The following is a 123,571-nucleotide window of genomic DNA, read 5'->3' on the forward strand; positions in this document are numbered from 1 at the left end:
CTGATGCTGATTGGGACCAGGGAAAGTATTTAACCCACAAGGGCTGGGGGCTGGATATAGAGTAAGTAGGAGTATTGAATATTGAGTAAGTATGTAGAGATAGTAAATATGTAGAATTAGGGCTGGTGATGGGTTAGGAGAATTAGGAGTAAGTATGTAGAATTAGGGCTGGTGATGGGTTAGGAGAGAATTAGGAGTAAGTATGTAGAACTGGGGCAGGTAATGGGATAGGAGAGAAGATGTAGATATAGAAGTAAGATGTAAAGACAGATGCAAGATGTAGAATTAGGAATAAGTATGTAACTAATAAGATGTAAGTAGTAATAAGTAAGACGTAAGAAGAAGATATAGAAAAATATAAAAGAAGCTAGCTAGTAAGAAGTAAATATGAAGGTTCCTGATTAAACTGCATGGAGAAGGGCTTGGTGTTTGCCTCCTTATTTCCGCTGGGTGGAAAGGCGGTGAGACATGGTATTGTAGATTAGCGGTATTGACAATGGCTGCTGAGACTATGTATCATTCAAAATACACTGGGAAGGTTTTTACTCCATCTATAAAACATCCATACTCCTTCACCTAGTGATCTTGCATATATAAGCATAGAGTAAATGCATTAAAATGTAGACTATAAAAGATGTGTAACAGTAAAATAATATGAATAATTCTGTATGCAATAAAGCCTGGAAATACTCTCCATGTGCAGATGGAGACTAGTGAGGAGCTAAACTGATTCCAGTGCACCAAACAAGACAGTTTTCTGTTTTTAAAAAAATATGTATTTAGGGCTGATCCAAAGCTTCCTCTCTGAGCGCCTTAGTCAGGGCAGGAGCCCTGTGTCTGTGGGGATAGCTACATATCCACAGCCAAGGGCAGTCTCCTGCCTTCTGCTCTGCAGCTTGTAAAGGCAATGAAACCAGGCAGCAAGCCTGACAGTATAGAAGCCACACTAAGGTTGGGATGTAGCCAGTGGTCCAGTATTTGCCTAGCATAGATGGAACACTAAGCCCTACCCCTGAGAAAGAAGGAAGGCGGGGAGGGAAGGAGGGAGGGGGGGCAGGCATGCAGAAGACCAAGCCTGGATCCTACTGTACCTGAAGCTAGGAAAGCAGTCTTTACCTCTGGTTTCCCAGTTGTATGAATCTACGAATACTTTACTTTTTCCTTAACCTCCCACAGTCAAAAAAATTTTAAAGACATATTCTACATGAATATTATATTTTAAACTCATATGTATAAGGAATATTAAAGTAAGCTATATTATATTATAGAAAATAAAATAACTTTTGAAAACTTCATTTAAAAAGGGTGATAGTGTCTTAATTACCTGGATATAATATTCTCAAATATCTTTTTATTGTATGAAGTATATAAGCATATGCATCACAGATCACTAGCAAGAATATACAATAAATAATCTCAATGAAAGAAAAGCAACATTTATTGATGTACAACTAAAAAGTACATTTATCTTGGTCCTACCAATACCAGCTCTAAGAATATAAAGACACAGTAGCAAAGCTATGAAAGGATCTGTGCATAATTCTATTGATCACAGTATACTTATAATAGGAAGTATTGGGAAATGATCTAAGTGCCTATTGATAGGAAAGTGGTAGAAAAAGCAAAGTACATCCACACAGTCACATATATGTAGCTATGAAAAGAAATAAGACATGCCGAATTATACAGAAGTCTTTGGATACATTGCTGAAATTTAAAACGAATGTGCAAGACAGAGAACTGTATAGAAAGGGTTGTCTTTTATGTGATAGAAGAGTATACATGTGTGAATTTATTTTGCATGAATAAATAGTGGAAATGTTAGGCCAAAACTGATACAAACAAGAGAAAAACTAGACAAATATATGGAGATACTTAAAATAGGAACTGAGTAACAAGATGTAATTATCAAGTGTTGGTAAATACGAGGAGCTAACAAAACATATACCACTGCTGATGGTATTAATTGGAACAACCAATTTTGGAAAGGACACTATCTATAAAAGCCTGCAGACACAGCAATTCTATTCTTCACAGTATAGTCACTAGACACTCATGTCAAAAGACACATAAAAGCACAAAATGAATAAACCCAACAACAGATTCCCATGAGCAGTGTAACTGACATAGAGAAGACTTTGAAAAGCTCAGCTTCCCTTCCTAGCACAAATTCAGAAGGAACTAGGAACAGAAAGAGCACACCTCAACAAAATGAAGGCTGCATATGGCAAATCCATGTATTATATAGATCATGTAATGATTCAATAAAACCATGGAAAACTGAACTCACTTCCTCTAAAATCAGGATTAAAACTAAGGCACCCACTTTCTCCATTCTTATTCAGTGAAGTGTTCAAATCTTAGTAAGACATAAAAATAAATCAGAGATACAAATGAGAAAGATGTCAAATTATTTCTCTTTGCACAAAACATAATCATATTCTTAAAAGAGATGTCAAGTGTAAAAAGCCAAACTCACTAAGATAAATGCTGCATGTTTACTGTTTATATGGAATATATATGTGTGTGTACATGTATGCATGTACTCATGCACATATGTGTGAGTCCTTGTGCACATGTGTGTATGCCCATGCACATGTGTATATGCTTGTGCATTATTGTGGGTACATGTGTATATACACATGTGTGTGTGTCCTCATGCACATATGTATCTGTGATGAAATTAACCATGAGAAATAGAGATTAAAGGAGGGGCACATGGGGGAAAGAAAGAGTGAGGAATATAGGTGACATAAAAGCAGGAGGTATGACAATGGGACCAGCATGGGATGACAGAGCATAGTGGGGGTGGAGAATGCATTAGAACAAAGTATAATGACACATTTGTATGAAAATGGCATCTCTTTGTGTGTTAACTTAAAAAATATTTTTAAAATAGATAGTAATTTACTATATTAAAGAAAAATAACTAGTTTGGATTGAAACTCCAAACTAGACACTGATATCTACCACCAACAGAACGGTTACATTGTGGTCCAGTGTATAAGCAGTAAGATCCAATACACTAACAGATGGAGAAAAAGCAATATCCCACTGCACACAGCCTGGAGGGAGCTTGTCAAAATATTGTTGAATAAGAAGGACGACATGCTGTGCTATCCCATTCCTGGTCCAACATCTGGCAAAGCCAGTCCGCGGGAAAGCGGCTGCCTCTGGGGTTGCAGAGACCAGAAGGGCACAGGTTCAGTCTCTTGAGTGCTGGTGGGATTCCATTTGTGCACCTGGTGGTAGGCTTGTGGGTATGTTTAGCCTATGAGAAATCACCATGCAGCGTGCTTACGAGGTGAATGCTTTACTGAGTGTATATTGTGCTTTTTAAAAATGTTTAGAAAACCTCCAAATCACTACATCTCAAAGCAGGAGGGAGCAGAGGAAAGAGAATGGGATGGAAAGCAAGATTCTCTGAATCTTGGTTGCTATATAGGTTCCAGTTTGGAATAAAGTGCATGTTTTATGGATGCAAAAGCATAAACACAATAAAAAGAAAAAAAACACATGTATGAGTACATCAGATGGAAATAATCTTAGCTATTTTTCCAGGTGTTAAATTCCAAGAGAGATATGGATGTGTGTGTATGTGTAATCATATGTATGCATAAATGCACATATATTTTAGGGCTTAGCATAAAGTCTGAAAACGAACAAGGCCAGATCCACTGAAATGCTACAATTATATTTCTGGATTCAGTTTAACAGCTTAGAAAAAAAAAATAGGGAAAGTTAGTGCTCAGGCCCCAGGGAGACAAAGAAGGAAGGTAGAAAACTGCACAGCTGGAAAAGCACTCATTACTATCCAAAGCAAACAGATGCAGCATGGCTAGGCATGGACTAACCTAAAAGCCTTGCTGGAATTCACAAAACTGTCTGGGAAGCTGTTACATCCGTGCAGGCGGCTCTGTGAGCCAAGCAGTGACTAAATGCTCAGATGGAGTCTTGACCGGCTTGGCCTTAAGCTCAGTCAGTTATTTAGTGTGTTTCCCATTGACCACCGCAGAGCAACGCAACATGGGGGTGAAAAGGACAAGCAAATAATTCACAAAGGTTTTTTATTATAAAGCAGTTTCCTCTTCCAACTATTTAATGCCCTGGTGTTTGCCAAATGGCCCTAAACTGGTAGATGGTGAAAGATAATGAGACTTCTAGAATCTCTGCCTTTGGTTCTTGGAAAAAGTGTACTGTCACAGGTTACCCAGGAGTTTGGGTTTTACATGTGGGAAATTTTAACCCTCGATGTATCCTATACCACCTTACCATAGGGTCAGAGCTTTGAGCATTCTTCTAACTAGAGGGTTCAAGTCTAGCTCTGCAAATTAAATATGGTGAGTTTGGCTGTGTTCCTTAATTTCATTGCGCCTTGGTTTCCTCAAATAAAATGAAAAAAACCAAAACACTCGAGTCTTTTTAAAATTCATACCAGAAGGTACATGAAATACTTGATATGATGCTGTACTACGCCGTGCTAACCTGTAGTATGCTGTGATGAATGCCATTGTGTCTCATCCTCACATGTGACTGACTAGAAAAAAATCGAGTGAACTAAAGAATGGCTCACCACCTCCTGAGGTGTGCACTGCATCATAAGGAGGCGTTATTGGTTGCATCATAAAACATTTTTAAAAACTCACAATTTTTTATTCTATTCAGTCTTTACATAATTCTTATAATGAGGTCACAAATGAAGAAATGATGCTTATCATAAGGCAATAAAGGAGCAGAAGAAAGATGTTATCCTATTCCTACCTGAGGCCTAACTATAGCCCAACCCTAACCCTAACTAACCCAAAGCAATAGGAATCCAAAAATCATTTTTCTTGTTTAAAAAAAAAATTAAACCTGAAAACAAAACCACATTAGAGTGTTCACCTGTGATTGACAAGAAGGTATTTATTAGTCCTTCACATATTGGCTCACACACGTCCTAAGAACTAAGTGCAAGGACATAGTCCCTCTCAGAATGCTCACAGAAGGTCGGTCCTGTTCAGATCAGGAGGCAGGCTACAACAGTCAAGGTGTGGGCGAGTTGGAGTTGGCGGCCTAGAGAACAGTACCTGACACACAAACATCTGCTGGATAAGTGAGATATTTCATAGAGCAAAAGAGTTACCTCGTTTACTGTAAGTTTCTGGATATCTCTGAGGTCAGAACTTAGCAGGCACTTAAAGGTTAGGCTGGAGAAACACATACTAAATTTTTCTTTAGAACTTCAGGAAAGATGAATAGCTTCCAAAGATATCACTCAGGTTGACTTGCACCAATGTTCATGATCTAAAGCATGATGGCACTGGTAGAGAAGACCACGCGTACAAGGCCTGGGCCAATGCAAGCCAGGTGGGTCAGTAGAATAAACAGAGAGAAAGAAAATGGGCCACTAAGCAGGGGATCCCAAGAGGCTTTCCCTTGTGGATTGCAAGGCAGTAACGTTTACCTTTTCTGGTGTTAGATAATAAATATGGAAAGGTTAAGTATCACTTCTTGGAGTTCTAATGTGTGCTCTGAACCCAGCCCAATGGTAAGTTTATTTTTACTGTGAGATATAACCAAGCAATTTAAAATCGTCTTGCTTAGAGACAATGGGACCCACAATGAAATTATGTCCTTGTCAATGGTGAATATGGAAATGAACAGGTACTATTTGTTAGAAAGAACCATGGAGCTGAAGAGGTGGTTCAGTAGTTAAGAACATTTGCAGCCCTTCCAGAGGACACAAGTTTGGTCCTCAGCATCCATGACTGGTGGCTCATAAATCACCTGTAACTCCAGCTCCAGGAGATCTGGCCTCTATAGGAACCCACACACATGTGGCATGCATGCACACACACACATACACACACACACTTAAAAAGGACAGAGTGCTGGGGACATAGTTTAGAGGTTAAGAGCACTTGTTTCAGAGTTCTGGGTTCAATTAATCCCTGGCACACATGTGGCAGATGACAACCATCTGTAAGAGGGAATCTGACATCCTCCTCTTACCTCCCCAGGGACCAGAGATACATGTGGTACACAAACATACATGCAGAAAAAAAACACCCATACACATATACATATAATAGTTATTATTAATAATAATTTGAAAGTAAATACATTTTTAAAAGAATCACAGTTCAGGTATTTCTCAGGCAGCCACATTATTTTAATAAAAATCACCACCATTTCATAAGTAATGAAATTTGCTTATGCAGCTCACAAAGAGATGGCCAGTCCTCAATAAAATTTTCTCATAAAAGTGAATGAGCACAAGTCAAGTCACATGTGAATATGGCTTGATTTACATTGAATCAGAGTAACAGTAATTACCTGAGAGCATAACTGGTAGTGACATTCGAGTGTGAGCGCTAGGTATGCTGATGATAATACCAGCTAACATTTATTGAGAGCAGCTTGCACACCAGGCAATGCTCAACGCATTGTATCTAATTTAATCCTTGCCCCACGAGATCTTTCCTCTTACAGAGCCCTACCTGCTAAGCAGATGGCATATTGATGACAATTAGTCATCCCATTCCCCTTCCAGAACTCACTGGAGCTAATTCTCAATTGGACTTTATTTTCCCAAGCTGCACTATTCCTACTTGGTCTCATCTGTGACTAAGCATACTCCAAAAGGTCCTCAATGAGTGACAGCGAGCACACACAATGGAACACTTTCCAAAGAATCAATGTAACTTAATAGTAAACAATCTCAAGGGATTCCATATGAGATTAAGTAGTCTTTTTTATGAAACACGAATGTAAAATTCCAATAGACATAAAAGGATAAACCTGAAAGAAATTTCACACCTTGAAATGACACCTTGAGAGCTCACTTTTAGGTAGAGAAACTTTAAAATCGTTGTGCTGTCACATAGGATGACAAAAATAGCTGTGGAGGTGAGGCCCGAGTTTCTGGGATAATATGTGTACTTACTTAACTTCCTGAAATGCTTCCTCTTCTCCTTTGGTTGGATTGGTAGTTCAAGTTCATGAGCCCCATAGTGACAATTCACCTGTAGGTTCTATCTGTAGTTGTCAATTTCATTCATTAGCATTATTTTTTCAAAATTAGAACTAATCTCTTACTCTGACTAAAAAAAGTAGAATTCAAACTTATGTAGAACTTTTTAACTAGAAAAACATAAAGAAAAAATTAATTTCGTTAGGCTTGTCAATCACATATACAATTATTATCTTGCCACAGGTTTGGAAACTTTGGAGCTAACCCATGAACGAGATAGAAAAAAATCTTTGCCTGCAAAGATATTTCAAATTTTACACACACACACACACACACACACATACATACACATACACTATACATGTACATTTTTATAAGATTTTGATATCATTGTACCTAGTTTTAATTAGGTTACTTTTATAGTAATAGTATGCTATAAACATTTTTATTATATTTTACCTACATCATAAATGTTAAAACCTGAATAATAATTTGAGAGATGTGACATATATTAATAAACCTGGAGATTTAGATTGTTTTAATTTTTCATTCTTATAAGGGTTCTGAGATGAATATTTTTACAGGCAGATTTTTATGCATATCTCTAGTTACTCCCTTCAGATGAAATACTTTGAAATCAATATATTCCCCTTGTCTGGGTCACAGGACATGCATATTCTAAGACTTTTGAAGCATTGTTGAATTGCATCCCAGAAGTATTTATACCAGCTAATGTTTTCAAATGCATATGATAATGTTTATTTTTCCATAACCCAGCAGCACTAGGCACCTATTATTAGATATTTTAAGCCAATCTGTAGGTGCAAATTGATTTCTTGTTTTAATATGCCTTCGTGGTCTCCTGTGAGAGGAGACGTTCACTGGTGTCTGGAGTTCATTTCTTGTGTTGTCTTTTCATGTCTGTACCTTGGCCATTTTTCTATTGCTGTGGTTATCTTTCCTTCCCCTATTTGAACAGGTTAAAAGATAAACTGCAGCGTGACTTTTTATCTCCTGTGTCTGAGTCAGCAATTTTTCATATCCTGTAATGTGTTACTTTACTTCTTGAGGATTGTATTTTCTCCAGCCGCATTTATCAATAATTTCATTTTATAATTCCTGTTCTAGTTTGGAGCTTTGAAAGTCCTCTACCATTTATTCCTGATGTTTGACTTTAACTCTGAAGGCACACATCACAAAAATGTTTCAGACACATTCTGTGTGTCTCGAGGTTTGAGAGAAGCAATGTGTGTGTCCCTTCAGTTGTCAGAAGGAATTGAGGCAGTTGGGGTGGTATGCAGGGACGGAGCAGGGCAGAGATAGACAGAGACGCAGGGACTGAGGCTAGAAAGCAATTTGATTTGTAGATATTACCAGATTTTATTCCCTGATGGGGACAGGTTACAAGCAGTTGTCACTGGTAGAGACAAGACTTTTTCCTTCTAACAAGTTTTAAGGTAAGGGTTCAAGGCTACTCTAGTTCATTTTCACAGTAGATGACAATGCCAGAGGTCTTTAATATGATAGTCAATTTAAGTTCATCTTTTTCTGACTTAATGGCTTTCTCTAGTTTGATGCAAGGGTTTTTGTTTTGTTTTGCTGTTGTTGTTTGTTTGTTGTTTGTTTATGGTTTCTCTGTGTAGCCCCAGCTGTCCTTGAATTTGCTCTGAAGACCAGGCTAGCCTGGAATTCAGTGGCCTTTCTGTCTCTGCCTCCTGAGTGCTAGGATTAAAGGCGTGTGTGCCACTACAGTTTTGAAAGCCTAAACAGCTTGCACAGAAATTCTCTGGAATACCTGTCCCTTCTTAACAGTGAGCACTCAAAGCTCACCAATGCAGGGACACCATTGTTGAAGGCACCAAGCGTTGTCCAGGTCTCCACAGGACCTGAGCTGCTCCTGAAGCCAGTGGCCAGCTGTGAGCCTGAGGCTGAGAGAGGACCAGTCTTTCCAGCTTTCTTATTTGTACTCCTGATAACCTCTAGCTATACACAGATGCAAGCCCCGCCCTGAGCCAGGAAGCAGTTCTTTTATTAACGTATCAAACCAAATCTTACTTCTGAGGTCCGTATCTGTTTTATAAACAAGGACGGAGAGCAACTGAGACCTTCTAATCCCCTCATCTTTGTCTAAGTGTGAGTTGCTCCAAATACACACTGCCCCGAGTGCCCAAAGATTACTTTTCTCCTCCAGGACATTTTGAAACCACTTGTTCTACTCTAAGCCCCTCTGTAATCATTGGTGCTTTCCTCTGTCAGAGCCATCCAGGCCTCTTCCCCATTCTCTACACTCAGGCATCAAACGTAGAAGACCAGGTTGTTTTGGGCTTTTGATCTTCATCACCATTGCCTTAATCCCAGCACCCCTGGCTTGTGTTCTGGAAATGCCACATGCCGTGGAGAGAAATGCACATTTGCTTTGGTATCAGATTGTGCATGGATTCCATTTGTGGCTTAGCTAACCAGCCTTGGGAACAGTTACTTGGTATTTCCAAACCTAAATTCTCTTTAAGGCAGGAGTCCTTCCTGTCTCATACCCAGGCAACAGAAGTCTTCCATATCCTGTCTCCACAAACATCTGTTATTCCCCTATTCTTTTGTTATAACAAACATGTCGGAACAGGTTTGGTTTTGTTGTTGTTGTTGGGTTGTCTGTTTTTGTTTTGTTTTGACAAATATCTCTAACAGGTTGTTGTTTTGTTTTGTTTTTTCGACAAATGTCTCCTAACAAGTTGCCTCGTCTCTAGACAAACATCTACAAAACTACCAGGGTAGCCTCTCTACATCAGAAATCTGATTTTTTTTTTTTTAAATTACACTTTTCCACTGGTCTCAAGACAAAGTCATCTGACAAGGCTGCCTTTGTCACTGCTCCATCTTCTAGATGCTTCCTGCACTCTGCACCATTCTGTGTCAAGTCTCCCTGACTTCCTGTACGCATCTCAGACCTCCTTCCCACTCCCCAACCTTGTCTGAGAAACACCACCTTTTTCCTTACTCCTACCTCCTGCCTTACGCATTTCCTCTGAGTGATTTACATAATTGAACCTGCCTCCTTTTCTGTTGCAAATGCGGGCAGTGACCTGCCTGCTTTCATATCTGTTTTTTATAAGTAGAAAACCCTAATGCTTGAGGGTATAAAGGAAATTGTTCACCCAGTAAATCCACAGCATAGCCAAGATTCACCAGGCTGCCTGACCTTAAGCCCATGTCTTAAACATTACGTAACACTTAGTGATCATTCAACATCCTGGTAGCTTCCTCACTCATAAATGAGATAATTATGTGTTTCTCAAGATCTACAAAGTGTCTCGGTACTTGGAGCACAGTCAATTCTAAAAATAAGATTTCGGTGGTTTATTAGGGGTTGAAAATACTTGCCTGGGGCTGGGATCGCAAGGGGTGAAGCTGTTACTTCCATGATTTGCTCTGACAGCTGCTGAACTGTCTTTGAGCAATGCCTGTTTGAATCTAACACGCGAGCTTCACTGGCTCCACATCTAGACTATAAAGTTCTTGAGGACAAAATCCTATCTATCTTAGTTACTCTAGTTCCCAGCATACTATCTGACACATGTATTAGTTGTATAAAAGAAATATTAGTTGAACTGGGGAGTTCAGTAAACACCCACCTGGTATAGCCGACTATACCAGGAGAAGAACAGAAATAAAGACTTTTATCAACAAGTAACCTACACACCAATTAGAATTAAAGAATAATATATTTTTGTAAGCAATGTATCATCAAATTAGGTACATAACATCTCGCAAGACCTTATAACTTTGTCCATATGTAGAATCCCACGGAAGATGGAGCGTGAGAAAATTTTCATAATTTTGCTAATATTCTCTTAGCATACTAAGATGTGATTAAGATGTAAAAAGAGAATGGAAAACATCAGACCCATAATGCTATGCAAATGATATTGATCTAATCAGTCATGTTTGCTGTCATAAAGGAGTCCATGATCATAAACTATTTCACATGCTGTGTGAGCAGTTCTGTAGGGTACATCATCACCATTAAACACCCATCTGTGTGCAATACCCCACTAGGTGCCGTGCAAAGGAGTTTAATTAAAACAAGGACAATTCCCATGGTTTGGAAATCACTTCACTCAAATAAACTCCTTTTAAAAGTAAAAGAATTTCTAATGTTTTAGGTTTTAAAGTAAAAGAATTTCTAATGTTTTAGGTTTCAAATTTAAATTCAAAATCCATTCCTGTTTTTGTTGACACTGATCACCATAAGCCACCAAGTGCAAAAGGTGAATCCTGATGAACAATGATTGATTTTGCCAAGCTTACATCTGCCCCTTTAAAATTTAACTACATTTATTCTGACTTCAATATATTCATGATATGTGACTCAACACTCTGTCACAGATTTCCGTTTTATTTCTAAATTTGTGGTTTGATTTTCTAATTGTCTATGGTATCTTTCTTTTTACCAAAGACTTTGTGGAGTAACAAGTTTTAAACATTGCCTCAGTTAGGGTTTTACTGCTGTGAACAGATGCCATGACCAAGGCAACCCTTATAAGGACAGCATTTAATTGGGGCTGGCTTACAGGTTCAGAGGTTCAGTCTACTATCATCAAGGCAGGAGCATGGCAGCATCTAGGCAGGTATGGTGCAGGAGGAGTTGAGAGTTCTACATCTTCATCTGAAGGCTGCTAGGAAAATACCGACTTCCAGGCAGCTAGGATAAGGGTCTTATAGCCCACACTCACAGGGACACACCTACTCCAACAAAGCCACACCTCCAAATAGTGCCACTCCCTGGGCCAAGCATATTCAAACCATGACTTCAAAAAAAAAAAAAAAAAGGGGCTGGTGAGATGGCTCAGTGGGTAAGAGCACTGACTGCTCTTCTAAAGGTCGTGAGTTCAAATCCCAGCAACCACATGGTGGCTCACAACCACCCATAATGAAATCTGACACCCTCTTCTATGTACTCATTTATAATAAATAAATAAATCTTAAAAAAAAAGTTTGCCTTATTAGCATACAAAGAAATAGGTTTTCTTACAGTTTCTCATTAATACTTCACACACATAATTTTAGTTTCTCCTGACCTTCTTGTACTTCTTCTTGGACCCTTACATTCCACTTTCATGCCATGTGTATGCTATTCTTTGTCCCCCAAGTCCTTCAAGCCTCCTTCCTCCTTCTTATGATCCCCTTTCTAGCTTCATGGCCTATGCCCACACTCATACCCGTAAATACACACAATTAAAAGTCAAATGCTAGGCTCCGCATATAAGAAAAAATGTGTAGTATTTGTCCTTCTGCGTCTTGTTACCTCAACTATAATAATACCCAGCTTCCATCTTGGTGTAATGCAGTATTATTTGTAATTCCTAATATGGGTTTATTTTCTGTGTAAATTTTATGCTGTCTACAATTTATGCTTGGGATTGCAATCTGAAAATGTTTTGTCAATTATCAACATACCATTTACAAAGTATACCAAACTGTCTCTACTCATGCAACCTCAAATCTCCATATGTACATAGTCTACTTCTTAGCTATTTTGTATGTCTATGTATATATATATATACATATATATATATATTTATATGTGCATGTGTGTCTCTCTGTGTGTGAATACTCCTGAAAAATACAGGTATCTTCCTCAATCATTGTTCATCATATTCTTCAAGATGGGGTCTGTCACTAAACCTGGAGCTCAATGATTTGGTTAGACTGGCTAGCCAGCATGCTCCAGAACACTCTGGTCTCTGTTTCCCAAGCACTCATGCTACAAGCACATATTTTAATGCAAGGCTTTTTACATGGGTGCTGGGTGTCTGGACATGGGTCCTCCTGCCTGCAAAACAAGTTCCTTACTAGCAGAACCATCTTCTCAGACCCACTAGCTTTTTTTTTAAAATAAGCTGACTGTACTTCCATAAATGTTGTATAATACAATATAAGTATTGTATTATGTCATGCTAGCTAGCTTTATATTTCAGTTCAATAGAGGACAATCTTTTAATTGTGAATGGCATATTTTTTTGCAACATACACTTGTATGGATTACATATATGAAAAGCAAAGTGTATTGTATGGACTTTAGTTAAATGTAATTAGCTTTCAAGTCTTTCCTTTTAATTCTACTAGCTTTGTTAGGTGATCATCTTGACTCATCCATAGAGACAACCTCATTAATAGTAAATGCCTTCCTCTCCCTTCAATGCTAATGCCATTTCTCTTATGAATGTCTTTTTTTTTAAATGAATGTCTTTCTTGTCTTATTACTAGTGAGCATTTCTTTTTTTAAAGATTTATTTTATTTATTTTATGTGTATGAGTACACTGTAGCTGTACAGATGGCCGTGAGCTAGCATGTATGTGGCTGCTGGGAATTGAACTCAGGACCTCTGCTGGCCCCGCTCGCTCCGGCCCGCTAACTGGTGAGCATTTCTAGATCAGAGCTTACAATGGCGCATAACACGGAACTTGGTCTTCTTTTGAAGGAAAAAGTAACTTTACTGACAGCATTCTCAGTATAAAATTAAGGATAACTAATGAATGAGCATTTGCTTTTCTATACCTATTGTGAAAACAATAGTCAATTGAAGTGAAAACTTAAGATTTCTTTGAAAAGTCAGTGTGTTGGATGGTGTTTTGCTGGGGCAAACATGCGAAGGAGCATTTTCCTGAAGTGGAGACAGGTAGAGGACTAAAACAGACTCATGGAAGAATATTTAGCTGAATCAGACACAGGAGAGAGGATGTTCTGCTAAAGCAAGTACATGAAAGGACACGTGATGAAAGATTCTTTGCTAAGGCACGTGTGTATTGGTCCACCTTTCCATTGTGTATAGTTAGTTGAACTGCATTTGTCAGGACTCCATAGGAAAAAACACACCAAAAAACTTCTGGTGGTGTGCTGCAGTTTTTTTGCCACTTCCTCAAACTCAGGCTGACTGGCAGAGTGATGTCAGCTGAGACAGACACATGTGCTGAGGCAAGACCCATGGAAGACACATCATGTTTGGAAAGTATAAATAGAACTCCAGGGACAGTGAAGGAGGCTGAGATAGGCTTGCTTATAGAGCTAGCTGTGCAACACTTCGGCTCTCTCATCTTCTTTGATCTCTTCCCTGAGAGAGGCACAGCCAAGAACTTCTCCTGGCATTCCTCCTGGTTCCTCTTGCTGACTTGTGCTAAGGCTGAGGCCTGGCTGTTTCTGCTAGGTCATGTCACTGCTGTGCTGACCCAACCCTACCAAACTGGACTGCTGGGATCCATGAAGTGTTCGTGAATGAATTGAGCTGCCGCTGCTCACCTGGGAACTGAACTGCCAGTTTCCAGACAACACAGATGGGAGTTGCTCCAAAGGACCTGTCTAGACAGGTCCACTCTCTCCACCCTGTATCCTTTCTTTTCCACTACCTTTGGTGGGTGGTGGGCTACAAGGGAAGTTAAAGCATTTAAGAACCATCATTAAAAATAATGATGTTTGAAAAAATTAAAGTCACAATCAATAGCTAATCTCTTCTTGTAGAAAGCAACTGCTTTAGATATCTTACACAATCGATTTGTAACCCTTAAAATATCATGCAAGGTAGTATGGAGAAAGCAAAGATTTTTCCCATTGAAAAACATTCTCGGGCCACAAGTAGTGTTTCTAGAGTGGAACCTAGAACTTGCTGATTCTGAACTCTTCTTTTCTTCCACTGTTACCGGCCTATAAATGCTACGATGGTTTGATGATGGTAGCTGTAATTGCATATATTTGATTAGACAGTTGGTGTATGGTTGCAATTATAAACTTTAACATGCCTTGAGTAACCATTCAATATGTTAGAGTTGTATATTGACTTAGAGTAAGATGAATTATAATCATTATTTCCTAATTTAAAAAATTGAAATGAATCAAACAAATATTAATCTTTAAAATGTCAGCGCCTTAAAGTTATTTACCTAACTATATCATGCAATCACATATTGACTATGTTGCAACATTTCATAAATGTATAAAGTAACCAAATCAACAGTTCTTAAGTTAGATTGGGTTGCTGAAAGATTACTTGAATTTTCATCTCAAATTTGCTTAGTTTTAAAAGGATTGCATGAAAAATCAGAAAAATCCTCAAAGAAGACTTATTTGTGTGTGTGAATTTCTCCAAGTATTCAGGAAAAGAGAACAGGAACATACACATAAGAGACCTCCTTCACCTTCCCCTCTATCTTGCTCTTTTCTCTATCAGACATAAAAACCTAAAATGTCCTTGATTTAGGTCTCATACTGACTTCTCTGTGGCTGCGGGTGATCAGTGATCCAGTGTTCTGACTGGCCAGATGTGGGTCACATGGTCACTCCAGTGATTTAAGGAAAAGGGCATAGTCATTAGCACCCCCCCCAAGCTCTTATGCAACAAATACTTCTCATCACAAATATTCCTCCAAAGGCCAAGACGGGTTACAACCATCTCAACATAAAGAACTTAATATCTTCTAAATAAAAGAAGCATGGCTTTTTTTTTTTTTATGTGCTACAAGTTCTTTACTATTTAAATGTATGTGTTCCTGCAAAGTTCCTGTGGAAACCTAACCCCAAGTGGCTTGGAGGTGTGTCCATAACAAAAAAGTGACTAGGAGCTGAGAATGGAGTTCATGTGAATGGGATTAGCCACCTTGGAAAAGGCTGGAGGAAGTTCTTGGTCTTTTCTTCTGGGTGAGGACATGGTGGCAAGGTGTCATCTACAAAGTAAAGAGTCATTTCTAGACACCAAAGCAAAGAGTAGACTGTTTTATCTTGAACTTTCCAGCTTCAAGGAACGTGAGAAAAGAAATATCTGCTTATAAATGACTTAACCTAAAATGCTTTAGATAGGGCTGAGCAAAGGGGCTAACACAGGTTTCCTGTTCTGAATCAGCAATTTTTGTTCCTCGTTGAATTTGTCAGAGACCTGTAAAGTGAACATCTCTTCATATAGGAGACATCCAAATAATGCATAAATGAAAACATAGAGATTATATAACAAATAATTAAATAGATCTAGTTAGCCAGAAATCTCCCTAGGACAATTATACTATGCTGTTAATTCTGATTCCTCCCTAAGGCAGGGAAAAGGCTGAATCAGAAAGGATGCTTTTCTCTGTACCTGTCAGCTTCTCTGGGCAACTGATTCTAAGACAGTTGGCTGTGTATGTTAGTAAGTGGCCTTGGATGGACACCAGCGAAAGAAAGTTGCCAGGAGTGGACAGGCATGGGCAGAAGGAACTGTCAATGATGAAGCAGCCCTGAAGGCCAGTCTCAGCTGTCACTAGGTGGTTGCTATGTTAGTGTGGTACAAGACTATCTTTAGTACAACATGTTGACCCTTAAACACTAGCCACAGCCTACTGAGTAACAGACACTTGGAAAAATTCTGGTTTGGGGGAGCAGCAGCCAAAAAGTGCTTGCTTGCTATGAAGCCTATCTGAGTTCCATAAAGGTGGAAGGAGAGAACCAACTCCACAATGTTGTCCTCTGCCTCCACCTTTGCCTTGGCATGTGCCTGCAAACACACATTTGAGGGTGGGGGTGCACAGCACACTGAGAGAGGTAAAGCCCAATATACTCAGGATCTTGGCTTCAGTCCCCAGTCTTAAATTAAAAAAAAAAACCTAAAATTATTTTTATTATTATTTAAAATGATTCATTTTATTTCTGAAAAGAACGGTTTAGAAAAATTTGCACTTTGGTATCATGTAGTTCTTCTGCAGCATCAAAACCCATATAACTTTACCCAGATTCTACAGCCCTAAAATGCACAGGATAAGTGCGCAGGTCATGATGATGAATCTGAGTTAAGTAACATGTTACAGAGAGCCTGTCATCGTGTGACTTGTACTATAATTCATTCCAGTTGAGTTGGCCTGAGACTTACAAAGCACTCTGCATACGCAATGTGAGATCCAGCAGGGGTTTCCCCAACACTGCCTTCCACACTACCTTGGGCTAGAACCGGTGCAGGTGAACCTAACTCCTCTACCTTCACCTCCTCATTGTAGAACAGGGAGTCTGATGGTGCCAGAGGGACCACAGGCTGTTCCACCTGTTGCTCTGTTTTTTGTTTTGCTGAGGTGAGTTCTCACTGTGTAACCCAAGTTTGCCTGGGATTCACTGGGTAGTGGAGGCTAGATGAGAAAAACTAAAGATATACTAGGTGAAAAAACTAGAGGTATCGGCTTCCTAAGTGCTTGTAATTTAGGCACATGGCACCCCAAGCAGAAGGAATGTTTGAGAAGCATAAGACTGTGCCTGCTGTGTGAGTGTGAACTCACTGACAGAGTTATTCTGTATTATTACCAAAGCAGGTCTTTCACATTTGTAAACAGCCTTGATATTTTAAAGAGGAACTAAGCACCCTGTACTTCCTGCCAGAGTAGCAGCATCTCTTTATAATGGGCCATTAACTTTCAGGATTTCGAACAGCCAAAACAGTTTGTCCTGGCCATGTCCTACTACTACTACTGTACACACATACACACACACTCTCTTCCACCTTTGTTTCTAGCCCCTACTCCTGACCATCAGTCAGTTATTTGACAAATGCCTTAAATATCTACCATGCTTCTTCAAGACCTGCTTTCACCCTCCTGGTGCCCCGCAGAGACTCTGGAAGAGCACATCAGTTGCACAGTGTGGCCTTGTACTTTGCTGCTTTATCCCTATCAAGACTCTTTTTGTCTACCATGTCTAACTCTCTTCGGGACCTCCTCTGCCCTACAGGGGTCTGTGCCTCCAGGTTTCTCCAATGAGGCCAGGGCACTCTACACATGCCTGTTGATGCTTACAGGTTTTTGTATTTTTTTTTTTTAATTTCCATTTTCATGCCAGTTTAAAGAAAAATCTTTATTATACCCAAGTAGGATAGTTAGGTTCCCTTTATACAGTTCATAGATAAATGGGAGTAGTGGGACTTAAAAGGCAACTTGAAAAGAGAACTCCAAAGGGTTAATTAGATGTCCATGCTGTTGCAGCATAAACTCAAACAGCTTTGTTAGACGCCCTACCTTAAGTCTGATTGGCCTGCAAGAGCTCTTCAACTGTTCCTTGCATATTTAGGAATTGTAAGACCCTGTGAGACCCTCAGAGAGTCTTAGCCCAGACACGCTAACTCACAAACCACAGATTGACATAGATCGCTGCAATAACATGAGGTTTATTGATCCAACCTGCATGGCCAATGCATGTGGGGTTTCTCATCCTGGTAGGAAGAGGCAACAAAGAACTCAGAAAGCACACATCTCTTATACTTTACAGAGGCAACAGGGCTAGTTGGCTTATTCTGATTGGTGCAATATCAAACAAAGGATCTCTTCAGGCATTGGTTGCTTGCTCAAGGGGGCTGCTCTTGGCTACATTTGCCCCCTTACCTAACTCTTGTACCTGGAAGGCCCCTGGAAGGGGCAAGCTGGAAAGTCCCGAAATTTTTGTAAGGTCAGGGTGTTCTTGGACCCCAGTACAGGGAGGGGTAGAACATCTAATCTTGTTCGTACAGGTTATGTTCTGGTCAGCTTTTAGTTCATCCCAGCCCTCCTGACCTTTAAAAACTTTGTTTTTCTTATACAAGCAGATGTCTCTACTATAGGTAGTTTTGGCTTATTATTTCTTTCTCAAAAGTCTTGTTTTTACCTTTATTTCTACATTCTCAGAACTCTGTTCTTCACTTTATTACTTCAGAATAAGTATCACGTATAAGTGGCAACTTCTCTTTTCACTTAATATTCTTAATATATTGTCTACCACCTAACAACTTTGTTCCAACAAATGATTACCTACTATACACAGCATTGTGGCAAATGCTGCAGGCCTTTTTATGCACAGCATCCTGGACTTCTATCTTTAAGCAAGATAGGGCTGGAGCCTGGATAATAGAGGGGAAAAAGTAAAGGTAAATATTTGAAAATAGTTTGATGCTTTTATACAGAAGATTAGAAGGGGGGGCTGGAAAAGGCAATCAAAGTCTTGCAGAAACTCAAAGGAGGGCCATTATCTCTGTTTGTGGTGATGCAAAGAGATTTCAAAGAAGTGGGGGAGGCCAGTCTAAAAGTCTGGATCCTAGCCAGCAGAGATAGGGGAAGACATACCTACAAAATGCACGGGACAGAAATACAGTGCTGAAGGGCTGGAGTGGCAAATATGCAGATGGGAACCTTGACCATCAAAACCAGCTTTAGGGGAGAGGTCCCATGGGGAGTAAACACTCAGGGATGAAATAACTGACTTCCTTGGTGAAATGTACAGGTGGTTTAGGGCCAGGAGTTCTTGAGGCAAGAAAGAGTTAGGAGCCAGAGGAGATGGACAAAAGACTCCTTTCCTATAGTTGCCTGTGGGCTTCGAGGACTGGTGCACCCTAAGTGTGTGCCTGATAGGGGAGCCTGTGAGAGGCTATGAAGGAAATGCAGGGCAGGGACACTTGGAAAAGGGATAAATGAGGGTGGCAAGAAGTAGCAAATTTATTTTAGTCATGTTAATTGGAACTGTGATTGGCTTATCCAGATGGAGATACTCAAATCCCAATATGGAGTGGAAAACAAGCCTGAAGGGAGAGGAGATGGATGGAAGCCTGGGAGCGGCAGACTCTAGCATCCCACTCTTCTCATCCTTCCATTCTACGTCTTTCCCTCAGAAATCCTCCTTGCTCTGGGGATTGCGGGGGAGAGAGGGGAAGGGATAAGATATGGGGGGAAAGGAGGATGGGATAAGGTGGATTTCAGAGGAGAAATGAGGAAAGGGGATAACATTTGAAATGTAAATAAAGAAAATATCTAATAAAAATATTTTTTTAAAAAAATCCTCTCTGCTCTCTGTAGAACCTGTGTGTTTAAGGAGTGGGAGAAGATAACACCGGGAGCTCTCAGAGACACAACAGCTGGAAACGTAGGATTGCCTGGTTTTACAGTATCAGGGAAGGTGAAGAGAGAGGCTCAAAAAGCCAGGGCAGGAGCAACCCCTTAAACAAAGCAGAGAGGTCAACTGAATGAACACTATCTAAGCAGATGCCTATAGAACCCCATTGCCTTCTATTAAGATGACTGATGGGCTAATAATGTGGTATTTTAATAGCATAGTATTCTGCATCATCAGATAAGAGTTGTTGCTAACATTTTATTCCCAGCACTTCCCACCAATAAATGTGTGAATAAGTAAACAAGTGTACAAATGCAATTGCCAATGGTGAGGAGGCAAAGAGTAGTTTCAGTAGTGAGGTAGGCATAGAAACCAAGTTCCAATGTCTAAAATACATGAATGACACACACACACACATATATAGATATACATACATACATACATACATACATATATACATACATACACAATACGTTCTTTTGTAAGAAAGAGAAAAACAAACGTTTCAGTTCTTAAAGCTAGTGGCTTTAATTGTAATATTGTTGGGTTTTTTTCCTTAAAAAACAAAACAAAACAAAACACAAACTGCCATTGTGTTCCTTAGTTGCTAGTTTAGGAGAAGATTCTGCTAAGAACACAGTTTGTTTATTTTGGATTGTTGGCCAGCGAGACTTCAGGGAGATTAAAATTACAAGGGAAGGCCCTGACAGCTATCTATGAAAGCAAGGTTAAAACAACATTATTCACAGTCAACTGTAGTCCTAGGCTTTGAAAAGCAGTGCTGTTGGAATGCTCAGAGATTTGGGAACCTGGAGATCTCCAGGCAGCCAGGTGAGACTAATCTGGGGAAGCTTTAGAAAGGAGATAAATTTAAGCTGTTTTGAAAGGAGACTATTCTAGTCAGTTAGCAAAGAGTCTTAGAGCACAGGATTAGGTATTTTAATTTGATTACTTGAGATAATTTGGAGCTACCCCAGTGTTGTGAAAAGACCACATAAGTGTTTTCTGGAAGACGACTCATCTCCACAGTTCCTACCACTGACGCACAGTGCAACTACCTGGAGAGCCCCGAAACACCCTGTTACCCAGGCTGTACCCAGGTCATCTAGGGAGGGACCCAGGCATGAGAGGTATTTTGTGTTTGGTCTTCTCTTTGTTGTTAAGTTCTTAGGGTGATTCTGATAGTTAAAATGGCATAAAATTTCTGAGTAGGGCAAACTTTAAGCAGGTATAGAAGAGGCCAGAATTAGAAAGGATAGCAAGAACACTCGAGCTGGGGAGTACACCTAGCCTTGTGTACAGAGATAAAAGACAAAGTAAACTATTCTGGAGGGAGCCTTGCTCGGGCTGGGCGATACTTGTCAGTTGCAATTTTTCACAAAGCTATCCTCTAAGAACACTGTAGTTCTTATGATGGATCACTTGGAAAATGAACAAATAGGATATGTTTTTTTTTTTTTTTCTTTTTTGGCTAACATTTGGAGGCTCTTGCTGTTAGAAAAATTCTCTGTTTCTGTAAGAGCACATTGGGTCAAAGGAGACAACACCATCATGTAAAGTTTTACTAATACACTTAAATATTCTTATTTTATGTTTATATATTTTATGGGTATTTTGTCTACATTTTATGTATGAACATCATATGCATTCTGGGTTCTCTCAAAGACCAGAAAAGTGTGTCAGATCACCTGGAATTGTAGTTACAGATGACTGTGAGCTGCCATGTGGGTGCTGGGAATCCAACCGAGGTCCCATGAAATAGCAGCAAGAATTGCTCTTAATCACTCAGCTGCCTTTCCAATCTCAACATATTTATATTTGAGGGAGGAAAATAAAAGCTAACCATAGATGTTGGGATTTTTAAAAAATTTTGGTTGAGTTACAGCTAGGATGTAGTGAAATTATGATCCATTTAGACTTTAGAGTTGGGATTAACCTTGAAGGAAGAGGAAAGTCGGGCCATTAAGAACACTGAAGAGAAAGATGCAATGTTATTTTCAATCATAACTGTCTCCTTCCCTAGCATGACGCTTTGTAACAGGTGTGGGAAATGGATGATGGTGTTTCAGAAACAATTTTCTATCAGAAAGATGAGCTGGCAAGCAAGCGCAGGGGTTTCAATGTTCAAGTCAGATCATTTTCAATGGACTCTGGCATGCCCCACTTCTAAAGTTTAGAAGAAGGGCAGAATGTCACAGGTAGGCTATTATTTATAATAAGAAGTACTACTTCATAGTATAACTGGTACAGGAGTGTTTGATAAAACATAGACATGGACAGAAAACTTCACTGGCAAGAACTCCTAGGGAAGAAGTGACTGAAGACAGTTATTGAAGTGAAAGCATTTCTCTGATCCTGAGGATGAGCTTACAACAGTGATCATCAGCCTCTATAACTGCTATCAGCGTTTAGAGAAACGGTTTGGGTCTATAAACAAAATATACTTATTCCTGCTCCTCTTACATGCTGGTTCGGATACACAGGGACAAGAGTGTTGGCTAGGGCTGATCCTAGAGGTCTATGTGTTGTGATTTAACAAGTGGAGATTCTCTACTTCCTCCTCCCAACTCCCTCTGCTGATTTCATCCTGTTCGCAGGGACCAAGGAGTGTGGCAGGCTAATACACCGTTTCCACTAGACCTTTGAAAAAATAAAGGTACAATATAGAGAGCAGCATATCCAGAAATGGAATTTGCTTCCTGTTCCTCTACAGAGCAGCTACAATACTGGCTAGAAAAGTCTGTGGTGAGCCGGGCAGTGGTGGCATAAGCCTTTAATCCCAGCACTTGGGAGGCACAGGCAGGTGGATCTCTGAGTTAGAGGCCAGCCTGGTCTACACAGTGAGTTCCAGGACAGACACGGCTACACAGAGAAATCCTGTCTCGAAAAACCAAAAAAAGTCTGTGGTGAAATGGGAATCAGAAGGAGCCCACTTGGTCTCATTTCACCAGGCAGGCTTGGCTATAGGGGGCCACAATACCTACCCAAAGTTACTCCGCGCTCCTTGGCACATTCCACTTTTCTTAATTGCTTCCAATTTCCTTTTCTCAGGTTTGCTGTTCCGGGAAAGAGGGCTCTAAATTAACGCTCTACAAAGTCCCCCTACATGTTGGTTTGCAAAATTAATGATCCTCATGGCTGAGCAAATTAATCTTTGATGCTTGGTTGACGCTAAAGACAAAACTCACTGGGGCCCTCTTAAGACACAGAATCAGTGTCCCCCCGCCCCCTTCGTGCCTGCTACATCCACAGAGTAGGCAGTCCATTACATCTCAGAAGTCCATCTCTGAATCTTGTCCCCAGTCTGTGGAGGGGCTGTGCAAGGTGCTCGGAAGCTAGGAGAGGCTACGCAGAGGAAGCCGCCAGATAGATGATTACAGGAGTTTTACTTGCACTTTCTACATCTACTGAGGAGACATGTTGCTCCACTGAAAGAACATGTTACTACTTGCTTCAATTTTAGGGAGACTGTGACAGCATCTTCGAGAGCCCATAGCACAGGTCTGAGGGCTTGTAGAGAGATCTCTGAAGGGGTTGGAAGCTCTCTTGCACTGCCTTGCTGTAAATTCTTGCCAGAAGCGTTTGCTACATCGCAATGCTCGGTTCCTTTCAGCTGAAAGATTAAAGCTACACGCCCATCAAAAGGACACTTTCTGAGAGGGCACCCATCAGCAATCATCCCTCTCCGCGAAGGGTCGCGGCTGGAGGCACCGTACTCCACCTCCTGCCAGGTCTGGGAAGGGCAGATGTTTGGGGAGGGTCTGGCTAAGCCCGCTTCACGATCCCGCCCGAGCCCTGGCACTATGAAAGAAGCTAGTGTCCTTTCATTTGTCGGGTGTGAATCATAGCCTCCGGTTGGGCCTTTGGGAGAAAATTTAGTCCCCCTTCAAGTCCACCTCCGAGTCAGGGATGTAAGCAGAGTGGCGGGCGCGGGCTCCTGGACTCCCGCGTCTCCTTTGTGCGCTAAGCCGCTCTCGGCCGGTTCCCGCTCCTCTCCTACAGAACGTTGCAGACGCTTGCACGGCCAGGGCGACCCTAAGGGACCCGCCCGCGGGGCCCTCTGGTGGCAGCACCTGGTGGCCAGGCCACAACCGAGGGGCGGGGCCGGGCTGGGCGGGGGTTGAGGGGGGGAAACCTCCGCGCGCACGAGTCCGCGCGCTCCGCCGGCGTCCGGCGCACGCGCGAGGCCCGGAGGAGCGCGCCCCGGCGGCGACGGCGGGAGCGGAGCGACTGAGAGAGGCTGGCCGCGCGGGCTGGCGGGCAGCGGCAGCGCCCGGAGCCGGGCGCAGGGCGAGGCCGGCGGGAACGGCGGGAGCCGCCCGCCCGACCGCGAGCCTCTGAGTCGGTAGATGGGGCTGCGCGGCGCCCGCGGCTGAGGAGAGGAGCGGCGGCGCGGAGGCGGCCGAGGTGCGAGCCGGTGAGTGGCAGCCCCACGCGGTGCAGTAACGGCCGGCCCCGGGCGCCCCGGCTCGGCAGCGCCACGCGGGCCCCGCCCCTGCCACCTGGGCGCGGGAGCCGCGGCGTGTCCCTTGCACGCCCCAAGCCCCACGCGTCCCCCGCGGGCCGCCCCTTCCGGGCGGGGCCGGCCGCCTCCCTCTGCGGTGCAGGCACCTCGGCGTGGACCGGAGCGGGCGAACGGGCTGGCGGCTGGGACTGACATCTTTGGGGGCTCCGAGGTCCCGGGGAGGCGGCTTGCTGCAACTCCTGCTGCCACTTCCGAGCCACGAGGTTCCAGTTGTTTGGCTAAAGTGGCCGTGGGCGAGCACACGCCTCTGCGGGGGCGGTCGCCGCTCAGCGCGTGCTCTCAGAGCCAGGACACATTTGTCTGAAAAGCAGAAAGGTGCCTGCCTTCTGTTCCCTTCTGCATTGGCCGGACGGCTGGCCGGAGAGGGGTAGATGGAAGATCGGACAACGCGGTGACAGCTTGTGGATTGGTTGGAGTGTATTTGGTTATTTTTCTTGCGAGGGGGGGATTCTTTTTTTTTTTTTAACACTTTATTGGGAGTTTATTCTCAAGGTACCAGTTCCCGGGATCGCAGCTCGAGATAACATTCATTAAACTCCCCTTTTCTGGGGTGAGTATTTGTGTAGATGGGGAGGAGGAGGGTGAGGAAGAGACTCAAGGCTGTAGGCAAGGCTCAGAAAATTCTCCGCATTACTCAAAAAGCAGCCGGTTAAGGTCAGGCTAGCCATGCTTTTACTCTTTTCCTACGCCTCTGGGAATTCTTGGAATTTTACTTTAGCCCTCCTGAATGGGGTTCCTTGTAATATAGCTGACAGCATTCGGGATGCGTTAAATTGGTCTTCACTTGGAATATGATTTAGCAGCCATTTCGTCCCACATAGTGTTTCAGGTCATTATTTCTCTTTTGGAAACTTACATACGTCTTATGTGTTAGGCACGGTAATTCACCCTTACCAAGGCTGGGATAGTTTTGGTACACTGGTCAAACATGGTACTAGACATTGGCTGTGTGGTTATGATAAACTACTAGGCCTGATTATAGTTTTGTGGTTAGAGGCCTTATTGCTCTGTAAACAAATAACTTTGGGGGTTGTTTCATTTTGAGGTCATTTATGTTTTAAAGCTTTTATATATTTAAATTATTAAATTATTGTTTAAATACATAATTGCTCTATAAGGCTCATGCTTCTTTTATTCCAAATTAGGGTTACATAATGCACAAATGGTTACACTTCTAGTTGCTCTATTTTGTCCTATGGAGACTACAGGCTAGGTAGGAGCACAGGCTTGTGTGCGGGCTTGTGTGTGTGTGTGTGTGTGTGTGTGTGTGTGTGTTGTAAATTATTCCAGTGAATCTCATTTCCACCTTGGAATTTTGAAAAACACACACACACACACACACAAAGTTTTGAGGTAAAAATGTCAAACTGTTGGAGTTAAGTTTGATAGCTCTATATAAGACAATCCTTTTTCTTCTTTTCAGAAAAATTGTTGGCATATATATATATATATATATATATATATATATATATATATATTTGAGGGAGCACATTGCTTTTTTTCCTAAGCTCATTTTTTTCCTGAAGCTGAAATTGTGTCAGAAGGCTACCCGGGCAGCTTCTCTCCCATTCCCCTTTAAACTTGAGATTGAAAACAAAAAAAGAGAAAGAAAGTCAGGAAGCCCTGGGTACCTGTTTTATAATGTTTTTAAAATGTGTTGCTTATTTGAATATTTACCATACCTATATAGGCTTTACCACTGAATAATGGATGATTATCAGAAGATAATAGATGTTTTCATTAAATGTACATTTTGGACATCAGAGCTTTATCAAAAGTTGATAGCATCAGCAAATCATTGCTGAGAGAGTTGCAAACAGTATAGAGCTCAAGCTAGTCTACAACTCAGACAATTAAAACACTAAGAAAATAAATACAGAGAAAGGTAGGAAGACCCATTTGTATTGTTTATGTCATTTATAGTCAGTGACTTAAAGGGGACTTTTGTAAATTGTAAGTTGGGTATGTAGTAATGTTGATAAATTCTTGTCTTCAATGTATTTCTTTTGATATTTAACTCAATTTGTATCAGAACTTATATTCAAGTAAATGTAGTTACAAAGGATATGCTGATCCTGGTCAAACAGATTTGAAAAGTACTCATCTACTTGAGAAAGCTATCATCCCTAGAAAAATCTATAGAGAAAAATTATTGTAGTTTTGTTTTACTGTTAGTTTTTTCCTTCCAAAATAGTTCTCTGTTCATAAACATGGGATCTTAAATCATGAAGATCTCTCTACTTTCGTGTGTGGTACTAGTATTTGATTACATTTTTCTCTAATTATAGGCATCAGCTTTACTTAAGAGTATTTTTGGTTGGAGTCAAAGCAGCAGCAGTGATTAGCCCAGACTTGGCTGTTATTTGTTTGTGACCACTTGGGGGAGCCTTTGCAGTTCATCTCAGCAGGATCCTGCTCTGCGCGTTCTGGCTGCTAATCATCCTGGGCACTTTGCCAAATGGCTGGAGCGTGTGCTGAGGAGGATGCATTGAGAACTGAGCCTTGAACTCAGTGTTTGATGATGACTTCTCCATTCACTCACACTCCACTCCACTCACAGAGTTTCTCTCCTCATAGATTTATTAACAGTGTGCTTTTTGGACTACGGTTAGTTACGTGGGCTAACTAACCATGGAACCTTGAATTCATGTACGTTGTAGCTTTCAGAGATCCCATTTTACTGGCATTAATCTTAGAAGTGATGCGTGTTTAATTACTTGCTTAATGTACACAGATATTAGTTGTGTTGAAGGGTCTGGGGAGATCATCACTCTTGTATGAAGTATACTAATTTCCAAACCTTTTTAAAGCAGATTGGTTTCCTTCTAAAAGCTTTGAGAGGAAGAGATGTCAAAGTGTCCCTTGTAGTTAAATCTGTGTTCATTTTTATGCAGAGAAAAGGTGGTCTTCTGTTAAAAATCTATACCCTTTGGCCATTCAATTATGGTTATCCTTATCTAGTATAATGAAATCAGATTTATACATAATCTTTTCTGACAATATTCAACCTTGTTATGGCCATTTCAGAACATGAACTCAGTTAAACAAAGTAAAATGCATTTTTAATAGGTCAGAGAGAAGTTAACTTTTATGACCTTCATCAATTATGATAGAATAACTCAGAGACCTTTCTCAAATCTTTTTCATGGTACATTCATTCACATAATGACTAACAATTTGGAGTAGTTCCCGTCTTCTAAATCACTTCTTCTTTTTTTTTTTTTAAAGAAAACTTTAAGACAATTTTGCTTTTGTCCTGAAATTCATTTTTCTTTTCCTTTTAAAAAAAAAAAGATTTATTTTGTATGTGTATGGATATGTATGAGTGTATGCCAGTGTATCACATACACATGTTGCCCATGGAGGTGAGGAGAAGCCATTGGATCCATTGAAAATATGTTTACAGGTGGTTGTGAGGTGCCGCACATGGATGCTGAGAACTGCACTCCAGTCCTGGAAGAGAAGTGAGCGCTTTTAATGCTCAGTCCCTCTTTGGTTTTGTTGTTGTTAAGTGTAACATAACAGAAGAGATACATTCTACTTATTGAAAAATGTTCATTTGTTGCTAGCTTTCACTGACACTTGAGTATTGTTTTAAATACTTGGAGATGGTAATTTCAAATGCCTCCCCTTTGAAGTTATCACAGATTTAAGGTAGAATGAAAATTGAAATAGAAGACAATAGAGTGAGTAGGCTTTTGTTTGTTTTATAGTTTTGTTTTGTTTCACTTTTTAGCTTATTTTCAGATTTTTTCCCCACTATTTGCTATCTTCTGCATGTCTCTCAGCTTGTCATATTCTGCCTTTTCTTTTAGACTTCCTGTTCCTTGATGGGTTCTTTACCATCCATCCCTCTTGCAGCTCCTGTTGTTGCTCTTCTCTGGCTACAGAGGAGCATTTTCTGTTCCTCCTAGTAGAAATATGGCCACCAGCAGCTTCTATATTTTTACAGTACCTGCTCAGACAACTAGAGACAGCAATCAATACTGATTTCCTTTTTCTTCCAAAAGCAGGGTTTTTGTTTGTTTGTTTGTTTGTTTTTTGTTTTTTTCGAGACAGAGTTTCTCTGGCTCGAAAGTCCTGGCTGTCCTGGAACTTACTCTGTAGACCACACTGGCCTCGAACTCAGAAATCTGCCTGCCTCTGCCTCCCAAGTGCTGGGATTAAAGGCGTGCCCCACCACTGCCTGGCCCCAAAGCAGTTTTATCTTTACCTTTTAATTTGATCTTCAGTTCTAAATATATGAAAAGCTTTCCACTAGGGATATACAAAAGAATGAGAAGAATTTACAGTTTGTTTAAGAACGATGTATGTGTGAAAGAATCAGTACATTATGAAATAACTAAAATGATGACAATAAAGAAACTGAGGAAATATTTGGATTTCTACTGAAGAGAAAAGACTTCGGGCTAGAGAGATCCCTCAGTGGTTAAGAGCACCGACTGCTTTTCCAGAGGGTCCTAAGTTCAATTCCCAGCAACCACATGGTGGCTCACAACCATCCCTAATGAGATATGATGCCCTCTTCTGGTGTATCTGAAGAGAGCAATGGTGTATTCACATACATAAAATAAATACATCTTTAAAAAAAAAGAAAAGAAAAGGAAAGGGAAAAAAAAAGACTTCCTTAATATGTAAAGGATATTTGCTAACCAACAAAAGATTAATACCAAGTTGGCCAAGGTCATGGATAGAATCTGAAAATAGGAAATTATTTTATGCATATGTTAAAACTTTCAAACTCATATATAATACAAGTATAAATTAAAACTGAGTATTGGGTGTGGCAACACATGTATGTAAATTTAGCACTCAGGAAACTGAGACAACCAAAACTATTCAGTGTGACCCTGCTTAAAAAAACTAACCAAACCAAAACCAAAAATCCTATTATGTACCATTTTTATCTATTAGATTCACAGATCAAAGAAGTTCTGCTAATGGTTTTAAAAAGCATGGAGCTTATCAAGTTTTCTCATATTGTTATGGAAGTACAAAGTACTAAAATTAGATGCAGTTGAAATTCTAAAAAACATTAAGGTGACTGCTGGAAATTAAATTAAGGAAAGGCTTGAAATATAAACAAATCGACATAGAGGATGAAGATCTAACATGCAATTTATTTATCTGAACACTAAGTTGTAATGCTCCTTTCTGGCTTCACTCATGAAGCTAAAGAAACTGGCCTTCTCTTTCACGCTGCAAAAAACTCATGAGTAAGTACCTTCTCCCTTGATCAGATCATAATCTTTATCCTGATGCCGGGAAGACCGAGTGGAAGGAACTAAACATTACCTTTATAAAAAACAGAAAGTAATTTTGTGCCTTTGAGAGAAATCTTATGCAAATTTTGTGTCACTTGAAAATGTACTTAAGACATTTTTGGAGGCGATGGTGCACGCCTTTAATGAGGCAGAAGCAGTCAGACCTCTGAATTTGAGGCCAGCCTGGTTTACAGAGTGAGTTCCAGGACATACAGAGCTACACAAAGAAACCCTGACTTGAAAACCAAAACAAAAAACCAAAATAAAACCAGAAACAACAACAAAAAACAAGTGAGCAACAAAACAGTTTCAAGAAAATAAGTTTATGTTCACTGCATTGTGTGTGAATGGGATGTTTTGTGCTTACTTTGTTCTATAGCACATAGATAATTAGCTGAGTAGGAGAGATGCTGCTAAAAGGTGGATGGACAGCTGGCAGTTCATGAGCATGTGAAGAGAGATGACTTGGTTATGGGCTATGTGCTTAGGACAAGAAGTGAGGAGGACAGGCGTAGAGACATGGGAGACTTAGGGGCCTTCCTCTCGGGAGGAGCATTGGCTTTGGGAAATGAAAGTACATTTAGTTAAATGTTTAAAGAGTATTTGCTTTATGAGGTTTTGTAGGTACTTTTGCTGTAGACTGACTGGTACAGTGTGCACATTGTGTAAGTACCCGTCCTTTGCAGTTACCCTATGGTAAAGGATTTGAACTCTAGCATGTTCATATTGATAAAAGCCCCTAAGAGTCACAGCTTGAGTATAAATGAATATGTCCTCTGGAATATTCCGTTTACTACCAAATCATTAAGAGTATTTTGGAGGCTCTGTGTTGCTTAGATTACTTAACATTAGCACTCAGACTACCCTCTCCCACATTAGGCAGGTCCACACTGCATCATACCCCTTGCTTTGCTCACAATCGTTTCTTTTTCTCAATCTCTAATAATAAGGGTTCAGGCTTTCCTTCCTCAAGAAACTGTCATTGGTTGACCTCATCCACCGTTTTTCTTTTCATTCAAGACAAATTGTAATATATAACTTGTATAACATTCATTATGTGAATGATGGTTTATGTGTTTTCATTCTTAGGAACCTTGAATCTTCTCCCCCCACTTGCTTAGTAGGGTCCAGGGACTGTGCTAAATGCTCACTATACAAGATTTCATGTACTAATTGCAGATATAACATTAGATTTTAAAAATCTAAAAACCCTTCTGGATTCTCTTAGTTTTTCTTGGCTGTTGCAGCAAATTGCCACACTTACTAAACAAAAATCAGTAAATTTCTCACTGTCCTGAAAGCTAGATGCATGAAATCAATAGTATTGGACCCAGATCAGGATATCACAAGGCTGCCTGTTGGGGAATCTAGAGAGTTGTTTAGTTGCTTCTTCACAGCTTCTCAAGTGCATTCTTTAGCTTGTGGCTGTATTATTCTCACCTGAAGGCCACCTTTCAAACCTCTCAGCTCTGTCCTCCCCATTTCTGTACCTTTTCTGTTCTCCACTTTCATCTTCCTCAAAAGATCCTTATTTCACATGATCTCAGTCTTCAGATGTTTTCTTGGTAAGGTAGTGTTCAGTTTCCAGAGGTTAGGACAGATTCCTTTGGGGAGACCTTTGTTCAGCCTCTCAGAAGAGTATGCATTTAGTTTGGTTTAGAAAAAGGAAAATGGCTAAGAAAGTATTTCTACCCCATTCTCACTCTGTAAAGTAGTTTTTCTTAAGAAGGGATAATTTTGCTGACACTCTATCCTCAGGAGTATTTCATTGTCACAGATGAGAGGTGTTGCTATTGGTGACCGGATTCTAAGTGAGGGGTGCTGCAAAGAGTGTCCAGGACAGCCCTGGATGGAAAGCAACAGTCACACACAATGTCAGTATCACTGGGGTTGATAAACACTAGTCTTAGGGCATTATTGACTGGATATGGTAACACATACCTGGAATTTCAGTACTGAGGATGCAGAGGCAGGAGAATAACAGGTTTGAGGCTTGCTAAGCTATATAACAATTAGTCCAGGCTGGGCAGTGGTGGCGCACGCCTTTAATCCCAGCACTTGGGAGGCAGAGGCAGGCGGATTTCTGAGTTTGAGGCCAGCCTGGTCTACGGAGTGAGTTCCAGGACTGCCACGACTACACAGAGAAACCCTGTCTCAAAAAACAAAGCAAAACAAAATAAAAAAACAAAAACAAAAAAATTAGTCCAGCCAGGGCTGTTTAGTGATTGTGTGTGTGTGCGTGTTTTCATTGATTTGAGTTACAAAAAATGATTCATCAGTAACTTAAATAATAAGTAACTGTTGGTACTTAAAACATAAATGTCAATGTGTTGATTTTAGGAGCGTGTCTTTTGCCAGGAATTTTGGCTCCTCGCCCCTGTGGTACATTATCACTGAGAAGTTGGCTTGGTAGTGGAGGTAATCCTGAGGTGGTGACTCCACAGTTGTTTGTCTGTCTTTCCTACCCTTGATTATAGTAGTTAATCTTGTTTTGTTTTGTCCCGTTGTGTCTTTGGGCATTTCCAAGCCATTGAACTTTGTACCTGTAGTACCATAGTCTGTATCAAATAAAATAGATATACATAAAGTGGTGTGTTTTGAGACCTTATTTTCAGATACCACTTATTTTCATAGCTTCTAGCCAAGTGAGATGACTATGGCTGATGCCGTACTTCTTTAGAAATTCTTGGATGTTTCAGGAAATTTTGTCTAATCTTGTCCTAATTGGCTTTCTATTGCTATAATAAACAATATGACCAAAAGCAGTTTGGGAAGGAAACGGTTCATTTTAGGCTTATAGTTTATATTCCATCATAGACCCGCAGAAACCATGGAGGAGAGCTGCTGACTCAGCATATCCCCTTGGCTTGCTCAACCAGCTTTCTTGGGCTGGACTTAACTGTCTAGAGATGGGGGGCCAGGCCTTCCTACATCAGTTAAGTTAAGAAAAAGACATACAGCCAGGGCACAGTACAGTCTAATCTATTCTTCAGTTGTGGTGCCTTCTACATAAGTGACTTTAAGTTTGTGTCAAGTTGACAACTGAATCTAACTATAACAATACTACAATGATAGAATTTATAAACTATAGAATATTACTATGATTTATCATCTATCATGATTCACTAGCATCTACTTCATACTTCATATTTTTGCTAAAACATTTATTAAACATTTATTTTTTATATATTATTTATTATTTAATATGAATTTATTTTTTAATTTAATTAAAAAAAATTTTTTTTAGTTTTTTAGATATTTTCTTTATTTACATGTAAATTTCTCCTTTCACAGTTTCCCCTCCAAAAAACAAAGAAACAAACAAAAACAACAAAAACAAACCCCTGTTGCCTCCCCTCTCCCCATGCCTGCCAGCTCAGATGTCCCTTAACAGAGGAGTGGACACAGAAATTGTGGTACATCTACACAATGGAGTACTACTCAGCTATTAAAAACAATAAATTTATGAAATTCTTAGGTAAATGGATGGGTCTGGAGAATATCATCCTGAGTGAAGTAACCCAATCACAAAAGAATAAACATGGTATGCACTCTCTGATAAGTGGTTATTAGCCCAGAAGTTTGGAATACAGGAAGAACAACCCACAAACCACAAGGAACTCAAGAAGAAGGAAGACCAAAAGGTGGACATTGCATTCCTTCTTAAAAGGGGGAACCAAATACCCATGGAAGGAGTTGCAGAGATTAACTATGGAGCAGAGACTGAAGGAAGGGCAAGCCAGCCTAAATATAGTTATCTCCTGAGAGGCTCTGACAGTACCTGACTAATTTTTTAAATTTTTAAAAATTAAGCTTTAATCCTCAATTTTAAGTTTAAGTTAGAAACTTTAAAGTTTCTAATTTGAATTTTAAATTAATAAAAAATATTATTTAAAATATTATTTTCTCCTTTCTTTCCCCATATTTTCTCAACATGATAGGGGAGTTGGTTCTGGGTAGCAGCCTCAGCTTTTCCATTGTTCTTTTATAATGTTCAGGTGATGGAGCTCTATTCAGTCAGAACAGTAAGTTTGCTGTGAGAGAGGAGAAACTGTCTTTCTCTGTAACCCCAAACTGGTGTTGACTCTGATCATCCTGCCTTGGCGCTTGGATTCTAGGTGTGCACCGCCATACTGGCTATGATTTCAATTGGCTAATATAAACAAACTATAACATTTTAGGTGTTCAGTAAATGTAATTCAGGAGCTTCTTTCTCTTACTGTATGGTACAGTGTGGTATACACAGAATCTAATACCTGATAGATTTTTAGTTAAGTTCCCTTTTTTGATTCATAGGTTTTTTTTCCTTCCTACAATATAGGTTTAGGTAAACACTTTGAAAATAATTCTTATTTTAAGTTATGATCTGTTGACCGGTTACTGTCTGTTTTCATTGACCTTTCAGTGCAAATCTTGACTGAGAAAGTGGACTAGGTGAGCTAAGCTCCTTCCAACATGAAGGTTTTATAACACTGACACAGTCCCCAGTTTTTTCTTGTATTTTTCTGCTAAAAGTCTATAGAATACAAGCATTATTCAATGAGGTGGCATTTTGCTTTGAATAAAGCAATATATATACTTCTAATAGATCCATAATAGTTCATTATCATATAATGGGAGCCTTTAGCATTTCAAAGGAATATGACCATTTTCAAATGAATTTATTATGTATGCCACATGCACATGTTATTTTGTGGACATTTCAACTTTTTTTTAAAGGAACATTGTTCATCTTTTAGTATTCTAGCTGTCATTTTGGTCTGTGGATCTTAGGGTAAAGTTACCTATTTTGGAAATAAATAACAATCCTTGTACTAATATATTTAGATAGTTTTTATTTTCTTTTTTAAACTCTTTTGGAGTGAGAATAGATGAAAAAAATTAAACCATTTAAGATGGTTGAACTTTTTTGGGCAACCTAGTTTTAGCACACCTTCACAAATCGTCAGCTGTGCAAACTTCAAAGCAGATTCATTTTTTTTTTTTTTTTTTATGGTGGGATTTAACTTTGTAGGGTAAACAAGGTTATGGAGACTGAAGTTGTGAATGAACTCATAAAAGTTCTTAGGACATTTTAATGATCTCCCAATGAGAGTATTAAGAGAACATATTTTCAACAGTTTATGCTACTTAATTTGGAAAGTCAAGATAATATACAATTATTTGCTTAAGCACTTAGCCACTGCTTACTTGAGAGAAACTTTTGAGTTATGTGGAAATTTTCTTATGTTCTCTTTACAGTTACTGACTCAATCTCCTGTCTCACAGATAGTACAACTGGAATGTTGGAGTCAGGGAAAGCTTTTAGCAACCTTTCCTCTTGTTCAGCTTGCTATAGCCTATTGATGTCATGCTTCCACTCACAATTTCATGCCAGTGTCGGTAAGACACAGCAGTAAACCTCTTGCTCTCTCTCCTTTCTTTCTTTCTTTCTTTCTTTCTTTCTTTCTTTCTTTCTTTCTTTCTTTCTTTCTTTCTCATCTGTCTGCTTTCTTTGCTTCAGTTATCTCCTAAGAATGCACTCCAGTGTTTTCTATTCCTACTCTGCTACTTTTGTTTCTTATCTTTTGTCTAAATCTGTGCTTCCCTTTTTTGTATGTTTCCAAAAGAAGCAATTTATACTTTGTTACTTTTCAGTAGAAATTTTCACTGAAAATAGATCTGAATATGAATATTCTGGAAACTTCAAATATATATAACACAAGATTCTAGTATGTAGTTTGAGGAAATAAACTTTGTTTTCTCCAGCCAAGCATCATTCCATGAACATAGGCTATGCTTATAATTCCTAAAAAATATATTAGGAAAGTTTAGCAAATAAGTAGCATTGTTACTAGAAATAACATTGTAAGTAATAGAATGATTCAGGGGGACAGTATGGTTGTTTTTCTGTCAACTTGACAAAAGTTAGAATGGTCTAAGAAGAGGGAACCTAAGTTGCAGAGCTGCCTCCATCAGATTGGCCTGTAGTAAAGTTAGTAGGCATTTTCTTGATTAGTGATTGACGTGGGAGGGCCCAGCCCACTGGGAGTGGTGCTGCTCTTGGGCACATGGTTCTGGATTGTACAAGGGAAGAAACTGGGCAAGCCATGGAAAGCAAGCATGTTATCAGCATTCCTCCACAGTTTCTGCTTAGTGATGGGTCGTGACCTGGAAGTTGTAAAATGAAATAAATCTTTCTTTCTCAAGTTAATTTTGGCCAGTTTTTTATCACCACAGCAGAAAGTCAATCTACAACAGCCAGCTAGTAAAAATACCTGCCTCTAAGCCTGCTGATCCCTGGGACCCACAAGATGGAAGGAAAGAACTGATTCTGATAAGTCGTCCTCTGGCGTCCACGTATCCAGCCCTAGTAAATAAATAAAATTTTCATTATTTAAAAATAATGTTTTTAAAAAAGAAATTTTCCCTATGGGTAGAAACTTGCTCTCTGTTTGGTTGCATTAATTTTGAGATAAGTTTGAAGACTGTAAAACTGATTGCACCCGAGTAGGAGGTGGCCATACATTGATTAGAAATTGATAGCGAATCGAAAGGCCTTCCATGGAATGAGTAATGAGTGAATTTAGGAATGAGATATGCAGTTTGGAGATAGAATGAAAAAGATCAAGAAGACTAGAACAGCTTTGTGTGTTAAAGAAGGAGTTTGGTTGCATAGAGGAAAGGCTAGATTATCAGAAGAGAAATGTAAACATTCCCAAAGACAGAATAGCAGAGGTTTTCTCACATTAACTGTTTCCAAGTGAGTTGTGTGATAGCCTTGTTGCAGTCAGAAAGAAGCTGCTAGTTGCAGGTTAAACGTGAACTAAAGAGGCTGAGAGACAGTGGTCGGAGTTGAGGGTAAGGAATAAATTGAGGGATGCTATGAACCTACCATAACAAGCCAAATGGCTTAGGGTTCACATTTTGAACTTTTCCAGGGATTCCTATGCAGTCTGTCTCTGAGTTTTCAGTTTGAGATCTCCCCAAGAACTTGTCTTTTTCTTCAGATAAGCCCTGATCTGGTTTTTAAAGTTATTTTAGGTTATGTGTATATATATGCTGGGGGAACAGATGCAGGGCCTCACACATGTTGGACATACTGTCCACCACTGATCTATACCCTCCTCCCTTATCGTCTTAAAAAAAAAAAAATCCTTATATTCTCTAAGTTTTTAGTACTCTTGACTGTATATGATTGTTTAATTAAAAAAATGAAAAAGTCCATTTGAGACCATCTATTTAGGTATAAACTGCTAAGTAAGATTTCATTTATCTTTGCATGCATGATACAGTGCTAATCTCAGTGAAAGGACAATAGTTGTGATACATGAGCTGTATGGGTTTTGTCAGATAAGGTATAGAGGAACTACAAAAATTACAAAAATTAGAAAATTAAGGTACCAAGTTGATCTTGTTGAGATATATTTATAATCCTGGCTCTCAGGAGGGAAAAGCAGTAGAATTGCAAGTTTTAGGGTATCCTGGGAATAGAGAATTCCAGGTAGCAGGCTTGGGCCTCTGTGAGTGTAGATGGCTGCTGTGGGTGTAAGGTTGTTTGTATTTTACTTCCTCTTTCAAGGAATTCCTCCCTTTTAACATTAATGACTCCATGATAATCAGAGGCGAGGCAGCAGGAGTCTGAGAGAAGTGCTACAGAAAGAGACCCTGCTTTAGTCCCTCTGTCTTTCTCCCCACTAATCTCCCCAAAATAAAAATATTAATGGTAGTAAGGATATGATAATATTTATCACAGAATATTAAAAACAAGATTTAACAGCCATAGAAATGCCGTGTACACCAGTGTTTGATATTAAGGGTTTTTAACATTGATCAGCTTTGGCGTCTTTTTCTTGACTGCATAAGAGAACAACATAGCAAATGTATTTTATAGTCGTAGTATGTCTTTAATCCAAATTATTGTCAGGTATTTACTAAGTGAACATGAAATTTCACTTTTAGGTTAAAGAAACATGAATGCTTCTTAACTCAATTCCTGCTTGCATTCCTGCCCTTGGGACAGGCCAGCAGGCTTGGGCCTCTGTGAGTGTAGATGGCTGCTGTGGGTGCAAGGCTGTTTGTGCGTATTTTACTTCCTCTTTCAAGGAATTCCTCCCTTTTTACGTTAATGACTCCATGATAATCAGAGGCAGCTGGAGTCTGAGAGGTGAAATTGTGGCAAAATGGTCAATGCTGGGACCTTCAGGACTGCCTCTAAAACTGGAAAAGAACTCTAAAAACATGGGTTCAAAATATATAACTTCTCAACTCTGTAAAATATAATGATGCAATTATGAGGGGCTTCACAAATCTAAGCTGTTTTTGTTTTAACAGCTATGAGCCAACCTGTCAGAAAGATACTAAAGAAGGAGATAAAGAAATTTAGGGAGTGGTGATCACCAAGGCTTTTTGTTTATGCTTACCAGGGCAGAAGGACAGATTTCTTGAGTCCTGGGTCGGCCTGGGACAGAGCAAGGTTAGCCCCCAGGTGTGGTAGAAAATGTAATTTCAGGATGGGGGTCCCACCCAGCTAGTTTATCAATGTCTGTGCATATATAGAGGCAAGTATATCTCTGAATTCTTTTGCAATGTTAAAAGAAAATATGTACTTACTGTTTACTAAGAATTAAGGGTTATGGGATACTGATTCATGGGATAATCAAAAGGGAACCTGGAGTAAATGACTGAATTGACATGTAAGATAAAATAAGAGACTGGGCTTATGATCTGTAAGAGCTGAGCTATCCAGAGAATTATTTAGAATAGCAGAAAGGACTGCTTGGAGGACTCTGTGGAGCAGAGAAGAGCATGAGAAAGCTGTCTAGAGAGAGCTGCCTGGTGATCTCGAAGACAGCAGGAGAGATGGAGCGCTGTCTCCAGCAGAACGTAGGCCACCAGTTTAGACTCAAGATTTGACCTCAAGTCCTTTGTTCCCAGACACCTCTTCTTCAGAACCTCTTTCCAAGCGGAGGAGGCTGGTCCTTGGCAAGTATATATGCAGAATTTATTGTTCAGACACATGCGTACTCAAGTTAAGTGGGTCTTTTCTTTCAACAGCCATTTCCTGTCTGCTTCTTATATGCATTGATTATATCTTTATCTTCCGTTTTCATCCAGGCAAGTTTGGCTTCCTCTCAAATCTAAACCATGTGATTCTTTGGTAAGCCTGTCAGTAACTGAGACCTTTGCTAATTTATTCAGTGCTATTCCTCAGACCATCCCAGTCTGTACTGCAGACTCTGGTGGTTATTGTTTGACTCTTAACGCCTCCCGAGGGCTTTCTTAAGCTGTGAAGAACATTGATGTGACAGCTGCTGCTTCAGAACAGCAGCATCTCCACCTTACTGCATGAGCACACTGTGAGCATTTGTAAACCTGCTTTAATAGCTAAAATATTTGAAGACACTGCTTTTAGGAGTCCAAGAATTCCAGGGTAATCAGTTGTGTTGCTCTGACTCTGGTGGTTTGAACAACCCAACATATTTTGAGGGAGGGATTTAACCAGTTCCAGGCCCATTACTTATTTATTTATCTTGACTTTTTTTTTTAGACAGAGTCTTACTTTGTGGTTCTGGCTTGCTAGGAACTTACCATGTAGACAGGACTGGCCTTGAACTCACAGAGACTTGCCAGCCTCTGCCTCCTGAGTGCAGAGATTAAAGGTATGTGCCACCAAACCCAGACCTATTAGTTATTTATAAAATATTTACTTTAAGTGAAAATTTAAAAGAAATTGTTATATGAAGTCATGGTTTGAATGAGAATGGCCCTCATAGGCTTATATATTTGAATGCTTAGTCACCAAGGAGAGGAACTGTTTAGGAAGGATTAGAAGGTATTGATGTGTTAGAACAGTGGGTTGCATCAGAACACACCACACTAGGCCCCAACATTTCCATGTGTAAGAGGTTTAATTAAGAGGGAGAGAGGGGGTAGTGGCGCGGAAAGAGAGGAGGGGGAGAGAAAGAAAGATGGAGGAATGTTCCCCGTGTATATATATGGGTTGTGACGTATGGCCACAGGTAAAGGTGGGAGGTGAGCCCAATGGATTCTGGGAATATGGTAGCTGTTGCCCTGGCAACAGGTCTGTGGACCCACCCATGCATTGCCACAGGTTTTGGATGTCAGGCTGATGCTAACAGATATGGCCTTATTGGAGTAGATATGACCTTGTTGGAAAAAAATATCTGCCTCTGGAGGTGGGCTTTGAGGTTTCAGAAGCCCATGCTAGACACCCCTTATCAGTCTTTCCCTGCCTGGTTCCTGCAGATCAGGATGTAAAGCTTAGCTCAGCTCAGCTATTTCTCCAGTACTATGTCTGCCTTCTACAAGGTCCCCACCATGGTGGTCATGGATCAATCCTCTGAAACTGTAAACATGTCCCCAATTAAATGTTTTCTTCTGTAAGTTGCCTTGGTTATGGTGTCTCTTCATAGCAATAGAACAGATAACTAAGACACATGATAAACAAAATGACACATGCTTTTAATCCCAGTATTCCAGGGGCAGAGGCAGGTGGATATTCTCAGTTGGAGGCCAGCCTGAGCTACATAAAAATAAAGTTTCTCTCCCTAGTGTTTTTTCATAAAGTTAATCATTGCTACAGTTTCAGAGTTGTTACACTAGTGATGTTTCCCACCAGTCAGTGACTAGCATTTTTGGCCAGACCCTTGGTACGGAATCACCCTTAAAGCTACATTGGTCCCTGGCACAGCATAAGGCACCAGCACATTTCCAAGTGCCCTCTCTGTAAAGAGAGGCACTGTTATGTTTAAAAATAAACTGTATGCCTTAGAAAACATCTATGTTTTCAACTTTACACAGCAGGTATTGACTGTCCTATAAAGGAAAAATATTTGTATTTACACGTTCTCAAGGGAGGCCCAGAGAAAATCTTGGGACAAGCTTGTGTGCACCTCTGAGGTCTACAGTGCAATATTACTCAGTGTTCCCTGCTTTCATCTTCAGCAGGCTTCCTTTCTATTTCAGTTACTTCTTTTTTTCCTTAAGTGTTTAGGCATTTTGAACTGTATGCTCTTGCTTGGCTGGGTTTTTATTCAAGGTAATTCCATGTAGCCTGATTAGGGGCACATTCCTCCAGATGTTTACTAAGTCTTTTTACTGTAGCTTTTCTGCTCAGTTTCTGAACCAGGTGGGTATGTTTGAACTTTGAATCCTTTAGTGGAGACTGTGAGTCAATCCCTGTAAGGAAGAATAGGGCAGAACCACAGAAATAAATTGGATTTTGATGGATACTTGATGGTGAACTAGTAAATCAGTGGTCTTCCCAGGGGAGAAGCATATCTGTGTGCAGGAAAGCTCACTTAAAGGGTGATATTAGAGTTTGTCTTACTCATTTTAAGGTTAGTAGTAACATACTATCACAGACTGGATAAATTAAGGAAAAGAGGTTATTTGGCTCATAGTTCTGGAAGATTTCATGGCCACATCTGCCGGTGGCCTTCATGTTGGTAGGGTGTCAGGAAGCATGTTTATCCTTTTCCCCTCCGTCTTATAAGATTTAATCCTAATACATTCCAAAGCCCTAGCCTATCAGTACTGTAGTCAGGTTACATCTCCTTCTCTTATCTCTCAATAGAGATTAAGCACCAATATGAGTTTCAGGTGAGAGAAACCATTCTCAAACCATAGCAAGATGTGGTGGTTACTATTAATTATCCACTTGAAAGGATCTAGAGTCACCTGAGAGACCTCTGAGTATTTTGGTTTCATTAGTTGAAGTGGGACACAGCAACACAAAAATAAACTAAAATGCAGGCTAGGCGAATTGGTTTTAAATTTTGATATGAGAGATAATACGTTATAAACTAAAGTAGTAACAGTGGAATAACGAAAGTGGGTGTGATTGAGAAATATGCAGAATTCTGAAATTCTAAGGTCTTTGTGATGGAGAGCAGAAGGGAGTAGATAGTTACACTTGTAAATCAGAGAGAATGTAGGGAGGAAGGTGTTACCATGGGGAGGCTTGCACACTTGGTGCCCTTGGAACATTTTATGGGAATACCTAGTTAGAAGATACAGCTTTCACAGACAGTAGACACTGAAAAGTACCCAAGTGTCAGTTGTGTATCAAGGCACTGTCTTGAGTGTCAGAGGGAACAGGGCCGTGAATGAGCAACTCTGAGCTGACACAGACATGAGCAATGATAGGTCAGGGTGAGTGTGGTGATCATAAGAGACAGGTGGGGTGCTCTTAGGATAGAGGGGGCATTTGGGTTTACTTCCTGAGGAGGTGACAACTACACTAAGTGACTGAAGAAAATAAAGATTCATGGGATTGCTGGGCAGTGGTGGTGCACACCATTAGTCCTGGTGCTCCAGGCTGAGCCAGGCAGATCAGGTTGAGGTTGAGGTCAGCTTGAACAAAGTGCAAGACAGCCAAAGCTACACAGAGAACCATGTGTTTAAAAAGAAAGGAAGGAAGGAAAGAAGGAAGGAAGAAAGAAAGGGAAGGAAGAAGGGAGATTCATGGAATCTCTAGGTGATTTTAAATGGGATAGTAGGACGTGGAAAAGATGCTAAGTGAAAGACACAAAATGGACAGGGCACATTTATAGGAGAGGAGGTTAGTGGACAAGGGGCAAGGAGCTATCAGAAATGAACTCAGAGAGGTTCAAGCAGGTGCTATGACAGGCTGTAGGCCAGAGTGTGATGTGTCTATAGGGGGGCACTTTTAATTAAGAGCAGTAGGATCTGTGTTATGTTTTAAGTGACAGTTCTAGCTACTCTGCAGAGAACATTGTGATAACTAAATTGAAATTGGGGAATTTGTCAGGTGACCACTGCAGCATAGGTGGCAGTGGCTTGAAAGTTAGTGCCACAGAGGTGGACAGGTGGGAAGGCAGGTGATTTTTCTTCAGTCATTTCTATTCTGACTGAATTGAACTGGAAAATGAAGCTCAGGCATAAAGCACTTGGCTAATATGTGCCAGGTTGTAAGGTTGATCTTCATAACTGCAAAACAAAGTTGCCACAGTGTCTCCATGAAGTCTGCTTATTTTTCTAAATAAACATCTAAGCTGTGTGCTATTTGGAAACAGCCTACTGATAAGATTCATCAGTTCAATAGTTTTGAGATACTCATCTTAAATGATGCAGATGTTTAAAATTAATAAGATGTGGCATTCATCTTATAGCCATGTTTTTCTTAGTGCTCATTAGATTTATAAAAATACTTTCAGACAGTATTGATTTAATAGTAACACTTTATATTTTTTTTGGACTAACTTTAGACCTGTTTTTTTAGTTAGAACTCAGATCAAAACTTTTTCATAGAAGGTTGACTACAGGGCAAAAGAACATTAGTAATAGCAATGTTTAGTCAAGCTCTGTTTTGTTGGTTTGGTTTGCTTTAATGTAGGTTTAACTTTCTTTCCGAGAGCTATATCTCATGTAGGTCAGTGTGAATGGTATTTCTGAACATAGAGTGGACTTGGGCAACATAGAGGAAGGATCATGGCCTGGTAGACCAGCAGAATCATTTTAGAGCAGAGAAAACATGACATTTTTGATTATTTATTTATTTATTTATTTTCCCTGAGTGCATGGATGTTTTGCTTGCATGAATGTCTTTGCCCATGGAGGCCAGAAGAGGATGCCAGATTCTCTGGAACTGAGGTTACAGACAGTTGTGACCAACCATATAGGCACTGGGAATTGAACCAGGTTCCTCTGTAAGAGCAGACAATGCTCTTAACTGCTGAGTCATCTCTCCAGCCCCAGAGTCAAGTTATAAAGAGAATGGACAGATAGTGACATCATAATATACAAGAAAGGTTGGCTCTATAGAGGACTCAGCTTAGTAAGGTGGGTGAATAGTTTTAAAAATGATAAAAACTTTGTGACTCCCAGGTGGCTTACATTAAGAGGCAGTTGGAGAGCTCCGTCCTGTAACTGGGCTTTGAAAGTCAGCAGATTGATGCAACTTGAAGCCCCAGAAATAAGTGAGGTCCCTTGAGAAGAATTATTAGGGATTATTAGGGATCCTGGCAGCAGTGTCTTAGTTAGGTTTCTACTGCTGTGATAAAATACCATGACCACAAGTAACTTGGGGAGGAAATGGTTTCTTTGGCATGTAGGTTACAATCTATGATCAGGGCAAGCCAGGGCTTCTGAGGCTTCCTACTGTTTTGATCTTCCTAGCCTGTTCATCTGCTTTCTTCTATACTCAGGCTTACCTGCCCAGCACACAAAGGGCACTACCATATCAATTTTTAGTCATGAAAATGTCCCCCAGGCTTGTCAAGAGGCTGATTTTACAGAGGCATTTTCTCAGTTCCCAGATATGTTTAGGCGTATGTCAAGTTGACAAGCACAGCACTGGCAGGGATAGCCTGTGCTTTCAGTAGAGTATTTGATTAGTTTGTCAGGCTCTTCCTGATTTCATTGAAGAAATTTGAAGAGAGCAGAAGCCGAGTGGAGAGCGGAAGAGACAGTGCCCAGTGCAGGCTCAACTCTAGAGGCTGCTGCACGCTGGAGCAAGGTGGAGAAGAATATTTAAAAGGAAAATGAGATTCAAATTAGAAGATTGAAAAAGTAATTACTTGTAGCTGAGGAAGATGCTAGCTTTTATGCATGTAGAAGTATAAATCAAAGAGGAAATACTGGAGTTATATGTGAGAAATAACCCAGGGGTTATGGTCCCATAGTGGACAGGAGGGTATAATCATGGCACAGAAAGCAGCCAGAGTAGATTGAGAATATTGAAAAACTTGTGTATAGGATATCCTATACTTGTGTATAGAAAGGAGACAGTTAAAGGGAGGAAAGGCTGCTGACAGAAGAGGGGAGCAAGGCGATTGCCTCATGATTTGGTCATCTATTGGGTGTGTGCATGCAGGCTCTTGGCATGTCACCTAGTCAGTATAAGCTGCTGTCTTAGGAGCCCATGTTTGTGGAGGAAGCTTTGTTAAAATAGAATGCCACTTTAGAAACAAACTTGTGAAACATCTGCAGTAGCTGAAAAACTATATGTAAGCTTTTAAAATTTATGAAAGCCACAAATTATATTTTTACTTTTTGTTGTTCTAAGTATTTTTGAAAGGATGACACCCCAGTACAGTTTGTTATTGCCAGAGGCGAGGGCTGGCAAGGACGTGCAGTTGTCTGCATAGGGAATGTGCAACAAGGAAGGAAACACTCTAGAGTGAGTTGTTAGTGTGCTCTCGCTGCTTTGACCAGATTGTAAATTGCTTAAATTCTTAGAACCAAAGACTCAGGTAGATGCGATCTTAAAACCTAAAAAGAATCTATTTATTTTGTATCTGATATAATCTTGAGTTTTTGCCAACATAAGAACTCTTTGACTCCTTAAATTTCCAAACCTTGTTAAATATTTAGTGAAGCTATTATGTGTGAGATTTCACCTGGAAACATAGAATGAAAGTCTTTTTTGTTTGTTTGTTTTAATGTATAACTGCTGTGGTGTTCATGTGAGGACTCTGCATTCTGGCCATAGTTCTTACTGAGCATTTGTGCTCAGAAGAGGTGGCTAAGTAGGGAGCTTTGGAGAAGTAACTTGTCTCCCATTGTTTGATGGAGTATTCCATATTTACTCTTTTGCAGGCTGTTCTTAGGGAGTGGGATAAGCAAAAGTAGGCAACAGTGTGAACATTGAGGCCAGAGTTCATGGGCGTTTCTGCTCTCTTATAAAGTCTGTCACTTAGCATAGCATAATATCATACGCTTGATTGTAGGCTAAGCGATTTCTGAGGTTCAATTCCTTATTAGATGATTATTGCTAGTGTGTCAGTTAAAGTAAATGCTTTAGATTGACACCAGATAAAGGTGGCTATAAACACAAATAGTTTTATGAGGGCTTAAGTGAAATTTTTCTATTTGTGTTAAGTTTTATATTTACAAATGTTGAGAATGGTCATATTTTTTTAAAGTGGAAATATTCTTTATGGCATGGGTTTTAAAAAAATATTTTATATGTTACATTTCAGTTGAATGTTTTACTAAAATATACTTCATGCTATAAACCTAAAAGAGTACTTTAATGAAATAGGAAATAAAGATGACTTTGTCTTTAGGTTTTCTTTAAAAAAAAAAGTTGCTTTTTGTTATCATTATTGTTTTAGATAGTGTTGGGATGTAACCAAGGCCCCATACTTGCTAAATAAGCCTCTGCCACTAGGCTATATCATCAGATGAACAGCTACTTTTTTAATTTCAGAAGTTGATTGTAGTTAAACTGGTTGTTGTATACACATGATAGCTGCACTTGTTGTTGTTGTTAGCTTTTAACTTAAAACTGCTACTACACATGTAAATCAAGTAATCTTGCTCCTCAACTTCTATTTTTGCTGAATTTGAACTTTTTTTTTTTTAAGCAGAGTCTTTTGGGTTTTATTTATATCAGGTAAATGGAGTGGTTTACATTACTGATGCCTGGCTTTTTAAAATTTCTAATCATTATATGAGATGACAGCTTTGCCCTTTTCCATTCTGCCCTTTGTCATTCTTTATACTCAATATACACTTCCACCCCAGCATCACTACGCTGGGAATTTTGCTCAGATTGATAGTTATTAGCATATGCATATAATATACACACTAAACATTATATATGCTAATATATAAGTATACATATACTATATATGCTTTTTTATATATACATATATATAGATAAACTGCATTCATAAATTATAGTTAGCATTTTCCTTTGTTTTAATTTTCTTGGCATTAATAATTATTTGTTTAGTTTTCCAAATATACTAATTAACTACTGTTCAACATTGAAATCTTAAGGTACTTATTTAAGCCTATCAACTTTATTTTCTTAAAGATGTCACTCCTGAGCTTCTTACTTGGCCAGTACACACTTAAGTTCTCTGGGCCCGGATCTCCCTTCTTGGACATTATTACCCTTACCTTCTGGGCTGAGCTTTTAGGGCCTGGATTACATATCTTTCTCTTTTGTTCTTTGTTTCATGCTCAGAGTAGCAGTATGACTTTTTATAATCTGTGGAAAAACTTATGGTAGGTTGAATTTGTGAAACTTTATATCAGCAAGTCATAAAATTATATAACTGCCTTATACTTGATAAGGCAAAGAATTTTCAGCTGTACATTTTTGAAGGGATTATTCTTCATCTCCTGTCTTTAGATGTGGTCAGTGAGCAATTCTGATTCCTAAATCTTGACATGTACTTCTCTTCTCTCTCTCCATTTTGTCCCAGTGCCCAGAAATTTCACAGGTTTATTAGTCTGTTTTGCTAGGTGCTCAGTGTTGCATTTTTTAGCAACTTCATAGTTGTCAGTTCTAGAAAATACCCAGGCTCTCATTGTTTCCTCTCCCCATTTTGTGTTCTCTCTTTCTCTCTAGAACTCCATCTTCTTTAGATTCCTATGAGTCAGATCCCCAAGTTTCTTTGTTTCGACCATTGTGCTTTTCTACCCGGTGTGTGAATTTTATTGAATTTTAGGCTAGGACAATTTGTCAAATTCAAGCACAACAAAATTGAGGAGTGTCTACTAGAAAACTCTTACTGTTAATTTTAATTATACTTTGTATAAAAGCATCTTTGAAGAGTTCCCTCTTGCTTCTTGCAAATGCTGATAGTATTGTGAACTCAGACTAATCCCAAAGAGACATTATATTCTAGCTTTGATATGTGTCAGTTGGTTATCCAATAATTTGTTTTCAAATAGAGCTTATAGCTAGTAATAAAAAGAAAAATAATACTTAATAAGTACTAATAATCTTTCATGTCATCGTGTATCTATTCACTAATAATTTGTTGATTATCTGTGCTGTGTAAGACACTATATGAGAACCTGTAAGAGTGTAAACTCTCAATTCTTTTTTTTTTTTTCTTTTTCTGAGACAGGGTTTCTCTGTGTAGCCCTGGAACTCACTCTGTAGACCAGGCTGGCCTCAAACTCAGAAATCCGCCTGCCTCTGCCTCCCAAGTGCTGGGATTAAAGGCGTGCATGCGCTATCACTGTCCGACTCTTGTTCTTTGAGAGTTGTAATGTGAAGGAGGGAGACAGAATCTTTCGGAAACTGATGTAGTATTCATCTGGTTTCATTCTATGCCCCTGGGAGATAGATGCCCAGACCTCAAGTTCTAGAACCCTTTATATACCGTTTTGTTTTGTTTTAAAACAAACAAACAAACTATATGTACAAATTTAATATCTTTGCATTCTAAGCATTTATCAGGCATTGTAATTGTTACTTTTGTAATTACTTTCACAAAACTATTACATAGTTCTTTTTTGCCGTATTTGTTCTGACCATAGATTTTAGCAACCTTATCACAGAATGCATTACTTTCTTTGGGAAACCAAAATGATCACTTTTCATGTAAAATACTTCATAGCTTCTCTTTGGTACTTCTATCATTTTCTCTGCCATTTGGGACCATTATTACATTAAAGAAGGATTGAACACATGCATATTTGGCCTGACTCTGTGTGTGTGTGTGTGTGTGTGTGTGTGTGTGTGTGTGTCTGTGTATCTGTGTGCACGTGCCGCGCACTCTCATAGCCTCATTGTATACTATGAGAGCAATGAGAAGTCAGCAGACAGCAACTTCAAAAAGATGCCTCCACTAAACCACACTGGTACTCTTACATCATCACTCCACTCCCTAACTGTAGGAAGCAAACAAAAGGCTGTGGTATGGGAGCTACCTTTTATCAGCAGTTGTATATTCTGTGGTTTCAGTTACTTGGGATCAACTGCCATCTGAAAACAATAGCATAGTCGAATGACAGATGATATCTTATTGTTATGATTATTGTGTTATTAATCACTCTCAATCTGTTACTGTGTCTAATTTATAAGCTTCATCATAGATGTGTGTTTGTAGAATTTATAGGTCTCAGTATTATCTGGTTTGAGCATATTTGAGGCATCTTGTACACCCCATGGAGAAGGAGGCTCCTGTACTTTGTTATAGCCGTTTAAGCTGGGGAAACAATTATTATAATAGACTTTTTTGAGTTATATACAGCTACTTGTAAGTTGGGGTGGCTTAATGCACGCTAGGAAGGCATTATGAGGAACACAAAAACCTATTACTTTGCTGCTGGAAGTGGTTTGCTGGGAAATAGAGAAAAAACCTACTGCTTTGTTAGCTTAAGCTTAGATTTGTTTTTTGTGAACAGAAATTTAACTGATAAATCCTAGAAAGGAGAGCTGAGGTATGCTTTCTACACAGGGAGACCCAAGAGGTTTGGCAAAAGTGAAAAGCTAAGGGACTTGGATTTTCAAACCTACATACACACAGACAGGCTCAAGATGTGTGAGTATGACCTTTGTCCGAGTCATTGGCTGATCATTACACTCTGCAGTCCCAAGGGAGCCACGATAAACTAGACTGAGACATATCCTGCCTGTCTCCTATTGAAGGGTTTAGATTTTGGCAGGTTAAGACAGATTACTGGAAAAATAAACTAACCCCCAGCTACTGAATATATTAAGAGTTTGGTGCTCCCGCAAAACTACCATGATGAGTGCAAAACAAATAAGAACCCAGAGCAGTCTAAGTTCTAATCTGTGAGAGAGTCGGTGGGAATTAACTAGAATGGCGTTAGGTCTGACAGGGCATTGAACTGGCTGTCTTAATATACCGAAAGAAAGTGAAGACTCAACAGAGAGGCCAGGAGAACCAAATGTTAAGTTTAGATTGGAAAAATACTATATCTGCAACTGCAGGGGCATCGATTAGTTTTCAATAGTCAATTTGAGGAGACAGAGTAAACATAAAGATCAACAAAATGCCCTTATTCCTGTAGAGAGGAAAAAGTGGCTAAGAGAAAGAACTTCAGAAGCTCCTGGGACAGTGCTAACATTCCAGTTTGACATGGGATAGAAATTCCAGTGATGGAAAAAGGACCCAAAAAAGTATTTGAGGAAGTGTAGTGCCCATGTTTTGCTTAAGGAACTCACAGAGGGTTCCTGTAAACTAAACAGAGCACAGTGGGCCTTGTCTTTCCCATAGCGAGCAACCTATAAAGCCAGGGCAGAATCATGGCACAGCTGTTTGCACACTAACAGGTAACTAGAAAGGCATTAAACCAGTGCTGACTTGAGCTGTTCACCTGTGTGCGAAGGCAAGATGAATACTCCTTCCCCTGAACTCAGAACAGCTCAAAACCCAAGCCAGGTCATCATCATTGGAATACCTGAAGAAAATACTTAAGCTCTGACTTGAAAAACAGGGGAGGGATTGATAGGATTTTAATCAAAACTGTCCCTCACAAGGCCCTGTGTTGAATGAAGCAGTGGTCTTCATCCAGTGGCACTGTTTTGGGAGATGCTGGATTCTTTAGGAGGTAGGGTATGGTTGGAGGACCTAGGTCATGTCTTTGAAGGTTGCACCTGCTCTTCAATCCTTTGAGTGTCTCTGGATTCTTTCTGCCATGACAAACACCCTCCCTTTGCATTGGTAGCCATTCTTTAAGGCCAAAGTAATGAAGCCAACAGACTAACTGAAACCTCTGAAACTGTAAGACCAAATAAGTGATTCCTTTCAGGGACTGTTGTTCCTTTATCTCTTTTAGTCACAGCAAAAATTTCCAAGATAACTTAAACAGGAAATTAGTACCAGAGAAGTTGGGTTGCTGGTGTCATCATGTAGTATCTTATTCCTTTAAAACTGTTTTATGAGAGAAAGTCAGAGTGTAGAGACAGTCTAGAATGCTATAATCTGAACATAGTGGCAATTCTGGGTAGAGCTCAGAAGCCAGAGTTCAGGTAAAAATACAGATTAGAAAGGCTACCTCATAAGATTACAGTAATGGGGACACTACCAAGAATTGGGCTAGAACCCATTCATATTACTTGCTGAAACAAATACTTTGTATTTTAACCATGTTCTAAGACTTTAATTGAAGTAGGATTTAAAAATGATAGACTAATTAAAATTTAGAGGAAATTTTAGGACAAAGTAGTAGTCTATTGCATGGTGATTTCTGGCTGCTTTTGCTGACCTTATAGTGAGAATTGAAGCAGGAAGCACAGCTTAAAGTTCGGAAAAACTTTCAGGTTTGGCAGAAAAGCTATTGTAAGGTTACAGCTAAGGAGGTCATCATTTCTGAAGCAACAAGCTTAAAAAGAAGTAATTGAACAATGTGTGATAAAAGCCTTCGACTCCTCAGGGATTGGCCAGATCCTACCCCTTGAATGATTAGAGTGTGAAGGTTTCAAACTCTTTAAAAAGCTGAGGACAAAGCTCGTAGTGTTTTTACTTATACAGGGTCACCTGGGGAGGTGCTTTTGTGGGTTTAGCTGCCCAGGCATTGCAAACCTGATGCAGTTCTTGTCCAGAGGCACCAGCTACGGCACAGGCTGGCAGCAGACCTTGACATTGTTCATGTGGTGCTGGTTTACTTAGTACAGACTTCAAGAGTTACAAGAGGCTTCCATCCAGGCTTTGAGGTCAGACAGTGTGTAGTAAAGTTGGAATCCTATAGGCAGCCCACATAGGGCAGTATGTGAAGTTGTGGAGTTGTTTAAGCTGCAGTGGGAGTTCTCAAGCTATTTTAGATGCTGAAGCAGGGAACTTCTGGCAAAAGCCTCAGATAACAAGTGGCACCAGCCAGAAGAGAATCGGTGTGGACTGCAAGCAAGCTTAGCCATAAAGGCTGGGCCTCACACCACTTAGAGCTCATGAGTGTTGCTGGACATAGATTCTAGGAAGAGTCTGCCTGCTGAACTTTAGACTTCTTTGGTCTGATCATCCCAGCCCTTCTTCCAGTCTACCTTTTTGTAATGGGAGTTCACAGTTCATAGTTTGTCTTGAGTCTCAAGAGACTTCAGACAAACCTTTTAGCATTGTTTGAACTGTCGAGACTCTGAGGAACTCTTGGTGGTGAACTAAGTGCATTTTGCATTATGAGATGGAGAGCTGAGAATAGAATGCTGCGGCTTGAATATGAAGCATCTCCCTTGGACTCATGTGTTTGAAAACTTGTTCCTTTGCTGGTGGTAATGTATAAAAATTTAGTATAAATATTAGGAGCTTGGACCTAGCTAGAGGAAGTAGGTCACTGGGGGCCTGCTTTTGAAGGTGGTACCTGGTCTTGGGTTCTTCCAGTCTCTTATTTTCTGTCCACCAAGAAGACAGGAGATAGATATCTCTTCTGCTACATGCATCCATGGGCCCTCTTAGACCATGAATAAAATTAGTTCTTCCCTTTAAACTATTTCCCCCAGGGATTTTGGTCATAGCTTTGCAAAAGCAACTAAATGACTTTTATTCTAATCCTCAGCAGACTGTCTTTCCTTGTCTCCTCTGTTCCCTGCTTCTGCCCTTCCCATCGTTCCTTCCCCGATTTCACATTCTCCCCCAACTCTCCACCACCTTTTGGTGATCTCTTGTTCTCCAGTCCTCGGGAAACCTTTGGCAATTGTGCTGACATGGTTATACAATTCCTAAAGCTTAAAACTCTAGAGCAAAGAAGGGCCTTTTGTCTTCATTTGGAGAAAGTCTTCCCAAGAGGATGGGGCAAACCTCATTAAATTTTGTTTTTCTGTATTGTCTCACTGCTTGAACGTGAGTCTGGTTGTAGGAAATATATGTCACAATGGAATGAATAAAGCTCTACCTTTTTGCTTCAGATTTAGAAAGGGAGATCTGGAAGAAATCTTTTAAAGTTGATCATACACATACTTTATATGATGCAGTGTACTGAAGTTCTTGTGAACCACTCCTTAAGTCCTGTACTGGGCTGTGGGTAGCATATTTGTAGTATAGATCTGAATGGCATTATGAACATTTTGAAGAACTTAGTAATTTCTTATGATGATAAACATATAGCAGTGTTACCCTTTCATTATTTACTTGGCAGATATACAGTTTACATTCACAAGCAGAAGTATAAATAAACATGAAAAGTTAGAAACAAAAATGAGAGAAGAGTCAGGGAAAAATAAGAGCTTGTTGTATGGATGGCTGTTAATGGTTGTTATTTAAAGGTCCTGGTAACCAATACAGTAAATTGTTTAAAGAAAGAAAGTTAGGGCATATGTGGAAAGATCTGTTATAAAAGTAAATACCAAGACACAGTCATAGACTCCTAAACACAAACAGCTTTAATAAACAAACAGGAATGTATCTCAGAAGAAACTATAATAAATATCACAAAACAAAACAATCATAATTATAGATTTGGATGGAGTTAGTGATTTTTTTTTGAAAGAAATGTTTTCAATTTATCAAATAAGGACAAAAATCTTACTACATAAAGTATGTTGTATGTAATAGAGCTTATCTAAAACAATTACCTGGGACAGTTAAAGGTAAAGAAGTACCAACAGGCCAGTGGAGGCAAAGTGAAACACAGAGCATCAGGGATGGAAAAAAAGGGAGGAGCTGGGTGTGAGGCCAGCGCTTGTGATTCGAGCACTCAGGCAGAGCTGAGGAATCAAGTGTTGAAGACCATCTTTGGGTAGAAAGCAACTTTCAGGTTACAACTGTTTAAAACAAACAAAAAGCACGCCCCCGCCCTCCCCGAACCCATCCAAAAGAAAGAGAAAATGAAAAGGGACATCTTTTCATACAGGATAGCATACTAACTGGGTACCAAGTGACATATCAACCATATTTATGAAACAATTACAGGAGAGACAAGGGAATGACATCAAATGTACAGTAATAGCAAAGAAGATCAGCTGGGCAGTAAGGGGCTAAAAGATCTAAACTTAATCACTAGATAGATCTTATTAGATATATGGTAGGTTTTGATAATTATAATTAGTGGAGAGTATTCATTGTTGAGTGCTGGAATATATCAGAATTTTCAAGTAAGCAAACTTGTAAATAGTGTAGAGCAGTGGAGGCTTATGTATACTGGGGAAAGAGATGCAAGGCATCAGGGCAGGAAGCATCATAAAGGGGCCATCCTTCTGTTTCATATGAAAGATGAATATGTTCACTATCTTAATAATCTTATAGTCTTGGAGCATATATATATCAAAATGTATACTTTGTATATACAGTACAGTTAAAATTTAGAGAACTTTAAAAGATAAATGACTAGAAAAACATATTGTAAGTTGATATTATTTCTTGAAAATACCAATTTATAACCATACTGATAAAAATAGTCTCTGATAACCAGAAATTTTACCCATAGAATACTTATAAAACTACACAATAACCATAATAACATAAATAGTTGGAAACAATGTAAATGTATCAGAGAAATTGGTTAAATAATATGTTAAATAGTTAGATAATCTATTAAAGTATTATTTCTTCACGCATGCAAAAATTTTCAGCAGCTCCATACAGATGAAGTGTGGGTGCTGAAGAGGTGCCCTGTTGTTTCAGAGCACCAGTTGCTCTTGCAGAGGAATGAGTTTACAGCACCTACATGGTGGCTCACAGCTATCCATAACTCTCAATTCCAAGGTTCCAATGCTGCCTTCTAGCCTCAGCAGGCACTAGGCACTTATGTGGTGCACATATATCCACATAGGAAGACATTGGTACATATACAGTAAATAAATCTTTTTAAAAATGAAGCATATGTGTTGATACTTAAGACCTGTAGGATACATGGTGATTAGGGAAGTATACAGTGATGCTGCTCCTCAAGAACAGATGATGGACATAGAGAAGGACAGATGCAGTGGTAGATAAATTGACTTTTGTGTTCTTAGGAGAGAGAGAAGAATCTGAAAGGGAGTATCAGTCCACACTTTCAAATGGCCACATAAAGTTGCTTTTATTACTTACTGCTGGCAAAACTTACTTGCGTTGATACGCAGATTTTTTGTTTGTTTTTGTTTTTTAATCTTTATCTACTTAATTGTGACTTCTTAATTTTTGCTACAGTTAATTTAATGTACTTTATATGTTTTCTTATATAAAGATAATTAATGATTGACCAAATCTACAAGGAAAAACTATTACTAATCTAAACATATTGGTAAATCTGACTAAAATAGTTAAATGATGAAAATTAGAGATGGTGATATCTAGATGTTTCCAGACTCAGTTGATATGCAAGATTTTATTTATAGAATGAAAATAATTTTATGCCAATATAATTTTTAAAATTCCCTAAATGAACACAAAGTTGTTAATGTGTTACAAGGAAGAAAATGATTCCTGTGTCTTGAAAAGAAAGTAAATCTTCAGTTCAAAATTGTTCCATAAAGTTCTTAGCTGGCGTCACTGGTAGAAGATAACCATTATGTTCTGGTGTATATCGATAATCCAGCTGAATCTTAAGGCAGAAAGTGCCTCCATGAGATCCAGCTGTGGGGCATTTTCTCAATTAGTGATCAAGGGGGTAGGGCCCCTCGTGGGTGGTGCCATCCCTGGGCTGGAAGTCTTGGGTTTTATAAGAGAGCAGGCTGAGCAAGCCAGGGGAAGCAAGCCAGTAAAGAACATCTCTCCATGGCCTCTGTGTCAGCTCCTGCTTCCTGACCTGCTTGAGTTCCAGTCCTGACTTCCTTTGGTGATGAACAGCCATGTAGAAGTAAGCCAAATAAACCCTTTCCTCCCCAACTTGCTTCTTGATCATGATGTTGTGCAGGAATAGAAACCCTGACTGAGACAGTCTATGAGAAGATCTCAAACCTTCACACAAAACCACTAAGTTGGTGAGAGATTAAACATAACAGCTTGCAGGTTCCATAGAACTGGGAAACATGGTGACTGCCATGACATTTATACTGTGGAAGATTGTGTGTGGCTGCCTTATCTTTTTGTCTCGCTTTAGGGAAAGAAATGTAAATTTTTCTTAAAAAACGAAATATTTATAGAAGGTAATGGAAGAACTGAAGGTATTCAAAATGAATTTAAATTCAGTCTTTACATTTTGGGCTTCTGATGGTACATTTTAATGTTTCTAATCATTCAAAACGGAACTTTCTATTGTCGTTTATTATACTGCTGTTTGTTGTAGGCAAGAGTGAGAGGTGGGGGTCAGCAATGATATTTCTGAAGCGGTGTCTTACCAGGTAGTCAGTGCTGACCTGGAATTCTCTATGTAGCTTAGGCTGACCTCAGAATTTTTATCTTAATTGCCTTAGCCCTCCAAGTGCTAGAATTACTGACAAGTGTCATTGTGTCTGGTTGGAATATATTAATTTAAAATTTTCTTACATGAAACCTATTTCTGTTTGAGAGAACAGCTTTCTGAATACATGGTATATCCTGGAATTACATCTAAAGACTAGATTGAAGTTGGGGTGGTGGCATTTGTATGTAGTCCCAGAACTTGAGGAGGAGGCAGGAAGATCAGAAATTCAAGGTCAGTCTAGACTCCATGAAGCTATGTCTTTAAAAAGAAGTGCCAGGAAGTTATACTATGAGTCTCTGTGAAAAGGTGGTTGGTCTATAATGGGACTATTGAATAGATAGTCCAGTAAAAAATGGAGTGTGCTCTTTCCAAATTTTTCATCAGCAGAGGGAAACTCCACTGCTTACGTTTTAGAAAGTGTACTCTTTAAAATTGCAGAAACCTTGGAAGTAATTGCTGTGCTTCAGATTAGCTTCTTTTTTCTTTTAATTTTTCCCATGGGTGTGGAACACACGCATGTGCATATCTTGATGTCAGAGTTCAATCTTGGGAGTCATTTTTGAAGAACCATCTGCCTGTTTCTGTGATGGAATCTTTAGTGGACTCAATAACAGTTTGTGTAAGAGCCTGGGCTGGTTGGCTAGCAAGCCCCAGAGAGCCTCCTGTCTCTGCCTCCTTGGCACTGGGATTACAAGTACCATAAGGTACTGTTTTCTTGTATCATTTAGCAGTGGCAACCTTCTGGCACTTTATATCTAACAGATAGAAGAAGCAGACCTGGGAAGGCTAAGTCATGTACCCAGGTTTTCAAAACTAGTCAAATTGCTAAGTAAAGGCTCGTAACTATTCCAAAGTGCTGTTCACTTAAATTCCTGCATACCACACATACTTTTTACTAAGTTGAGTGTCTCTATTTCTTTTACTATAACCATATGATAGGCATCTATAAAGGTTTGAGTAGATGATGAAAATATACTGTGCATATTTGTCTACTTTTTTCCCTTTGGTTTAATATAATCCAATAAGACTCTCACTAAGAGCTAGGATTATTTATATTGTCATTTTATAAAGTGTTGTTTGTCTTTTCATTGACATAACCAATATATTGTGACCATAGCTCTCAAGATCTGAACTAGATCTTGAGATCTTTCTTGTTTTATGTTGGGACTCAGAATGGGAGGACAGGGGATGGAAAAAAGAAAAAGCAGTCAAAGGCTGGGGTCAAGAGGACCACAAGGGTTGATAATTCAAGGCAGCAAATTTATCAGTATGTTAGCTCCTTATACATTCCTTAGATGGGGAGACAGAAAACAAGAGCATCAGAGAGAGTTTAAGGGAGCTGAGAGTCCCTCTAGTAAGCAAAGCACTTACTTCACACCTTAGCATCTGGGACATTTGATCACAACTTTACCTGGAAACTATCAAGCCCAAGGTCCTGGCTCAGGCCCCTGGAGCCCTGTAGTAGATCATTGCTAGCCTTGCCAAGCATGGCCCTGGCAGGGGACAAGAGCACAGCATTCTTTTGTTACACACACAGGAGGACCTTTGGCCCTACCTACCCCCATAATGATCAACATTCTTTCAAATTTTGATCTTAAGGAAATGTCCCAGTTGGGTTCTTTTTGTTATTCTCGGAATTGTGTTTCATGAAAGCATTTTGCTATTCTATTACAGGCAATTGAAAATTATCTAAATGACTTTTGGATACTTTTTCCAAATAAGTACTGAGATTTTTATATGGCATTTTATGGATTTTATAAATTAGGTAACAAGTATCAAGTATGTGGTTATTTAATATTTAAAATATAAGTAAATAATTTTAACATTTTGATCTTATACATAAGATGTCTTTTCTTTTTCCTTTTTTCTTTTTCTTTCTTTTTTTTTTTTTTTGAGACAGGGTTTCTCTGTGTATCCCTGGCTGTGCTGGAACTCACTCTATAGACCAGCCTGGCCTCGAACTCAGAAATCCGCCTGCCTCTGCCTAAAATGTCATATTTTCATTTGGGAAATTCAGTTTGTTGGATTAAATGGGTATAAACATAGCATCAAATGTGGTAACAATAGAAATTTAAATATTAAATTGGACTCTAGTCCTAATTGAATACTTAGACTAGTTTGCCTGATTACTTTAGTTCTAAAGCAGAGAAGAAACAACGTCTGTAAAACCATTCTGTTGTGAAACTTTTAGAGAGGAATATAGGTTGTTAAGTACCATTCATTTTATTAAAGTTGTTTTACATGGTGATATAGAACAATTAGAAGTATAACAGTAGAAAATATTACAATAAAGACTATTCTACTTCAGCAATTTAGACAGTTAAACACACCACTTCTGTCATTAAACACACTACTTCTGTCATAACCTAGTAAAATAATTGATGGGAGTAAATACATAGTTTAAAAACTATGGTTGTTAAGATACATTGAAGTGCTATATTTTTTTGACTGAAAATACATTTTTGAGAATCTTTGATATACCAAACTGCATCCTAATTCTTTGGGATTCAGCTAGGAGCAAGACAGGTATGATTTCTGCACTTCTCAGAATTTGACAGGAAACTGTTTTGAATAAAATCACAGTATAATATGTGTTTGGCTGAATTATAAAGTACTATGTGTGTGTGTATGATATATATGTTTGTGTATATGTGTGTATATAATATATAGAGAGAGAAAGGGAGAGAGAGAGAGGGAGAGACAGAGAAAGGGAGAGAGAGAGAGGGAGAGAAAGAGAGGGAAAGAGAGAGAGAAAGAGAGAAAGAGAGGGGGAGAGACTAATTCTAATTGGAGCAGCCAGTGATGTTGAAAATTTGCTTCTGAAAGATGAGTATGAATTAGCTGTGCAAAGGTGGTCAAAGTATTCTTAAATAAATGGTGATAAAGAGGAGAGGATTTGTCTCAAGGCTAAAGAAGGATTAGGTGGTTAAAGCTACAAAGGTGGCTGTAGATTGAATCCAGCAATGTATTAAAAAGCTTAAAAGCCTTAAAATTTACATTTAAATTACTTCCTTATGGGTCATTGCCATAGTTTGGATCTGGAATGCCCCTCCCAAAAGTTCCCAACACGTGATACTGTTGGGAATTGGCAAAACCTTTAAAAAGTAGGGCCACATAGGAGGTTTATATTGAGGGCATGGTCTCAAAAGTTCTGGTAGGTACCTCGGTCTCTTTCTCTCTTGCCCTGGCTGTGAAGTAAACAGCTCTGTCCTGTCATGGCTTCTGCTATGGTGTGCCATTACTGGCCCAAAGCAATGAGTCAGTCAGTCTGATATGAAAACTTCAAAACCGTGAGTCAAATAACCATTTTCTCTTTCAAGTGGCTTGTCTTAAGTATTTGTGACAGTAAGAGGAAGCTAGCAGTTATAGATAGGCTGCAGTGATAGTCTAGTCAGGGTATCACTATAGGTAGGACTCATTGCCAGGAAGAAGGGAACACATGGATAGATTACTGAAATAACTGAGGGGTGGAATTGGCTCATTCTTTTGACTTAAGTTTCTGCTTCTATCATTCCCAAGCTTATATGTGCTTGTTAGTCTCCTGCTTTCTCCCTAGCCATTTGTTTTCTCTTCTTCCTCCTCTTCTTCCTCCTCTTCCTCCTCCTTCTCCTCCTCCTCCTTGTCCTCCTCCTCTGTTTTAACTCAGATACTTTGCTGGTATTCTAATAGGAATCTTGAAAGGAATAAGAACAGTAATAAAGTTATCAGTCTGCTATGTTTGTGTATTGAATTTCATTCAGGAACTTAGTTTAAATATTTTTATGTTGCTGTAATGATGCTACATACTTTCTAATGTTTTGTGGTTGACAGATCAGGAAACCCCATATATTTTAAAAATGTACCTTTTAGTTTTCCACATTTTCTATTTTAGTACATCTTATAACAAATCCTATTGGAAGATCTACTTTTCCTTTTTTAGTAATTTGAAAAGTATTGTCATCTTTTTTATGTTAGTGATTCTTAGTACAAAATTTGTCCTCAATATATTTGAAATGACTTATATAAGTCATATATATAGTATAATTTTATGATGTCCTCATATCTGAACATTATTTTATCTTTAAGTGGATATTACTACTATTTAGAAAAAGTATTGATTTTTCTCTATTGTTCTGATATATAGTCACTCTGGAAATTCTCATAATGAAGTAGCTGTTTATTGGCATATTTTAATTGCAGTGTAATTGCCTGATTTCTATGTGTGTTTTCCTTTATTCATGTATTCATTAATTTCTTGTCTGGTTTTTATCTCATCAGAAATGCAGCAAGTTTTGGAAAACCTTACAGAGCTGCCCTCATCTACAGGAGCAGAAGAAATAGACTTAATTTTCCTCAAGGGGATTATGGAGAATCCTATTGTGAAATCACTTGCTAAGGTATACTAGTTGATTCATAAGATTATTGAATGACTTTGAAAAGTACTTTTTTTTTTTTTTTTTTTTTTTTTTTTTTTTTTTTGGTTTTTCGAGACAGGGTTTCTCTGTGTAGCCCGGGCTGTCCTGGAACTCACTCTGTAGACCAGGCTGCCCTCGAACTCAGAAATCCACCTGCCTCTGCCTCCCAAGTGCTGGGATCAAAGGCATGCGCCACCACCGCCCGGCTGAAAAGTACTTTTATGGAAATCCTTTTAGTGGTCACCATTTTGGAATTACAAAATTTTGGTATTAGTGGATACACCTTTCTGCATAGTTAGCAAATGACACTTGTCACGTCATATGCAAAGATAAGGTTTACTGCCTTTTTATTCTACCTGTGGAGACAAATGATTCTTAGCTTTTGTCCCAGTACCTTAAAGTTTAGATTTTTCTTGCATAATCCTGATATTTTAGATACATTTTCTTAATCAACTCTGGAGCAATGTTACTCACTTAATACATACCTTATTATGGTAATAAAAATAGCCACAAATAGCCATATTTGTGGTTTTGTTTTATTTCACTTAAAATTTTCTTGATAATATTTGCTTTGCACAGAGGTAGCTCAGTATATTTCTTCCTGTTTCACACCTGTTGGCTCATGCTCAGTGTTGCTCTAAGTGTTCTTTGCTTCCAGAGAGCCAGCCATGCTGATGTTCTACCCCAGCTGCTCTGCTGTACCGATCTACCTTCTTCTCTTTTTTGCTTTGTACTGCCAGAATGCTGCTCTCACCTATGTGTTCTCACCTATGGGTTGTTTGTTTTTGCTTTCTTTTTATCTCTCTTTTTTTTTTAAAGATTTGTTTATTATTATAAATAAGTATACTGTAGCTGTCTTCAGACACACCAGAAGAAGTCATCAGATCTCATTATGGGTGGTTGTGAGCCACCATGTGGTTGCTGGGATTTGAACTCAGGACCTTCGGAAGAGCAGTCGGTGCTCTTACCTGCTGAGCCATCTCACCAGCCTGTATTTTTGTGTTTTAAAGCTTCTAAAACAATACCTTTTCTACTGGTAAAAATGAATTAATGTGGCTCATTCTTCACATGATGAGGTCATGTGAAATAATAAGTCATTTTCATAATATATGTATATTTAATATTGCTGTGTTTTGATAATACACAGGAGAATATGTACTTCGATTCCAACTTGCCCTATGGCTTACTGTGTTGAGGTACAGCCTATGGCCTGTTGAAGTAAGGAGGGCTGTTTAAGCCCATCTAAAAAGGATTTGCCTTGGGCTCCTGTTGGACAGCAGTCCTTTTACACTTTCCTTGATCTTACACTGTCGATCACTGCTCTTAGCAGTTAAAATGGTTAGTTTACTTTGGAACCCATAAGGAGCAACTGTACTCTCTTTGATTAAAAATAAAGCCTGGGCAAATAACTCAGGAGGGTGAAGTGCTATGCCAGTGTGAGATGTGAATTCAAATCCTCAGAACTCACCTAAAGTCTGGTTCTGTGTGTGTGTGTGTGTGTGTGTGTGTGTGTGTGTGTGTGTCCGTGCGAGGGAGAGAGAGAGAGAGAGAGAGAGAGAGAGAGAGAGAGAGAGAGAGAGAGGCACATGTATGTGTTCGTTCCCAGAGCTTCTGTGGAGAGATAGGCAATCAAGACATAAATCCTCAAAGCTTGTTGGCCTACAATCCTGGCATAAGAAGCAGCAAAAAACAGAGAGATCTGTTTTTTGTTTTGTTTTTTTTTGAGACAGGGTTTCTCTGTGTAGCCTTGGCTGTCCTGGAACTCACTCTGTAGACCAGGCTGGCCTCGAACTCAGAAATCCGCCTGCCTCTGCTTCCCAAGTGCTAGAATTAAAGGCGTGTGCCACCACCGCCTGGTGAGACTCTGTTTTAAATAAGGAGAAAAGCCAACTGGGCGGTGGTGGCACACGCCTTTAATTCCAGCACTTGGGAGGCAGAGGCAGGTGGATTTCTGAGTTCGAGGCCAGCCTGGTCTACAGAGGGAGTACACAGAAACCCTGTCTCAAAAAAAAAAAAAAAAAAAAAAAAAAAAAAAAAAAAAACAAAAAACAAAAAACAAACAAAAAAATAAATAAGGAGAAAAGCCAAGACTGATACCCTAGGTGGTTTCTACACTTGCTCTATGGCATAGTGGGTATATTGATCTCTCTCTTCTTTGTTTCTCTCTTTCACACACAGTATAGATAAACAGAAGATGAATAAACAGATTCAGTAATATCCAACATTCAAGCAGATTTTTAATAAATAAAAAAGTAGTGGTAAATACTCCTATAGCATAAAGAAATTGCCAGGTAAAGATGGAACTTCTAAGTAGGTAAGTTATAGCAATCTGGTATTATCATAACAAGTAAGAAATTGAAAAGAAAAGCAAATCTAATTGATATGTTACCACTCAAGTACAATATTTGAAATTATCTCATTTGATGGATATAAGTATTAGAAGAATAAATACAGAAGGAGAGAATTGCCAATTTTGAAAATAGATGAATAGAAAAATCCGAGGTGAAACTCATAGAAGGTCAAATCAAAATATAGATTGTGAGGTACACACAAGATCTAATATGTGTGTACTTTTTATCCCAAAGGAGAAAGTAGAAATGGATTTAAATGTGCTAGCAAGTTCTTGAAAATAGATGAGTGTTAGGTTAAAGCCAGAATAAACGGGTTACTGAGGTACCTGTTTAACACAGCAAAATTGTTACCAGCTACCAGGTTCTCCCAGCATCTGTCAGCATCGCAGGTATGTGTTACAGAGCCATTTCAGCTGGCATACTAGCCACCTACCCTAAGCCTCTGCAGCCCCGAGCTTTCCTTCTCTTCTGCCTGCATTTCTTCTACATAACTCAGCCATTTTGGCTACATGGGCTCTTGGTCTCTGTCTCCTGGTCTCCTACCTCTCTTGGCTGCTGGTCCCCTCTTCTGTCCTTGCTCTCTCTTCCTCTCTCGCTCTCCCTACCCCAGCCCCTCCTTCCATGGCCCAGTCTAGTCTGCTGGCCCAGTTCAGTCTGAACCCTTCCAGGCGCCTGTGGCTGTTTTCTCCCTCATATCTACAATACACCTCCTCAGCCATACCTTGGAGCAGCCATATCCTTGTTTTTTCATACATTGAGTGACATAAACTGACAAATTCAAGAGGTGAGAAATAATAGCAAAACATATCTAAGTTTTAAAACTTAAATGCAAAGTAAAGCAAACAGAGGAGGGAAGAAAGACAGTAAGAAAAAAATGGGTAATAATAAAACAAGAATTCTGAAATTTCTAATGAGGATTTGAGATTACCTTTTTCAGGTAACAAAAGGGGAACATTAGCAACCTTGCACTCCTTTTCAGAAAAAAACAACCTGCAGTTACTAAATAAGATACTTTTTTCCAGACCAAAAAAATAATCTTCATTTAGTCTAAGCATGTTTAAGAGCAAGTTCTTCTGACAGAATGGCAAAGGAAAGGGACTGTTTGTGAATAAACATAAAATGTGCTTTTAAGATGATGTATGGTCATAAGCATTTATACCATACTGCACATGTGTGTGTGTGAGTATGGTGGGCTACAAAGTTGGGATAGACGTTGGTGGACTTGCCCATACCTGGAAACCAGAGTCAAAGTCATCTTCAGAAAGTCTCCAAATAGTTAGAAATTAAATACTATGCCTTAGCTGGGGTTTCTATTGCTATAATAACACACTAACCAAGAGTGATTGGGGAGGAAAGGGTTTATTTCATCTTCTACTTCAGGCAACAGTCCATCCCAGAAGGAAGTCAGGACAGGAACCTGGAGGCAAGAACTGAAGCAGAAGCCGTGGGAGGACGGCTTTGCTGGTTTGTTCCTCCTAGCTTTCTCAGCTTGCTTTCTTAACCCAGGACCACTTGCCAAGGGGTAGTGCCATGAAATGTGGGGCCCTCCCCTATCAATCATTAGTCAAGGAAATGCCCCACAAGCTTGCCTCCTGGACAATCTTATGGGGAAATTTTTTTCCTTGAGGTTCCTTCCTCCAAGATGACTCTAGTTTGTGTCAAATTGACAATAAACTAATAAGGACAGTTAGTAACGAACCATGAGTGAAGGAAGGAATCACAAAGTATTTTGAACTGAGTGAAGAAATGGAAATGCATGATGAAAATTTATCACAAAGCAGAACTTAAAGGCATGCCTGTGTTAGAGAATAGCAATACCCAAGTGAGCAAGTGTAACGCAAAATATACAGAAGTGGCAATAAAAATGTGGTGTAAAAAGATGAAGAAAAATAATACACAATGTATGATGATATATTGATAAAGTCAGTATATCTCCAACTAAATACAAATTACTGCCTGAGTGGCAAGGGAGGACACCACATCAAAGCCACAGACATTGTGGCAAGGATTATGATCCAATGCTGGAAAGATGACTCAACTGTTAAGAGCACTAACTGCTCTTCTAGACCTGGGATTGAGTCTGGGCATATAGATGGTGGCTCACAACATTCTGACAATCCAGTTCCAGGAGATCGATGCTCTCTTCTGGCACCCCTGAGCATGAGGGATACATATAGGACTTGGACAAAATACATGCAGGCAAAAATACCCCTACATGTAAACTAAACATTTCTTTTTAATTGTGAACAATTTGGTGACAATGACTATGACAACTTAAGTGAAACTTATTTCTTAAAAGAGAAGCCTCATATAAGATAGAACTTAAGTAGCTCTATTTAGTTTTCAAATTAAAACTATAGTACAAAAGAAATTCCAGATCCCTTTGTCATAAATTCTACCAAACACTTAATGAAAAAAGTAATCCTAATTTTACATAATTTCTTCCAGAAAAGGGGAAAGGAAGAAAACACTAGTGTTATGTTATTTTTATAAAACTACAGAGTTGTATTCCTGTCAAACATAGGCTTAAAATTCCTTTTGTTTTAAAATATATTTTATTTTATATGTATGAGTGCTTTGTCTGCATGTATGTCTGTGCATTACATGCATACCTCATGCCCAAGGAGACCAGACAAGGATTTTGGATCCCCTGGAAGTAGAGTTAGAGACATTTGTGAGCTGATATGTGGATGCTAGGAATTGAACCTAGGTCTTCTGGAAAAGCAGACAGTTATCTTAACAGCTGAGCCATCTCTCTTATCCTACTTTTAAAATTCTTAAGAACATATTAGTGGTTATAGCAGACAAAACAGTAATAACTCATCATCCAACAGTCTTAGTTTTTAAAAGTCAAGATTATTCACTTTATACATTCCTGATTCCTGTGGTTACTGCATGTTATACATTCACATCTAAGGGTTTGGAGCTAAGAACCACAGATATGAAAGAGCATGCAGCATTTGTCCTACTGGGTCTGGGTTACTGTAGGCAATAATTTAAGTATGTAAACCTTATCTGTTCCCGTTCTAGTGCTCAAATAATTGACACGAGACCAATTAAGTTTATTAACAAGCTTTAAGCACTGTGACTGGGCAGATATCCATCTACTCTAACCCTCTAGGCTATCTACTTCCTAGCAATAGGTCTTTTACCTTCAGTTGAGTCTTTCCCTGGCTTGCTCTGCTCCATGTGTCTCCATGTGTGCTGTCTCATCACAGTCTCATGGTGAATCTCTTGGTCATCTGCTCATCATGCTCTTCCTGGACCCTCTGCCTCATGGTCCTCTCTTCATGTGGTCTCTCTACCTCTTTTCTTGTGGTCCTTCTACTTCTCTTTGTCTGGGATCGGAAGTCGTGCCTTCTCTACCCACTCATAGGCTGATCAGTTCTTTATTAACTAGTCAGAGATAATTGCAGTGCATTCTTTATATAGGAGATGGTTCAATAATCAAGACAGTGGCAGTGCCTGGACTGTAACCAGGTCTCTGGACACAGAAATCAGCAACTATTGAATATATAGTGCACAAGACCAACCCTTAACAGGTTAATTCACTCAGTATAATCTTTTCTAGCAAATTTTATGATTTTATTTTTCTTTGTGTTGAATAGTATTCCATTATATGTGTGTACCAAATTTTCATTAGCCATTCCTCTGTTGAAGGACATTTAGGTTGTTTTCCTTTTCCAGATGTTATGAGTAGGGCAGCAATAAACGTGGCTAAGCAAGTATTGGGAGTAGTAGTCCTTTGGGCAGATGCTAGAGTATTAGAGTTGGCTAATCTGGTAGACTCCGTTAGTCTTTTGAGGTTTCTGCATACTGATTTCCAGAGTGACTGCACCAACTGGCAATTCTACCAGGAGTGAATGACGGTTACTCTTACAATCTTTTCAGGATTTGTTGTCAACTCTCTTGTTGTTCTCACCATTCTGAGTGCAGTGAGATGAAATCTCAAAGTTGTTTTAATTTGCATTTCCCTGATTGCTAAAGATAATGAATATAAATATTTCTTAGGCATTTTTATTTTTTCTGTTGAGAACTCTGTTTAGATTCCTAGCCCATTTATATTGGGCTATTTGTTTCCTTGATTCTTTGGTGGTGGTGGTGGTTGTTGCTGTTGTTTGTATATTCTGAATATTAATTCTTTCTCCTACGTATAGCTGGCAAATATTTTCTCCCATCCTGTGAGTTTTCTTGTTCCTTCAGTTGATTGTTTCCTTAGCACTGTTAAGTTTAATGAGATCCCAGTTGCTGATCGTTGGCCTCTACTCCTGGGCAAGTGGAAACCTGTTCAGAAAGTTCTTTCCTACACCTCTGTTTTATAGGGTACTGTCTGTTTTCCTCTAGGATTTTGTGTTTCAGGTTTCAGATTGAGGTCTTGGATCTCATTTTTTTGTGGGGTGATAGATAGGGTTCTTCTTTCTTTGTTTAGCATGTGGGCACTTGGCTTCCCCGGCAGCATGTGGTAAAGAGGCTCCCTGTTTCCTGTTGCATGGGTTTTGCCCTTATTGTCAAATATCAGATGGCTTTAGTGATGAGAACTCATGTTGGGTCTCTATGTTATCCCAGGGCTCTACGTGGATGTTGTGTACCAGTACCATGCAGTTGTATGGCTGTAGCCCTACACTGTATCTTAAAGTCCAGAATAGCAATCCCTCCAGCATTCCTGTTGCTCAGGATTACTTTAACTAGATGGGGTATCTTCTGACTCCATGCAAGTTTTTGTTAAGTTTTGTTTTTTTGTTTTTTGTTTTTCCTGTTTCTGTGAAGACTGTTTTAGGTGTTTAGTATTGCATTGAATCTGTTAATGACTTTTGGTAGAATGGTTCTTTTCACAGCATTAATTCTACCATTCTATGAGCATGGGTTTTCTTTCCATCTTCTAGTGTCTTTCTTCAGAGATGTGAAGTTTATATTATAGAGGCCATTAACCTTCCTGGTTAGCTTTATTCCTAGGTATTTTTGGTCTTGCTGAGATTGTAAATGGGAGTGTATCCATGGCTATGACATCCTCTTCAGTGTGTTTGGTTTTGGTGTAGAAAAGCTACAGGTTTTTATAAGTTTACTTTTACCCTGCCATATTGTTGAAATTGTTAATTGTTGCCAGACGTTTTCGGGTGGAATTTTGCGGATTCATTATGTATAGTGTCATTCTTATTCAAATAGGATAATTTGGCTTCTTACTTTCATATTTGTTGCCCTTTAATTTCTTTCTCTTACCTTTTTGCCCTGGCTGTTGCTTCAGGCACTATGTATTGAAAAGGCATGGGAATAATGTTTGCTTTGGTTTGTCATATATAGATTTTATTATGCTGAGGCATGTTTCCTCCAGTCCTATTCTCTAGGACTTTTTATCTTTAAAGCACCTTGGACTTTGGCACAGGCCTTTCTGCTTCTTTTGAGATGATCCTTTGTTACAGGTTCTGCTATAGGTCTGTTGGCCTCTCTGCTTTAACTTTGCTATTTTGAATAAATCAAGAAATTCCAGTTTTTAAAAGCAGATTCTTCAACTTAATAGAGTGCAAGTTTTTAGAGTATTCCCCATATAATATTATGTGTGTGTGTGTGTGTGTGTGTGTGTGTGTGTGTGGGTGTGTCTTAGATGAATATTGTAATTAATTGCAGACTTTGTTAAGTAGATCATTTCTTTCTTTGTTTTGGTTATTTGGGGAAAAGTCTCTGTTGATCATGATTATTTTCTCTAAGAATCAGCTCTTATATTAATTGATTTTTTTTGTTTTCTGTTTTTCTATTTCATTAATTTCTGATTTAATTTTTATTATTTCTTATAATATGCTGAGTTTGTGCTTGGTTTGAATTTCTTTCTTGATTTCTTCTTGGACCCATTCATCATTCAGTAATGAGTTACTTCATCTCCATCAGTTTATATACTGACTAGAATTTTGTTTGCTGTCAATTTTAAGTTTTATTCCATAATGGTATAAAGAAATGTGGAATTATTTTCATTTTTCTGTGTTTGTTAAGGCTTGTTTTATGCCCCAGCACATGGTCTTTTTCAGAGCTTCCATGTGCTTCTGAGTAGATATATTCTTTGGAACATCCTATAGATAGCTGTTGGGTACATTTGATGTAAGGTATTTAATTCTAAGGTTCCTCTTTATTTTTTATTCAAAGGCCTATCTCCTGGAGAAAGTGTGGTGTTGAAATGACCTAGAATTATTGGGTTTGTGTTAATCTGTGTCTTTAATTCCATTATTGTGCTTTTTATGAAATCAGGTATGCCAGAGTTTATGGCATGTATGTTGGGTATTGTGGTATTTTCTTTAAGTAATCATCCTTTGATTAGGATTCAGTACCCTTTTCTTTTTTTCTCCTGCTTAGTTTTAGTTTGAAATCTTATTTTGTCAGATATTAGGATGACAGTGCTTACTTGCTTCCTGATTCCATTTGTTTGGAATAACTTTTTCTGTCCGTTCACATTAAGGTGGTGCCTTGTCTTTAAAGCTAAGTTTCCTATAGATAATGTATAAAGTTATTTTTTAAATGTGTTTGTTAATTGTGGTCATCATGTTGCTGGTTTGTTGTTTGTTTATTTTGATGTTAAAGGACTAATTTTGATGAGAGACACTCTGTCTTGGTGTTTTGTTGTTGTTTGTTTGTTTGTTTTTATTTTTTTTATTTGACCTGGGAATGTGGACTTCTCTCTTTGGTTATGTGTTTGATGTGATAATCTCACTCTCTTTAAATTGGGTCAGTGTTGGAGATGCCAAGTTAGGCTGTTGGATGAGCTGTTTATTTGGGCCAGTGAAAGATGGCTCCCGAAGCACAGGATTGTAGCTAGGCCTGTGACTGCACAGGTGGCAGTGGGCAGAAGGGAAGGATTGGAGAGGAAAGGAGTGTCTCTCCAGTCAGGGTGGCTCTCAAAGAAAGCAGTGTGAAGGCCACAGATCTAGAAATAAGACTCTGGGTGTAGAGATGGCTACAAGTGGTGGGGTAGGAAAGTTCAGGAGATTAGAAAAGGGGTAGTGTCTCCCCAGCAGAGGTGCCTCAGCAACAGTGGAGGTTCCTGGGCAGTAATGGAGTGGGGCTTGGAGGGTGCCAGAGATGGTAGGTTGGGGGAAGGGCAGAGAAAGGGAAGGAAGGACTTACCCATGTCTCTTAGTTACTTTTCTGTTGCCTTAAAGATACCATGACCAAGACAACTTACAGAAGAGAGTAGATTGGGATTGGAGCAGCAGCCTGAGAGCTTATATCTGATCCTCAAACAGAAGACAGAGAGAGAGCTAACTGGGAATGGGATGAACTTTTGAAACCTCAAAGTTCACCCACAGTGATGCACTTCTTACAACAAGGCTGTACTTCCTCTAATCCTTCCAAAACAGTTCCTCCAAGTGGGGACCAAACATTTAAATATATGAACACATATATTTGTGTGTTCTGATGTAGATCACCACACCAGGACAGGTGATTCCTGAACAAAGAGGTTTATGGGGGGTCCTGGGAATAGAACTAGGCTTGTGGTATATATACCCTCTCTTTTAAAATCCAGTTTTCTTTTCTTACATGCCAGGATAACTGATCCATGAGCATACAAAGATTTCTAGTTTCTATTCCCCATCTCCCAATAGAGTGCTAAGATTATAAACTTGTGTAATATCCAAGTGAGATATTGATAGTGTGTGAAGAAAGTGCCCACTATACCTTTATCTCAAGATGTTTACCAGCTAAAGACTGCTCCCCTGCAGAGACTGCTCCTACTGAGATTAGCTACCCCTGCCTCCTTAATTCAGCTGTACACCTTAGACTCTGCCTCCCTTTTCAACTGGGGTGTGTATTCAGAACAACTCCTTAACTCTACAAGTTGCTTTTGGTCATGGTGTTTCATCACAGCAGTGTTAACCATAACTAATACACTATCTAATGATGGTAAAACTTGTAATCTGATTTACATTTATTTGAATCCTTTAGTTTCTTTTAACAATGTTTTATAGATTTATAAGTTTTCTGTGTTTTTTGAAGTATATTCAAATGTTTTATTTTTGGTGCTTTTATGAATGTTTTCTTAAATTTCATTTTCAGATTTCCTTCCTAGCATATAGAAACAATGATCTAATCTGCAACCTTATTAAACTTGTTGTTGGTTTAATAGTTTTTATTATACCCCCTTGGGATTTTCTAAATATGAGACCATGACATATGTGAATAAAAATAGCTTTGGCTCTTCCCCCCCCCCATTCTGAATATCTTGCATTCCTTGTTTTACTGCACTGACTAGAACACCCCAGTACAGTACCCTGAACGGAAGAGTGCTACTGCTTTGCTGGGTCCCAGTGGGCAGCATCTAGTCTCACTAACAGATAGAACAGAATTGTGAGCCTTTGTTGTATATGATTCTATATTGCAACCACAAGACACCTGTGTTCTGTATAAAGTTAATGTCATGTTCCTCTGTGTGAATATACCATAGTATTCTTCTAGGTCAGGTTTCTGGTAGATTTTTTTTATATGGCCTTTCTGTTATAAATTGTGCATAATCCTTCTGTGTCTCATACATATTCACATATCTTTAAGACAAATTTTTAGAAAAGTCCTTTAATTTTGTAGGAGTTGATTAAGTCCTAAAATTTGCTCACATGTGTTTTGACTAGAAAGATGTCTGAGAATGCCCTTTCCCTGTGAGCTCACTAGCTTGGTCTAGCACCAGGAATGCTGAGGAGAAAAGGGATACTTCTGTAATGTTTTAGTTTGTACTTCTCTTTTACATGTTGTTGTGTATATTCTCATTTATTTAGAAATTTTAATTTCCCTTCCTGTGAATTATTTTGTTCATATTCTTAATTAGTTGGTCAGTTAGTTTGTAAAAGGACTTTATATAAAGAGAAATTAGCCTTTTACCAGTAAAAGGCTTGTGTCTTGACATTGCTGATTCTTAATCAGAAATGCTTTAATATTTAGTTACATAAAATTAGACATTTTTGCATGTGACTTGAAGCTCCTTGATCTTGTGTCATATGTAGAAAGTTATTTCCAATTCTAATATAATAAGATGCCTATGTGTTTTTCCCTGAATACCAAAGTTTTTAAAGAAACCTTGTTTCTCTTGACAGAGTGACATCTGTGTGGCTCTAATTCTGCAGCTCCCTTAGCAGTGGTTCTGGGATGTTCTGTGGTATAACTTACCTAATAACATTTGAGCTCCATATGGAGAGCGAGATGCCTTCTGAAAAGTCTGTGTTTCTCTTAGGGATTTCCATTCCAGCTAGTGTGCTCCTCCTTTGTTTGGATCCAGGCTCTTGTTGTTTGCTCTCACACATGCAGAGCAGGATAGGAACAGCCTGCCTTGTTTCAGTTCTCATTCAGGGTCTTATTCTGGGGTCTTGGTAGACTGGTCTGGTATTTGGGAGTTTAGATCCTTAGATAAAAGAAAAACAATTTTTACCCCAGCTAAATTCATTTCCCATTTATGTACCTTTTCTACAAAATATTTAAAAGGAATGGGCTACATACTTAGCCCTGTTGTAAGAAAATAAAATCAAAGTTTATGTATGAGCCTTGCTTTTATTTATTTATTTATTTATTTATTTTGGTTTTTTGAGACAGGGTTTCTCTGTATAGCCCTGGCTGTCCTGGTACTCACTCTGTAGACCAGGCTGGCCTCAAACTCAGAAATCCGCCTGCCTCTGCCTCCCAAGTGCTGGGATTAAAGGCGCGTGCGCCACCACTGCCCGGCGAGCCTTGCTTTTTAATGGCAAAGGCAAGGTCACAGGCACTAACAGTGGTACCTTACTAATGCTATTACTTGTAGTAATTATATTTTAAAAAATTCTATCTGCAAGTATTTAAGGACAGTACTTAAATTGTAGGACAGCCAGAAGTTGTAGAAGAAATTCTCAGCTCATTTTTCTAAGGTGTACATGGTGACTAGGATCCATAGAACAACCCAAACAGACCCAAAAGTTCCTTCATATCACAGGCTGGGTTTATGGAAATAAAGACTCTCAATATAAAAAAATACAGAAATTCTTAAGGAAGGGTTTTAGTGGCATTATGGCTAGTCATTTTAAGAATGCTAGGCCACAGTTGTGTCAGATCCAGCCCTTTCCAGCATCGGCCATGGCATGTGCTTTCCAGCTTGTGACAGGTGAGCTGCATCTTAAGTTTCCTGGCTTTCAGTACTCCCTTTTCTGAAAGGAAAAGACTCATTTGATAAAACATGTGACTTTTTAAATACAGGGTCTATACGCTGTTATGGCCCTTGTTGCTTACCTGGAATTTGCTGTGTAGACCAGGCCATGGGGATGTGCTCCACTATCACCTGCTCTTAACTGGTTTTCCAGGTTTCCTGTGACCCTGTTAGTTTGATGAATTAAGTTCAAATTGGCACTTAGCTTGTGAAAATTACTGAGTAAGTTTTGATGTTAAAGTAATTTAAAGGTCTCAAGTTTTTACAGTGCCTCAGAACTTTAATAACTCTATGTTATAACAATAGACCTGTATTTCTCTTCTAAGAGAAATAAAATTGATCTTTTAAAAATGTTTGATGGACTCTCATGTCTCCAGCTCACGTCAGACTCACTGTATAGCTAAGAGTGGCTTGGACTCCTGATCCTCTTGCTTCCCCCTCCCAAGTGTTTCTATTACAGATGTGCCACCATGCCTGGCTGTGAAACTGATCTTGAATATATTTTAGAAATTGTTTCTCCATATTAAAGTGACTAGCCATAATTTTACTAAACTCTTGAGAATTTCCGCACTTTATACTGAGAGTCTTTATTTCCACAAACCCAGTCTGTGACATGAAGGAACCTTTGGGTATGTTTCGGTTGTCTTCCAGTTCCACCCGCACCTGGAGACACTCCCTTGTCTACCTTTAGATTTTATCATGTTCCCACTTAGCATCACCTAATTTGTAGTAAAGAGGAAGGGAAATATGTTATGAATATTCAAGTCAGCAATTGTTTCTGTACTGAAGGCCAGAATTGAAGCAGTCTACACACAGCCTTAGATATGTTAATCATGTGAGTTACACAGGTGAACACTTAAAACCTGTTGACGTGATGCCTGAATGTAGTAACACTGTCATGTGTGTCCTAGAGAAATGAAATCTTTACAGCTCTTCTAAGAAGAAAAGCATTTAAGTCAAGGGGCTGAGGTGGAGTTCTGAAGCCGTGGCTCCCAGATACCCATGGGAAGGGATGTACTGAACAAATGGCCCAACTGTCCTGCTAGAACATGCTCCTTAAAGCGGCAGTCAGCAGAAGTTCTTAAGCTTCAGAAAGCTGAAGAGGTCCCCAGTCGCACATTATTGCATTTTCTAGTCTTTGTAAATTTTTTCTTAACCAGATTCAGATAGAATTGTTTATTTAATCACATTAGGTCTTTTGACTCTCCGCCTCATGTTAATCAACTCTGCTACTTTATCAGTGTTTGATAACTTTAAAAATGTTTTCTTTTGAAGTCTTTCTTTAAAATCTCTTCCATTTAAGAGCTTACTTTGCTGGGTATGATGGTTCACACAAGTGTCCCCACTACTCACGATCCCAAGGCAGAAAGATTTCTTGAGCCCAGAGTTCAAGGTCAGTCTGGGCAACATAGAAAGAGGAAAGGGGGACTTACTTGTCTCTCTTGGGGAAAAAAAATCACTCTGCTAAATCACCTTGAAAAAAATAACATAAACAAAATGATCATCAATTACAAGTTACAAATGTTTGGATTCTCAGGGATCAACACTGATCCCTTGGTGATACATACAACGTGAAAAACATCACAGCAGTATTACACTGGATTTCTATTCAGCACTTACAGAAATGGTTTATAAAACATCAGTGTGGGGGCTGGCAAGATGGCTCAGCGGGTAAGAGCACCAACTGCTCTACCGAAGGTCCTGAGTTCAAATCCCAGCAACCACATAGTGGCTCACAACCACCCGTAATGAGATCTGACGCCCTCTTCTCGTGTGTCTGAAGTCAGCTACAGTGTACTTAATTATAATAATAAATAAATCTTCAAAAAAAACCCTCAATGGTGAAGAAAAAACTGTAAAACAAAATCATTGTGATCTGTCATCCTATGTGGTTTTATGAATTAAGTCTTAGTAATTATCCTTTCCCTTTCTTTAGAATTAGTGAGCAACTTTTTGTCAGAAGAGAATGTGAAGGATGGAGGCTGTGCAGCCCTCCTGGGTTTGAATTAGAATTCTGCTTTACTTATGAACCAGTATTCTAAAATGTCTGAGTCAGAAATAGTGTGGGCACCATAGACAGAAAAGACTGTGGGTTTGACTTTTTTGTTTTGTTTTGTTTTGTTTTGTCAAGGTACATACATTGAGGGAGCTATCCTCCTAATCAAAGTATGAGATCTCAGACCTGCTCAAGACTACCTCATCTGAATTGATGTTTTATTTAATTTTTCATTGCTAGGTATTAAACCTAGTATGCATTAAGAAAGGATATTACCACTGTGCTGTATTCCTAGCTTAGATTCTTAAACATGAAAAATAATAGCTTCAGGGTGCTATAGTTTCTATATGGTGCTTTTTGTTTGTGTGTGTGTGTGTGTGTGTGTGTGTCCACCTGTATGTCTAAATTTTGTATTTAAGATGGGACCTCTTTTTAGCACAGGCACTGGCTTCATTCCCCAGGATGGCAGGATGGGGATTCAAGACATACTTGATTTACTTCCTCTTTTAAATCATTTAAAAATGTTTACATGCATAATGGTTATATTTTTATTCTTTTTTATACTTAGAAATTTGCTTTAATAAAACATAACAGTATGCAGAGTTCCAAGCCTCTATTAGACACCTAGTTGATGAGTAGAGGATATCACATGATCTTTACATCTGTCCTATTCATTTTTAAAGCAGTAATTATAAAAATGAGTATTTCACAATGTTTAGAGTCTACCAAAGTTGTCAGGTTTTATGTGACAACTTCATAAAATCTATCTATTGCCTATGATTAAAATACTAAAAGAAAATTAAACCTCTAATAATTTTTTCTTATATTTGTGTATACTTGTAGACATGCCCCAGTGCTTGTGTGGAGGTCAGAGGACACCTTTCAGGAGGCAGCTCACTTTTGCTATATTGGTCCCAGTGATAAAACTTAGATTGTCAGGTTTGGCAACCAGTACTTTTATTTTACCCCAACTAACCACCTCTAAGTAATATCTTTTGAAACTAGAAATTATTAACCAGTGTAATATCTGCTAGAATAAAACACATCAGCAATATTACTTTAATCCCCTCTTGTCTTTTCAGGCTCATGAGAGACTTGAAGATTCAAAATTAGAAGCCGTTAGTGACAATAACTTGGAATTAGTGAATGAAATTCTTGAAGATATCACTCCTCTGATAAGTGTGGATGAAAATGTTGCAGAACTAATTGGGATACTCAAGGAGCCTCACTTCCAGGTAACCTGTCCATGCCCACTTCCCACAGCGTTCTTGAGAAGCTGATGTCCACACTGAAGTCATTCAGTGCTATTTAGGGCCTGTTGTAGAGATCCATGAGTTCTAGCTTAGGTATTCTAGTATCCTGAGGTTAAAGGAATGTAAACACACATACATGGGTATGTACAGCACAGAAATACACAGTAGTTGCCACAGAAGGAAATAACCTTGGTTTTTCCTTTGTGTCATCAGTTAACTCTGACTCACCATCAGATCACATCCTAGGGAAAGTTCTCACTGTGACAGTGTCACTACCACTGCCTGGGTTTGTTTGGCTTTATTTTTGTTACTGGGTGAGGGGCATGCACCGTGGCAGATATATGGAAGTCAAAGATACCTGGAGTCTGTTCTCTCCTTTTACCATGTGGATTCCTGAGATTGAATTCACGTCATCAGGGTTTGTGGCAGGAGCTTTTACCCTCTGAACCTTCCTGATGGCATTTTTCTTCATTGATATCACTGTTTCTCATTCCTCCTTTCGCCTAGTATGGAACATTTTAAAATTATTTCAGGATCAGGGTGAATTCAGTGATACCCATGATGAAAAGATGACAGGAAAAGTTTGTCTCGGGATAGGGACTGTTACATAGCATACTTCATTCTATAGATTCAAAAAAACAACTGACCTGTGAGTGAGTTAAGCAGTTTCACCAAGAAAAATTCACTTCAGAATAGAGAGGATGGAGAGTTTTTATTTTAAACCTGTAATATGAGTGTGTGGTAGTAGAGAAGAGGAGGAAAGTAACACGTGAATAGAATCTCCAGAAGTGCGTCCAGCCCTGTGTGCTCACTCACTGTGTGACAGAGACATTGCATTTTAGCAGAAAGAGATTTGCCATCATAGAAGAAGAAAGTGACACTGTTTTTCTGCAGTCTTTGTCCTCAAAATTAGATAGTAGTACTCTTTTGCTTTACCATTTTATGAGAGACTAAGTAATTGAGTTTATGTAAGGCAGTGTGAAGTATTTGACTTTTATCTTGAGGGCGCTAGGAAACCTCGGAGCAAGGATACTATACATACAGATATGTATTAACAGTCCATGTGGGACCCCAGTGCCATCCTGAGCGTGGGGCTTAGTGTCCCCCTTCCTGGTTTATCTGGTTCTTTTAGAAGTTCTTATTAAAGGATTAATGATTCAGTTCTCAAACACAGTACTTTGAACTTGAATGCATCTTAAGTGATGATGCAAAATGAGAATCAGAAGATGTAGAATACATGATTCCATACCTATTGGTACTGACATTGGTACCTTGATTACAGGCTGTGGCATCTTATCCTTTCTTTGAAATCCTCTCCACTGGGAGGTAATCTAGTGTATTGATATTTTTTTCTTACACAGATGCTTTCTTCTAGGGCTGTGGATGTCACTTGTTTCTTTGTTGGGATAGATCTGGTTACAAAGCACAAGCTGGCCTCTTTCAGCGTTCTTCTCTCCTACCTCAGCTGCCAGAGTGCAAGCATTATAAGCAAGTGTCACCATAACAGGCCAACATTAGACTAGTGTTAATTTTCTCACAACTAGTTACCTCTAAGTCAATGGTTCTCAACCTTTGGGTCTTGACTCCTTTAGAGGTTTAATGACCTTTTCAGGCTTCTTCTACAACCATCAGGAAGGAAAAAAAAGACATGTATTCATGTTATGATTCATAACACTAACAAAATTATAGTTATGAGTATCAATGAAAATAATTTTATGGTTGTGGTCACCACAACATGAGGAACTGGATTAAAGGGTCACAGCATTAGGAAAGTTGAGAACTACTGCTGTACAAAAACACAAATTAATAATCCTTGCCTAAATCAATATTTTCATTAGAGATTACAAAATAACATTTTCCAAATTGTCTCATTTTATATATGTGAGCTGGCATTGTTCTGTAAACCCAGAGTATGTTTTCAGCTGGCCTTCTGTCTAACATTTCTTGCTGGAAAAGGTAGCAAAATGATGAGTACTAGTCTTTACCAATTTTTAAAGTAAGTTGTTTAAAACATCATCTTCAATTGGTAACAAATGAGCTTTTTAGTCCTTTTCTTTGCTAAATAACTCTGTGCAGCTGGGTTGGTTGGTTTGTTTATTTTTCTCTAAATGTGGGGTTTCAATTCTCTATAATAGTTACTCCTTCTGGCATTCAGATTATCCTTACTTTAGCTAGGGGTGAACAGCCTTTTTGTATACAAATATAGATCTCCTGAAAATTCTTGACCAGAGAGATAAAATTATATTAATAGTGTTTTATGTAGTCACAGGAGCAAAAAGTCTACCTCAAAATAGAAGCCCAGGTTAGAGCCTTGAGTAGCTTTCAACATTTATAGGAAAGCCTCTCATAGAGATTTCTAAGTTCTTTTCCTTTTTGAGTTTTTTGATGTGTGTTTCACCTGTGTTCATATATGCAAAGTCTAATGGGCATAGACTGATGTCTGTTTTCCTTAGTTACTTTCCTCCCTCTCTCCTTCCCGCTCTCCCTTCTTCTCTTTGTGTCTTTTTTTTTTGAGACAGTTTATCACCAGTTGGCCAGTAAGACCCAGAGATATCCTCTTGTGCCAACTTCTCAGAGCTAGGACCCAGACACGCACCACTCTAACCAATTTTTTACGTGTATGCTGGAAATCTCACACAGTGCTCAGGCTTGGGATCAAATACTTTATTTACCAGCCATCTTTCTAACACTTTTTATAGTATCTTTGTAAATGATTTTGTGAAATTATCAGAAATTGCCAATTAAGCTGAAACCCGGATTGTTTGTTTCTTGAATGTTTGACACTTGCCATCCTCTTCTATTTTGATTCGTTATGTTTGAACTTGTATTCTGCATACTCAGAAACTTCTTTTTTTTTTTTTTTTTGTTGGTTTTTCGAGACAGGGTTTCTCTGTGTATCCCTGGCTGTCCTGGTACTCACTCTGTAGACCAGGCTGGCCTCGAACTCAGAAATCCGCCTGCCTCTGCCTCCCAAGTGCTGGGATTAAAGGTGTGCGCCACCACTCCCAGCACTCAGAAACTTCTTAACTTAGTGTTATTGCAAGTAGTGAATTAAAACTCAACTCCTTTAGGATAAGGAATTTTTAAAATATTTACTATAAAAAAATGAAATTCCTGGACAACTACCTCAAAATCATCCATAATAGCATACACATAATAAACATAGAAAGCAAAATGGACATTATATCGGGAACATTTCTGATCCTTTTTCCTTCCTTTAGTTTATCTTTAATAGACTGAAACCTTAATTGGTAATGTGCAAATTCTTACTAGTGATGGAAGTTGCTAATATTTCTTTTCTCTTAGGTATTAGCATACCTTTTGTACATGTCCAAAATCTATCATATTACTAATATATCAGCATAATAAAAATTAGAGTCTTTATCACTAAAATTTTTTTTGTACCTTACAGATAGGGATTAGTGGTAAAGACGAAATAGGATGCCGACCCTGCTGATAGGAAATTTGTCACCTCCCTCTGCCACATTTTGAAACCCAGGTTTGGTTTCCAGTGAACATGACACTTTAAAAATATGTGACTAAATTCTACCAGTCTCTTCAAATCTGAAAACCTGAATATGATATTGTTTATGATAATAAAATGATCTCATTTTACTTTTAAAAAAAAGATTATGTATGTATTTGACATAATTCATGTTGGGAATTTAATAATGTGTCCTTAGAAACTTTTAGTACTCCACAGTGATAATGAACTAATAAATTATTTTTAGCAACTTGTTCCATCAGTAGCTAATAACCACAGGCTGTTTTGACTCCTTACAGTCGCTCCTGGAGGCCCATGATATTGTGGCATCAAAGTGTTATGATTCGCCTCCTTCAAGCCCAGAAATGAATATTCCTTCTCTCAATAATCAGTTCTTGCCAGTAGATGCCATCCGTATTCTTGGTATTCACAAAAAAGCTGGAGAGCCGTTGGTGAGTAGACAAGTGACTGCTGTCTTAGATCTGAATTGTGGTGCACCCAGGCTGCTCTTGATACACTGTGGGAACCACGCATGCTCATTTTATCAGTCTTGTTGGCCTTCATAGAAATACACAGCAGACAATCTGTCAGTCATGTAGCCTATGAAACATTAACAAGATGAAACCTTAAACTGACTTAGAAGCTATAAATAGGCCAGTGGGAAACAGGAAAATGGTTTCATTTCTTCATAGCCTTTTAGAAACCGTTTAGTAATGATAACACCAAAACAAGAAATTTGTTTTTAAAATTTAAAGTATAAAATTTAATAAACTTTAATATATTTAAATTATAAAATTTAAAGTATATACTTAAGTAAATTATACTGAGGCATTAAAAAGTACAAAGTATAAGTAGTGAAGTTAATTACTTCCTCTTAAACTTTTTACTTGTGGTTCCTAAAAAGAGTGATGTGGCAAACAGGACAAGTCAGCAATCTCTATTGCTTCCTCTGACCGTGGAATACAACTAGATTAACCCTGACAATGGCTGGTCTCTGGTATCACAGTTGCACTTTATTGGGATTGAACAGGAAAAACATGGGAACAGAATTCACTAGCCTCGTTTCAGAATTATTTTGTTTGTATTCATTAATGTTTACATGTTTGTTTGTTTGTTTTTTCAATTTTCTATAGGGTGTAACATTTAGGGTTGAAAATAATGATCTGGTAATCGCCCGAATCCTTCATGGAGGAATGATAGATCGACAAGGTCTGCTTCATGTGGGAGATATCATTAAGGAAGTCAATGGCCATGAGGTTGGAAACAATCCAAAGGAATTACAAGAATTATTGAAAAATATTAGTGGAAGTGTCACCCTAAAAATTTTACCAAGTTATAGAGATTCTATTACTCCTCAGCAGGTTAGTGATAATTTCCTAGATGATATTAAGAATACTTTATTTTTTAGTCACTCTATTAGATAGGTGCTTAATTGTTACTATTTTGCTAAAGAGAGTTTGTCTTGGTAAAGTCTGAATTTTTATATAATGTTACCTTAATACTATAAAGGAAATAATAAGACATTTATTTTTGAATATTACGAACCCTGGTACTTGGGCAGTCTACAGGCAGGTGTCAGAATAATCCTAAAGCCTTTTTTAAAACTTACTGCTGTTGAAAACATTTTTGACATCCCTTGTTTTTCAAACATGCTAGGGCCTTTGAGATGGTGTAGTCTAGATTACCTCCAAGTTAATGCTTTGAAATATGTTAAATACAGTGTCTCATATGTTAGATAAAAGATGATCTTGAACACTTTCAAGGTAGGTAAAATATACGTGAAACGTTTTTACATGCTTCACATATATTTTAGGTAAAATCAATAAATAAACAGGAGAATGTGTTAATGATAGAGATTTTTTGATCTCTTGTAATGATCATGACATAATCCTATTTCTTGGGAGATTGAAACCTTAGCCTGGGATACATACTAAGATCCCCACACCCCTCATTTAACCTTAGCCTAGGATACATACTGAGACCCCCTCCCACCCAAAAAAAGAAAAAACGGAGATGGATAGCATTCTGGTTTTGCATTGTTCCTTAGAAGATAGGACATAGTACTTAATCATGATTCTCTTCTACAGATAAATTAGATCTATGAAAATAATAAACATTGTTTGACGTAAAGGTAGATAATCTGTTTTAGTTTCATCCCTGTTGCTATGACAGTTAAAACTAACCATATTACCTTACTTTACAAAGACAACAATCATTAATACAAGAAAAGACATTAGAATTTAGACTATCCCTGTTCTTCTGAGGCTGCCATCACCTCATTTGTCTATTTCCATTTGTGACGAAATGAGACCTATTTGAACCCGATTGTATTGGAAGAATATTTGTTACTTTAAACAAATATTCTTTAATATTTAAATAACAAATAGCTTTTAATTAGAAATGGGAATTTTCTTCTGTGGTCTCAACCAGAAGTCTACGATTAAGTCACCAATGTGTATTAGTTCCTTTCTCATTCTGTACAGTGTGCCTGAGGAGAGCAACTGAAGAAAGAAAGGGTTTATTTGACTCACAGTTTGTCAGAACAGTTCATGATGCTGGGAAGATCTTGACAGCAAGAGTATAGAGCAGCTGGTCACAGTGTGTCCACATTCGGTGTGTGCACAGTCAGGAAGCACATAGAGGCAAATGCTGGTTCTCAGGTCACTTTTCCTTTTTGTGTCAGTCCAGGACCCCAGCTGGTAGGATAATGCCATTCACATTTACTGTAGGTCTCCTCTACTCAACTAAACCTTTCTAGAAATATCCTCCTAGATACTCCCACAGGTGTATTTCCATGGTGATTTTTAATCCTGTCTAGTTGACGATAATCATACTGTGTATGTGTGTATAGTGGACTTTGCAGGTAAAACCTTTTTTGTTTCCTGTGTAAATTTGATGAACTGAATAGCTTACTTCAGTATCAGGATATTTACCTTTGGTGCAAGCATAAATTTTCCCCATTCTATAATGGGGTTTCTGGGTTTTATCTAGCCTTTACTAGGGAAGAGGATTCAAGTTTGAAATGGAAAGGAGTATGGGCCTGCACAACAGTATTTGGAACATCCAACTATGGAAAAGAAAAGGCACCATTGTGGGAAACCTCCAACTGTACTTGAATTGGGATTTTTTTCTTATGAACAGAAAATAATTATTTTGAAATAGTAAGCATAACCCAAGACTGTTCTGGACAAATCTTGGGCATCTAAGAGATACTGTGAATAAAAGAGGATATTTGCCCTTATAACTGACTTTTTCACTTAGGAGCTACATCATCTAATGCACTAGCTCCCACCCCTACCTCATCTCCAGCTACTATGGTCAAGGAAAGTCTAAAAATACTAAGAAAATTCCTGAGATGACTCGTATACTTTAAATGTACATTATTCTGTACATGGTAAGGAACTTGTTCTTCATGCTTTACTTCCACCCAGATCTGAATCATCCCCTTGTTCAGAGTAATGTATGTAGTACCCACTCTCTAGTAGCTGAGAAAGTTAGCAGAACACCTATACTGGTGTATCAGTTTATATTCAAGTAACTCCTGCCGTGCATTACAACCATAAAACATAAGCTCTGGCAACTCAGATATGCCATGGGGGTACTTCTCTAGGTGTCACGGTAACGGCTCTCAATCTAGCAAGAAAAGAAAGACTACTGTACTGAAGTTGCTGAGATCTATGGTAACAACAGATCTCTCTACTAAATTGTAAAAGAAAAGAAATATGCTAGTTGACTGAGTGGTCTGAAGTGTTACATTTTGGCCACAGTGTGTATTAAGTGCATGGCTAACAGAAGATTATAGAGCCGAGTACTTTCTTAAGCTCAGTGAACCATTGTACATCTTGGAATAGGCCTTCCATGCTTGGAGCCTATTGTAGTTCTGTGGCTTGCTGTGAGAGTAGAGGGAAACCAGAAGCTCTCCTGCCAGGGCCATGGTTTTTCAAAGCACAGTAGATCCTGTTTGTCAGAAACACTCGGGATGCTGGCTTGCAGTCCTAATGCTTCTTTGAGGCATGTGGTGTGCATTTTACAGTTTAAGAACTGGGTAAGCTAGAAGTTATAGCTACTTAGGAAGTCATATATGATTTAAGTTTTAGAAAGGTATAAATAATTGTACTTATAAGACCTGTGCTAGTTTTTGTCCCTATGAAAAATGGTTTAGGGAGCAACTTATTTTGGTTTTAGAAATTTCAGTCTAGGGCTACTTAGCCACATTTCTAGACTGTTGTGGCAAAGTATGACTGTGGAAAGGCAGGGCAGGGCAAAGTTGCTCACCACAGGAGGGCTGAAAACAGAAATAGGCAAGGAGCAGGGCAGCGCGTATCCTCCAGACATGCTTTCCATGACCAGTTACTTCTAGTCAGCCTCACTTTCTAATTACCTGTTGAGTATGAATTCCTCAGTGGATCTGACCCATTAATAAAGCTAGTACCTCTACAGTGGACCTGCCTCAGTGATTGGATCCACCATCTGGGGTCCAAGAATTCAACACATGAGATGCTAAGGACTGTATATAAATCATAACATGGGCAAACTGATAGCAGTTCTCCTTTGCTTAATCTTTAAGACCAGTATGACCTGGACTCTAAGAATACTTTAGAAAAGTAAGTAATAACTTTATTTCATTCAACAAAATAATAGCAAATCAAAGTTAATTTTCTGTTAAAAAAAAAACTTAATAGTTTGTCCAAGTCGAATTTATTGAATATATGCTAGTATAGTTTCTTACAAGAAAATCTATCTATGTAAGTGATCATATTAACAAATTAAGAGAGAATAACCTCAATAGAGGTGTGATTAAATTTTGCTCAGATTCGGGTGCCTTTTTTTTTTTAACAAAAAATACATTTAAATGAGGGCTTGCTTACAGTTGCAGAGGGTTTGTCCATTATCGTCATAAAAGAGGGCATAGCTCCACATATGGTAATGAGGAGTAGCCGCGCTGAGCACTTTATATTCCTGATCTACAGGCAGGCATAGGCAAGACAGACAGGGAGAGAGGAAGGGAAGAGGGAGAGAAAAAGAGATAGAAATAAAGACAGGTAGATATAGACATAGATAGATATAGACAGACAGGCAGGCAGACAGGCAGGCAGGCAGGCAGACAGACACTGGCATGGACTTTCGAAGGTTCAAAGCCTACCCTCAGTGACATGCATCCTTCAACAATGCCACACCCCCTTTCAAACAGGTCAGTTGGGAACTCAGCATGGAAATAAATAGATGAGCCTGTGGAGGTTATTCTCCCACAAACCACCACAAGTAACTTCTACAAATGGTGGAGACTTCCACTTGAATTCATCTTAAAGAAACATCCATTTATTGTACTTTATTCTTAGTTGTGTGAAAGTGGACACATATACACTATATAATGACTTAAATAAGATAAAGGATGACATTGTAATAGGTTGTATCAAAGTGGAGAGATTAGGGATTTACAAAACACACACACACACACACACACACACACACACACACACACATACTAAACAGAAAGCCAAACAACAGCTAGATAATTTTAGGCTAGTATTCCTTCTAAATACAAGCCAAAGACATAATCCATGAGAGCTATAACTGATATGAATAAAAGTTCCTACTTGTGAAAGACAATGCTAAGGGACTGAGAAAAGCTACATACTTCAAGAAAATCTCTACAAAACAATCATGTCTGAGCAATGAGTGGCTAGCTTAACTCAGCTGGAGGGTAGGAATGGATTGAATTTAAAATGTGAGCAGTAGTGATGGGCTGGCACTGATTAAGGAGAACAAACCTAGCAAACAAGTGAACAGAGAGATACTCAAGGTGATGCTTTACTAGGGAAACTGAAAAGATGCAGTATGCTACACTCTATTCAGTGGCCAAAACCAACGGGAAACTCCCAAGTAAGGATACAGAGCAACAGGAACAGATAGATCCCTTGCTTGCAGAAACATGAAATGGAAGGCCCTTTGGAAGACAATTGATAATTTCTTTCTTTTTTTTTTTTTTTTACATGTCTTTTTAAAGTACTAATAAAGTAGAAAGAGGAAGTTGAAAATCTGACTGCTATATAAAGAGAGGGCATGGCTGCTATGATGTATTATTGGGATGAAGATTTTTTTTTTTTATTGTAGAGATTAAGGATAGTACAGCCAAAGGCATCTGGAAGAGTCCAGAAAGGGAGAGAGAGTAGTAGACAGAGCATGCCCAGTAGAATGGACCAGAGTGCGGGGGACATGATGATAGGAAGACAAAAGAGAGAACCAGGAGCGCAGGGACCAACAGCATATGGCTGGAATGGCAGGGTTGTATGGAAATGAAAAGGTGGGGGAAGAAAGTCCAAGAGCTGGAGAAGGGTAGGGTAGGGAGGCAGGATAAGAAGAGCCAAGAGGAACTCTAGGTACTGAGTGCTCCTGGAGTCCAGCATGGGTTTGGTATGTGGATAGGCACCAGGGATAGATAGCCATCTGTCTTTGAGTTTCTTTTGGAGTTACTAACTTCAACATCAGAAGCTGGACTCTGAGCTAGTCTACCTGACACCTCACCACAGCCAACTCTAGCCCTTAAGAGGTCTCATTTCCATCAAAGTAAAAGAGCCCATGATAAAGCAAAGAAACTAACCATATCATACACAGTCGTGCACTGGTGAAAGAGATGACTCTGTTAGAGCAAATACTTTCAAGCTCTAGTTTAAAGACATTAGGAGTAAGCAGTATCTGGTGTTAAAGTTTAGTATGTTTGCAAATTGTGGAATAGAAATCTACTAACATTCAGACATTTCTGGCAACACACACATACACACACTTCAGCATTCCCAGCCACTGTGGGACAGCAGCTGACAGAAATGCCACCCAGGATCTTAACCCAGCTTGACACTGACAAACTACAGGGCCCTGGCAGATGCAATGGAAAAGCACAACTTGCTGCTGGAGGGAGAGGGCGAGCTTGTTCAGAATTTTGATGAAGCTGCAAACAATAAAGCAAACTGAACTGACTCAACTTCAAGAATAAAGTAGCAATGATTTGATTGCTTTAAAAACTCATTTGGGATAGGATGAAACATAAATTCTTAATACTTTAAATTTCAAGATTCTCAGACTAAAACTTTCAGTTAATTATTGTCTATATTCAGTTTTTTGCTATTGATTAATCCAAAGAAGCCAAGAAGTAAAGTCTAAAGTAAAAATAAATAAAGCTTTTGACTCATTGAAGTTTAAAAAAAAAAATGCAAGGAGAGAAAGGTGCGGACTAGCATTAACTCCTGCCAGTGTTTTTTAGAGGATTCAGTAAGCATAGCGTGACAATAATATAGAGACAAAATTGCTGCAGAGTAAGAAGTAAAACTATAAATTTACAATTAATATAGTCTTTATCCTTGGAACCCACCCCAGGAAACTACAAATCTAGAAATAATAGAGTACTTAGTCAGATTCATTTTTTTTCATATCAAACAACTAAAATTATAAATAAGACATCATTTACAATAGAGTTGCCTTAATGCCTAGGAATAAATCTAACAAACTAGTTCAAGTCCTCTACACAAAAGAATTATGAAGATGTTCTCAATAAATAGAGTATTATGGAAATGTCCATTTTCTTCACATTGACCTACAGACTCAGAAGTTTGTCAGTGAAAATTCCAACAAGGTTTTTTTTCATCTTGATGAGAAGAGGGGCCAGGACACTCAAGCAAAAGCAGTCTTGGCATCTTAGTTCCTCTCCCTGTTGCTGTGCAGCTTTAAGGGGGAAAGTGTTATTCTGGTTCCCAGTTCAAGGGTGCAGTCCACCACAGTACAGAAGCTTAAAAGGAACAGAAGCCTGAAGCAGCTGCTCGGCCACCTTGAATCCACAGTCAGGAAGCAGAGAGCAATAAAACCTTGTCCCCAGTGTCTTTCTAATTTTTTTTTCTTTTTCTTTTTCTTTTCTTTCTTTTTTTTTTTCTTTTTTTCTTCTTGTTTCCTTCTATTTTTACAATCCAGGACTCCAGCTGGTGCCACCCACAGTAGGTGGCTCTTCACACCTCAGTTAGGCTAATCAAGATAATCCTCCAATTGCAAGACCAGGGGCCTATCTCCTAGATGGTTCTAGATTTCATTGAATTGAAGGGTGGGATCACAATTAATTTTTTTTAATTTTTTATTTATTTTTCTCTCACACAATACATCCTGACCATAACCATCACAATTATTAATGTGCAGGTTTACATATTATGGTGTCTGCATGGTCAGTGGAAAAGAATTCAGAGAGACCTAAGCATTTATATTGCATTAGTTTATAACAGAATGGAAAAAATTGAATATTCCTAAAGATAATATCTATAGTTATGTCATTGTTTCATATTCCATACAAAATAAAGTAAAAACAGACCCTTGGTCAGTTAACATCTGAAAACACTAAAAATCATAGTGTAAGATGCTCTCTTTTGCAATGCAGTTAGCAAAATTCATACATGAATCTACAGTGTAGCCCTTATTGATAATAAAAGTAGAGTTGGCATAGCACATTGATGGGAAGGAAGTTTAGTAATGTCTCTTAGAGTCAAATCATGATGTGTTCTAAAACTCAGTTGTTTCCTAGTAAAATTCTTATATATCTATATATATCTATCTATATAGATATATATATATATTTAGATATACATATACACAGTCAGAAATACATTAACAAGCATGTAAATCCTAGAACATTAGTGTGCATCTTATGGTACTATTTTTATTTTTAAATGACTGCATATTTTTTAATTTACATAGACAGAATTAAATCTATATCCAAAAGGCAAAGCAGGGGGTTGAATACAAGATCTAAAGTGAAGGTCACCATGTTGGGGAAGCCAGGATAATGGGTTGGGATGAGATGAGAGCAGGAGGACCAGGGTTTGAGCTTATGTTTTGGGTGGCAAGTACAAGGTTCTTTTTTATGTAATTTACTAAATAAATGGAGCTTATATACATAGGAGTAACTCAAGTGTGGTTTAACTTGAAGAATTTCAAGTTGTAGGTTTTAAATATACACTTTTGTAGGCGTGGGTATTCATAATGGACCTGTGATATCATTAACATAATTAAGATAAACTTAGCCATCACTCCTGAGTTGTGTGAGACTATTTGTGTCCCTCTTTCCTGTTTCTTGTGTTTTCTCCTTCACTCCAGGCAACTGCCCTTCTATGTTGCCACTGTTAGTCTGCATTCCCATATTGTCATATAAGCAGAATTATACTTACTTGGATTTCATATTTTTAATATATGTTTATTCTTTGAGGATTTCATATGTGCATATAATATATTTTTATTATATTCACCCCATACTTCTCCTCCTAACTCCTCCCAGATTTGCTTCTCACTCTCTCCTGACTTTGCATTCTCTGAGTACAATTTGTGCTGCCCATTTACTCATGGTGTTGGGCCCGGCCTCTTCCTCTCTCAGAAAGCTTCAGCTGTCAAAGGCTCAGATCAAGGTTCCTGAGGCGCTTCCTCCATGCTGGGATGCTGACTGGCTTGATCTTGTGCAGGTCTGTGCAGGCTGGCACAGCTGCTGTGAGTACAGCAGTTCTGCTACATCCAGAAGACACTGTTAGGTTCTGCTCCTTCCTAACCTCTAGCTTTTAGTCTTTGTGCCTTTCATCCTTGGTGGTCCCTGAGTCTTGCCGGGAAGGGGTATAATACAGATGTCCCATCTTTTGCTGAACACTCTATAAACACTAAATCTTTACATTTTAACCTATTATAAGTTTTTCCTTTAACCACTGTACCCCACACAAAGAAACTTCTCTGAGTGAATCTGAGAGCTGTGCTAATCTGTGGTGATAGAAATTTGACTTTATTAGCCATTTTGATACTATATTCATTTAGAATATGTGCTCCCCAGCCATATACTAAATTTGAGTTAACTCACTGAGTTAACTCAGACTCAGAATGGCAGAGGTTTCATGTTCTCATTTATATATGAACCCTAGAGTCAGATTTTTTATTTGTGTGTCTAAATTGAAGGTCCTCTAGAATCTAAGAAACTAGATGAATTTTCATTTTTACCTAGCTTCTTTCAGCACAAATATGCATGATTTATCCATTTTGCTTACTTGTGTTGATAAGTTCAAACCTTTTTATTGATCTAGTATTTTATTGCATAGGCATACCAATTTGTGTATGTATAAACTGGCTGCTGAACACTTTTGTTATCACCAATTTGGGCTATTACAGATTTAAAACAGCTAGGGATGTAAATACCTAGGTATTGAGAGTTGGTCATGTGGTAGGTATATGTTGAAATTTTAGAGAAAAAACCTTTCAGAAGTGATTGTAGCAGTTTACAGTCCCACCAGCATTGCCTGAGTTTTATTTTACTCAGAGTCCTTGCTTTATTTGGTATGACCAGTGTTTAGTTTCAGTCAGTATAATAGTATATAATAGTAGCTAATTGCAATTTTAATTTGCACATCACTAATAATATTATATGATGATAATAGGCATTTTTCATGTGCTTATTTTCCATGATTTTACACATGATAGCACATTGATGGGAAGGAATCAATCAAGTTCACATGTCTTTGTCTACTTTGTACTGTTCTCTTACTTGGTTTTAGCATTCTGGTGTGCTGGCTAGTTTTATGTCAACTTGACAAAAGCTAAAATCATCTAAGAGGGAACCCCAGTTGAGAAATAGATCAGGCTGTAGGCAGGCAAGCCTGTAGGACATTTCCTTAATTAGTAATAGACTAGGGTTAAAAGGAAGCCCATTGTAAGTGGAGTTACTCCTGAGCTGGTGGCCCTGGGTTCTCTAAGAAGGTAGTGGAGCAAGCCAGCACACCACACTCACTTCTCTGCAGCCTCTACACCAGCTCTTCCTTCTAGCTTCCTACCTGGTGTGAGTTCCTGACCTAGCTTCCCTCATTGAACTGTATGAAAGCCATTTAATAAACCTTGTCCTCCCCAAGTTGCTCGATTATGCTGTTTCATCACAGCAATATTAACCCAGGACACTGGATACAAATGTTTCATCAAACTTGTGATTTGCAAAGATTTTCATCCAATTTTCAACTTTGTGATTATCCTTTCTTACTCTCCTGAGGGTTAGGGTTACAGTTTTATACTTCTGTGACCAGCTCTGGAATTGAGTCCTTTTTATATGTACTGTGGTCTACTTAACAATTTGAATTCTTCTTATAGTTTCTTGAAAATAAGAATATAATATGTAAAAGTTAAATACTTATTTTACTGATGTTGCTGATACAGGTTCTCACTGTGTAGCCCAGGATAGCCTTGAAGTCATGAGTATTCCTCCTGCTTTAACCTCTTAAGTGTTAGGATTATAGGTGCAAATTACCACAATTGGTTGCACTATGTCTTGTTTACTAAATTGTTTCATATTTGCTATTTCTGACACACACACACACACACACACACACACACACACTTTTAGCGTCTTTGACTTGGTTAGTTGGTTTCCTTTTTGAGCCATGTCATCCTGTAGTCTAAGCTAGCCTCTCATTCACTATTCACTATGTAGTAAGGATGATTTTGAACTGTTTCCCAAATGCTGGGATTATAGTGTATACCACTACATCTGGGTGTACTAGACCCTTCTTAATTGACTTTTCTTCCTGTTCCAGGTTATCTGTTCTACTTATTGCATACCTGCTCATGCTTTGTTGTTTGTTTGGTTTGGTTTGGTTTGTGTCGTCTCTTTGTTTGTCACTCGCCAAATTCTTTGCCCACCAGGCCAGAACTCATCACTCCACGAAACAAGGGGTCCCCAAAACAACCCAGCCGATGGCAGTTTTGTTTGTGTTTCTTGAGAATTTATGAAAATATATTTTACTTTATTTCTACCCTTCTTTCAACAACCTCCTGTGTCCTTCCCTACATAGACACTCAAAAATATATGACTTACCGAGCCCATGTAGTATATAGCTTTTATGTACATGTGTTTAGAGCTGACCATTTGGGATTCAGTAGCACATCAGGGGCTCTTGACCCTGGAGATGACTGGTTGGTTGTCTTCTTCCCAGCAGCCATTAATTTTCTGTAGTTTTTTTTTTATAAGGGTGGGACCTTAAATTTCCCTTCTTGTCATTGGTGTATGAACTGGTGTATCATAATTATGCAGGTCTTGTTTACACAACTCATAATTGGTAAACAAACTGCTCCTAATCTTTTTAGTTACTAGTTACTAGAACTTCAGAAGTTGCTAGTATTGTATGTGAATCACTTCACATGTGCTTGAGTAATATAACTGCTGAATCCATTCCCAGAAGTGGATTACTAGGTCAGAGGGTTTACGTGTTTGTGATCTTGGTAATTATTACCAAATTGTCCTCCCAAGAGGTTGGAGCATTCTTCCACAAGCCTGTTAGGAAAATCCCTATTAGCCAATATCCTGTCTGCAGAATGTCAAATATTTGAGTTTCTGTTAATTAGTTAGTTAGTTAGTTAGTTAGTTAGTTAATATGAAGAAGGTGTTATCCTAGCATTGTTTTAATTTTCATTTCTACTCAGAATAGTTTGAACACCTATGTTTAAAAGCTATTTGTACTTCACTTTGTCTACTGTTTATTTTAAATCATTGGTCATTCAGTTTTTCTTTAATGGTGAGAATACAGAATTGAAATATTTTAAGTATTGTTTAGTATCTTAAGATTGATAAATTGGCATTCATAAACTATTTTTTAGTACAGTTCATAAAGTACAGCAAGTCAACTCTTCAATGATTTTAAAGATTTTATAAAACTCCTAGGTACAGGGCTAGGCTAAATGATTTTTTTTCAGACTAATTTTACCAAAGTTTAATCTGAGTGTTTTGAGCACGAGGGTAATGTTCCAAAACTAGTTTAATGGGGCAAAGAATTATCCCTTTTCGTATCGATCCCTTTAAATCTGAGTTGGATGTTGGTATCTCCTAGCAGGGTAACTAGTGTTTGAGATTTGGAAGACACTTGTAACTTTAACTTTACAGCGTACTCTTCCACAGTCAAGAATGACGAGCGCCTGTGCGTAGGTGGCATGAGGCTTTTTGTTTAGTGGGCCTTTCTCCAGAAGTAAGGAATATACTGTTAGTTTTATTTCTACACACAGTCTCTTCTCTGTCTCATGCCAAATGCCTGTGACTTTTTGCTTGTATTATTTATAATTTACAGGTATTATAACCTGTGAACAATTAATTAGGGAGGAAGTTGCTTTACCAGTGAGTGAAGTAATACAATGAGCCAGTAGCTTACTTATATTTTGTTAAGTTATAAGTTAAAACTCTGGCTTTATTTATGCAATTGAAAAATATATTTTTAGAGTTACGTCAATATGGAGAGGCATCCAGCCCACGTCCGTCAGGTATGCTATCATGTGAAAACATTCTCTGGTATTCCCGTTGTTCTGTCTTAGCAGTCAACTAAATTTACCTTGATTAAACTTTTATCACCTTGAGTTGTACATTGCCCGAGCCTTGAGCTGCATGCCAAACTCAAGTTAGCCACCTGTCACAGTTTAGTAGTCTTAATATTGTGTGCATGCTTGCTTTTTAGATGCTTCTAAATTTATATGTCAGGAAAAAGTGGCTTCCTGGTTTGTATAGCATTGATTCTTAGACTTTGCAAAGTTGTTACAAATGGCCTACAGCTTTCTGTCAAGATCACATGCACCCAATGTTTAAAAATACCTTCTTATGCATCTTTCACACTGGGTGGTTTTTTTAAGCATGCTAATACTATAGTGTATGTACTTGTACTATTTGAAAGTTTTATTTGTTTCTAGTTGAAGTGTGATAGAAAAATAACACTGTTAATTTGACTAATTGTATGCTTTTCTGCTTATTAAAGTTTATCTGCTGATTAATACTAAGGCTTTTCTGTAGAAGATTAATTTGAATTTCTATAAATATGTATGAAGTATGTCTATTTTAAGAAAACAGTTGGTCTAAACTTGCCATCAAATATTAAAAATGACTAATTAGAATTCAAATTAAAGTAAATAAGCAGTATGTTACAAGCACTGGAGATCTTAAATAACAGTTTAACTGGCATACTTTTACTAGGAAAGCAAGTTTAAGAGAAACCTGTATGTTTGAATTTAAATTGGAAAACATTTAGGACCTTTCTAGTGTTTTGTCTCATACTTAATTTAATGCTAATTTAAACTTAAACACATAAAACACAGTAAGGTGATCAAGAAAGTATTTCCCGTATTTGTTTTAGCCAATGTAACTATCTGATTAAAAAATTCTACTAGAAGGTAAAATTCTACTAGAAGGTAAGTTCTTAATGTTTTAAGGTTGCCAGGTATATTTTAGGTCTTGCTTCAAGATGACCATTGTTTAATTTTGCTTTCTTTTTTTTTTTTTAAAGATTTATTTATTTATTATATGTAAGTACACTGTAGCTGTCTTTAGACACACCAGAAGAGGGCACCAGATCCCATTACAGATGGTTGTGAGCCATCATGTGGTTGCTGGGATTTGAACTCAGGGCCTTTGGAAGAGCAGTCAGTGCTCTTAACCGCTGAGCCATCTCTCCAGCCCCTTAATTTTGCTTTCAAGGTGTCTGAACAATGTCAGTCCTGATATATTGGAAATATATGCCTCAAACTAACTGCATACATTATCTCAGGATTTTAACTGAAAAAATGACATTTATTTAAATTAAAAATTATGCAGTGTTTACTGGGAAATCAAGTGAAAAGATTGAGAGGGAGAAGGGTAGAGTGCAGTGATTATTACACACTTTCTGATTTAAGCTCAGTGGTAGAGCTTGCACCTACCCCAATGCAAAGCCCTGGATTTAAACCCCCACACCACAAAAGAAAGAAACAGGGATTTTTTTAAACAAAAGTTTAATGTAGCAGAATATTTATTCTGCTATACCAAATTATTATATCAATATTCTAATAAATTGGTTTTTATTTAGAAGAATAAGTATTTCTTTTCTGAAATTCTTAGTGTCACTTACAATTAAATCACAGTGATTTGGTTTCAATATCCAGTGAGTGCTTAGTGATATGCATTTTGTCTTTTTCACTGTGTTATGTTTTAGGTATTTGTCAAGTGTCATTTCGATTATAATCCATTCAATGATAACCTGATTCCCTGCAAAGAAGCAGGACTGAAATTTTCCAAAGGAGAAATTCTTCAGATTGTAAACAGAGAAGACCCAAATTGGTGGCAGGTTAGTATGATTCTCAAAAAATTCCTTAAATGCTTTTCTGTTTTCAATCTTTGATGTGCCCAGTATCTACAAGTGCAAGGAAGCATTTGTTCCCATGACTTTTCTTGCATGAACAACTACTGCTTTATGTCTGCCAGCTTTGTGGACAGAAGACCAAACAGAGAATTTGTGAGTGTAAATAAAAACAGGCATAACCTGCCTGTGGCATGTCACCTGGTTTAAGGATTAGGTGAAACAGCTCTTTCCCATGGGTAGTCGCATTCAAATAGGAGGTAGAGCAAGAAGAACTTTGTAATCATTGTCAGTGTTTCTTGACATTTACATGAGCTGACACAGTGTTCAAAATTGAAGAAAATGACAAGAAACCTAGAATCTTTTCAACTCTCAGAGCTGATTCTGGCCTCATTAGAGAACAGGGTAAAAGAAGCCCAGGACCCAATACCAAGCATAGACTTAGCTGTGACTGGTAACTGGTCTTAACAGTGATGAATTAAATGACTTCTGCAGAGAGATGATGTGGAGGGTAAGCACAGACTTGGCACCGTGTGCTGTCGTATAGATGAAGGCACTTTATCAGTAAGTACACCATGGTGAGCTAACGAGGAAGTGATATAGATGAAGGCATTTTATCAGTAAGTACACCATGGTGAGCTAACGAGGAAGTGAGCTCAGTGAACAGTTCATGATGGCAAGAGCTTGTCACTGAGACACTTGGAGGCTTTGAAAATATCTCTTCACTTCCTGTGCTTCCAGGCTTTCTGTGGTTTACTTTCTGTAAATGTTCTCTTAGTTTTCTAATCCTCTCACTCTCATTTGAGTTGCTTTCTTCATTTTGATGATCTTATTTAATTACAGTTTTCAGGATTATTAAAAACTGATAAACAGGTTTTTTATTCCACTTATAAGAAGAAAGACAATAACATTGTGATATGAATTATTATCATTTAAAAATATCCATTTTTCTGGGGTTAGAGAGATGGCTCAGCTGGTTAAGAGCCCTCGCTGCTCCTGTGGAGGACCCACATAGCCAGCACTCGTGGGGCTGCTCACACTCTCCTGGACTCTAGCTCCTCTCCTGGCCCTGGCTACTTTCACTCATATGCACATACACAAAGACCCAAAAACACTTGAATAAAACATTTTTTAACTACTTACTTTGATTTTAAGGTTTTTATTTTTTATACTAAATAAAGTTTTAGCTATTTTAAACTCATCACCATAGGATATTTAGATTCTTGTTAGCATGAGTTAAAATTTATGCTTTGTATTCTCAGTATTGGAAATTTTTTTGACTTAGACTCAGGAAATAACACTCTGGGATTGAGGTCAGTGGGATTGAGGCTTATAAAGGATACTGGATAAGTCATTCCTTAACACTACTTTATATAAAATAGCATGCTTCTCTCCTTTGTCTGACTTTATCACACATGCACATTTCCTGCCCCCCCCCAATAAAACATTGTAGTATTTGAGGAGCATGTATGTTCAACTTGATATACATGAGTCTTAGATAGAATTTACTTTCTTTGTTTAAATGCTCTAACACAATTCCATGGATTGAAAGAGTGTTTTCCCTAGGAAATTAACTTTAACTGACCAGCACTTGTACTTACTAAAATATTGTCTAAAACTTTGGTCACTGATATGTTAATTTGATTCCAGGCTAGCCATGTGAAAGAGGGAGGAAGTGCTGGTCTGATTCCAAGCCAGTTCCTAGAAGAGAAGAGAAAGGCATTTGTTCGCAGAGACTGGGACAATTCAGGTGAAGAGCTTCTCACGAGTAACAGGCGGGGCGGGGGGGCTGGGCTCACCTTCTTTTGCCTCTTTTTTTTCTGAAATCACAAATGAATTTATTTGAAATACATGGAGACTTAACTTTTCCTGCTCATCCACTCTTTCCTCTCTAAAGTAATTTTTTATTCTTTTCTGCCACCTACTGGTAGTGTAACAAATTCAATGACAAATTCATCTCTTGCTAGGAAGGGTATTTCTCTTACCTCCTCATAAAACATAGCTGGACAATTTAAGGTCATGTCTCAATGTATCATCTAAACTAAGCCTTGTCATCCTCCAGGACCCTTTTGTGGAACTATAAGCAACAAAAAAAAGAAAAAGATGATGTACCTCACAACCAGGAATGCAGGTATGTTGTAAAATCCCTTTGGAAGATCTAAATACATAGCTTTATCATGAGTTAACATGAAGTTGCTAATAAAATGCCTTTAATGCACTGGTTCTCAACCTGTGGGGTCGTGACCCGTTGTGGGTTGACTGACTCTTGAGTGTCTTATTCAGGGTTTCTATTTTTGCACAAACATCATGACCAAGAAGCAAGTTGGGGAGGAAAAGGTTTATTCAGCTTACACTTCCACATTGCTGTTCATCACCAAAGGAAGTCAGGACTGGAACTCAAGCAGGTCAGGAAGCAGGAGCTGATACAGAGGTCATGGAGGGATATTACTTACTAGCTTGCTTCCCCTGGCTTGCTCAGCTTGATTTCTTATAGAACCTAAGACAACCAGCCCAGGGATGGCACCACCCACAATGGGCCCTCCCACCCTTGATCACTAATTGAGAAAATGCCTTATAGCTGGTTCTCTTGCTCTGCGATAACTCCAGCTTGTGTCAAGTTGACACACAAAACCACCCAGTACAAAGAGGTTACCTGAGAACATTGGAAAAAACAGATATTTACATTATCATTCATATCAGTAGCAAAAATACAGTTATGAAATAATAATGAAAATGCCTTTATGGTTGAGGGTCACCACAACATGAGAAACTGTATTAAAGGGTTCACAGCATTAGCAACCACTGCTTTAATGTAGAGAGAATTGATAAATATGTATAATACTCTGGGATTTTGTAGCACAGTAAATGAGTGTCTGAGGCCAAACAAGTGGGGACAAGCATTTAAATCAAGATATAAGATAATTTTTGTACCTTACAAAATTTGTAAAAACAAGCCTATGTCAGACGTGCACAATTCCAGTGATAGTTAACTATCAAGGCAAGAAGACCATTAGCATACAGAATACCAGGGAATGTTTTTGCATAAATAAAGTATAACTGAATATAATATCCTGTTACTTTCACATTTAGAGTTTGATCGTCATGAAATTCAGATCTATGAGGAAGTAGCAAAAATGCCACCCTTCCAACGGAAAACATTAGTGTTGATCGGAGCTCAAGGTGTGGGCAGAAGGAGTTTGAAAAACAGGTTCATAGTACTGAATCCTGCTAGATTTGGAACAACGGTGCCATGTAAGTCTTCAGGTTCCATTTGCTGCTCAGAAAGAGGATGGGTATATGGAGAAAAGGACTATTATTAATTAACATAAATTCCAGATAAGATTTGGTTATGCTAATGAGCATGGAAGAGTAGATGGTTCTGAGTCCAGACAATTGTCTCTGTCTTAGCTAGTGCTGCCCGCTTGATGCTCAGCGGTAGCTGCATCTGTAAACTCGACATTATAAAAGTGCTAAAGACAAATGCATACATTTGAGAGTTGTGGCAAATTACATTCATTTGTGGTTTTTTTATGGAACTATTATCCATTTATTTGTATTTTTCAGCCAGTGTAGTATATTTAAAAGAAGAAAGCCTAGATGCTCAAACTCTCAGTACAGCAGTAGCTATGTGAATTTAGGTGATCTGGTTTAAATTCCAGCCCTTAGCCCTACAGGATCCTAAGCCTGATACTCTGAAAGCAGAGTCTTCAGGGGCCATCATTTATCAGGCTTACCTGAGACTATAAAATAATGCTCTGGAGGAGACCCATGTAGACTCCGGCTTGACCTTTCACTTTGTAATCTCAGTTCCCCTTAGCTTTTGCATGTTCACATAGAACACTTAGTGGTGTCAGAAATGGAGTAGGTGGGGGAGCTCAGGTAATTGCTGATACTATGATACCTGCTCCACATTTGACCTCTTGGAGAAGCCTGAAGAAATGGCCTCACAGGCCTCTCTCTTGAGAGAAGAGAAGGATTTGTTTTCATTCATATTTTTTTCTTGACTCTTTTGGTATTTTCTTCTGTAAGTATTATCCATTTATTTGTGTTTGAACTCATGGTAGGATGGAACAGTATGGTAGGAGGAGCATGTGGAACAGGAGGCTCTTCACTTCATGGTAGACAGGAAGCAGAGAATAAGGGATCCAAGGTAAGGAATTACCTTCCTAGGCATTGCCCAGCCATCAGCTTTCTCTTAAGGGCCAAAACTCCCCTAGCCTTCAGTATAGCACAACCAATTGGGGCAATTCATATTCAGACCATACAGCTTAATGCTTATGGACCCTTTAGTCCTACAGAATAACATTGCCTAAAGCTAATTTTAATGTCCTATGACTTAGAATGACTTAGTATTTGTTTTTGTTTATATTAGTTTTATTTTGGCTGGGTTTTTTTTTCAGAGATTTCTTTCTATTATTTTTAATTAGGTATAACTGTGTATTGTATATTGTGTGTGTGCATGTGAGTGTGAGTGCCACAGAGACCAGAGGCACACATAGGACACTCCCTAGGCACCCCCATTTGAACTTTATAGACAGTTGTGAGCTGCCTGGTGTGAGTACTGGGAACTGAACCCTGATCCTGTGGAAGATCAGCAAGTGCTGTTAACTGCCGAGCCATCTTTAGTTTTAAAACTATTTTATTTTTTACTCAGTAGCAGGCTTCCTTTCGGTGTTTTCATGTCTATCTGGTTTGGGTTGCCACTCTTCCCTCTCCGTCTCTGCTCGGTGCTCATAGCCTCTGCCCCAGTATTCTCTTTCCACACTCTGAGCACTTCCATTTCCCACTTCCTTATTTATGTCAGTTTTGTTTTTTTAAACTATGTCCTTTTTCTAGTTTCATGACCTCTCTCCTCACACATTCCCACAGAAAACACACACACACCAAGTAGAGTCTGCAAATGAGGAACATGCAGTATTTATCTTTCTTAGCTTGAGCTACCCCATTTATTATCTTTTCTAGCTCTGTACATTTTCTTGGAAATTTCACAATTTCTCTAGAACCAAATAAAATTCTAGTGTATGTACATTTTCATTACCCATTCATCAATTGCTAGACATCTAGTTTGATTTCATCCCCTTGTAATTGTGAATAGAACAACAATAAGCATTGATGATAGAGAGTCCTTTGGATACACACCTATGAATGCTAGTTCTGTGTGTAAAGTGTGGGTGGGTAGATTCCTCAGGTGGTGTATGTAACATGCAGAGGTTAGAAGTTCATGGTGCAAATCTTCTTCCATTGCCTACTTCCCGGGGCTTCTGAGGCAGTCTTTCACTGCACCTGGAGCTCAGTGTTTGGAATAGGCTGAAGGCCAGGGAGCTATGGATCAAGCTGATTAACATACCATCCCCCACCACACCTCCCAGACAAGCCCCACCTTTTTGTATGGGTATTGTCCTTCATCTATGACTGTGTACCACATGCTTGCCTGATGTCCACAGAAGCCAGAAGTGAAGAGGGCATCAGATTCCCTAGAACACCTAGAACACCAGATTCCCTAGTCACACCTAGATGGTTTTGAGCCATGATATGCTGGGAATTGAACCCAGGTCATCTGTAAGAGAGGCTAGCACCCTTAATCACAGAGCCATCTCTCCATGCCCTGTGCCCAGCTTTTGTGGATGCTGAGGAACAAAACTCGTCTGACAAGCACCTTGTTAACTGAAGCATCTCCCTGCCCCATTTTACGTTTCTTGCACTGATGGCCATATGATTGTACCAGTTTGCACACCCACCAACAGTGAATAAGGTTTCCTCCTCCTTCAAATCCTGACTAGCATTTGCTGTCATTGCTCTTGATGGTAACCACTCAGACTTGAGTGAGAGAGAATCTCAAAATAGTTCTATTTTGCATTATTCTGATGACTAAGAATATTGAGCACTTGTTAAAATGTTTATTGGTCACTTGTATTTCTTCTTTTGAAAATTGTCTACCTCATTATTACATTTATTGGTTGGCAGTGTAAGTTGGGTTTTTTGGTATTTAATTTTCACAGTTCTTTATATGTATAATCTGAAGTATATCTGGCAGTGATTTTATCCCACTTTTTTCCTGGCAGTTTCCTTTGTTATGCAGTTTTTTTTAAAGATTATTTTTAACCACTTTTAATGTTTTGGATCTATTTACTATACTATAGGATTTTTCCTTCTGAACATTCTAGAATATGTCTATATCTCAAACTGTGTTCATTCTGTGTTCTCTAGCAATTTCACCATTTCATGTTTGAAGTTAAGGTCTTTGGTCTACTTTGAACTATTTTTCATTCTGCAGCTAAATACTCTTTTACAGGCACCATCTACTGTCTTTTGTCCAGTGTGTATTTTAACTTTATCAAAAGTTAGGTGTTCATAGCTCTGGAGAATTATTTCTGGGACATTGGTATATATTCGTTTGCCTGTTATGCCAGTACCTTAATGTCTTTGTAACATTGGCTCTCTATTGTAGTTTAAAGTTGAGTATTCCGTGTTCCCTCCAGCTGGGTTCGTTCTGCTTAGAATTGTTTGGGCCCTTTAGAGTCTTTTCTGTCTCTCTGTTTGTGAATTGTGTTTTCTAGTTCTATGAAGAATGACATTGGACTTTTTATGGGGTTACACTGACTCTGTAGTACTTCCAGTTTGTAACCATTTTGACAGAGCTGCTTCACTGTCCAGGAGCAGTTTTCCCATTGTTTAGCACCTTCAATTCTTTTGTTCGTTTTGGTTTTAATGTATTTTTTCTCCTTTGAACTATTTAATTTTTTCAAAGTTAATATGTCATATTAACAAAGCTGGTTCAACAGTAACAGTAATAAATATATTCTCAGAAAACAGGATAGCATGAATTTGCTTTTATTGGCACAACTATCCAGAGGTAGTCAACATTCCTTCATATGTCCACCCATATCTCTGTCTCTTTTTACTTTTCTTAATTATTGCTTTCTAAACTTATGCTTATTTTTTCCTTAACATCTTCATTCATATGAAATCCACATAGCATTTTCTTCACACAGTTTTGGTTACTTTGAATTGTTTTTAGTATGTTCACATAGTTGTGCAAGTATTTCTGTTGTTGCAGGATTTCTACAAGGTCCTTAGTATCAGCCCCCTCTCATTCCTGAATTTAGTAATTTTTTTCTTAGTTTTCCCAAATATTTGTCAATTTTGCTCTTCTCAGAATTTTTTGTAATTTTATTAATTTTCTGCTTTGTTTCTATCATACATTTTATTATTTTAAATTTAATCTTATTTTCTTTTTTTGTTTGCTCCTTGGGATTAGGACGATCTTTTCTCCCATTGTCCTAGGTAGAAAGTTAGGTTATCTACTGGAAATTTCCTCCTAACAGACACATTTATGTTAGAAATTTCTCAGTAGATACTGCTTTTTTACATCTTGTAATTGTGTTGTGGTGTATGTTTTTGTTTACATTCATCTCAGAGTCATTTTTATTTCTAGAAGTAGATAAATGTAATGAAGCACTACACACTGATACCACAGAGGCTTAAAATGTAATCTGAGAATAAGACAGTTGTGCAACACGAGTCAGTTAGCTGGAGCTGAAACCGGCTTCTTAAATGCTTGCAGCTTTCTCCAGTCCTCCAGTATATGAAAATAGTCACTGAGATGAGCTAGAAACTGATCCTTTGGTCAAAAGTGAAAGTAAAAGGAAAACTAGCAGTCCTCTGGTTTTGGCGCCTTCTCTCTGCCACATACTCCTGTGCATTTTTGTAAAGCCTTTCCTTGTAAGCTGTCAGTAGGCTTCAGTTAGCCATCTAATGTTTCTTCTTGAAGTTTACCACATAATTTTTCTCTGCTAAGACACTTTTCTAAGGCTTCAGAGTCCTTCACATGTATGATGGCTGAACTGTACTCTATCAAAGTAGAGAAAAAGACTATGCTGCCCAGCACCCAGGAGGACTCTTGGCAGCTCCATCAGTAATGGTCACTCTCAAAGTGTTTTTTAATTTCTCAGTAGATACTGCTTTTGATTTTTCTTTTTTAGTTGACCCATTTTGGAGTATATTATTTAATTTCACACATGTTTTATTTTTCCAGATTTTCTTGTTAATGATGATAATTCCATTCACTGTGTCCAGAGAACACAGGCCCCATTAACTCCTTAGGAATTTTTTCAGATATAACCTATCTTTGAGCATGTTCCTTGTTCTTGTACACTGGGGGAAAATGTATTCTCTTCTTGTTGACTGGACTGCTGCATTGAAGTGTTCTGTGCGGCTGCTTAGGTCTTCATTCCCTCTGTAACCTTCCGTTCTCTCCGTCACTGGAAGCCTTGAGGTCTCCTCCTCTTTTGCTGACTTGTCTGTCTCTCTTTTGCTTCATTTCTGTTTTGTTTCATGAATTTGGAGATTCTACTGCTAAGTGCTTATATGTTTGTAAGCATGTTACTTCTGGATTAATTGACCCTTTTGCCATTGTAATTATTCTTCATTGTTTCTAGCAATAATTTTGTCTCCCCATTTGTCTGGTCTGATGTGAGTATGCAGCTGTCTCTGGGTCACTGCTTACATGTATGTCTTTTCCATCCTTTACTTCCAACATACCAGTCTCTTTAATTGTTTTTCTTTCTAAGATTTCTTTCATAAACAGCATATAATTCAATCAGTTTTCCGATCTATTGTGCCTTACTCTCCCTTTGAATTTGCCTGACTGTTTCCTCTTTAAGTCCAGCTCTGCATTATTGTAAATATACGAATCAGTTTCTTATCCTTCAAATATGCATCAGGAGAGTTGCATCTTGTCTTTGTGTCCTATGATTGATACTAATGTTGGTCATTGACTATGGCATTTCATAGAGTTTTTTCCCCTGCAAATCTGTAATTTGCACTTAAGCAACCTGTTCAGAGATAATTTCAAACATTGCAGCTGTTTTCAGCAAACTTTGATCAGGTGATTTAAGCCTCTGTCATTAACTGAACAATAGAAAAGCTTTGAAGGAATATCTGTCTACTCTCACTTTATTTGAGTACACAGATAAGATTTATTTCCTAGTGTTCTGACCCATGCTATTTCTGGCAGCTAGTAAAAACTGCGTTGTTGAATGATTGAGCTCAGGAAGGAAAGAACTAGGTTTTTATCAAGCCACTGGTGCTCTGTGTTCCTTTTTCCTTCCTTGCTTTCAGGCATCTAGAAGAGTCAAAAACTTTCTAGTTACTTTCATTTTCATAATTTGTCATTTTGTTCAACAAATCTTATTTTTAGGCTTTAAAAACAAAAATAGATTAGTCCCATCAAAACTGAAGCCTTGATTCTAGTTCACAATTTCCACTTTCCTCACAGCTCCTCTTGATCTACAGCACAGTGCTGCACTGGGACGGGTGGGGTACGGCTTATTTTACTACTTGGTTTATGTCCCTCGCTGCTGCCTTAGTTTCTTATGAGCTATGCTAGAAGAAGTGAGTGCCAAAAGGAAAGAGAAGTGTTGCATAAAAGATCTTGCTTGCTGGAGTTCTTTGTCTTGAATGTCCAAATAGTATCTCTTCAATGCCTTTTTTTTTTCTTTTATAGAATCATTGGAGATTTCCATACTACAAATTTTTCTGGCCAAGGGCATTAGAATTTCTAATTATTCTCTTGGAACATTACCCCAAGCTTTTATACCATAGCTTCTGTAATCATTCCTTAACTGGTTACAGGAAACCGTACTCACATCCCCCTCTACTCCCCAAAATACTAAAATCTCGGAATATTTCAATTTCCATAGAATTTTGCATATAACCCATGCAAAATCTTCTGTGGATGTTTAAGTCATATGAATTATTTATGATGTCTATATATATAATCTTAAGTGGTTTATAAATAGCTGTTAGGCTATATTGCTTAAGGAACAATGAGAAGGGATAAAATTCTGTTCATAGTCAGTGCAGATAGATTTTGTTTTTCCTGAATTTTCCCATCCATAGTTAGCTGACAAGAGATACAGAACTCATAGATGCAGAGGGGCAGATAATGTATTTCCTCTTACTGTGTGGAGTGTCTTCAGAACAGTCCTGGAAGGCAGGCTGGCTTTTGAGCATGAGCATACACATATGCATTAGCCTAGGGGAAAAGTGTTATTTGTTTTCCCAGCAATGGGAGTACAAACCATTGCTATGACATGCCACCATAGACCTTAACTGTAGGCATACATGTTTTGCAATCTACTTTTAATAAGGGTTCAATCTTTCCTCTAGCCCACCACCCAGCAGAGGTAGTGGAAGAGAAAAGTTATTAGGATATGGGGGAAATGAACCTGCTTAGCAAGAGTTCTTTGTGGGTGAGCTTGATCTTCTTGGATAGCAGTTCAGTCTCATAGCAAACACCAAATACGACTCAGCAGCTGCAGACCAATCCTCTAGGCAGGCAGACACCAGGCACGAACCAGCAGCTACAGTCCAGTCCTTTCAGCAAGCAGTCACCAGGTAGCTGCAATTCAGAGAGCCTGGAGCAAGGCCACAGAGTCGGCAAGCTGCCACAGGAACCTCACTGAATAGTTCTTTAGTGAGTTTCTCTGTGTCAGAGTTATCACAAGTTAAGCTCAACAATGCTGTGTAAGGTGAACCAATACATGTGTGTCATATAGCAAGACAGAGCAAACCAAGGCTCACTGCTCATCTCCCACTGTTTGTTAGCTGAACAGGTGGATTTCATATTAATACTCCTTCATCAAGAGTCCTTTCACATGTCAGCTATATTCAAACATCCTTTCACCTGTGTCTGCTTCAGGAAAACAGTCTTTCACGTGTTTACTTTAGCAAGACATCCTTTCATCTGTGTGCACCAGCAAAATATCATTTGGCATAACTAACTTTCCAAAGAACTAGAAGTTGCCACTTTACTTAAGCATTCTTCTGGGAAAATAAGTTTACTATATGGGAAAAGAAAACAATTCCTCCCTAACCTAAAACAACTCGTTTGGCTCCTTTTTAGATATACATAAAATAGTGATGTTTAGTAGATGACCTAGGACCAGGAGGACTGTGTTCTGGTAAACTGCAAAAGATAGACTACATCTTTAATGTGCTAGCATCTGTTTAGGATTCAAGTGAAGTCTGAGAGTAAAGTTAAAGTTCAATTAAATGTTTTGTTTACACACTTAAGGAAAGCATTCAAAAGTTTCTAATGCTGATTTTGTGCTTAAAGAATCACAGTCGCACCAGGCAGTGGTGGCACATGCCTTTAATCCCAGCACTTGGGAGGCAGAGGCAGTTGGATTTCAAGGTCTACAGAGTGAGGTCCAGGACAGCCAGGGCTATACAGAGAAACCTTGTCTCTCAGGGGGGAAAAAAAGACGTCTTGTTAAGATCAGCTCTGCATACTACTCCCCACTTGATATTCTAGTCTTCTCTCTAGGTCATTACTCATGCCTTTGGTGCTCTCAGCTTGGCTGGCTGCCTGAAGTACTCACCTCTTGTATTTTCACATGCTTGGAGTGTACTTTGTATTCAAGGAGAACCTTCTCAGAAACCCCACCTAACCACTGAACTTAATATAGCGTCTTCAGTTACCTAGAGGTTGTGGCACAGCACCTAAATTCTACTTCTCCTTTGGAGTAAGATTCTGCAGTTCTTACTGAATACTTATTAGAATATATGTTCCAAGAAAACAGATCTGTATGTATTTTGTTCTTCTTTGACCTACTACCTAAAACAGATTTCTGTAGTAACAGGATGCCTATAAATATTGATGGTAAGTGAATTACCATCATGAGCCTTTCCTACCAGGTCATCAACGTCTCTGTATAAACATAATCCTATAATTAAACAAAAAGCCAAATTCAAAAACAGACAGAGGGCTTCAATCGACATGAAAAATTACAAATAAATACATGAAAACATGCTCAGCATCATTAATCACCAAGAAAACTTAAAAACCACAGTATACCAACCACTTCATAACCGTTCACATGACGCGTCATGAGGGAGATTACCATAGTGGGATGGAAGTGTTATTTAAGGGATCCAGTTTAGAATGATGAAAAACCCTGGAAATAGATTGTGTGCTGATTTACTGGTTACACAACAGTCTGGATAAACTTTATCCTATTGAGTGGTAGGTATACTTCAAAATGTCTAAACAGTAGCTTTTGTGGATATTTTACCATGATGAAATTTTTAATGTGATCAATAGCTTCTGTCTATATAAGAATATAAATATATTAAAGTACCATATTTTTACAAATCTGTTGTTCACTGCTGATGGACACTTCTGTCCCTCCCTTGGTGCTTCAGGTAAGACTGCAGTGAGCTTGGTAATTACACTGCCTCTTGGCCAGAGAGTGGGACTGTATAATTGTCTTTGCAAATTGTACACAGTCAAGGAAGGTTGGTACATTGTGGTAATTTGTTATCATTTTTAAATATATTATAGAAAAAAGTGTTTTCTCAGGAAAATAAGATGTAAACAATGTTTTGTTTTGCTTTTAGTGTCCAGACCTTAGGCTTGGTTAACACATGAAATGTTTCTTTGTTGACACTTTACTACTGAAATTTAGAATCTTACCAGTCTTAAAATTTCACTTGTAGGAAGTGAAATTGTTCTGTGATAAGCCTAAGGAGTAAGTGTAGCCATTCTGCTCTCTTCTGAAAAGGAAAAGCTTATGTGGCAGTGGCTTTCAGTCTGTCTGTCTCCCTCCTTCGCTTCCTCCCTCCTTTTTGATGTGTCCAGTAGAGAGTGGAGTTACAGTTAAAAATCACTTGTACATTTTGCTATGAAGTGGGATTCTATGAATACACTAGGAAGTGATATGTGCATTTACATATTCATTTCAAGTATCACATTAATGGTTTCAAATCAGGGGTTCACCAGAAGATGTGACTTTTAAATTAAGTTGCAGATAGTGAACCAAGTCTTTGTGTGTGCTAGGAAGATTTAAAACTCTCTTGGACGTTTTGTCGTATGACCTGAAATTCCACAAACAGGCAAGTTTCATGTCATTTTTTTGAACATAGAAACCATCAAACTGTTTTGAAGACTCTTGAAATTAGATTAGCAGAGGACATCATGTTGTACATAATGGTCTCATTACAAAGTAGACCTTTACTTTTACCTTGAGTTTAAAGTTCTTTTTGTTTTATTCCAAAGGTTGCTTTGGTGTCTTATGCTTGCTACCCATAATTTAAAAGTCTGTTGATTTTTTTTTATATCACTCATTTTAATGTCACATGCTTAATGATTTGCTCTGATATTTTCTATTTACTTAACAAAAGTAGAGTTCAGTCAACTTAAATTCAGGCTAACCCTAAAATACTACAAAAATTATTTTTCTTCCTCAAAGCTACTGTTAAATTTGGCAGACTACACCTTTACAAAGATGTGAAAAGTAGGAATAATTCACCCCTAGCATTCCAAATGGTCAGCATGGCATGCCTGAAAGCACTTGTAGATTTAACTACCACATAAAAGGATTCCCTACTACTGGATTTGGAATTTGAGTATTCACTCTGATTTAGAAACCATAGGTCAGAGTAGAGAGGCTAATAAATGATGCTTATAAAATCAAATATTTCACATTTGGGACTATCAGAAAGCAGGAAACCAAAGGAAATTTAGGGCTTGTGGAGAAGTAAAGACTAGATGTCCTGATTGGTGGGTAGAATTGCACTTTAGGAAAAAGTTATTATCCAACTAAGAATGGGTGAACTTTGTTTGCCTCTGGGTAATCACTGAAGAAATGCTTAACTGGCCAGAGAGTGGTGGCATGGGCCTTAAATACAAGCACTCAGGAGACAGAGGCAAGTGGATCTCTGAGTTTGAGGCCAGCCTGGTCTACAGAGTGAGTTCCAGGAAAGCCAGGCCACACAGAGAGACCCTCTCTCAAAACGCCAAAAAAGAAAAGAAAGAGATGTTTAACCAGAAAGGATGGCTGTAATAGAATCTTCAAGAAAAAGGAGACTCCACGCATAAGGAAAAAGCAGCATGAAGATTTCTAGATGAGTATGCTTAAAGCTTCAAGGTGAATTAAAAATCACATTTTTGATGTAAACTTTATGTTGGGGAACATAAAGTTTATGTTATGTTTATATCCCTTAAAACATTCTTCTAAATTAGAAATCAACAAGCATTCCTGTTGAAGGGCTATACAGTTTGTAACAGTAACATAACTACTATCCTAATGGAAAAGAAAACTTGGACAATGGATAAACAAACATACATGGCTCTGGCCCAAAACCAGGAGACAGGCCATGGTCTAAGTGAAACGCGGTGAGCTATCCCTGTGTATTCAGTCTACATTTTACAACTTACAATTGCCTTGTGCACCTTTTCCACCTTATTTCATTCTAGTTACTTCAAGGAAGCCAAGAGAAGATGAAAAGGATGGACAAGCATATAAATTTGTGTCCCGATCAGAGATGGAAGCAGATATTAAAGCTGGGAAGTATTTAGAGCATGGGGAGTACGAAGGAAACCTGTATGGAACCAAGATCGACTCTATTCTTGAAGTTGTCCAGACAGGACGGACTTGCATTTTGGATGTCAATCCACAAGTGAGTTACATGGATTCCAAAGCTGTTGTTACTTTTTAGTTTCCTGGGAAGTCTTTGTCTGTGTATGTAGGCTGTAGGAAGTGTGCTTTATCACGGTAGAAATGTGGCTCTTTCTCAACTTCATTATGAGTCCATAGCTAGATGCATAAATAAATGTCAATCAGATAACCAAAGCTTGGATAAAACCATGTGATTGAACCTGCAGAAGTGCAGTATTTACTTGATCAAGTAGCATTGAAGTGTTTTGCTGGGAAATGTTAAACTTAACTTAAGGGTACAAGATTGAAACACAATTAAGCCATTCCCCTTTTTCTTCCCAGACACTCAGAACAGAGCATCCCTTCTTTCACTCTCACTCATGACTGTCTTGCTCAGGTTCCCATCCTGTACACTCAGCCTGGCTACACTTTCCTACACAGAGATAGGTATATATCTTTTTAGTCATTTCTGTAGGCCTTAAGTATGTATACCAGAAATTTCTAGTTTTTTTTGTTGTTGTTGTTTTTTACATAGATGGAACAGTTTTATGTAGATTCCTGAATTTATTGATTAATTTTGCCCTTTGACAGTTTCTTACATGCAACTAAAATATTCTGACTGCCCCTCTCTCCTATCTCTTATCTCTCTCCCATCGCCATCAGCTTTCCCACCTCCTACCAATAGTAGCATTCCCAGATTCCTGACTTGTGGCTTAGTTTTACAACTCCTCTAGTTTATCTGGGGCCATCTGTGTGAACTATTTACTAGAGCTCTGTAGGATCACAATTAGAGGCAATGACTCCCCAACTCCTTGAATCTGCCAGTAGCAAATAATTTAGTAGTGAGGCATGAGCTCCTGAGCCCTCCCACCACCCTGACTGTAGCTGAGCTCATCTTGTGCAGACCCAGTCAGCTGTTGTTTTTGTGATTGCAATCACCGTGTCTTGCTCAGAAGATGGCATTTCAGAGCCCTCCCTGCTATCTTCTGGCCATTAGATTCTGTTCCTTTCTTCTGCAGGGTCCCCCGAGTCTCAGGGGATGGTATATAAATCTCCTGTTTAAGGCCAAGCATTCATCCATCACTTACTCTCAGCACCTAGGACAGCCATGAGTCCATCCGTATTCACCACTGTTCACTAGAAAAGACGCTTCTGACTAAAACCAAGAACAGCATTTATCGTTTGCTATAAACATATGTATTCAAAAGGCAATTTGATACTGTGTCAATTTGTCTTTTTTATTTATGTTTCTTAAAATCTTTCCATCTTTTTCTGTGGAGTTATTTTTTATTTGTAGGAGTTATTTTTTATTTTTTATTTGTAGTATGAATTTTGTAGTAGGAATAGATGTTCTACAATTAACAGGTTATGTATCTGGATCACTAAACTTTATACCCTCCTTTAAGAGGAAAAAAGAGCAATAACACTTGATCTTACAATAAAACAAATGGGTTGGCATTTTAGAGTATGGAGTTAGGACAGGGAGCACAGGCAGTAAATTATGTCCGTAACCTTAGGAAGAAACAGATAGACTTCAGTTTATACTAATGACCAGCACACTCCACATTCTAACATTATATAAATTGGTTTATAATTACTCTTTGCACAGGCACTGAAAGTATTGAGGACATCTGAATTCATGCCTTATGTGGTATTTATTGCTGCTCCAGAGCTAGAGACTTTGCGTGCCATGCACAAGGCTGTGGTGGATGCAGGAATCACCACCAAGCTTTTGACGGTAGGGGGCTCTTTCCTTGTTAACACCTTTTATTTTCCCTTTTCTTTTGAGAGTACTTAATCCCATCTAATCATTCTTAGGAAGTCACTGCTCTATGTAAAAAGTACTATAGAATGAAAATTGACTTACTGAATGTAAGTTTAGGATTTTAAACAATATTGTTTTTTGTAATCCTTTTGTCTCTTAATTTAAAACAGAACCAATTTTTTTTTTAAAAAAATGAAAAGAATCAATGCTGAAATATGTACATTGTAGTCTTTCCGTCTACATCCCTGTGTATTCCTGGGACTTTCTTGCTTCCTTGATTCTTAATGTAAGTGTCATTTGCTCAGTCTTCTAATCACTCTGTCTGAAATAGATCTTTTAAAAGTTTTTGTACCTAAGTATGTTCTCTTCTAAAGTACTTACAAATTACAAATATTCTATTCTTCACCTGTCTTTCCTACGAAAAAGCAGAGACCATTTCTGTTTTATTGTTATCTACTTCGCAAACATTAATAGGATCCCACTTCATACTTGTAGAATTCCATGTGATGGTATGGTGGTGGGAGTGTATGGAAAACTTTACGTGCTCATGCAGAATCCATCACGTAGGCACTCCACTCCTTGTGTTGTTTCCAACCATTTAGTACTACTTGATGGGATGCAAATAACAATTTCACAGAGATAAAGCTAAAGTCTGTGGGTGTGTATCTGGCACAGCTTAGGATTTTCAAGTCACACTATTAAGATTCTCTGTCTTTCTAAGTGACAGAGGGCAAATGGGCTTTGAGTTGAACAGCCAATACAAGTGGGGATCCAGGATTTATACAGGCCATATAAGATAACACTCTTGGAAAGGTTTATATAAAAGTTAGCTGGAAATCAACTACCTGTCTTGTCTTAGATCACCTTAATAGTGTTAGGGATTTCACTCTACTGCCAGCAAAACAGAATGTACAGAATACTCATGAGCCAAGGCAGTAGATTGGAAGATGCCACAGGGACAGACAGACACCTGGTAATACCTCCTTCAGCACTGTGTAGGATGGATTTTTAAGAACTAGCATCTGAGTTCCAACAAATATCCAACCCCCTTATTTCTTAACTCACTTTAGATCTGAATAAATCAGTATTTATTACCATGCAAACTTCTTTTTTTTTAAAACCTTCACAGGACTCTGACTTGAAGAAAACAGTGGATGAAAGTGCCCGAATTCAGAGAGCATACAACCACTACTTTGATTTGATCATCGTAAATGACAATCTAGACAAAGCCTTTGAGAAACTACAAACTGCCATTGAGAAACTGAGGATGGAGCCACAGTGGGTCCCAATTAGCTGGGTGTACTGATGATTGAATAAGGTTAACAGTCAAATAAAACTTTAAAACAGTGACTCACAAGTAAGCCTTCTGCTGGGAGAACACATGCAGAGGTGAAGGCATGCCGCATCTAGGCATTTTTATTGTGTAGATTGAAATAACTGCACTAGGTGGAATTTTTATATACTTGTGGTTGGGAAGGTGTACTAATATATAATTTCTCTTAATTTTTCTAACTTTTTATGGATAAAACCTTTCTATTCATACCACATAAAGAAATGCGTTCAAGCATTTTGTAAGTTTTGATTTAGTACCCTTACCTTTTTCATCAAAAGAATTTTCAGATCATTCTCTCCAACATTGATCTCACATTTTCACTGTGATAATGAATACTTGAAATAGTTTTGTAATGCTGTCATTCTTGTAAGTGGTTAGTGAAGGGTCAATTATTCTCTTATTAGAAAAAAAAATAGTAGTTGCTGACCTTCATCAAACTCCTTACAGAAGCAGAATTTAAATATCAGTGGTACAGCTAGCCCACTACTATCTTAATCTGTTCAGTGCCACCTCTTATTCCAGAGTGTGGCTGTTCATTCTATTTGTACAAATAAATCAGCTCCCCACCTCCATCTCTCTCTAGTAACTATAATGAAGAGCAATAGCTTGCACTCTCTATGGGATTATTCTTTTCGTTTGTCGCAGTGATGTGCTGATGCCGACTAATGTTGCATATTAGCTATGGAAGCTCGGGTGGAAGCATGGTCATGCACACAGAGAGTGCCTTATCCTGCAAAACTTAACTTAGAGAACGTTTACTTATTTTCAAATATAGAATTTCAAACCTATTACTTCAGTTTGGTTTTTTAAGAATAGTCAGCAAAAATATGCCTGTGCAAATGTTTGTGATATTTAAAGATGTCTCTAAGCTGCAAGCTGTTTGTTAATCATCAGATGTGATTTCTGAAACAGGAAGTGATTTGTTAGGGTATTTGTTCTCTGTTTTGTCAAAGAGCAATCCATTGAACAGTTTACAAGATTTGGAAATAATTGCCAGCTACTCATATATACACACACCTAACATTCATTATGTAATATATACTAAATAATGTGATATACTCTTTAGATTTCTGTTAAGAAGAACACTTTTTTAAGATTAGGAACCAAGTCCTTTAGCTGCATTGACACAGCGTCCTGATTTCCACGGTTGATGCCTTGGTTGATGCCCTCCTCTAGGATTCCTGAATGGTACATGTTCTTCCATAAACACTGGCACTCAGTGGTGCAGCTCATCACTGAACTTAGTTAACCTTAGTTTACATTGCTGCCAGCTTTCACAGTCAGAAGAGCCACACTGTAAAGGGCTTGGTGCTTAAAGATTGATGACAGGCTGTAGACACCTGACTTCTGATTTTGGCTTTCCCCTCAAAAGAGTTATATCTCCATCTATATGAAGATTGATGTAGCTATACACAGACATGCATACAAGGTATTTATATATGGTAAGAAGCAATATTATACATTGTTTTAAATTACTTTCATTTAATACCTAAGTTACCAACAGAAACAACAGTTACATATCTTTGTCATGTTAAATATAGAAATGCTTAATGTCTGGAATATCACCTGTACTTAACATTGCCTCTGTTAAAAATGGCATTCATGATTCATCAACACAGCCACATTAGATTTCTCCTAATGAAAGATAGTTTTGCTCACTATAATACAGATGCCAATATTAAGAAAATATAACTGTTTCTCAGTGAAAACCCACCAAATTTGAAACTCAAGTTCCCACCTGAATCTATAGAAACTATCAGGCCTCACACAAAGATTCTTCCTAGGTGATGCAATCAAGGAAATTTATACTTCTCTCATGGGACAGGTCTAACATAACAGACTTATTTATAATGGCTTTACTGACGATGAAAGGGCATACAGTGGTGTTCAATAATTGGTAATATGTAAGAAAAATTATACACATGCATGAGCTTTGGGAAGACACGTGTATCCATAAGTGTACTAAAAGATGAGTGTCCACATTCAGCATTCAGGGCATTATTTCTTCATAATTAATGGTTACATTTATTATTTCACTTTCAAATGTGCAAATGCCTGTAGAAATGATGTCTCTGAACAGGTCATTTAACCTCAGCCAATGGAGTATATATTTAATGCACTACAGTAGAATTTTCACCTTCAGTATTACAGTGCTTTTACTGTGCAGTCTCCATTTCTGTTTTTTAGTTAATATCTGTTGTCAAATACAGCAAAAGTGTTTGTTTTGTCTGACTTGATACAATTGCTGACCATAGCTGTTTGAAATAGAAATCATCATAAACTAAATAGGACTAAACCCTAGATTCTAGAGTCTGGTAATTTATAATAAGTTATAAAATACTTCCTTTAAAATGACAAATTGATTATTAAAACTTATTTAGAAAATAGCTCAAGATAGTAGTGAAATCCAGTAGCAAGACATTGAATATGGCCAGGTATTAATCTGGCCAAAATGATGATTATGCCATGCCTAGTAGTATAGGCACCTAGGAGGCTGAAGTAGGAGGAGTAGAAGCTGGAATCCAGCCTGGGTAACATAACAAGACCCCCGGTCAAAACCAAAACAAATCAAGGGCCCAGGGCTATAATTGGCAGAGTATGTACCTAACACATATGTGATCCTAGCAACACAAGAAATGATCCTAACTCCAAAACAATACTTATTTTCATATATATCAAGTATCATGATTCAGTGATTGAGTCACAGAATTGGTTATAATTATTTTAAATGGGTAAATTGAAAATGTAAATGAAAAGAGTTTGAAACAGTCCTCCATTATACAGAATTACAGGGTTGAGGGTCCTACCTCTATAGTAACTAATCTCTATACTAAATAAAGAAAAGGCAGTTCTGAAGTATGTGTACATAAATAGTTCATTTTGTAAAAAATGTATATACACACACACAAACCTATGTGTATAATATGTAACATTCTTTCAAAATTCATGAATACTAAAGCTAGCTATATTCGCCCACATGTTACAGCTAGTGTTCTAAGATCTTTAATTACTTTCATATTCGTAAACATTCTGGCCCTATATGAGGTTCTCTTAAGAGGCTGTGGCTCCACTGTGGAGCTGACACTAATCCCCTTCTGAATATTCTATTTATTAGAGAAACTAAGCTCAGAAAATTGTCACTTACTATTAGAATTTAATTTTCTTTAAAAAAAAAAACAAAACAAAACGATTTTTGCATGGAAGCCTCTTGGGAAATATTTTCTTAAACTTTCCAGTGAAAAATTTGTGCTATGATTTAGACTTAAAGATTACAGTGCCTGCCCTCTTGTTCCAAGGGAATTGCTGTGAGAATTCTTATAACATCTGTAATGTATTTGGAGTTCTTGGGAGAAAATTAGTATTTTAAATAATGAGATTATTGTATATAACTGAATATACACAGATTTTTTTTAAGAATACATTTGATGAAAAATTCAGCATCATATTGGTCTTTTTGTAAGTATATGTGATACACCTGAAGAAGATGATAAGTCTCTAGTTTTTTAAGGTAAGGTTATTTTTAAATTGTATTTTTGTTTTAGCTTTTAGAGTTATATTCTTTTAAAAATATTTATCATATTTCCATCTCGTTACTTTGAATCCTGGAGTAACTTTCAAAAAAATCAAAGAATCACACATCCTTAGTGGACTAAAAAATGAGAGGATGTCCAGTTGTGAGTGGCACATGCCGTTAATCTCAGCACTTGGGAGGCAGAGGAGGTGGATCTCTGAGTTCAAGGCCAGCCTAGTCTACAGATCAAGTTCTGGGGTAGCCAGAGCTGTCACACAGAGAAACTCTGTCTTTGGAGGAAAAAAGTGAGAGCACGATGCTCTCTTTTTAAAGGTAAGCACAGTTGGTTTGTACCACTTGGGCAAACACTACAAGGATGTCTTAAAACTCATCTTGTGTGATAAGAGTAAAAGTAGTTGCACTGCTTCTGATGACTAAGATTCTACTGCTGACTGATTTTAATCACATTTACTCTCCCTTCACCTTGTACATGTTAAGTAGGGCTAAGGTAATACTTGTCTTAATCTTAAACTCTGAGGAGTGACTGACTGTGCTGTAGTAATGAGGCTTTGAGACTACTTATTAAATGTGTTCTCTTACCCAAGGTCGTTTCTCCTTCAGTCCCTGTGCAGTCGCCTCATTCTGAGGTGAAATAGCAGGTGGTAAGTGGTTCAGGAGTCCATCCCCAGGGTTAAGAGAGCTCCGTGATGTAACTGCCGTCTGGAAGGCAATCCGGTCTGCCTTTCAGTAGTCCCAATCTAGGAGCCCCATTAGAATCCTCTTCATCAAAGGCAGTGGAAGTCCTCTGCTGTACTTACATCAAATAGACTGATCTTAGCACTCTGAAGTGTCCTCCTTTATCCTTGTGCCTAAAATTGACACTACAACCTGGATTTTACCCATAGTGTGAAGCTTTATAAGCACCTATATCTTCATTAGAAAAAATACAGCTAGGTCCAATTAGTGTACCCCAAAATCTAGAAAATATTACTTTCTTTTTCTGATTGCTTAGTGGCTTATGGCTAGTAACTTGTGCTGGGATAACAAGCAGCCTCCAGGCAGAGGTCAGAATGGCCATTTTTCCATACTCTGTTGTTTTTTAATCACTCACATAAACGGAATTAACACATCAGTAATTAAGGTAAAAGTTATAAAACTTGGAAATTGAATAATTCTTATATATAAAACTACTGCTTTTTAAGTCTCCTGAAATAAATATTCTTACTACCATGGAACAAGGATGTTGTTAGGCTTAAGCCCAGGGCTCTGCCTATGCCGAACATGCTCCATTACTGAGCAGTAGTTTCCAGCTTTCATTTCAAAAGTCAGAAATAGTTATTTTTATTGTAATTGAGCCAAAGGCAAACCACAAATAGGCAATATATAAATGTGATAGGCCATACCTCAAATCTGGCTTTCCTCCTGTACTAGTCAAGGTGCCCTGAGAACTTGGAGGAAACTTAAAACTAGTAAGAGGAAAGAAAGAGCATTGGAAACTGTTCAGCTGAGGAGGGCAGGACCTATAGATGGAGCCGTTTGCAAGCCTGCAGTACACATGGCCCTAGGCACATGCCAGCCCCTCAGAAACAAAATCCCTTCTCAGCTATATTAAGCCAGAAGCCATTACCAATTAAGGCACGGTTACACCTTATGTACTAGAGCTGCTTAGTGGTTATTCTGCTAGTAAGGATAGTCCAGGTGAGAAATACTTTACTCTTCTAGGTGCAACCAGTTTAATGCTGTCCAAAGAACAAACATGACTTTCCAGTGAGAAATCACTCTGAGTGCATCGAAATTAATAGAGGAAAAACTTTAATAATAACATGTGTCTGGTTCTTGTTAATCACAAAGAGGCACTCAAAGTTTTACCAGTGTATGCATCTATATACATTAGGCCTATACATTCTATGTGTGCTGTCATGCTTAACTCTCCTTCAAGTCCTGGCTGCAGAGTGGAGGTGGGGAGGGGGGGCAGCTGGGAGATTTTTACAGCAAAGACATGACAGTGTTGATCTAATTGACTGGTTGTTTCTCGGGGTCATCTTGCCCACTTTGTAAAATTACGCTTTCCCTGATAAAAGGACAGAATCTTAATGACAGATCAGGACTGTATGATGGCTATCACCCTGCACGACTCCCTTGAGCCACCTTAGATTATTCTGACATGGGAATAGGCTTAACGGCTACTCAGTCTTGGTAAACAGGCCCAACAGTTTTAATCTTCAGTAGTGTTTGAGGAACAAAATTTTCCCTGTTGTTCTGACAAGCCTGGTTAGCATACTGCTTATTTTCGAGTTCTGTGGAGGCATTTGCTCTCTTAGCTAAGTCCTACTTTGTGTAACTTAATATCTACTAAGCAAGTTTGTTAGTAAATACTTCATAACATTAATGTTGTTATTTCACGGTTCTGTTGCATCAGCTTATACACATCTGAACATGAAATGTAAATTTCACTGTATGTCATCTTAAAAGAACTGGTGCTGGTTCCTGTTTCTTCCACCACTCTGATTTCTTACAAAAGAATGAGCAATGGTTGCTATTGCTGTGATGAAACACCATGACCAAAGCAACTTAGTAATGAAAGAGTTTATTTGACATACGTTTCCACATCACAGTTCATCATCAAACAGGGCAGGAACCTGGAGGCAAGAGCTGATGCAGAGGCCATGGAGGAGTGCTGCTTATGTCTTGATTACATGGCTTGTTCAACCTACTTTTTTTTAGAAACCAGGACCACCAGACCGGGGATAACTGCTCATAAAGTTCTGGGTCCTCCCCCATCAATCAGTAATTAAGATAATGCTCTGCAGGCTTGCCTACTGCCTAATCTTATGCAGGCTTTCTTAATTGAGCTTCCCTCCTCAGATGTCTGTGTCAAGCTGACGTAAAATTAGTCAGCACAATGTTCAGCAACAAATGAAAATTTCTGCAAGTTACTTTGAATTGCCCACAGGTAGCATTTGATGTGAATGACATGCTGTGGGAAATGTTAACACACACACATCCAGTTCGTTGTTGTATACCTGTCCTCCTTACTGCTAGGACCTAACCGAAACACATACTTTTTTTATTTTTTAAGCCACACCCTCTGAAGTGACTGTAAGGATTTTTCAGTAGAAGACAACATGCTTATAAAAGTTAAAACTGGAGAAGGTTGAAAAATAAAAATTAAACATCCCTGCTTTCAAAATACCAGTATTACTAGTTTCTGCAAAGAGAACCATCACTGCTGTCCTTTTTGTTAATTTCCCAAAATACAATACGGGCTCAATACGGGCTGGTTTTTTGTTGTTGTTTTTTTGGTTTTGGTTTTGGTTTTTTTTTTTTTTTCAGAAACTCTCTATAAATCCTAGAACATTTCCAGATATAGCTTAAAATTATTGCAATGTTCAGTTTGTGAAATTGCACATTCCTGATAAAATACTTTTGTGTATAGAAAGAAGTATTTGCTGCTGAGAAATTTGAAATATTTTATTTATGGGTAGACCTAAGAGAGATAAAACTGCAGGATATCACATTAACTTTGGTTTAAATGACTTTTTTTACGTCCCTGATGTAATTTTTCCCCTAAATAAATTTTCACCTGCCTCTACTTTTCAGCAGGACTTCCCTATGCTTTTGTGTCTATCCCAGCTGAGGTTTGTTGGTGCTCTTTGTAGTAAAGGTTCTCAGAATTAGGAAGATTAAAATGCAGAATCAAGAAACAGAGACTCTGTTTAGACAGCATGAGTCACTCTAGCCACTTGCCATGCATCCAAGAAAGAGAAACCATGTGTTTCATCAAGCATACCCGTTGGTTGCATTTTACACTGGGCCTGCAGGAAGAAGGCAGGACTCATTAAAATGTGCCTTTGTGTACAGGAAGCCTTTCCAGAAGCCCTTTGTAGGTCTCCCATGCTGGTTTTTAGGATTCCATAACTCACATTCAGGAACATGCTACTAAAGAAAGACTTGAGAGTCTGATGTCTCCAGGAGAATGGTTGTTTTGATTATTTGTGTGTGCCTACATATGCACATAGAGGCTAGAGGCTTCTTCTCTGTGCTTTCCAGGTGGTTTTTTTTTCCCCCCAGGCAGGTTTTCCGACTGCAACTGAAGCTCTCTGGTTGGCTTCTGGTAAGCCAGCAAACCCACACACGGCCTGTCTCTGCCATCCAGTGCTTGTAGTGCTGATGTGATCATGATTCTCCGTTCTCCGGGGGTGCTGGAGAACCAGTGCCGGTTTTCATGCTGTACAACAAGCACATACCTGCTGAACAGTCTCCCCAGCCCCTTTTATGTCCATTTTCTATCTTATATGATCCATCTTCAGGGTTCTTTTTTTCCTTAATTAGAAGGATAATACACAATTCTAGCTAGAATGCAAAGCTGGAGACATAACATGTTTTATCTTTTATACCAATCTCTAAGTCTCTGAATTATGCTGAGCCACTGCTGGGTTTCTCCTGAATCCTAACATACATCCCCATGCACATGTTTTCCCACCTCTAGATTCATATTATATGTTCTGTTCATAGCTTGCTCTTCGTGCCTGATGTCGAGAATAGACAAAAGATGAGGCAGCACCAACACAGCACAAGTACACATGTTGCATTTTCCTTCCTAATTTATGGTTAGTTCATGAGCAGTGTTGCTGGCTTGTAACTTTATAACCCCTGTAATAGCTGTGTAAGGTTGAATCTCATTTTCAATAGAAATGAGTTACTTTATCTTTGTTACTCTTCCTTATAATCTGAAGGTGCCACATGAATGAAGTGGGGATGAAAACTATATGCTAACATCTCATTGCTGCTGCTGCCCAGACGCATTGGGTTTCGTCAGAGTAACAGATGCTCTTAGTGGAATCAGGAGGCTTCAGGACTGTCCAAGCCTGCTGAAGCAGGACATCAAAATTTAATGAACAGCCAACTACACATAATTCAGAATTGCTTTTGATAAAAATTGCAACATGTGACAAATTCCCAGAATGCACTGGAAGTGCCCCAGACATAGTATGTTCAACAAAGCATAATGAAGTCAAATAAGAGGAATATATTTAAATTCTCATGTTGAGGTGGGTCAAATTAGATGATCTTACTATAGTTGTTTTATATACTCAGGTAGCATTTCTAGTTTCCCAGTCACCCCATACTGTACAGCATATCTGAAGGACAGGAAGGAAATTGCTTCCCTGTAGCATTCACGGCTTATGATGAACTTTGAAGTAAAATCTGACTCTTCTGCTTTTATATATCAGACATGAGTGGTTCTTCCCTCAGTAACTCAGGTGTCGGCACAGTAGGCCTCTGATGAAAATAACCCATTTACAATGTTTGCAGCCATTCACAGTATGGAAAGACACCACCCCTGATGTGCATTGGAATCACTGACAGACTTAACCTGCTTGGGCCCAAAATCCCAACGTATTTTCTTAATCCTGAAAAGTAGCTAGTCTTGGCCAGTAGCATGTACTTCTGACTGACAAAGATGTTCCTCATGTTCTTTGCTTAGAGTGCAGAGCCCACTTAGAGTGATATGAAGAATTAGCGGGAAGATGCAAGAGTCCTTCAGGATGGTGGCTTTCGCAGAAAACTGCATCCTCTCCAGGGCAATGTCAGCAGAGGCAAACAAACGCTGCACGATGCCAAACCTCTCTGTGTCTCTCAGAGGAGCCAAAGTGGGGTCTTGAAAATCACACACACTATCATCAGACAGAGCACGGAGCTGAAATGACAAATCAAACAAATTTCCTTCAAAATGGCCCAGAATATCCCAGGTTAAATAGAACAGGAAAACCATTAGATGGAACATGGAGATACATGTTCCATCATGTGACTTTAGACCAGTTTTTCTCTTCCTTGCCTGTATTCCGGAATCCACACACTTATACCTAGATCCATTAACCCAGTGAGTTAGATCAACATGTGCCTTTCCTCCACCACAATTAAGAGTTATCTGCCTCCACTGATAACATGTACATTTTTATGGGATACATTACGGTAATTCCGTACATGTGTAGAATCTATAATAATAAATCATGGCAACAAGAATTTTTTGTCTTCACATACCATTTGTGTTGAGCGTTCTATACTCTTTTGGTTATTTTGAAATACACTATGTTAAGGAAGATCCAGAAGTGTCATCCCTCCTGCCTGTTTTGAAGCCCATTACTGAGCTTCAATCTCCCCTCCTCGCTGCTTTTCAAGTTTGGTGGGTTATGATTCTACTCAGCTTTCCCAAGACAATGACTTAGTATCTCTATAGTTGCAGGAGAGCATTTGTCCTGTTCCTGGCCTGTTGCATTTAATAATGAACTCCAGCCCCAGCCATGTTGCTGCTAATAAATAGCAGGGTTTCATTTTTCACAAGTATATACTGTGCATTTATTTGCATGCTATTTGCCTCTCATCCATTAAGGAGAATTTGAGTAACTGTCACATTTTAGCTTTGTGAATAGGCTCAACAAACACTGGAATGTACATCTATTCTTGATGTAATTATTTTCTCTCCTGGTAACTTTCAGCAATTTTACCAATTTTTAGTGCCTGGAAGACCCCTCCATTCTGCTTTCTATAATGGCTGTAGTCATTACATGCTCTCCAATAGTGTGTGAGACTTCCTTTTCTATATCCTCTCTAGCATTTCTTACATCATCTTGATGATAGTTATTTTAATGAGGGTGACACTGAAATTTTGGTTTGTGTTTCCACCTTGATCAGAGAGGGTGGGGAGGGACTATTTTTCATGTACTTGCTTGCCATTTGTATGTCTTTGGAAAAGTATCCATTTAGATTTTTAGCTCATTTTTTAATTGTTTTTATGATGTATAGCCTTTTGAGTTTAGAGTATCTTCCAGATGAATCCCTTGTCTAAAGGTTACTTGGAAGCACTCTTGTGGCCTATTCTATTTTGATATGTTACTGAGTGCAATTGGTACTATTTTATTGGGAATTTCTGTATGTGAGTCTGTTATCTTTTGTTTCTCCTCTGGGTATCCAGGTAATGCATTTGGTGGAGTTCCTTCCATGTTAACTTCTAAACACAGGAAGCATGGGAATTTGTTCCTTGTTCATTGTTTTTGTAGTAGAGCTGCCATAAGCACTGGACTATCTTTAGATGGGAATTTCTATTATTGTTCCCATCTCATTATCGGCCTATTTGTGTTTTATATTTCTCTCGATTCAGTCAGCTGAGCTAAATGTATCTGTTGTAGGTTTTCCAGCTTTGTAGCACTGTGGTTGTTTCAGTCATTCCTTGTGATCCTGTTTCTGTGGTGTAGCTAATGTCGTCTTTCATCTCTGGTTCTAAGTCTTTACCCAGCCACCACCGACACCACCACCCACCCACCCCACCACCCTATACCCCACCCCACCCCACAGGCGTACACACAGCCTACCCCGAGGATAATTTATTTTGACAACTTTGTTTTCCTTTTAAAACACCAATTACTTCCTTGATCTTTTTGTGGGTTTTTTGTTTTGCTGAGAAAGGGTCTCTCGTTATGTAGCCCTGGCTGTCCTGGAACTCAGTATACAGACTAGACCAGCCTGGAAAGCAGAGATCTGCCTGCCTCTGCTTCCCAAGTGCTGTGATTAAAGGCATGTGGTTTTCTGCTGTGACCCTTGCTTTTTTTCTGCGTCCTTGAGGTGCAGCCGGCAGTCGCTCATCCTCTGTTGTCTGGAGTGTGTTCGTTGTTCTGAGCGTCCTTTCCCTGCCCCTTTCACTGTATTGTGTTTTGCTGGGTTTCTTGCCTTTGCTTTTAGGGTGTCTCCAGTTACCTATTAATCACTAGGAACACAGATTTTTATAAGTTCTGGATTCTTTTTTAAGTTTTACTTCCTTATGATCTAGAAAGATACATAGTATTCATTCTTTCTGTGTTAAAAGTGGACTTTGTGGTAGTGTGTGGAGATCCAGTAAGGTCATGGGTTAGCTGATGAAGTGACCGGGTGAGCGTGTGTGGACAGGTGGGTTAGCAGAGAAGGAAAGATGAGCATGGTCATTGCTTCATTTTTACAAGAAGAGAGAGTAGTAGAGTGTCTATCTTCAGGAGTAATAATGATTTCCAGTGAGCATTCTTTAAAGGAACAAAATATGCATAGAATTAACCCTTCAATAAAAGCAATGAAGTTACTGTGACAAGTTATTGTGACAATGGCTAGCCCCTCCATCATTTTCAAGTTTTTATGACAGGAAAAA

General features: G+C 38.5%; 2 protein-coding genes across 13 annotated transcripts in view; one reads left to right on the forward strand and one right to left on the reverse strand.

Annotated features, from left to right (window-relative positions):
• The first annotated feature begins 23,816 nt into the window (after positions 1 to 23,816).
• Mpp6 (membrane palmitoylated protein 6) lies at positions 23,817 to 112,672 on the forward strand. 8 transcript variants are annotated; one of them, XM_031381862.1, is made up of 13 exons: positions 23,817 to 24,225; positions 59,847 to 59,965; positions 75,554 to 75,706; positions 79,508 to 79,660; positions 80,342 to 80,569; positions 92,466 to 92,507; positions 94,202 to 94,333; positions 95,996 to 96,095; positions 96,408 to 96,476; positions 97,436 to 97,597; positions 108,606 to 108,808; positions 110,396 to 110,524; positions 111,681 to 112,672. In XM_031381862.1, exons 2-13 carry the CDS (start codon positions 59,849 to 59,851, stop codon positions 111,855 to 111,857), a joined length of 1,665 nt encoding a protein of 554 aa, XP_031237722.1. In that variant the 5' UTR covers positions 23,817 to 24,225; positions 59,847 to 59,848; the 3' UTR covers positions 111,858 to 112,672. The 8 variants fall into 8 exon arrangements, with proteins under 8 accessions (XP_031237722.1, XP_031237724.1, XP_031237725.1 ...); XM_031381864.1 differs by having other exon boundaries at positions 23,817 to 24,215; XM_031381865.1 differs by lacking the exon at positions 23,817 to 24,225 and adding an exon at positions 24,367 to 24,648.
• A 6,387-nt stretch (positions 112,673 to 119,059) lies between these two features.
• Gsdme (gasdermin E) overlaps positions 119,060 to 123,571 on the reverse strand; it is a 51,472-nt gene continuing 46,960 nt past the window's right edge. For all 5 annotated transcript variants that reach the window (XM_031381868.1, XM_031381871.1, XM_031381873.1 and 2 more), the window contains one exon: positions 119,060 to 121,096. In XM_031381868.1, coding sequence (XP_031237728.1) covers positions 120,821 to 121,096 — 276 coding nt within the window. In that variant the 3' untranslated portion in view covers positions 119,060 to 120,820. The remainder of the gene's footprint in view (positions 121,097 to 123,571) is intronic.

Source organism: Mastomys coucha, unplaced genomic scaffold (assembly GCF_008632895.1).
Source record: "Mastomys coucha isolate ucsf_1 unplaced genomic scaffold, UCSF_Mcou_1 pScaffold20, whole genome shotgun sequence".
NCBI lineage: Eukaryota > Metazoa > Chordata > Mammalia > Rodentia > Muridae > Mastomys > Mastomys coucha.

What these genes read in the sequence shown, in the direction of transcription:
- Mpp6 (XM_031381860.1), top strand. Translation starts at nt 43,516, where the DNA reads ATGCAACTTGAAGCCCCAGAAATAA. An exon ending in ACTTGAAGCCCCAGAAATAA is followed by an intron (nt 43,541 to 59,846) that starts GTGAGGTCCCTT and finishes TTATCTCATCAG; the next exon opens with AAATGCAGCAAGTTTTGGAA. An exon ending in CCTCACAACCAGGAATGCAG is followed by an intron (nt 96,477 to 97,435) that starts GTATGTTGTAAA and finishes TTTCACATTTAG; the next exon opens with AGTTTGATCGTCATGAAATT.